The sequence below is a fragment of the Colossoma macropomum genome, unplaced genomic scaffold, assembly GCF_904425465.1.
Source record: "Colossoma macropomum unplaced genomic scaffold, Colossoma_macropomum, whole genome shotgun sequence".
NCBI lineage: Eukaryota > Metazoa > Chordata > Actinopteri > Characiformes > Serrasalmidae > Colossoma > Colossoma macropomum.
Genome location: NW_023494791.1, coordinates 18,818,922 through 18,961,831, shown reverse-complemented (window position 1 = coordinate 18,961,831; position 142,910 = coordinate 18,818,922). Strand labels below are relative to the sequence as shown.

At 38.9% G+C, this 142,910-nt stretch overlaps 9 protein-coding genes and 1 long non-coding RNA gene across 18 annotated transcripts; 7 read left to right on the top strand and 3 right to left on the bottom strand.

Annotated features, from left to right (window-relative positions):
- The first annotated feature begins 15,353 nt into the window (after positions 1-15,353).
- On the top strand, positions 15,354-21,439 carry fgf8a (fibroblast growth factor 8a). The gene is made up of 5 exons (XM_036574273.1): positions 15,354-16,006; positions 16,109-16,145; positions 16,888-17,068; positions 18,772-18,878; positions 20,336-21,439. Exons 1-5 carry the CDS (start codon positions 15,975-15,977, stop codon positions 20,609-20,611), a joined length of 633 nt encoding a protein of 210 aa, XP_036430166.1. The 5' UTR covers positions 15,354-15,974; the 3' UTR covers positions 20,612-21,439.
- A 6,177-nt stretch (positions 21,440-27,616) lies between these two features.
- On the top strand, positions 27,617-57,263 carry fbxw4 (F-box and WD repeat domain containing 4). Its single transcript, XM_036574272.1, has 9 exons — positions 27,617-27,978; positions 31,391-31,486; positions 32,031-32,219; positions 32,743-32,875; positions 33,955-34,049; positions 47,326-47,391; positions 54,378-54,518; positions 56,450-56,591; positions 56,690-57,263. The coding sequence occupies exons 1-9, from the start codon at positions 27,794-27,796 to the stop codon at positions 56,822-56,824; spliced, it is 1,182 nt and encodes a 393-aa protein (XP_036430165.1). The 5' UTR covers positions 27,617-27,793; the 3' UTR covers positions 56,825-57,263.
- Positions 57,264-62,267: 5,004 nt separating this feature from the next.
- On the bottom strand, positions 62,268-66,230 carry LOC118810476. Its single transcript, XR_005007424.1, has 3 exons — positions 66,001-66,230; positions 64,217-64,284; positions 62,268-64,105 (listed from the first exon to the last, which is right to left on the bottom strand). It is a non-coding gene; the product is annotated as an uncharacterized LOC118810476 (long non-coding RNA).
- wbp1la (WW domain binding protein 1-like a) lies at positions 65,736-77,336 on the top strand. Of its 2 annotated transcripts, none has more exons than XM_036574270.1 (4): positions 65,736-66,141; positions 70,753-70,855; positions 73,134-73,295; positions 73,712-77,336. In XM_036574270.1, the coding sequence occupies exons 1-4, from the start codon at positions 65,992-65,994 to the stop codon at positions 74,449-74,451; spliced, it is 1,155 nt and encodes a 384-aa protein (XP_036430163.1). In that variant the 5' UTR covers positions 65,736-65,991; the 3' UTR covers positions 74,452-77,336. The 2 variants fall into 2 exon arrangements, with proteins under 2 accessions (XP_036430163.1, XP_036430164.1); XM_036574271.1 differs by lacking the exon at positions 65,736-66,141 and adding an exon at positions 70,076-70,180.
- An 803-nt stretch (positions 77,337-78,139) lies between these two features.
- LOC118810050 (steroid 17-alpha-hydroxylase/17,20 lyase) lies at positions 78,140-82,190 on the bottom strand. The gene is made up of 8 exons (XM_036573566.1): positions 81,861-82,190; positions 81,342-81,480; positions 80,860-81,089; positions 80,090-80,176; positions 79,772-79,978; positions 79,359-79,528; positions 78,575-78,678; positions 78,140-78,417 (listed from the first exon to the last, which is right to left on the bottom strand). Exons 1-8 carry the CDS (start codon positions 82,173-82,175, stop codon positions 78,140-78,142), a joined length of 1,530 nt encoding a protein of 509 aa, XP_036429459.1. The 5' UTR covers positions 82,176-82,190.
- A 1,706-nt stretch (positions 82,191-83,896) lies between these two features.
- On the top strand, positions 83,897-86,436 carry borcs7 (BLOC-1 related complex subunit 7). The gene is made up of 5 exons (XM_036574269.1): positions 83,897-84,069; positions 84,377-84,439; positions 84,556-84,599; positions 84,979-84,999; positions 85,103-86,436. The coding sequence occupies exons 1-5, from the start codon at positions 83,938-83,940 to the stop codon at positions 85,152-85,154; spliced, it is 312 nt and encodes a 103-aa protein (XP_036430162.1). The 5' UTR covers positions 83,897-83,937; the 3' UTR covers positions 85,155-86,436.
- Positions 86,437-87,449: 1,013 nt separating this feature from the next.
- cnnm2a (cyclin and CBS domain divalent metal cation transport mediator 2a) lies at positions 87,450-100,882 on the top strand. 3 transcript variants are annotated; one of them, XM_036574265.1, is made up of 8 exons: positions 87,450-88,958; positions 94,522-94,665; positions 94,796-94,933; positions 95,026-95,195; positions 97,098-97,191; positions 98,408-98,470; positions 99,469-99,647; positions 100,064-100,882. In XM_036574265.1, exons 1-8 carry the CDS (start codon positions 87,524-87,526, stop codon positions 100,274-100,276), a joined length of 2,436 nt encoding a protein of 811 aa, XP_036430158.1. In that variant the 5' UTR covers positions 87,450-87,523; the 3' UTR covers positions 100,277-100,882. The 3 variants fall into 3 exon arrangements, with proteins under 3 accessions (XP_036430158.1, XP_036430159.1, XP_036430160.1); XM_036574266.1 differs by lacking the exon at positions 98,408-98,470; XM_036574267.1 differs by lacking the exon at positions 98,408-98,470 and having other exon boundaries at positions 97,098-97,229; positions 99,438-99,647.
- Positions 100,883-103,159: 2,277 nt separating this feature from the next.
- Positions 103,160-131,709, bottom strand: LOC118810470 (cytosolic purine 5'-nucleotidase). Of its 6 annotated transcripts, XM_036574264.1 has the most exons (27): positions 131,387-131,709; positions 130,827-130,926; positions 130,563-130,659; positions 130,127-130,182; positions 129,581-129,640; positions 129,273-129,393; positions 129,083-129,110; positions 128,863-128,961; positions 125,241-125,327; positions 114,573-114,691; positions 113,293-113,331; positions 111,690-111,763; positions 110,151-110,268; positions 109,919-110,014; positions 109,649-109,740; positions 109,435-109,492; positions 109,239-109,332; positions 109,061-109,114; positions 108,785-108,868; positions 108,511-108,552; positions 107,927-108,034; positions 107,686-107,752; positions 107,365-107,535; positions 106,970-107,021; positions 106,629-106,689; positions 106,320-106,496; positions 103,160-106,138 (listed from the first exon to the last, which is right to left on the bottom strand). In XM_036574264.1, exons 1-27 carry the CDS (start codon positions 131,474-131,476, stop codon positions 105,899-105,901), a joined length of 2,484 nt encoding a protein of 827 aa, XP_036430157.1. In that variant the 5' UTR covers positions 131,477-131,709; the 3' UTR covers positions 103,160-105,898. The 6 variants fall into 6 exon arrangements, with proteins under 6 accessions (XP_036430157.1, XP_036430152.1, XP_036430153.1 ...); XM_036574259.1 differs by lacking the exon at positions 113,293-113,331 and having other exon boundaries at positions 131,387-131,707; XM_036574260.1 differs by lacking the exon at positions 113,293-113,331 and having other exon boundaries at positions 105,846-106,138; positions 129,273-129,390; positions 131,387-131,708.
- On the top strand, positions 119,066-121,933 carry inaa (internexin neuronal intermediate filament protein, alpha a). Its single transcript, XM_036574268.1, has 3 exons — positions 119,066-120,106; positions 120,833-120,957; positions 121,133-121,933. The coding sequence occupies exons 1-3, from the start codon at positions 119,066-119,068 to the stop codon at positions 121,386-121,388; spliced, it is 1,422 nt and encodes a 473-aa protein (XP_036430161.1). The 3' UTR covers positions 121,389-121,933.
- Positions 131,710-131,916: 207 nt separating the features above from the next.
- Positions 131,917-135,949, top strand: polr1c (RNA polymerase I and III subunit C). The gene is made up of 9 exons (XM_036574258.1): positions 131,917-132,021; positions 132,287-132,358; positions 132,453-132,560; positions 132,685-132,817; positions 132,958-133,077; positions 134,068-134,220; positions 134,495-134,644; positions 134,733-134,849; positions 134,930-135,949. The coding sequence occupies exons 1-9, from the start codon at positions 131,950-131,952 to the stop codon at positions 135,046-135,048; spliced, it is 1,044 nt and encodes a 347-aa protein (XP_036430151.1). The 5' UTR covers positions 131,917-131,949; the 3' UTR covers positions 135,049-135,949.
- Positions 135,950-142,910: the final 6,961 nt, after the last annotated feature.

The following is a 142,910-nucleotide window of genomic DNA, read 5'->3' as shown; positions in this document are numbered from 1 at the left end:
CACTGCGCTATGGAGTTATAGTGTGGTTATTTCAAATACACCACTACAAAGTTAGAACAGCTTGAAATAACTGAACAATATTGACAATATCTAATCGGCTACTGTCATTCTAGTCTGTCGTAGGACTCTATTATGATTACTTTTTCCGATTCCACAACTATTCCATCTTTAGTTTCTTTCTAAGGATAAAACACCACTAAATATTACCAATAGTGAAAGGTATGGCAGTAACAAGTCTGCTGTCAAGAAAAAATGCAACGTTAATATTCCTTCAAGGTGGCCACAAAGTAGGTGGCAACAAAGATTCTCATTGACCCTGGGGGTCTATTTCTGGGGGCTGTGATAAGGAGGTTGGGTGGTTGGGTGGTGGAGAGGGCAGAGGGCTGAGACCCAGAGACAGGGCAGTGTGAGAGGGAAAGGGAGAGAAGGACGACAGGGTCCAGTGCAGGGTTATCAGGACGTTAAAATATCTGGCTCCCTCTGTCAGCAGAGCAGGGTGATTAACACATCGACAGCTTCGAACTGGAAGACAGGCGGGCACAGGGGTGAGAGTGGAGAGATAACAAGACTGATTGACGTATGAAGGGTGAGAGAGAAAGAGCAAGGGAGAGACAGAGGGAGAGAGAGAGAATGCCTGTGGAATGCTCTGTTGTTCCCCCACCCCTCTTGCTTTTACCCTGTCCAACTGAACATTCTTAAAAGCATTCCTGACAGTTAAGCCACTGCCGTCCTAAATAGCACAGGTTTACCTAATTAGGTATTTACGAAGATCATGATAATATACTGATATTTTGTAACTCTGTCGTTGTAAGAAGAACATAAGTGATCTCACACTTGTTTACTCTGTAATCAATAAATTGGTGAGACTTACTTTTATAGACAAAATCATGCCACAGTATATATTACATTTATATTAAAATGTTACATTTATACTCTTTTAATACACTAAATCTGATCTAACAAATCCACCTCCATTCTTCAATACTGTAAAGCAGCAAAAGCTCTTCTTCATGATGGGCCATGTTGACACGTTTAACAAGCCCCTGTTGTTTTTAACAAGCTCTCTGTTCAGTAGACAACCTAGTCCCACTTGAGCTTTGGCCTCTGTGAGGTAGCTAGTTAAGCATGTCACTTAATCTGGCTTAATAGAACTTGCTTCATATCCCACTTAATCACAGACTAAGTCTTTGCTAGAGATAAGCACTCTTCTGTACACGATGGCCATTCACTGCCTGTTGTCTGTCCAAGCAGCGTCATTTATGCATCCTATCCTCTTATTATAACTAGTTCTCTAAGGTTCTGACCACTGGTTCCTCCAGGATTTGTCCTTCAGCTTCCCACATCATCTTGTACTAATATCGCTGAGTTTTTTGTATCATGAAAAGTTAAGTGTTAACCCAAAATTATGATCCATAGAGTAAACCAGTGGCTTTGTAATTCAGCGGTATGAAAGTGTGTAGTGGCCTGAAATCCTCTGGTGAAGTGTAGCTGAAGTGTGTTGAGTGAACCCTGAGCATTCCCACACCTTGGCTCCCTCCTTAGCCTTTTTGCTGCAAGGTCATCCAATACTTCAGAGGTTAAGGCAGAGCACATGGGGCTCATTCTGGGCCAGGCCTGTGTCACGTCTAATTGGTTCCCCAGGTTGTCTGCGTAGGTAACATCTTGTTTCCATGCTAATGATGCTTCAGCATGGTTTTACAGCTGCAAAGAGACAGGAGGGGTTGGGGGTCAGGCGAGGCGTGAGGGTGGCAGGGCCTCACCCTGCTTGGGTTGCCTCTGTGACTGACCTCAGAGCAATGTGGATACACTGGAGCTTTTACTGCCTGAACATTTGTGTTAGCTGGCGTTAGTGGCATGGGGTGTTATGTTAGCCTGACTTATGACTTAAATTGCTATGAGTGGGAATGTGGTGGCTGTTTAGGTGTATTTTTGCAGATATTTTCAAAGCTTATTATTTTGTTTAAGTAGTTTTATTTCATAATGTAAAACATTTTAAATAGCAATACATTCTTTTATCATATAGTCCAGAAAAGGAACATGAATGATCAATTGTTTAACATAGCCTTAAAGTCCCAGTCTGGAATGGTTGCTGTAGGTCATCATACATTAGCTTAGTGGTTACTAATAGAAATCATGGACAGCATACATTTTGCTGCAATTTGATTGGTGCAATGGCCTTGTTGCTGTGCTGTGTTATTTGAGTTAAAATGCCAAATTGAGACTGTAAAATGAGCACTCTATAATTAAAAAAAGAAACACTAGTGATATGCTCAGTGTACTGTAGGGTGGCATCATATATTTTTTCTCCTTGTGTCACAGTGAATCATAGCAAATGATTTGAACCTACATGCAATGCTGTTGTACTTAGCATGGAAAAATAATTAAGCTATCCTTTGAAGAGGACTACATAAACACAACAGCTCTCTACATGCTGTTTTTCCTTTTTCAACTCTCCTTTCCCTCAAATTCCTGCAAGACCTGCCGCTTCTCTGCTTTTTCAATCTATTCATTCTCTCACTCTGTGTCACTCTGTGTTCTTATGCATGGCTTGCAACCTTCTCTCGTCCCTCTCTCTCTCTCCATACCCACCTTTTCTGCTCTGTGCCTGTCTATGGTCCATTTCTTCTCCTCTGTTCTCTCCCTTCTGTATTGCTAATTGGGGTGAAACTTTGTTAGTCTGTAACCAGTTGTGTAGGGGACATCGCTGAAGTGACATCGCTTTCATCTGATTGTTGAAGAACTACAGTCTATGAAGACTACAACAATTTCTGTGTGCTTGTATGTGCATATTCATATTTAGCTCTCTGTGAGGACCAAATGTCCTCACATTGATAGGAAATCATTTTTAATGTTGTTCATTCATTCATTCATTCATTCAAAAGCTAAAACAGCCTAAAAAAGTGTTTTTTTTTGTCTGCTGAGGTTGCATTTATGGTTAGGTGTAGGAATTAGCAATGTTCAGATATGTTATTACATGAGTCATTGGAAATCCTTACAAAAATAGTAATACCAAAGTGTGGGTTGGGGTGGTGGAGGGGGGGCGTCTCGTGCTTGTGACGAGAGTGTGGAGAGGCCTCCAGCTGAAACATGATCTACAGAGCGGGGATGCACTGAGACATCTCTCTCTTTCTCTTTCTCTCTCTCCCTCTCTCTCTTTCTTCTTCTCTCTTTCTCTCCGCTCTCTCTGCAGCTCAGCCAGGGATGATTGAGAGACGAGTCAGACTCCCAGTGGGCCACTGAAATCTCTTTCTTCTTCTTTGCTGCCTTTTTCCTCCCGGTTTTGTGGGAGTCACCCTTACCCTAACCCTGTCTTCACAGCTGCTCTGGCCAACTGAGTGTCTGTGAGGCCCGAGATTAAAAAGGCGACTTTTAATAGGGCAAGAGAAAAGGGCTGTGAAACACATTGGACAGAGAGCGAGAGGGAGAGAGCATGATAGGTAGACAAAAAAAGAAAAAAATGGTTTTACTAGAAGAAACAAAAAGTGAAATTGTGAGTCAAGGTGACGAAGGAGTGATAGAAGCATGTTGGAGGAGCTGCCGGTGAAGGCCTTTGGGAATACACATAATCCGGTACCAGAAACACTACCGTTATTGCCTTTGGAAAAACATTTTCAGTGCCACTTCTCTTGTGTTTACAAGACTGTAAATCATGCTTCGTTCAGGAGACTTAGACCATGTAACAGTTCAAAGAAATATCTGGCCATCTGAGCCAGGAGAACAATAAATACTCACTTTGCTAACATGGCCATGTGTTATTGAAATGTTGCCAAGGGTATATCATTTTTCTTTGCATAGTTTGGCAGCTTGTTTCAGGTTGACACAAAGACATAAAACTGCATTAGTACTGTCAAAAAAAGGAATTTGGGGTTGCAGGGTTTGTACAGCCGTCCCACTCATTAAAAATCTACAATGGCAGCTTGAAGACAGGTTTATTAATTAAATGTTAAGCAAAGCTGTGTTTGAAAGTGCAGTAAATGTATAATGAATTGTGCAAATGTTCATGATCTCAAAATAAAAAAAAAAATACATTTTAGAAATTACACACCGATGTTTGTCCGGAGGGGCTGACAGTATTGTTGGTCAGACCATCGCAGGTCAGCTCATATCTTGATTAAATCTATGCATTTTCAGATCAATAACTTGACCTGGCCACTTGACTTGTACAGCTAAAGGAGAAGCTGATTAAACTAAAGAAAATAGTTCTATAACGAACCATGAACAATTAAAGAACTCTAAAGTACACTCTGAAAAAAGGATGGTTCTTCAGGGGTTCTTTAGTAAAGACAACAGTTCTATAACAAACCATGAATACTCAAAGAACCTGTTGCATGATTAAAGAGTTCTTTGCATCATGAAAAGGTTCTTAAGAATGTGCTGTATAAGAACCTTTTGGGTGCTATACAGAACCCTTTTTGAAAAGGGTTCCATATAGCATCTAAAAGAGTTCTTCTATTGTTATGATGTTAAGCTGGTAACAATAGAAGAACCCTTTTTGGGGCTATATAGAACCCTTTTCAAAAAGGTTCTATATAGAACCATCTACAACACATTCTTCATCAATCTGAAGAACGCTTTCCTGATGCAAACAGCCCAATAATCATGCAAAGGGATCTTTGAGTGTTCATGGTTCTTTATAGAAACATTTTCTGTACTAAAGAACCCTTGAAGACCCATCTTTCTTAAGAGTGTATAATTAAATAGTTCTTTGCATCATGAACAGGTTTTTCAGATTGATGGAGAGTATGCTGTAGATGGTTTTATATAGAACCTTTTTGAAAGGAGTTCAATATAGCACTCGAAAGGGTTCTGCTATTGTGACGATGTCAAGTTTGTAACAATAGAAGAACCCTATATAGAACCCTATATATATTATTTTAAAAAGCAAGGAAATGTTTCATGTTTTCTATTATATGGGTCCTTTAAGTATGAAAAGTGTAAGTAATTTGTGTTACTGTAGACACAGTGTAATATTATGTTGATGAACAAGTTAAATTATGGAGACGTGCGTGACTTCAGACATGAACAGCCAACTCGTTTTTTACATCTGCGGTCACTCTTGTCTCCGTAAAGGGCCCATGCCAAGAAAAAATGAATTTCCCTTGCTTTTTGTAAAATACGTTTGCTGTAATATGTAAACACTGTTAAAGTTTAACAACTTACCATCCTCTTCCCTCATTCTTACAGTTCATATATGGAAACTAAACTGCAAAAAACAGCCTGTTTAGAATTCATTGTTTTTTGTGAGGTCACAAAAATCAAAAGCATATTTAGCCTACAGCAGTTTAACCCCATCCTTCGTACTGAAGTTAGAAGGAGTGTTTCAGCCTGGACTGCTTTTCTGAAGCATGCACAATACAGGGCAGCCAATCAGAACGAACATAATGTACATATATCTGTCTTACGGTAACAAAAACAGCCTGTTTAATGTTACACTCTTAAAACAAATAGTTCTTTAGTAATAACAATGGTTCGATGTAGAACCTTGAACACTCAAAGAACTATTTGCATGCTTGAAGAGTTCTTTGCATCATGAAAAAAGGTTCTTCAGGGTGAATAATGTGTTGTATATGGTTCTATATAAAACCTTTATGACAAGGGTTCTATATAGCACCGAAAAGGGTTCTTCTATTGTTTCAAGCTTGACATCATAACAATAGCAGAACCCTTTTTGGGGCTATATAGAACCCTTTTCAAAAAGGTTCTATGCAGAACCGTATACAACACATTGTCCATCTGAGAAACGTTTTCATTATGCAAAGAACCCTTTAACCGTGCAAATGGTCTTTGAGTGTACTTTTTGAGTACCTTTGTATTCTTACTCAAGTAGATAAAATATTTGTACTTTTATTCAAATAATATTTTACCAAGAGTACTCCTACTTTTACCCAAGTCCAGAAGTATTGTATTTTGTCCGCTCTGGTCTTTCCCTCTGCAGTGTCTTCAGGAGTCTCCTGTTTCATGATGAGTTTCAAGTAAGTGCGAAGTGTTGAATGAGGACATTGAGTTCATACACTGCCAGTTCCAGTTCATTTTAATTCCCTTTATTCTGTTTTAATTCAATTTCACACATTTATTGCCACTTTATTGTACTGGAACAGATTGAATTACAAGTCATTCAGAATTCACAATAATAACTGAGGTGTCAATGAAATTAGATTGAGACAGCGTCACTGACCTGCATTTTTTTTTTCAATTTAATTGGAAGATTTTGCACAGAGACCCATTCAGAGATGAGTGTCCTATCCTTTTTTTGGAAACTTTTGCAGCTCAAGTCAAAAACCAAAAAGTGAGACTGCTGAATTACATTCCCTAACACCCAAGCTTCCGATCCAACTTCCGTGATTGCCGTGGACAGTCCCCTCTCCGGACATTACAGATAAACTCCCCAAACCACGAGGCCTCACCGCAGGGCCACTCTCTGCTCAGAGCACGCAGTAGCTGTGTTTGATTGCACTGTAGTTGTGCTTTGGCTCTGCAGGAACTCAAAGGAATGCAGCCAGAAGATCTTCATAATATACTTGCATTTTAGAACACTGAAGGCGCACACATTCACAAATAGGTTTTTGTTTGACCTAAGCAGGCAGCAGGGACAGTCATGGGGCGAGTGTTCAATAGGATCTTTGGACACATTTGGGATTTTAATCAATGAAATACCTCTAGCACTAGCTCATGCTGGAGCTCTGCACTTCGCCACACTATAGCACGTTGGGGGAAAGCGAAAAAGCTTCCGTCACTTTGTGGCTTTAAACCCACGCAGGTCTGTGCAACGCCATTTGCCAGCTAGTGGGAACAATTTCCCACGCTTTTTCCCCCAGCCTTGCTCCGTCTACACAAAGGGTGGCGTTCACCTTTGCCCGCACAGTTTCGTTTACCCTCAGCGCTTGCTCCTCGCACTCCTGTGGCAACGTGCCTTTTTATGTCACAGCTAAGCCCAGGGAGTTACACCGCCGTAAACTGAGTCTGCCCATAGCCGTCTCAGACATTCAGTCACTCCTCACTGCTAATATCAAGAAGTGGTGACCTGCCAGTGTTTTTACAGCCTCTGCCTCTGCGCATGTGTGTGTGTTGCTGATCATGTAGGCCTATTGTATTAGCAGAGTAAAGATGTAAAAAGCAGCCCAGCAAAAGGGCAGGGGGAGTGGAAAGCCAATGGGGAATGTGAATGGTCAATGTACTGAGAACGGGGCAACACTTGGAGGGAGTCCAACACAACATTCTCACAAATGGACCCCAGACCTGAGAATGTGAAAAATAGTGAAAGAGTAATATGTAGAGCCTGGTGTTGCCTTAGGCTGAGGGGACAGAGTGAGGTGTTGGACAGGGAGGTTAAACGTGACAGGATGATTATATGAGCTATTCAAAGCCCCTTTCCTCATCATTTTAGCCAAAGATGTCCAGTAGAACTTTATCAAACACTAATCCTCAAAAAATGCCTCTGGCCTTTATTTTGAAGTCACATCAGACATCAGTCATATTTATGTATTTATGCCAGAGCCACAGGAGCCACAGAGTCAAGAATGCCTGCCTTGTCTAAGATCTGCTTTTCTTCTGTTAAAGCTCTGGAGAACTGCTGACAGAATGAAACAAAGTTTTGTTTCAAAGTTTTCTTTTTGTTGTTGTTGTTTTGCAGGATGCAACTCACTCAAACATGCGAAAATATGTAATATAATGAAATCAGGCTGACAGATTTTGATTATTGTCTTGCTAACATTAAGTTCTCCAACAAAACAAGCATAATTAAAAGATTTGGTGACTTCAACACTCACCAACACTCAAACAGTGAGTGTGACAGCTGAGAAGAGTTAAGTTTGTGATTATTCACTCTACACTCTTGAAAATAGCTGTCAAAAAAGATTTTTTTGGAGTAGTGTCATGGAGGAACTACTTTTGGTTTCTGCACTTCCGTCCTTTAAAGGGAATTTCACTGATTTTTCAAAATATCTGCATAATTCAGTCATTGAGATGTCATCAAATTCATTCAGATTTTTTGATGTGAAATGCTTAATTGTAAAAACATATTACCAATTTTATTTATAGTCGTGCTGATAGAAGCCAGGGGTCAAAATGTCTGTGACACAATTTATTTACTATTTAAAACAAAAAGTGAATCTACACGTCTTCTAAGGTTTTATATTTAATGTTGATCATGGAAAAATAGTAGTAAATGTATAATATACATTCTATATATGTATACAGAGTATCTGTAACAGTTGCATGCAATAACATTCTGAGAAGGAACTTTAAACTCTTCAGGTGTCTGGTTCCTATGACCACCACTGTGCACGATTCTGATTCCTTAAGTTGTTCTAGAATGGAGCGTTCCACATCAAACCACTATCAATAACCTTGTTGACTTCTTAACAAATTAATTATGTGGATATTTTGAAAAATCTGTGAAATTCTCCCTTAATGAGATGTGCAAAAAGAACCTTTTAAAAGTTTTAAGAATCTCTGCATATTATAAAGATTCTGTATCAACTGGATTTTTTCTTTGAGCTAATCTAGAGTGGAAAATGACTGCTCATCAAAAGGGTCAGGAAGGCGTCTGAACAAAGTGCAAAAAAATGTAAAGTGACTTCAGCTACATGTTTGCAGTAATACCTGAAATTTTGCCAGACAACAGTACAGATCAGGCCTCTGGTTCTGCAGTGTAAAGAGAGAGAAGGAGAGAGAGGTTATGCATGTGTCAGGTGGTAGGTCTGACCTGATCTCTGGCTAACCGTTGGCCTTCACCCCCCTGCCGACCAAGGCTTTTAAACAGAGCATGATGCTGCTCTTTAAGTTACCACCCAGAAGTGAGCCATGCAGCCTGTCTGATGGAGTAAAGCCGCCAAGCTCGCATCAGCCCAGGCCACAGCCCCTAGACCAAATACAGTGCTGCCCCCACAGAATTAATAATAACAGAAAGTAGGAATTTGGAGTAGGAACCACACCAAAGTGCACATATTTGGACTTTTGATTTCAACCCATACTGAACATTCTGCGCTACGGACCACATAAGAATGTTCTGTAGAGAAAACATTACTTGTGTTAGAAAAAAGCCTCAAAAGAATGAAATGCTGAAAGAATTGTTTACATGATAAACTGATATTACGGTACAAAGCAAATGATCTCGTAACAGTTGGCATAAACTGATCTGTAGATTGTACTGGGTTGAGCTGGAGCACAAGCAGTGTGAGGGGGTAAGACAAATTTTCAACAATGGCAGAATGCTAGATGCTAAAACCATATTGTTCAACATGTTCATATGGTATACATATTACCAACATATGTTCAGTGAAAAAAAAGGTATATTTGGGTGAACCCAGTGGGGCTATGAAAAAAACACTGACTTAAGTATGGGAATATGTTACTGTATCTGCAGCCAGAGATTTTCATAAGTAGATGCCAGGGAAAGACCTTCCTCCATATGGCTAAATATTTTAGAAGGTACTTATTTAACGAGCTCTGTACTTGCGAAAGAGTGTTCCTCTAGTGCTGTTGCTACAGAGGGATAAGAACAAGGAAAATGACTGCTCGTTAATGGGGTGGTCAAACGATTTCACAGCTTTTATTACATGATTGAGTTTTAAAAAGTGTGTGAAGTTTTTTTTTCTTTTCCCTCTCCTGAGAAGGTGAGGGCTGATAGATGGAAATCTGTTTCTTGTGCTTACTGAAGTTTTCTCTCACCAAGAAGTCGTCATTGTAGATCCATTGTAGAAACTGAAATGTTGTTTTTAACCATGTACAGACAAGTTCTACATAACGTTCCTTAAATATCTGTAACTTTTTTATGAGATTTATTCAAAGAGCTTCCGTGGTAGTATCATGATAACCTGATGAGCCACTGATATTTGTTGAGGGGTTATTGTTGCCATGTTTGTGTATTTGGGCTTTAACTCCCACAGGCTCCCCCCACACATACATACATAAGCAGATGTGAATGGCTCCATGAAATCAAATCACTATACCTCACTTTGAAGATCATTTGCTTGCGTTGGGCCAATCGCATTCTTTGCATTCTGTACTAATCTGTGGCTCTGCTGTCGAGGTTCCTCACCATTAGTGTGTTTGTTTATCCATTTCCTTCCCTCCCTCCAATTAACATGTCCCTCACTCTGGGTTTGTTCTGCCGGTGTGTGTTGCTGTGACGCCTGTCCATCACCCTGAGGCCCTCTGAAAGGACACTTTAAAAGTGAGAACAATGGCGCTGCCCCTCAGTCGGCACAGTGCAGCATTGGTACTCAAATGAGTCCTCTTCCCTGGGGTGTGTTTTGTCTTGCTGGCTCCCTTGCTCCGCTCTCTGATGTATCTGACTGTAAGCGGGTGCTGTCGAGCGTTACCGTGGCGAGGCGATGGGCGACGGAAGACGTCCGGCGTCATAGGCGACGTGCTGGATTGACGGGCGCTGGGCTCCAGGACAGGGAGCCTCTCCTCCACCCCTCGGCCCCTCCTGTCCCACTCTGGGCCGCTCTGGAAGAGCCATCAGGCCCCAGAGGCGAACAGCAGGTAGCCCACTCCCTGCAGCCAGGCACAGGGCCTGCCTGCCCTCCTCTTAACCCCAGGAGCATCGACATCCATCTCGAGCACCGTGGGGGTCCTCCTCCAGCCCTGCCCCCTCCTTTTCTCTCTCTTTTCCTTTTTCTCTATCCTACCACTCTGTCTTTCTCAAAAATAATCACTCTATCTTCCTCTGTCCTCTTAATTCTCTGCTTCAGCACCAAAACTAATTCTCTCTACTTGTTTCCAGCTTTTCTGTCCCTTTTTCTGCCTTTCATTCTAGCCTACTGAGGACAGTGTGTGGTGCTACGCCCTTAAGACCAGAAGTGACTGTTAGAGATAAGGTTTGATTTGGTTTGTCTTGAAAAACATCACAAGCACCCAAGAGAAAATACTGATTTACTGACCAGTAATATAAAAAACTGTCTCCTTCATATGCTAAGTAATTAAACACTGTTTTGTAACACATTTCAGTAATACACAATTCAAGCTGTGCTGTGAATCACCTGATACATATTTTTACATGAATAAAAGCAATTCCTTTGGAATCAAAACTGGTATCAAAGTGTAAAAACCTAACCCTACAACAAATATTTCAGCTATTCAGAAATCACATACCGGGTAACACCTTGCCTTCATCAGACATGGTTGTCAACACTGTCAGGGTAAAAATGTGCTTGACTGGAGTCTCACTCTGGCCTGATCTGGTCTCCCTCCTGCATGTACACACATGTACACTTATACAGTCACCTGCAAAAGTCTGAATACTCCCTGGTCAAATTACATGTTTTGTTGATTTTAAAAGACAAAAAAAGATATTTAAAGATTTAAAAGATAATGCATAAGGATATACACATAGAACATATGCTCTTTCTGCAATGTAATGCATGGGATGCACACTCATTCCACAAGATAATGCAAGAGAGATGCACATGCATATCACAATATGATATAGTTACAGTTACATGAAAATAGGTTCTTTTACAGGGAACTTAAATATGGCATTTTCTTCAAATTGTATTGCATAAATTCTATTTATTTGAGTTAACGTTTTGGAAGAAATAGAAAACATAGAGTATAAATGTGCCATATCTTTTGCACAGCCCGCGTTTTATTTTTTCCCCAATATGTTTATTTTTTCAGCAAATAAACAGTACTTGTTATTGCATTAACTGTGTTCTCTGTCCAGGATGTGTACTTATATTTACTTTTACTGTTTATTTGACTGGGGAAGCCCAAACTTTTGCATACTTACACTTATGTCCACAAAGTAGACTAAATCAATAACAATTTACTTGCTCCACTATATAATGCATAAGAACCGCAATCATTCTGGAGTATAAAGCATAGGATATGTACTTGTTTCACAAGATAATGCATAAAGATATACACATAGAACATATGCTCTTTCCTCAATGTAATGCATGGGATGTGCACTCATTCCACAAGATAATGCAAGAGAGATGCACCTACATATCACAATATGATATTGCTATAGTTAACTAAATAATTCAGCTTATATTTCATTTGAATGAAGGAAACAGAAGAACATCAGTTCTAAAACATAAGTTCTAAACACAACTGCATTAAAATGACTAATTGGTAATTGATATGTTCCAAAATTTTGCAAAACATATATTGTATCACCTTGGATTACAAGACATTTCATTTTCAGGGCTACCAACTGTCATATATTGACTATAAGACTTATTCATTGAGGTCTAATCCCACACTCTCACTTGACATTTCTCACACATTTTCACATTTCTCCTCAAAACGACCTGATGAATCTGAACACTCTTAAAGTTTTCCACTTTACTGTTCACCGCCAGCTTTACTGATTAAAAACACTGGACTACTTGAACACAAGTAAAGCAGAGCACACCAGCTAGTCAGTCACTGCCGCATTCACATCAGATCGGTGAGGGTGGGACCGGTATCCATAGCAACAGGAAACCAATGAGAGATGTCTGTGGAAGACTAATCAACTGTGTGATTCTGCTGGTTACCAATAACAGGAGCTTTTTAACTGATCTGTGTTCGGTATTCTCTGTAATTGGACTCTATTCTGACTTCATTAGAGTAGGCTGACCAGTGCAGTGGAGAGCTAACAACAAATGATCAGGGCTGAACTAGAACAGGACTTACAGCTTTCAGTCTTTGCTCCTCTGAAGGCTTAAATGTTGTCACTCTTTATCAAGTCACTTAATGTGACAGACTAATATTTTATGAGTGGGTTAACCAAAAATTCTACCTGTATGTATTTATACAGCCAGGCCTGGCATGCTGAAATCTTGCTCTAACAAAAATGTAAAAGTTGGCAGCCCTGCATTTTGTCATTACCAAAACAGTCATAACAATGTTATGGTAGTGACTGTTTCGGTAGTGATAATTTTAGCTAAGTTTGAGCATAACTTAAAAACACTAGCCAGTACATGACTAGCAAACACTGCTTTGAACAGCTCTACCCACATAATATTTTTCCATTAAAATACTAAAAAGTTAAGTTCATTGCAGAAAATGTGTTTCGGTAGTGACATTTATTACGGTTACACACTGATTTTCAGGGTGTGGCTAAAATACGGCTCCACCTATGGACTCAAACTCTGTTTGTCATTAGTGACATGAATACATAGGACAGATTTTTTTTCCTTTTATTAAAGTTAAACTCATGATAAATATAAATATTTCAACTCCACTTTAAAGGAAATCTTTTTCACAAGTTGAAATTTAGGGATTAGGGCTTGGGACAGTCTCCCAATAGAAAATATCCCATAAGTGATGATTTTGTATATATTTAACATATTATTTTTTCAATTAATGGCTTGGGTATAAATAGATTATAACCTTTGTAAATATCTAAGGTCTGAATACAAAAAAAATAAGTTTTTTTTTTTAGGGACTGCAGTTTGAACTAATTCGGTAGAATGGTCCAAACACAAAACAACCATTCTATAATACAGATTCCTGTATTGTGGTGATTCGATACAACAGTGTACGGACGTAGTCTCAAAGGCCAGCGTGTTTGTGCCAATGTTGTGGTACAATGACTGCTCTCTCTCATATCTCCTAGTGCCCCCCTCTCTTTGCCGGGGCTGTCCCGCTGCCCAGTGGGTTATGCAGCAGCAGTGCATTCCCATGTTAGTCATCCTGCTGCTTGGTTAGGCAGTGAGCGACGGAGAGCTGGATGTGGGGTTAATGGGGAGCCCAGTGCTGCCTTAGGCCATGCAGAAGTGCTCAGCCATGGAGTCAGACTGTTGACTTTAATGGGCCATTAATACTGGGCCACTTCAACACAAAACACGATGCACACACATCAAAGGTTAAAAGAGGAAAAACAACAACTCTGCAAAGCATGAAACAGAGGAAGTAGAGAAGTGTGCATGTGTGGGCCCTTCACTCTGTTTGCTTTTGGGAGGGAATGCCATCCAAGAGTTCCCACTGGAAAACTGCAGACAGGCTTTTGGGCTTTCTGTCTTTAACCCTGCTGGCATACTCATTTCTCCTGCCACCCATCCCCAAAACGACCAAGATACTTTTTTTTACATTTTTTGCTGAATTGCTAATACATGTGAACCAGAGTATAAATCGAAGTAATTGAAACGCCATCTTGAGGTGGCGCCCCCTTGTGGTAATAACACAGAATGCCTCAATATCCTACTAATCCTGCTTTTCCAAGCTGATCTCTCTCTCGAAGGGGTCAGGCTCTGTTACACACCTGATCATCCCACTAGTTTTCTCTTCATATTCCGTCCTAGATCTGCAGTAATTATGTAAATTAACTCAATCTTGACATTAGGGCCTTACATGACCATTTACTCGCCCAATCTCACGAACATGTCTTGATCAAAAAAGTTTCGCTTGTAAATAGTTAACCCTTTAAGTTAGCCAGCCTCTGGGCGTCGGCCATACTTCATTTGGGCTATTTAACAAACTGAATAGCTGCAAAAAGCTTATGCGCGCTGGAAGTGGCCTAATTAATGACGGGCCATCAGCAAAGGTGGAGGGTGGAGTGCAGTGATTTTATGGCGATTACATATGAAGTCAAACTGGATGATTAATTTGCGAACGATGACCTGAGTTGACCTTTTGTTAGCATAAAACGATCAAAATGATTTGACGAGTGGGGAAAAGTTACTTCACGCGTCTCTAATTTTAACACGGTGTAATTTGGTCATTTTCCCCCAACATTCACTGAGAATATGGACTGATGTTTAGAGAAACAGAAAAGAAGGTAATAAAAGTGTGTCGTTCTTCAGGGAGCAGCTAAAGAAGGGTGACGTTTTAAAAACGCTAATCGTCTGTAATCCTTTTAATGTCTCACACTTCTCTTTGACAATACACAAGTCTCAAGGGAGCGAGTGCTGCGGTGTGGTGGTGTGTGAGGGAGGGGTGGTGGGTGTGTGCGCCACTGCACAAAATCCTGAGGTTCGGATCCAAATTAACTAAGTTAACCTGCTGCCCTGGTTAGTGAGAGAGTGCTGGGATGAGTTCGCTCGGTTTGGGCCGTTCTGCTGCCATCTCATTGACACGCGGTCTGCTCTGCCCAGCGCCAGCAGCGCGCTGACTCGGATATCTCTATATAGGAGCTCAATCTGCTCCGTACAGTCAATGAGAGGGAGTTTCATCAATATAGTCCAATTAAGCGTGAATCCCTCGCGCCCTTGCTCAGAGTTAGACTCCCCGATAGAGCTGCTCCTCAACTCAGGTGAAGTATACTTTAAATTCAGGGGGAGGGAGGAGGTGTTTGGTGGTGGTGGGGCTGTCGCTTTTGTTCTGTTGAAAAAGGAGGGGGCTTGCTCCTCCAGGACCAACCTACCATTTGAACCAAGGCCGTGCGCGCGAGCGGGGTTGACATTGGAGCCTGGCAGTGGGAGAAGAGGAGGGGAGAATAAGAGAGGAGGCCACTGAGTCCCAGCACCACTGCTTTCCTGAAGAGAGCCACCATCAGCACGGGATGCACCGTCCTGCTCCTGCTGCCTGACATCCAGCACGGGAACACACACACACACACACACACACATACAAATAAACACACACACACACACGTCCAAGGACTCCCTTCTGGAGCTTACCGACGACTCAGCGCGGAGAGGCAGCATTTTTACTGTCATTTCTGATGGACGACATGACTTGGCTTTTGCTTGGTTGACTTTTTTTCCTTCTTCGTGCAGACAGTGTACTACATGTAGTAGTAACATCACGACTTGTGTACTGTAACTTGGAAAGCTTGGACATTTTCGCATTAAGTGCACTTAAGTCAGACTTCGTAAAGGAGCGTCGTCTCTCTGCTTATAGCGGACGTTTCTCCTGTCCTCCCGCTGATCGGATCGTCGCCTTGTGCCTCCGCGCTTTTGGATGTCCGCGCGCAGGCTTTGGCTGAGAGGAGCTCCCCTGCGTCCAGTGGAAGAGCCGAGCTGTTATCTGTCCTTCACATCACGCGCTAATCTGGTGCGCTGAGTTTTATCTCTGCGGCCCGTTCCCCTCAATCCACAATGAGATTCATTCCGTCACGATTAAGTTATCTGTGAGTATCCTGCGCGTCCTGCGCACTTTTACGCATTTAAACCCTGCGGTTTGCTCGGTGGCAGTTTATTAATCTGAGACTCTCTGTTTTATTTTTCTCCAGATTTCTTCACCTCTTTGCGTTCTGCTACTATGCTCAGGTATGTAGATTTACACCCATTACATTACAGTTTTTGCTGTTATGGTATGTCATATGGCCAGACTTTAATTGCATGAAATTACATAGTATGAGGCACAGTACTAAAAAAACTTAAAAATCTTTCTTTAGTAAAGATAACTGTGAGTTCTATATAGAACCATATACAACACCTTCTCCATCAATCTGAAGAACGATTTCACCATGCAAAGAACCGTGCCTTTACTAAAGAACCTTCTTTTGCAAGTATGCTTATTGTACTGTAGGCCTGTTATAGTGCACGTGTAGACCAAAGCATAGTCAGCATGTTAAAAAAAGGAAAAGTCTAAATTGTGAGTTCCAAAAGTCCACCACTGGTCATTGGTTACAAATGCAAAAGTGAAGAGAAAAGTGTGCGCGTGCGTGCGTAGATTTCGTTAGCGATCAGCTGGCTCTCGCAGTGCAGGGCTCGCGCCGCACGCGCCGCAGCCCGCAGGTACCGCGCCAAGGTGAAGCGCACAGGGCGCGCGGAGGAAAACTTTACGCAGCACTGCGCTGGAGGACCTCAGCTAGAGCGGTTCCTCACAGGCTCTAGCCTGATTTTAGAGTGAAATGAATAAGCCGTCACATTTATTAATTTCATGCAATTCTCGCTGCTGGCTCACTGTATGCAGTCCTTTTAATGTTCGCACAATTTATAGGCCTCTGCCAAAGCCTAATGAGGCAATTCTGCACGTATTGATTATGTCGTACTTAATTTCTGACAGGTAACCATTCAGTCCCCGCCTAATTTTACACAGCATGTGAATGAGCAAAGTAGGGTGACGGACCGTGTGAGCCGGAGACTAATTCGGACCTACCAGCTTTACAGCAGAACCAGCGGCAAGCACGTCCAAGTCCTGGCCAACAAAAAGATCAACGCCATGGCCGAGGATGGAGACGCTCATGGTGAGAACAGCCTCATGTTAGCGTTTTTGATCGATGCTGTGTTTTGTGGTTTGTGAGTTCTGGACTTTTTTTTTGTTGTTGCTTAATTAAGTCGTAATGTATAATAGACGCTGCCTACCTGGTTGGCTGTGAGGTGACGCAGGAACGCGGGCATTGAAAAAGAAGCTGAAAAAGAAATTGTGGCGTGTAAAAAATGTTAAATGGATTCTAGATTGTTCTGAAGGTGACTCTCTAGAGAGGGAGTCTGGAAGAGCCATTAAGACTCATCTTACTCCAACCTCCTGAACATTTCCTGAATAACGTTCCTTCCTCTTTCTGAACTAACTCTGGGTTGAAAATATGTGGGGAGCAATTCTGGCTTTTACATGTGCATTTGTGTTGCTCACGTTTAGGGCTTTTAGTATTTCAGGAGCCCAAGAGGCAGTAACTAAATAGTCCGGCTTGAAAAGGAGACCATTTTTGGACAAAATTTGTTCAAACAATCAGGGTTTTTTCCAGTATTTCTCAAAATATGTACACTATTTGTTTATGCATTTACACATCTCCTATTGACAGATAAATGCATTTTAAGAGCCAGTTTTCCAGACAGAAATTAATCCTACTCTTGACCATATAGGATTTGGTGATTTTACTATTTAAAATAAATTAATCCTCGTCCAGGAAAGCAGCCCTAAATTTTTTACTTTAAAAACTTTTACTAATTTTCTTGATGTTCAGTGTGTTGCATAGAGTTGTAATTATGTAGGCTAGAAACACAAGTTTCCATTGCTCCTTTAATGTGCGGTATGTTTGGTCTTGGATAAGCTCCAGTTGCAGCTTTCTCATATGTGGCTTCCACACATCAGAAAGCCTTGTAATTACTAGTCCTGTTGAGGTATTTCAGGAAATGCTGGCTCTGGCTCTGCGTGGCATTGGTGACATCCATGTCACCTGAGCATGTTGCAGAGACAGCAGGGTTGTTAGCTCAGGCCAAAGCCTGACTGCAGCTCATGGGCTTGTGGTTAGGCTCTGCACCAGCAGGTTATCTGACCCCCTCCATTTGAACCGTAACTCTTTACGATCACTGAGAGCATGGGAGCTGAATCAAAGAGGGGCCGCAAGTGCTAATTCTTGGCATGAAGAACATGTATCGTGGGAGGGTGACTTTCATAGAAACCATCTTTCCAGGACACTTGCATAGAGGACTTTTTGGATTGTGATGGTTATTTGGATCAAGATGGATTTATTTATTTAAAAAAATGTTAGTTCATTTGCACTAATTCAGCATCTCTTCACTTATAGAATTTATCAGATAAAAATGTTGCCTATTATACAACTAAGTGCTGTGCATTTGGCATGAATACTTAATTTTAGCTTTATAAATCTGAATGTTCTGAATTTTTTAAATTGATTATCTAGTCAAACATAGCATCTGATGAAGATGATTTCAATGTGTATGCTAAAAAGATGTGCATATATATTTTAATAACCTCAACAGCATTGCCAGGGTGGCTTTTTTCTTTGCTGAAGAATTGAGGTCCACCTGTTTTTATCATTTTGAAAGAATTTAGACTTGCATAAATCCTGAGAAATAGCCCCTGTGGGTTTGCGAGTGTATGTGTGCATGTGCGACTTCTTATAGAAAGTATGCTAAAAAAATGTTTGCATGATAAGATGACAAATACAAAAGTTTACAAATTAAATTTATATTTGTATGCCTACAGCGAAGCTCATTGTGGAGACAGACACATTTGGCAGCCGAGTCCGAATTAAAGGAGCTGAGACAGGACTCTACATCTGCATGAATAGAAGAGGAAAGCTGATTGGCAAGGTAAGCAGAAAACACATACTAAAGAAAAACCTGTCACAGCTCCAGTTGTGACACAGATTGATATTCGGCAATGTTGGGATTGAGCGGATGCATTGTTCGGATTGGTTGTAATGGTGGGCTGAAAAGAAGCATCAAATAAATTTTGTATTTAGAGAACGAACATTACTCTGTCGCATGGAGTGCACGTCTCCCACCGTTCATGCTATGAAGTATTATGATAGTAAAAACACAACATCCGGTGGAGAGAAAGTTGTAAGCAAATAAAAAGCTTCCTCGGACACATTCTCCTTTTGTCTGGTAAATGCTTACAGTTTGCTCCAAGGCCTTTCCTGGGTTGCAGTATGGGATATGGAGTGTAAGGAATAGGATCTTTCCTCCTTTTTTTAGCCGGGCACTCTTGTTCCAGGGTGGATTTGTGCCTCTTTCTTGCTGTGAATGGTAATAAAGTGGGATGGAGACTCGGCCCCCACCTCCCAGCACCCTGCCAGGTGGACCATCTGCTTGGCACCCCTGATCTTATGCTATCTGACATATTGGCCGCCCAACGACAGCCTGCATGAGAGAGTTTTTTTGTTTGTTGTTGTTTTTTTATTGGTGGATATAAGAGGAAATGTTTTTGGTGATGGATGTGAGGTTTATTTTTAATGGCCCTTTTTGTTTAGAGGTTGGAGATAGGTTTGCACGCCCGGTTTAAGGTATTGACGTGTTGCAGATTTGGCAGGCTGAACTCAGGAGGCTCTGTTGGTATGGCACAGAGCTGATGCACTTCCTGAGAGGAGTGGATCTGTAGAACATAATGACTGACTATGTCCGTTAATGTTATGTCAGTTAATATTCAGAGCATACAGTGAGAACCCCTATAGAAGTTACTGATAATCAGTATTGGATTGATTGAGAACTAAATACTGTATTTTTCCTTGGTAAGTTCTTTAAGAAGAAAATAACTGATCAGGACCAATAATGTTATGTCAGTGATTTTCTATTCAGACCATACAGTGAGAAGACGATGACTGGCCTAGTATTTTTCTTAGACATGTCTTGATAAATGCAATGTTATGATCATAGTCAGGTTTCTATAGCCAACAAGAATGTAAAATTAAAGCATCTATGAAAATATTTTCCTCTCTAATACAAAGCTTTAAACTATTGACCTGTGAGCAGCCCAAGGTGGAAGAAACCATTTATCTCAGAGGATGAATCTGCATTGGTGTTTACCGAAGGGGGAAAGTCATTGGTTACCGCTGTCATTTCTCTCTCTCTTGATCTTGAACTATAATGACTTAAGCATATGCCGTGTGCGTGTGGGGAAGCCTCACTTCTACACTGGGGCAGACTTTCTGCAAATACCTTTCGATAGATTTTCAGATCTCCCATTAATAATTTATCGTGTTACCTTTTTTTTGGACTTAAAAAACAACTCGGTTTCTGAATCTTCTGTTTTTCTTTCTTCTTCGCAGAGCAACGGTCAGGGGAAAGACTGCATTTTTACGGAGATCGTGCTAGAGAACAACTACACGGCTCTCCAGAATGTAAAGTACGAGGGCTGGTACATGGCGTTCACACGCAAAGGAAGACCCCGCAAGGGCTCCAAAACCAGGCAACACCAGCGGGAAGTCCACTTCATGAAGCGGCTGCCCAAAGGACACCACATTGCAGAGCACAGACCCTTTGATTTCATCAATTACCCTTTCAACAGACGGACTAAACGCACCCGTTACTCAGGAGAGCGCTGAAGAGTGAAGCAGGAGAGAAGAGGGAGACAGCGAGGGAGAGAAAAATACCATCTCAGATAATGAACAGAATCTCCTCTTATGGACTCCTAAAACAGTTTTTGTACTGAGCATTAATATACCTAACAATTAGTTTGTTTTTTAATGATTTTTTAGAAAGAAAAAAAAACACTCTGCAAAAGAAAAAAAAAACAAGGAAAAAGAGATCTATTTTTGTACTCCAGACTTTTAGTACTGACCTGTGTAAAATTTTAGGAAAGCGAAGCACATGACTTGAGATACATGTCAGATGGCAGAGCTGACATATTAGTAGTGTGTGGACTTCACCATCTCTCTTTTTGGTTTTGTTTTGTTGTATTTTGACAGTTTTAGAGTAATTTATACTCTTCATATTGCTGCTCATGGGGACTTGAAGGGCCTGAGAGAATGCACTGACAAAAGAAGGCTGTATTCGGTTACACATACAGCCAAGGCACCTCTCGACCACCCAGTGATAAGACACCCAGCTCATCTGAGTAACCTCTCTTGGTTCTTGGTTCTGAAACGTTCTTGAGATAAACACAGTTAAAGCAAACACAGCTTTAAATCCGTACAGAATTTGTGGCAGCTACATTTTGATAATCACATGTTTCCTACCGTGGTTTCAGCTGTAAATTCAAGGTGTATAAATGCATTGTAAGAAACGTAGGAAAGCCTTTTTTGTTCTTTGTTGCATTTTGTCTGTCTGTTTTTTATACATATATAAATATATTTTTTATTTGAGGATGTGTAAAATAATTTTAATGATGGAAATATTTATTTAAAAATGTGTAATAAATTTACCTTAGAATACTGGTACATAGTTCTTCGTTCTTCTCATCTTATGCTCTTCGTTTGACTTTCATGCCATCCTGTCACGGCAGCTTTATTTGGGGGGGGAGTCTAAATAGCTTCCCTTAACTGCACATGCCTGTATCAAATTAACATGCAAGTTAAAAATGAGGTGCTAACATTATTCTGCACAATATGTCCCAATACACTGTTTTAAACAGCCAAACAGAATGCTTTAGATTGCTTCTACCAAATATAAAAATCAAATTGCAAAGAGGTGCTCAGCTTCAGGAAACTGCACTCTTAAAGGGCCCATGTCCTGCACTTTTTTGTATATTGTCCTTTTTTCATTTATGAGGTTTGTGTAGGTTCTTGTATCAAAAACAAACATAATTGTTTTTTTTACAAGAACATCCAACCTCTCTTGCTTAGAATTAAATAGCTTATTTTTGTTACTGTGCCTTTAAGACTGTGCCTCATTCAAAAAAACAGTCCATGCTAAAACACCCCTTATAACTTTAGTGTGAATGGGCGGGGCTAAACTGCTGTAAACAGAGTAGGTGAATACAGGTTAATGTGGGATTAATGACATCACAAAAACAGTTCATTCTAAATGGGCTGTTTTTGTGACTTAGTTTCCAGGAATTGACTGTACGGAAGTGAGCATGTCCACATACAACATCTTTTAAAGGGGGGGGGGTCAGTTTACCATGATATAGGTGTTCAAAAATAAATGTTTCTAAATGATTCTTGGCTTAGACTGTGTGGTTCTAGGAAAAACTTTAAATGTGGAGGTTCTTTACATTTGTCTATAGCGTTTACAAAAGACCTTCTTTAACTTCTTAATAAAAAGGCTTACTATTCTATAACTACATGGCCTACAATGCAAACAGGCTTTTTAAGTTATAGAAGTATGTAATAAGTTTACACCTAATAAAAGTTTAATAAAAGTTTGGAAATGGCACGTCTTAGCCATATAGGGGGTAAAAAGCATAAAGTGAATGTTTTTTTAGAGAACCAAACATGGTTTATCTATGTCATTGTTCCAGACAACACTTTTGCCTACAAAGAGTGTAGTCTCGTATTGAACAGCTTACCATTATGTAATGACGTCATAATAAATACCACGATTGTTTGTGTAACCCTTCTGGTTAGTGGCCGGTGGAGCCAGAGATGAAGGTAGCATGTAAAGGCATCTCCCCCGGTCTGTTTGGAGTGGCTCAGCACAGGTCAACAGCTCAGTGGGGCAGTCTCTACAGGGGTCCAGCGCTGTTTGGCCTCTCTTTTGGTTGAACTGGACACGCTGCAGCTCCTCAGCCCTGGCTCCTCGCCATCAGACAGGTGTTTTTCTTTAATCTTAGACCTTTAACACCCTGTAGCTTAATCTGATTGAAAGAGTCTGTTTTGTTCGTGGATGGCGGTGTGTGTTTGCGGACAGGGTCCTAAGAAGCCAAAAGCCAAGATCAGGGAACAGAAGACACTAAGCAAATAAGAATTAGGATGGAGGTCGAGTGCCGCACAGAAGAGCTGAAGATCCTTAATGGATCCTCTGTGCCTGGCACAAAAATTAATGCAAAGGAATCGCTCTGTTTAATAAAATGATCCATGAAATATAGACATAATGAGATGATGTAACACATATAAATTATGGTTAGCACTAAATGCATTAACAGTTTGGCCCTCTAGTGACAGTGAACCATTATCACATTAAGTTTGTAATATATAACTGCAATAGATAGATATTATGATTTCACTCAAATTACTCATTTCTTATGTTGAAAAAATGCATTTCGGTGTCTAGTATGTGTATTTTTGCAGGTATGTTAGTAAAACCTGACAGTTTTTATGGTGCAGTCCACCATGTGGTCAGCCTCATGTTATGCTAGTAGCTGACCTGGGGTGCAGGGGTCAAACCTGTGGAAAGGCCAGTAGCTCAGCAGGGCTCTCTGCAGCACAGCATTTCTAAGCCTTTGTACAGGAACTTACGTATTCTAGCCACACTCAACTCTACTTGAGCCCATTGGTAGAAACTTACACTGACCTCTAGAATAACCAAATCCTCAGGATAGTACTTTATAAGGAGTGCATTCACTGATCATTTAGGAAATGAAGCAGAGAATACATTAAATATCATTATATAATGCATACATTATTATTGTACACATAAAGGTATACCTGGTATGGGTGTATGTATATATACTTGACTGTAGTCCCAGAGTACTGCTGAGGATGTTTTGATGAATTATGATACTGAAAGGTCAAAATAATGCAGTCTTTAACATTTTTTGAATCAGCAGTGTTTTTTTAAAAGTATTCCATATTAAAATAATGTTTATAAATTTTAGGGGAAATGGAATCGTGAAAAAAGTAGCAGTATAATCACAGTAGAAGTATTTTGTTCACACTGTGCATCCAAATACAGAGCAGACAGTCGATATGGGGAAAGAGAGTTATTTTTTTAGTTAAATGTCTTCAAATATACATTATTTGTAACATTCCACCTCAACATTTTGAAATAAGCATTATATAGGTTTATTTTTATCTTCTTTCTTGTTTAACAATACACAGGATTTCCTCCATAAGAACTAAGACTCCCTGTAGCTTTCACATTTAAGGTGACCACTACTGATTAACAGGGCTTGATGATTTGCCACGGTCATCCTGTATTATCTGGCTGTGGTTTCCCGTTAAATTTGTCTCAGTAACCATAAAATTGTAGAAACCAGAGGGATCCAGCAGGTTGTGGGAAAAATCACACCTTCTGTGTAGCTTGTGATGCCATGCAAATGAGGCGCAATTCCACTGAAAAAGAGGGGACGCAAAACTGCTTTCATCCATTTTATTGAGCTGCAACCGTCATCCTTAACCCCAGATAAACAAACAGAGCTACCTTCTTAATTTGCTTAGGGAGCAATTTAGACCAGTACAAGGCCCCCTGCTGAACCTGTAGAATGCCAGAGTGAGAGAATGGGATGACCCAGACCTCTAAGCAGTCTCTTCACATTCTGCTTTACTCTATCCATAAAATCATTCCTGCAAACAGGAGCTCAATTGAGGAAATGTGCTTGGGAAATTATATAAATAAACCCTTTTAAGAGTCTGCATAAAGTCAGGCCTGTTCACTGAGCAAGTAAATGTTTTTAAGATAAAACAAACTTTTAGTAAGCATACATTATAAGCTTTAAAAATCCAGAAAAGATCGTTAAACTGGCAAAAATGAGAAATCTAGAACTCAAAACATGTTTGTCCAAGATTAAGAATACAAGGCATTTAAAAACAGTTATCAATTTATTTTGTATTTCAAACAAACCAACACATTGTCCACATAAATAAGCAAGATTGTATGTTCGCATTCAGAACTAGCAAGCAGCCAAACTGAAAGACATAATTGAAATACAAACACTGATTAAAGAGGAGATGAGTCCCGACAGTTTAATTGTTTATAAATGGAACTTATGGAAGACCTGTTGACTTTTCCAATTGGATCGGTAATCTTTGTTTGCTCATGCATTTCTAAGACTGATTGTCAGAATGTTCTGAACAATTACAGGCTAAATGTGTTTGCCAGCCACACAGAGCACCCTGCACCCCTCTAAAGAGATCAAAAGGGGAGTCCCCCCTCCTTCTTCATTTCCTTTCAGTCATGTCAATTCAGCTGGAAAGTCAACCATAAATGATTTTTTTAGAAGCCTGAGTATTGGGGACATGGCCATTCACAGTGTCTGAATTTCAACAGCTGACTTATTGGGTGGATGCATATTTCATTTAAATGTTGTGTATCTGATCAAAGCTTCAAATGTTCTGTCTGCAATGACAGTGTATTGACTGGGGACCATTAACACATCTTTGATATGTAAAAGGTTCATGATATGTAATAATAAAGGCTGCATCTTCATCACTATTTTCAAAAATGACCCACATCATAGAAGACTTTAATGAATTAAAAGAAAAACTGCTTATTAAAACAAGCTCTGATATTTACAGTACAAATTCAATTTAACCAAGAACTTATAGCACAATACACATCTCTGAGACTTAGAATGGTCATTTAGCATATTGGCACTGCTGGAAAAAAACTTGTATCTCCAAAATGGTAACTTTTATAAAATTTTTAACTTTGAGTGCATGTTAACGTAACAAAATCTTTTCCTAGCAATTTTGTGCCATTTCTACCAATTCATTCAGCAAGAAAATGTCACACAATATAAATGGCGAGCGTTTTCAAATGAACTTAGAAAAATGTAGTTGTTAAGTTTGCATTGACACTGATGATATGTTACCAGATGTGTTCGTGAGAAAGGTCCTTGGAAAAAGTCTACGTCAGATTCATGACACTTTCTTAAAACACAGAACTGTTCTCACCTTTGTGCTCTTGGGTGTGTATAGATTCTGTTCTTACCTAAGAACAAATCCCAAATAATAAAACATTATCTTTCTATCATTTTCATCTTCATGAAAACTGCAAAAGTGGGTTTTAAGAAGAAATTTCTTCTTAAGAATGATTGGTGAATGAGGCCCAATATCTTTTAAACAAATTTCTTGAAAGCAAAACAACAAATAATAAAAAAAAAATAATAATACATTTTGTCTTCTAAACTAAAACAGCACAAACTAAATTTAATCTAACTTTAACCTTAAAGACAGGAAAGAAATTGTTTTCATTAACTAGTTAGGAGAGAGAATGTCAGAGTCTGTAGCATGCTGAACTACTTGGTCTTCGCATTGAATAGGTTGAGGTCAAGCTACCACTTCTTTCCTAACAAAAGCAGCTATCAAGTAGATGCATTTCTGACAATCACACACCATAACCTAAGATCAAATAGGCCCACTGTGGGACTAATTTAAAAACGTGTCATACAATGACAAGCGCTGAATGCTTACATAAGATGGAATCCCCAGTCAAAAAAGCTTGCCATACAAAAAGAAGAAGCTGAAGAAGAAACACATCAATGCCACTGGTGGAGCCAAAGTGAGGGGTGGACACGGAGAGGATTTGGAAAAAAGCTAAAATGAAGAAAAGAACAAAATTGCATTCCACAAGCAACTGAGCATGTCTTCAGAGAAATCAAGTCTATAGAAAGAGAGACAAGAGCAGAGAAGGAGTAAAAAGACAAGAAGAAGCCTTGGCTACAGCCACTTTTACTGCAGAAATACTAGCTTGTATACTTTTCAATGATCAGATAATGACACTGGAAAAGCACTGAAACAGGCACTGGTTTCAGTAATTATAATGATGAACTCAGGTGGTGTTGTGCAAGGCTGGAACCAGTGCACACATGGCAGCACAGTTTGAAGACCAGAGGCCTATTCGCTGCTTTCTGAATAGACTTCCATGCAAATTCATCACTACCATCTATCAAATTTGTATGCACACCATGCATCATTGTTTGGGGCAGAAAATTAAGAGATGTGAAATGAGATGTAAACCAGTTCCTGGAGAAACAGTGGCCAGTTTAAAATCAGCTTAGAATAAACCAATTACATTGGTGTTGTCACATGCACACAAACTCTGTGCTTAAAACAAACTCTGTGCTAACTTGTTGGAACTATCTTTTGTGAGTTGGTTTAAGTGTATTTCACCAAGTCAATCAATTATGTTGCTTGTGTACAGTGTCCACTGTAGAGGACTGCACAACTTCTTGTGGGTCTTATAGGTCTGACTCGCATGTTGTTGTCTTGTCTTATTAATTGTGACTCTGGATGGTTTTTGTCTGCGATTTAGGTACTAGAAAAAAATTACAAATAACAATTATTATTATTATTATTATATTATTATTGAGTGTTCTAGAATGCTTATGTTATATACTATTAATTTTGAGACTGAGTACAGATGGTGTGGATTGCTTTTGTGTATATATACAGTTCGTATGAGCCAGGTAATTCAACAGCCTACGTTTTATGTGTTTGCAATCCAGTCATTTTTACTTCTTGCACATTTTCAGTTGTGTGAACATCTTCCGGACATCAGCATAATCTGCTTCGCATTATCAAGCTAACCTTCACTCGACCTCCTGGCTGTAATAGGAATTAACAAGATTGATATTTGTCTGTAGCCATGAAAACTGTCACCATATTATTTTCCCTTACAGTAATGCAGATAAGCCGAGAAAAGTCAAAATCCCACAGCCTACAATCCCCCAGTAAGGTCGATGTGATTTTCTGTTTACTTTTCCTACAACACAACTCACGTGACTTGCTTTCACGAGGAATGGCTCCCACCACTGACTGTGTTTACACGCTCTGAAAAAATGGGATTCTGTATACATTTGCCTATAACCGATCAATTATTCAGCTTTAAAGACGTTAATTTACGTCGACGCAAATACACTGTAATAGTTAACGGTGAGCAGGCACCGAGTCTGAGAAGGAGCCGCAATGTTTCTGTTTCAGTTACCCGACGATGTTCTGTACCTCATCTTGTCGTACTTGGACTACAAATCGCTGTGTCGCCTCTCTCAAGTTTGCAAGAGAAGCCACCACTTTACCGTCCGCGATGCTGTTTGGAGGAGGATAGCAAAAGACTTTATCAACACCGGCATGACAAGACAAGGACCAGACCTGTAAGAATCTATATTAAAGAGACGAATAGCTAGCCAGCTAGTTGGCTAACGTGGGCCTCCAGCATGAATCGCGTAGCTAGGCTACGTAAGTGCCGTAGAGAGTGCTGGTCAACATACGAGATTCCGCAAGAAACAGCGTAGCTTGTAATTCAGTAAGATGTGGTCGTACAGTCTTGTTTATGCTTTAGCCCGTATCGACCTGTTTAATAAAACGGCTGAAATCCTTAATAACTGACATAAATAAATTAAATTAGTAGTGTCTTATAGTAACTTGTCAATAGCATATAGCTCGGTTCTAAAGCTTGTCGGGTAGTAAAGTAACATAGCTTTGCTCACTCTAACGTTACCTAGCAAAGCTAGCTTAGCTAAGCTAACGTTACCTGGGCACTTTAGTTAGAGAGCAGCTAACGTGACATATTTTACGTTTAGCTTAGGTAGTTATAACTGTGCTTCAAAATAATTTGAGGGAAACATTCCGGCAGGCATTAGAAGAAAGTGTTTCTTTTTAGTTTAGGCTTCCAGGAAGTCTTTCTTCATGGTTGTTTGATTGCTTAAGTTAATTGTGAAGTGGTGTCACTTTGATAAGCTCATGCTCTTCTTATAGTTTATATGTCAACAAGCAGCAAAGCACAGTACCATACACACTCGAATAGTTTAGCATGAATCCCAAATAAGTGACAGGTGTGTAGTATGACTTTTGAAAGCGACTCTCTTTGTTCTGGGATCCTGAAATAATGTCCCTCATGTTTATGCTCATAGGAAATCCTTTTAGACACGCTTAGACAAGTAACTGTACTGGCAGTACCCTTCTATATTACAAAGAGAAAACTATATCTAAAGTATTATCCTTGTTAATATAACCAACTTTCTTTGCTCATCTGTCACAACCCGAAATGTTTCCTACAATTGCCTACTGACTTTCAGTTCTGTTAGGCCTTCTGAATGATTGATGGAACGTTTTCATGACTTTTCTGGGAGTAGCTCTAAATTTACTGAGGTGGTTGACGGGATGCTCCATTTTTTATATGAATATAGTTCTGTCATATGTTATTAGTAATATTTACATTATAAAATGGTAAACTTTTAAACACAACTGGATTTTAAGTAGGTGGCAAATACAGTTCATTTTGTTCCAGATTCTGTTTGAAACATGATCTTTGTGCGCTGGTGTGAATGTAATAGTCTTCAGATTACTGTAATTTTGAGAGAGATTGTCATAAATCATTTAAAGAAACTATAGGTCCTAATGTCCCCATTTTAAATAATTATGATGGATTATATTTTGATGGATTTAGTCAAAATGTTTGCGACATTGCTCTTTAACATATTTAAGTTAATCAGTTTTTGTTTTAAGTTTTCTTTGAAACATTTAGTAGCTTTTAAGTGATTGCTTGTGTCTTTTTCCCATGTGCAACAAACTGGTGCACCAGTTAGTTGCACATGGGTTTATATTGAGTGTAGCCCCAGTTGAGAATCGCCTGCCCCTACACATCACGCTAAAATAACTGTCTGTTATTTATTATTTTGCATGTCAGTCAGATAGCCCTTTCCTGGCAAAGTAGGCTGACTCTCTGACGATAGGCAGAAATCTTGCTTGCAAGACTGTGTCACCACATATTGTGATTGCAATTCACCTTGCACTATATTGGTCATTAGAGATGGACCGATTGCCTTTCAGTACGATCAGGCGATAGCTGATACCGATCGAAGACGGGGCTGAATGCCACATTCAAAGGTTCAGTGACTTGGGCGAACGACTGTTGATATTTGAACTCAAGAGCAAAACAAGTACTCCCTTCAGTGCTCCTTCAGAAGCTCCAAGTCCCATTTTTCATGGAAGTGCATTGCTAAGGCAAACGACACTTTTTTTAGATCTTCATGTCCATAAAACCCTTCGCAAACATTGTACAGACAAAAAAGTAGTTAGCAAACCATTGCTACTGCAAAGCTAAGCAGTCGGGGTTAGCTATCACAAACATTAGCAAACATTAGACAAAACAGTACTGACCTATTGGTTCTGTGAAACATAAAAAAATAAGTTAAAGTTACCTTCCTGTCATGCAGAAACAGAGCAACCTCCTCATCCCTTATGCCTTTCAACTCTCGATGAAGCTTAAGTCAGCTTCTGTGTTGCTTTCTTTCGCCAGCTTCTTGTTTGAATTTTTCCTTTCCACTTTGAATGGTGCAGCAGTTACATTCTGCTAGGCTAACATAGCCTTTAAAACAACCAGCACAGCTAACAGGACAAAACAGTCCTCCTGCTTTACGAATGGATTTTTAAATATTCTATAAAAAGGGCTGACATACAATCGCTTTTTCCATCTTATTTCTATTTTCAGCCCCTGCCAAAGCTGTAGGTCATGAAGCTAGTTAGTAAACTAAGATTAGCGCTCAGATGCAAATCCTTAGCAGAAATGAATCCTCAAAGCTTTGACAAAAGCCGTGTTAATTACAGCTCTGCACGTTCGCACAGCGAGTTTACAGCGAAGTAGGAGCCAAATATGTAACATACTTCAAAAAGATGTTTTTCATTAGTGAAATAGATATGATGAGGCTGAAGTTGGCTTTCTATTCGCCAGCTTCTTGTTCGACCGTTCCACCTTAAATGGTGCTGCAGTTACATTCTGATGCCTCAGATGAAATATGGCTTTGTACGTCACTTGAGCTCTCAGGATCGGCTAAGTTGAGGATATATCGGCTGATTGCGTTTACTTTATTTATTTATTTATTTGACATTTTTAAAAAATGTCCTGTAGATTAACCAAAAAAAATGAGACAAAAATAAATATATTTTGGTATGCAAATTGTGGGGAAAAACTATGCATGGAAGTGAACTAACATTCATTAAACACAAGACAAGGAAGTTTAATTATGTCAAGGTTTGAAATAATTAGATAAAATCTAACCAAATTATGTATGAAAAGTTCACATATATTTATATTTTGCTGTACATTTCATAATACATTCAGAATGAGTGAGCATATTTTTCTTCTGTCTCTGATAATCTCTGAACCAAATCCTATCATTAAAAAATATGTCACAACACAGGACAACTATTTGATTTACTTGATTTGAACTGTTTGTTAAATCTACAAAAAATAAGAAAATGAGTGGGAGCAATTTCAAGTTTAGATTTAAAGAAAAATTCTTTTGTTTTGCTTTGTTTTGTTTTTTTTTCTCTTTGGATTTGGGCTTACATCAACTACCCTCTAACAAAGAGTCTGGTTAAAAGTATTTTTTTTTCTGTAGTCAAAAAGGTCTTCTAGTATTGTTCTTGTCTTATTTCTGTTGACATCATGACACTTTTGTGCATCTGTTTTCCCCTTCTTAAAATGGAAAGACATTCCTAAAATGCAGCTTTTATTAGTGTTACTGCCCTGCAAATAAACATTAAAAATCTTTCACCTTTCAGGTATCCTACTATTCTCTTGAAGGACAGAGTGAAGATATCCCAGAATTGGAGTCGTGGTGTCTGCCGTAAAGATGTCCTTCTGAAATGGAAGATCAAGTGAGTTCATTAGGTATAAGCCTAATGGAGCTAACAAGTGATTACTGCACATTTGCCTCAAACCATGTTGAGATGATGAATAATAAACAGATATTATTACGTGGTTTCTGGTGCAGTGTGTGATCATTTAAGCATACAGTTTGCACAGTGCTAACTGATGCAGGATTAGCTTCTATTGTTTGTTAGCTACATTAGCCTCATAGCTTCAGTGAAAATCTAAGGAAGCATGTTTTTCACTGCTTTTGGGAAAATAGTGTAAATTTGACTTTTCACTGAAGTATTCCTTTAAGTCATTTCCCACAGTTAAAGGGGAAACCGAAAGGCATGGGTATGGAATGTGTTGTGTTTTTATTGTCCATCCCCATGATGAAATATTTTCTCAAACACTGAAAAAAGGATTCTGATTCGGGTGTGTTATTGACCTTACCAGCATGGATAAGAAATCCTTCTGTTTTTTATTAGCCACTACATCACCTAAGTCCTTAGAAACCAGATTGAGCTACATGTGTAGGAGTAATTTCCATTCCTTGATTTTTCCCCACAGCTTGTTGCCGTGGATACAGCTGGACGATGATGTGCTGTATCTGTCTCAGGCAGCAGACATTGGAGCGTACCATCTCAGGGGGCCTGAGGGGGGGAGGTTCCAGCATAATAGATTGACTGTGTTTTCAGGACACCAAGAGGATGTGTGTAGATTCACTTTGACAGACACACATCTTGTCAGTGCTGGAGGGTAATTCGCTGGTTTTTGTATTTTTTTTGTTTCTTTTGTTTTGGTCATTAATTTTAGGGTCACTAGGTACAATGTTGCAACTGCTTCTTTGATTAAAAAGTTTTACTAGTTTTCAGTTACAAATTAGGTAGACTATTTTTCTCTATTTTTGAATTATATAGTATCATGCTGAGTTGCCACAATTGTACCTCTTTAACTCATAGTAATCTTCCCATACATTAACAACAACATTTCAGTGGATTATCAAAAATTTTTTTACTTGGCTGCAACACCTTGATCTCCATGTTCTTAATATTTAAGCTTATTAATCACTAACTACTATGAATTATTCTGTGTCTACTGTGAAATTAGTATGCAAGTTATGTACATATGAGAGTAAGGAATGGAGGTCTGGAACCTTACTTGGCTCCTTGGAGTAATAAAAGTCAATTATACATTTCATTTGTCTAGTCAGCTTGATTATTGTTCATTTTTTTGATAGGCCACTGCTGTGTACACTTCATACATTTTTGTCTTTTCACAGTGATGGGAAGATCATTATCCATGACAGAAAAAGTGATTATTCTGTGGAGTATTATGGCCATAATCAGGAGGTGAACTGTATTGACTGCAAAGGTGAATTGATCATCAGTGGGTCAAGAGACAGGACTGCTAAGGTAGGGTTTAATTCCCCCCATCTACAAATTTCAAGTATACTTTGCAGTGCAACCCAGGACAACATGACACAGGATAAGATATTATAATGGGAAATATCTTGGCACGTCTTCACAAAATTTGGAGCTATACCTTTTGATAATAATGACAGGGAGTGTAGTGTGTATTACTGAGTTCACTAAACTTTGCCCTCTGTACTCATACACATACCTGCACACACAATACCTTAGAGGACATTGCTTTCATCATGTAGTTTATGAAATGGGACTAGACCTCACCACTTCTTCCTGTAAAGCTCAGTTCAAAGGAAGTAATATTTTACATTAACTTCAACCACTTAGTAAATTCAGTTTTTATCCAGCTCTTCGAATTGCAGAGAATAATCCTGAATCTGGAGACTTTAAGAAAACAAGTTTTACGACTAGCGTTGACTTGTAGCATTATAAGATTCTCTATAAAGTTCTTATACTGGAATTCCACTGATATTTCAAAATTGGCGTAGGTCAGTTGATTAGATGTGAACAAAGTCATGTGGAGTGGTTTGATATGAAATGTTCCATTCTAGAGAACAACTCAGATTTCTTTACAGTGGTGGTGATAGGAATCAAAACCACCAGGGAGCCTACATGCGTCTTGAGAGGTTTTACATGTAATGATGATGATGGTAAAATAACATTAAATCTAACGGTACTATTTAGCCTTGCTGTGTCCTGCTTGTACCCCTCTGCCACAAATGTATCTAAAAAATATATTTTAGGCCTTGTCTCAACACTTTTGTAAAACAATGTCTCATTCATCAGGCAGCATAGTCATCACCATTTCACGTTTTTGAAGACAGATGTTTGATTCCTATTTCTGATTTCCTAATTCTGTAAGTTTGTCTAGAACTGAGCATTTCACATCAAACTACTTTGAATAAGAGAGGAGCATACATGGTAAAAGTTGTCTTAACCTTGGAACATGCAGTATGATGGATTACCATACTGCCTGTCTGCCAGAATAAACTGATATTGTTTCAGCATTTAAATGTTTTGGTTTTAAGCAATGTGTGACTGTAACTTTTTCATCAATTTATCTTTAGATATGGGCATTAACTCCAAACCAGCTTGGCAAGTGTCTTCATACAGTCCCAACCTATGATCGAGTATGGTCTGTGGCCATCAGCCCCTCTCTATGGTGAGCAAATGTTCCATTTGAACTTTTCTGCTGGAATGTATTATTGTCTGCACTCTTTCAGTAAGTGTTATTTGTCATTAAGAGTCTGAGCAGTGCTTAGAAATCTACCACAAACCGTTAAGAGGTGTAAAACATAAAACTACATTGTGTGTTTAAGATGCGAAGACCACAACTTTTGGCACATTTAACACCTTAGAAGTGTTTGAAAGTTTTAATATACCTGTATAATCATATCAGCATTTATTATAAAGTTACAAAGAGTTTACTTTGGAGGTAATTTACTTGCGACCGTGACACTTATCCCTTCTTATTTGTGACCCATGGTGTTTAGTGCTTCATCCTTGTTGGTTTTCTTAATGCTTCTGTCAATATGAATCATCATGAGACCCCCAACATCCACCTACGGCTTTCATCATGGTGAATTTGAGATTGTCCAAATAAAGAATGTATCGGATGGTTTGGAAAGGGGGGTGGAGGGCATCATTATGGATAGAGGGGTGAAATGGTCAGAGACAGGGTGCATCAAAGCAGGTGGCCAGACCCTTTTTTTATATGTACTCCTCAATTTATTGCCATGCCATTGCTTTGAAGTCAGTTAGCTAACACCTCTGAAATGCAGATGGAGAGGGATGGGATCCTGGCTCTAAATGGTTAGAAAGCAGAATTGTGCCCCCTCATGGTCTAGCATGTAGATTTTTTTTTTTTTGCCAAATTTGTTTTTGTTCACATTGATTGAGTGTTTACTTTGCAATATATTTATTAAGATTAATCATAGACAATAATGGTCCAGTGAGTCCAGATGGTCCAGATCATTTTACTATGGCTTTGACTGTATCTGATATTAAGAAGGAACACTAAAGGAAATGCAGATATATTAGAAGAATATTTAGGCTTAGAGAAGTCAAACTGTCTTAGTTCATCACCCTGCTCGAACAAAGCTTGAGCAAAGCCGTTTTCTCCTAATGTGACTAGCTGGTTAAAAAAGTAGCGTATAAAGTGAGACAAAAGGCAGTGAAGGAGACGAAAGGGGAAAAACTGTGGCAGGATATAATGTCGGTGCAGGGTCGCCTTCACCGCTGCTGCCTTTGATTGCTCAGCCATGTATACACCCACACACTTAATGACACACAGCCGCATGAAGCTGTAACACTAGCACTGAGCCTCCACCTGCCTCTGCGTGTCAGGCAGCTGATCTGTCAAGCGCACCTTCGTAGCGCTGCTGAACGAATGGAAACATCGTGCACGGGAAACAACGAAAGGGCGCTGCTAGGCTTTTCCTCTTCTTAACCCATCTTTTGTTATAACACAGGCTGTGTGTAGCTGAAGAAAGCCACCTGAACAAATGCAATGGTTCAGTGCTGTTTTAGCCGCTCAGCTGAATTATTAAACCCCGGTGCCCTGCCTCCTCAACCACGAATTTAGATTTCTGAATAAGAGACGATTATCCACGTCATTAATTCTCCAATTTGATGGCTGAAATAGCAGGCCCCTGAAACAGACTGCTGCACCCAAATAATGGACCACACTCTTGCTAATATATTGACAATGGGCGAAGTTAATTAAAATAGCCAGAAATCAAGGTGTCAGTTAACTGGCAAGCTTCTTTGGTTTGAAATGTGTCTATTTGTGGTATGGTGGCAATGATGATGCAGGTAAAGACATGAAGTAGCATTTTGGAGTATTTCTGATTATTAGGTTGTGATTGTAATCACAATCAACTTTGTACTGTCGTTCTTGAGTGCGGTAGGTCAAATGAAACCTGGTAAAATCTGGTATTTGTTCTCTTAAATAATCTTGTAACTTCTGTATTTATACTGTAATATAAAAACAGTGCTGTCACAATTAATCAGTTACATGTGTTTATTTAAGTGATAGGGATGCAGCAATGTGGCAGTTGTATGTGGCCGATGATGTATGCAGTATTTTTTTATGTTACATTTCTACTGATACTAATATATAAACATATTTATAAAATGTAGAAATTGTACAAAATCTGCTTGAATTAACATTACAGGGAAATATGCCACTTATTTATTATTTCTAACTGTTTGGACTTACGAAAATAATCAGTAGATTATCTGGTTACTAATATAATCAATACTGACAGCCCTACGTTACAGTAAGGATCATCATAACCCCAGTAATCCATGCTTGATTCATTCCCATTGACAATAATTGTGTTCTACGAGTTAGAATTGAGAAGCTGAAATATCTTAAAGGTGGAGAATGGTAATGGGGGGTTACTAAATGGTGATTGCACAATGTGTGTTTTAATTTGGGAAACTGAGTGAGGAAGAGAAGGGAGCCCCTTGTGTTGCAAATGTAATTGTTCCAGCTTCACGCCTGAGGTATCTAAAGGACAGGGAGTGAGACAGGAGGCGCAGCAGTGAACGACAGGATCCAGAAGAAAAGGAGGGGGGGGGAAGAGGAGCAAGAGAAAGAGAAGAAGAGTGGGTGTGCTTCTGACACTGATGTGTTGGAGATTTTATTGCTTCTACCAAGAGCATGTAACAATAGTATAACAAAACTGTGGCTGGTTTTATAGTCATAACTCTGTTACACTGCTGTTATTCTGCTTTTCTCCATATCAGTGTATCTTATATCTTTCCCTTTTGCCTTTCTCTTATGTCTCTGTATTTACCCTTATCTGTTACCCTGTCTTTCTGTCCTTTTTGCACTCTCTCCCCTCCCACCCACTTGTTCTTGTCAATTTTTCCACTGAACATCATCTCAAGGTTCATTAGGGGGATATTGTGGCTGGAGGAAAATGCCAAGGTTGGTTCTTGGTTTGTCTTGTATCTCGTTGCGGTGAACGTGATGGATTCCACCAGCATTTCTGGTACTCCTTTTTCTGGAATTGCTTTTCACAGTTGATTTTTTTTTTCTTGCTAGGCAGGGTATGTCCCACTGTTATGCTTTTTCGTTTTCAATTATGTGCTCAGAATTTCACTCTGGTGTTTCAAAAGGTTTAGTCTTCTAAATCATAAGTGATGTAAGTAGCAGACAGGACTAGTCCCGTGCAGGCTGGAGGATATCTTCAGTGAATATAGCGTTCACAGCTGACTTTGCATTGTAAACACTACCTCTGGAACTCTCTAAATGGCATCATATGGCTAGCAGTCCCAGTTTTAACTGTGAGGCCAATCTAAAAGAGCTCTCTCTCCCATCGTGAAGGTAATGTCTGCTCTGGCTTCCTGCATTGTTCTCATTCCTCTTCAGGGTCCATTTGCTATCTCATATGAAAGAGACGGTGACCATGCAGAAGATAAAAGAACCAAAGTAAAAGCAGCTGGAATAATTTTTAATTTGTGATCTTGATCCTTTGGGCTTGACACCCCCCACCCAACCCGGTGTCCCTCCCGTCTGAGTCCAGTCTTTGTCTGTCATGTCAGGCCTCAGTCACTTTGCTCTCAATGTGGATTCATCTGCTGCTGTCTCAAAGGAAACTCTGATGGCTACTAATGGTCTCTGATTAGCATATGTTTTATTTTGGAGGCACTGTTTTAGAACCTGGAATGACTTGTCCAGTTAGTTGATGTGCTCCTCTTTGGAGAATGCAACTCTTTCAAGTCTTTCAGTGCTCTAATGGGAGCTTAAGCGTGTTGACATTTTAGATTTGAATCTGTTGTCTGCGTTTGGGTTTGTTTATTTATTTATTTGTGTATCTATTTATTTAGTTATGTGTTTATTAACTTGGATTATAAAGAATTATTCTTTTTTTCATTGAGATTATTCCTTTTTATTATTAGTTTTTAATTTTGTATTTGTTCAGCTGTCTTTGGTCGCTAGAAGTTTGTGTTCTGGACTTTGGGTTAAATATAACCATTGTGGTTACTATTTTGAAATTTCCTTTAAATTGAATTCTAAATTAAAGGTCCAATATCTTACATTATTTCTGTATTATATTTTTTCCCTAAGATTCACTTGTAATGTTTGTGTGATTTTATTTACCCAAAACAGTCATAATTTATTTTTACATAACCATTTTCCATTTTATCTCTTAGTATTAAACAGATTTTTTTCTTATTCTTATTTTTTCTTTACTGTACCATTAAGACTGGTGTACGCAAATAAGCTATGTTCTGATTGGCTGTCCTGTGTTCAGCCTCATTCAAAAAGGAGTCTGGATTAAAACACTCTTTGTATTTTGTGTGAATTGGCAGGGGTACACTGCTCTTGGCTGAATAGGCAGATATATGTAAATATGATGCTTTGAGTGACATCGCAAAAAACAATACACAATAAACAAAAAAGGTACGAATACACAATACACAAAAAAGGTACGAAACTGCCACTGGGGCAGTACCCCTCTTGTCACTGGGGAGGTACCCTCAAGGGTACATCTCAGTACCTTTAGTCAGTAATTGTACCATAATCCGTTTAAATATATGTTCTAAGTTGTATTGACACCACACACCCTGTCTCGTCTCCCGGCTTTTTATTTTATTGTTCTGTTTTAAAACATTATGTTATGAAAAGATACAAATATGTACTTTTCTACTGGAGAAAACTTATTTAGGGTACACAATTGGATTGGTTTTTGAAGTAGTGTTCCATGATATGGACCCTTTAAGTAAGTATGTTATTAAGTAATATGATCATATCCCATCAAGAACAAAAATTAAATACAGAAATAATTAATAAATAAATTCAGAGCCTGATCTTCTAATAATATTTTTTTAGGAAACTCATTAGAAGTCCAGAAAATGAGTGTTCTGTTTTCTGTTTTAGCTTACTGTTTCCTTCTTCTTCTTATCCTCTTTTGTACTGGTGAGTGTAGAATTATAAGGAAACATTTGTGAGTTTGTGATTAATAGTTGGCTAAATTGTTTCCTGTAATGTCAAACATGTTAGACCTTTGCTAACAAGACAGGACTTGTTGAGTCTGGAACACGCAATCAAAGAGAATGTAACTCTAGCTCATGTGTGTACACTCACCACAGTAAATCATTTGTTCTCAGATACTTCTCTTAAACTCTCCTTTGGGCTCTTTGGTCAAGCTAGAAACAGGTGGCCATTCATCTGATTTGAAGATGTTACTAATTTATCTCTGTTGATCTCTTTGTTTTTGTTTTTTTGTGTTTGTTTTGTTGCACAATTAGGAAACATATATGTTCTTTGAGATCATTTGAACATTGTGTTAGAAATAGAAATAGAATGCCTGGTTAAACTAACATATGTTTAAGTTAAGAACATTTTCCTGTTAATATTTCAGAGATTTGTTCCACACATAGATTTGAGAATTTATTTTTATTTTCAGTCATAAAAAATACTCTTGCAAATAGATAATGCCAGATGGAGTGAAATACATTTCAGTTCTTGGACTTTTTTGTATAGTTAGTGACATTTTGTCTAGCACCTCTAGGCTAACTGTACATTTAAACAGTGAAAGAGTAGGGCGTTTCATTGCAAAACACATTATAGACTATTTTTATATATAAACTCCTGAATTGCTCAATTAAACTCAATTTTAAAAAAATATATAGTATAAAATTTACAGTCTCGATGGATTGGCAGTGATACATGATGATAATACACATTTTAAATGCTTATATTCTTTTACAGTAAGAAATACCAGTTAATGGGCATGCCCATGTAAATGCATTATTTCTTTAATTGTTGTTTGATCTTTTTAACTTTATTAATTGTCAAAATAATGGCTTTACACAGATTACACAATTACTAATCAGTATTGATGAACCTACAGCAATGCACTGATTTCTCAGACCTGTGAACCTGCAGATACACTGTACCTATTACTACTATTTTGCTAAGACTATGATGTGATGCTTTTAAAGCTATTGTGATTCTGAGAAATTCATTGGATGGATGGTTTCTAAAAACCGCTGCTGTCCAAAACAAAAAAAAACTTTTTCAATTTTCATTTTTCTACATCACTTTAGCACAGCTTTCTCTTTACATTGTGTGTAAATCTTATGAAGAATTCACTTACAGAAATTCTCCACAATTGCTTGGAATAAAATTTCTGACATTAACTTACATTAAAAATAGAGAACATTTTTGTTTTCTTCTGTAAAGTGACCATTTTGGAAATGATTGTCTTTTTTGGGCAGTAATATTCATGTGGTGCATAAATGCTGCACAGTATATTTGTGATGTACAATGATAAATTCCCATGAACTCGTTCATAAATTATGACACCAGATTTGCTGCAGAGATGGTAGCAGCTGTTGTTTTGCTTCATCATAAGTTCGGTTACATTGTCTGTGTTGGTGCTCAAATGCAGTGGTCGTATTGGTCTAATTGCTGCCCTTCTGATTACCACTGGTTCGTGAAGTGTACAGGAAACTCCGTGCTTTATCATTTCTTTAAGTGTGCAAATGTTAATCATATCGCATAGACTGCGGTACACCAGTTCATAAGCATCTCTCATTGTCACAGGCTGCTGTGCTGTAGGCGAGACTGGTAGAGCCTGCGACAGCCGATCTCTGCGCGTCAAAGGACAGCGTATACAATACCTCAGCAGTTGTAGTGAGTCCGCACTGATCAGGCCCAGGGAGATAGAGGGGGAGGGGGTGCAAGCCATCGGAGAGAGAAGCAACCCCAAGGAGAGGTGAGAAAGGGTCCTTTTTTGGGGAGCCTGTTTTGTCTAGGGTTGGTCAAGCACAACTACAAAGATGTTGCAGGGGTACTGCCTTTGAAACTTTCCAAAGAAAATGATTGTTGGATAAACCGCCCCCAAATCGCCTCTCTCTGGCAAACAGAGGGAGCATGACCTCTGACCCTCGGTATCAAAGTACAGGGAGACTCAACCCTCTATGCCGCCCAAACCCAACCCCGCCCCAATTTCACCCCCATTGCTCCACCCCACTCAAGCGCAAAAAAGAGAAAGAGGAAAAAAAAAACTGAAATTCACATCTTTCATTCTGCCTCTCGTCCCTCTCTCTCTCTCAAGTCTAGTAGAGCGAGCTGTGTCTTAGGAGTCAAGAATTCAATTAGTTTTGGTAAAAAAAGCAAGTGAAAGAAAGAAAAGAAAGAGGCTGCAACAATAAAGCGATAACGGACAGAATGTGCGTTCCCACACGTTAAATACAGGGCGCTTACTACTGAAAGCACTGCATGGGAGCTATAGCCTCTGACTGCAGGTGGTGTCCTGAATAATTGCAGTCAATATGCCCCTTCTATGCAGGCTTTGCAGAAGCAGATCATTAGGCACATGCCACATACAGGTGTTCCCTAGGTGCATTTGAGATGGAAACTTCTGGTACTCGCTAAAAAAGCATTTTTCCCTTAGAAGTTGAGTGCTGAGTATGTATACTCCTGTAGTGTTAAAGCTGTGTCAGACATGTGAATTGTACTCATGATTAAGTCAGCCTTTACATATGCACAGCTGTTACGCAATTAAAATTATTCTCTGCAGACCTTTTGTAATTTGTAATATGAAGATGTAGTTAATATATATATATATATATATATGTGTGTGTGTGTATGTACATACACACGTTTTAGGCACTTGAGACGATTGTTTAGCAATTTATCTGAGTGTTTATTAGCTCAGTAAACAGTAACATTAGAATAAATACAAATAACTCTAATCCAGTAAGAAATTATTTTATGTTTGTCAGTGTAGAGGTCTGTAACCAAACCGGTGTTCTAACCAGCACAAAAGATATCACCTAATTTTTTAAAACAAGACATTTTGCTACTACACTGCATTTGTTTTATTGCATTTATTTTTAATATTACATGGTGTTTTATTTACAAGCAAAACACATTTACTGTTAAAATACAATTTGTGATTTGTAAAGTAATACACATAGTTTACACAGTTGTATGTGAATGTTTGAGCGCTCCTGGTCAAATTAAATATTTTCTTGATTGTCAAAGTGAAAATATGTACACAGCTTTACAGAGAGCACACTTCTGCACAATTTGTTGCACAATTACAGTTTATTTGCTGAATTTAACATATTGGAAAAAAAAAAAACATAAAATATGGCTTGTGCAAACGTTATGGCACATTTTATGTATTCATTCCTGTAGAGGACGTGTACATTTATTTTCATTTAGAAAAATGACAAAACATATTATTTGAGATATATATATATATATATATCTTTAATTCTCATTTGGGAGACCAAAATTCATCACAAATCCCATATGCAAACCATGTGATCAATAGCCCTTCCAGAGCTGCCTGCAGCTCCAAGTGGAAAGAAACATTCAAAAAATGTGATTGTAAATTCCAGATGGAAGTAACAGTGCTGGCCAAAGTGGCATAGTGATTATCCAGAGCATTGTAGGCTTGCGTTGCACCTTGCATGTGTCATAATGAGATATAATGAGACAGGTGACTGATGTCCTGGAGCAGTGTGTGTGTAACTGGCTGTAAGGATTCTCATGAATCTTCAGTTGTATTTTTGTCCAAACTGATCTGGGGCTGTTCCACCCAGCTAAGCAAAAGGCGGTGTGTGGAATGTTCCTCTGACCTCAGACACAGGGGACACGGACAGAAAGCCAAAAGGTCTGTGAACTCGGGTGTGAGTTGAAGTAGGGGGGAGAGGGTTGGAGCGCAGACACAGAGAGGGCGAGAGAGAGAAAGAGCAAGGGACCCTGCCTATTGTCCCTTTCAGAGCAATATAAATACATCATAACCCTTTTCAATTCGAACATATTTAGAGGCCGAGATGAAAGCACTTTTACAAACTAGATACATCCCCTTTTACAAAGCCAGGGGTCAACCATAACAAATGAACAACCTCCTCCTGGCCCAGAGCTAGCCCTGTGCTAGGCTGATGTGCTGGGTTTATACTCGCTTTGAACTCCTATTTGTACCCCTGTGTTTCTATTCATCTACATGGACCAAGACATGGTTTGATTCTGTGATGAGTTAACGCCATAAACTACAGGCATGTTATTCAGTAACTACAATAAATTATTTGGCAACTACTGTTAAATTTATGATATGTAGTTATAAGAGTAAAAAATTGATATGTGGGCCACATACAATTATCTTACATTTTAAGGAGTTAAATTAATATTTCCTGCTAATATTAACCTTTTAGATGCCCAGGTCTTGCTGACAGGTCCAAGTTTCCATTCCTCACTCCCATAACATGAAGTTAACATAGGTTGGTTTGCACTGTTTTCCACATAATACCTGAATCATAAGGCTTAGGATATAATAAACTTAGGATTTCAGTAGTTAAACTGTAGATTTGTTTTAATACCAAAAAATTAAATATCTGGCAGTTCAGTTTTTATTCTGATTTTGTCTGGCTGTGAATTAAACTGTTAATAAACTGTTGTGTTATTAACATTACTTATTTGTAGATTACATTGTTTTTTCAAGTAATGTTTTACTCAGTGCATATATGTTATGTTAAGAACCTGCAGTACTATGAAAAGTCTTCGGTGTCTAAGCTTATTATTTAAAGACATTTATCTTCGCAGTACATTAGTTGTTGCTTATAAAATTATCATATGTAATAGAATAAATTGAAATAAACAAATACAGTAAAATGTAACAAGAATTTTAAAAATGTAGTTGATGTCTTGCAAGCTAGTTGAAGAACAGTGTTTGGTTCCAGATTTCTCTTTGATGCCTCAAGCAATCACATGAATTTGTTAAATTCCAACACTAACACACTTGATTTAACTTAATGGAGTATTAATTAGCCAGACCAGGTATTGAATGATACCTACAAATAATACTGAGTTGCCATGAGAGTAGGTTCAGAAATGGTTTAATTAAACCATTGACATACATTAAAATCACTGCTTATTGTATTAATGCTGTTCATGTTTATTATATTTAATTATATTTATTTAATATTAGTGTTTTTCTTGGAAAATAAATGCTTACTGAACAGATCTAATTGTTCCACAGCACCGCATGTATGTCATGGGGATGTTTTCATTTTGTTTCATTATTTGTTTTTTTATTATTATTTAATTATCCATTTTTATTGCACGCTCTTATCATTGCAGCTTGCATTTATTTCACTATTAAAGTCTCAAAAATTACTTGTCTGTAAAATCACTTAATGAAAATTATATAATTGTTAATCTACTCAGATTGTACTCTGAGTGCCTTACATCTATTTTCAGTTGTGTCAGAAGTCTTTGATATGATTGTCACAGTAATACATGCTCCCTAAAACAGGGTGTGAAGTTTCTGTTATGAACACTGCACATTTCTTGTGGTCTCTGCAAAATGTATCCTAAACTTTTGCAATGGTCTTGATCTGATACGTGTGGTTGGTTGTGTTGATTTGGCCCTAACAATGTTGTTACTGTTGGAGTTCTTCTCCCAGCAGGGGCTGAATTAAAGTTTGTGTGACCCCAGCACTAATTTCATGCTACACAGTACCTCGAATAATGATGTCAGCTGATTAGGTTACCAAAATGGTTGTGTTGGCAGTGAACCCCCGACATGTTCTAATGATCTTGAGGCACTCTGTGTTTTTTGGGTTAGAGGAGTAGTTAGGTTGGGGGGGGGGTCGCTTGCAGGGTGTAGCGACGGGCAAAGGGGTGTCAGGGGGCTCGGAGACTGTGCTTACTCTTCGGTTTGGGGTGGGATGAGTGTAAGGTCAGGAAAAGGGTGGGGGCACATTAGGCGAGAGAGAGGCTTTGACCTTTTACAGCTATAATATCACTGGGACTCCCTTTTAGATCAGTCAGAACTTGTCTGGAGGACAAAAATGTATTTAATCGTGGTGTTCTGTTTTTCTCCAGTTCTCTCTCTCCCTTGTGATTTTTTTTCACAATCAGACTCAGTGAGGGATGAGTAATTGAAGTAATAGAGAGTAATAAGGGCTGGGAAGAGAGAGCTTGGCTTTGCCCCTATTGTATCTTGTGTCACACAGGTTCAGAGGTCAGGCAGCCTGCATATTCTATTAGGACACACGGCCTTCACTGGGGCAAATGAGTTTACCCAACAGTAATTAAAATGCCAGCACTGGCCCAGCAAGCTGAATATGGTTGATGGGCCGCCGCTAACCGGGTTGACAGCTGCCATGGCTGTCTTTGCCAATACGCTTGGGCCTTCAATGAAGAAACTAACCGAAGCCATCAGAGGGAGGAACGCTGGTTCCCTCTCTTCTACGCACCATCTCTTTCCTCTTTTGTGAATGGCTCTCATATTATGCATCTTAGATTAGCACAGGTTTCAGAATGGATGTGATGTCTGTAATTCTGTCCCACCAAGTCCATATCTTCGCATTTAGGTGAACGAATTTTCTCAGAATGTAGTTTTTTGTTCTTGCCTTTCTGAACTTTCCTTATCTTTCTCAGAAGTAGAAATGTCCTACTTTGGATGCCCTCATTTCGGATGGTTCGCTGTAGCCCTTGTCTTATTGGGACCGAAGTGTAAAAGGCATCATTCAAATCCTGCTCGCCTCCTCCTTCAGTTCTCACTGACTGTGGTGTAGGGTCACTGTCTCTCTCTCTGTTTTTGTGCTTGGGGTTTGGAGTTGGACCCCAGGCGCTACAGAGCTTATTCACACAGGCTGGCTGTTAATTTGAGGCCACACTGGTATTCCATTGTGGAGCCTGTTTCTTTGGCGTGGGGGCGGAGAGCCCACTGCTCGGGTGTTCTCTTGAGGTATGAAAGTATGTTAGAAAGAAAGAGAGCTTCTAAGAGGCTTTGTGATTTATTATAGGCAGTGTGTTTTTGTGTGTCCTCTCCAGTCTGATACATGTTAGGTTTTAGGCAAATTTATATTAGGCCCACATTAACTTCAGGCTTTCAGAGACCAAATAAGACACACACACACACACAGACTGCCCTTTGTCTTCATTTAGTTGGCAATAAGACTAAGAAGCAAATTGGGATATGGGGGGGAAGAACCCATCCCAGCAGGACATTGTAGGAATACCTGTGCGCTAAAGCCACCACATTCCAGCATGCTCAGTATTGTGGGAGTCCCATTGTGCAGCTCACCTCTGCACACAATGCAGGGAGCGGCGGAGGCCTGGAGCCTCGCCTGCCAATCCCAGCTGTCCAGGAGGGCCCTAATCCCTAACTATCAGGCAGGTCAAAACCATGGTGCACACACACATGCACACACACACACACACCCTCCTAACATACTCCTCCCTACCTGTTCCAACTAATTTTCACCTGTCATCCAAATCAAAGGGGGCACCAAAGTGTTTTTGTTTCTCTTACTTAGCCACCCCCCAGCATCGCGGTGAGTGAATGCACATCTTGGAACAAAGTTGACAGTCTTAACTTACCACTCAAGCACTCTTACACCTTCCTATACTCTGCTCACTCCTTTTAAAGTTACTTTTAAGTTGTTATGTGTGATGATTGCCGGTTTTAGTGATATACCACAGCTTAGGAAACAGTGATAATCATAATCTTTTCATTTTTTAATAATTCAGGACCATGCATATGTACATACAGTGGGGACCAAAAGTCTTAGACCATATTGAAAATCTGGGATTTTTGTTTCATTTAAACCTGGAAATAAACAATAGAAAAGTTACAACAACAAGCAAAATGAAGAAGAAATGCTCTGTTTCTAGGTCACTATTCAGATGATAGTAAATTTGTGACACTGACCATGTGAAGGTCTGTACAATATGGTCAGTTTGAGTCTCATTCCTTTCTTTGACGCATGTGTTCAGACAACAGTCAGGTGGATTTGATCTACTCATCAGAGGCTTTAGCTTAAATTTGTCATTGAAGCAAAAGAGAGACATACAAAATAAAATTTCAAAGATTCTGCTTTTCACTCAGATTGTTGTGCTGATATCATTTGTAATGAAAATTGTTGTTTTAAATTAGAAAACAATGCCAAATAGAAGCTTTTCACTATCAATCTCAGACTTCTGAACCCCACTGCAGTAATAATCTGAACAATGAACAGTAGTAGTGCCAGTGATAGTTTAATAATTATATTGTGTTTTGTTAGAAAGAAATACAAAACCTGCAGTTAAATCCATTTATCATGTATTGGTGCATTTTGAAGACTTTTAGTACATTTTTAACAATACTTTGATAAAAAATATCATTATGCTAGGAAATGTTCATACCATCCCATCCCTTACTTTTTGTACTACACTGTAGGCTTCAAGAGCATTTAATGGTTAAAATGGCCTCCTCTGTTTCTTTAAAGAAGGGAAGCAATGCTCAAGACACTTAACCACAAAAATGTAGTGAATTTCCAGTATATTCCTAAAGGTTCTGATGAATGTGAGAACCTGTCTTTTTTGTCTGTTCACTTGATGTTTTAAAGTGTGCAGATATGTGGCTGGTTGATAGTATTAACTCATTAAGTAACTCTTTGTCTATCTCTCTCAACAGCACCTTTGTGACTGGAACTGCATGCTGTGAAAACTTTGCCCCTCTTCGGATATGGGACACAGAGAGGTACCTGACTACTAAACTGTGTAATATCTCTGTCATCTAACCTGTCACTGTAATTAAAAACACAGTATGTGTAAGACAGGACAGTATGACAATATATATGGTTATTTGATAAAATATGTCACAATACAATACATATCATCATTACATGTAGAACACTCAGAAACTGTGTATTTCATTATAAAGAGAGCAAAATCCATTTAACTGAAACACGGTACATCAAATATTGAATAAAAATCATCGCGCTCACAGTTTTTGATAGTAATTTTTTTACATGTAGCACTACTAGTTCTTTTTTTTCTCTGTTCCAACTGATTAGACGTCTGAAAAAATAAATATCCTGAAAATGTTTGCCACCTCTAAGTTTGTGTTCATATATTACTGTTAAAGCTTATGCTAGAATTAATTTAAATGCACAAAGTTTAAAAGTTTTCTAGTTTACAATGTCTATGTGTTGTCAGCTTCAAAGACCTTAAAACATTCAGACCCATGACGAGTGTTAAGTCCCCAGATCCTTCTCCATTTGTAACGTTAATTGATCACACACAGGTAAAAGCTGAAAGTTATCGTAATGATAGTTGTTGTTCATTATCCTCTCAGCTCCCTTACTGGGCTTTTTGGGAAGTTCAAAGCTGACTTCTGAATTCCCATCATGAAAGGCCTGGCTTAAACCTGATACAACCTGACTGGCTTCTGTAATTCCCCTGCTTTACCTGCAGAATTCAGCCTACTTACACATTGTCAGTCTAGGGAAAGGAAAATTAAGAAGGAAAAAGAAAAAAAGGTGGGTTCCGGCACCAAATGACAAGGAAATTTGAGAAGGGAGAGATTGCTGGGAAGGAGGAGGAGCAATTCAGCATGCATAACCCTGGGAATCACATATTACAAAGAAGGAGGAGAAATAGAAAATTTGGCCAGGAATTAGGTGAGCAAAGGACAGGACCTGAGTTTTGATCTGTGAAGCATAGCTAGTTGGTGTCCGGCTGATGGACGTTAGCTGGGTCGCTGTCTGCAGGCTGATTTTATCCATATAAGTTAAGAGAGCTGTAAGCCACTGAGCCAGCTTTGCTGCACTGCACATAACTACTGAGGCCCTGTCAGGCTGAGTTGTAGACAGAGGGATGTGACAGACACAGAAGTGACTCCACTTACATACTGACATGTTTTGGATGTTCTGACAATATGGCTATTTTTTGGTTTTCGTTTGTGTGTTTGGGTGCATGTTTTGCAAATATGGTCTCCATGACCTGTCTGACACTGCGTCTTATTATTTTTCTTCTCATCTTTGTGCTGCTGCATTGGGGTTAGAAGTGTCTTACCATGATGTGTCCCGTCTGGTAATCAAGTGCACCTTGTAAAGAGTACAATGCCACCAGTCACAAGGGGGTCGAGAAAACAGACATGAGTGGAGGGGTGGTGGAATGGGGGCACTGTGTGTGTCTGTGTGCATGCATGTGTATGTGTATGTGTTTCTGCGAATCCCTTTTTAAACATTTCCCAGACAGACCACCTGCATAATCCTCAGACAGCCACTACCGACATGAAACAACACATTAGGATGGCTACAGTTGCAATGATAAAGGCAGACATCAGAGCAGGCATCGCAAACACTATTACAGCCTGTTGGTCACAACACAGACAGGTGATAGCTGTTGTCAAAACATCACATAGTTTTTAACAGTTTTAAGTTTTATCAAGGCTTGCTTTATTATAATCTTTCTGACATGTTTCAACACCCTGTCCACAGCAAGACAGTTGCAAACTGGGCAGAGCAAAAAACAATGTTGTTCCAGCGAAAAAGCTTCTGGTTCTTCTAAAGCAGTTGTGGCATGGCAAAAATAAGTGTGATCACTCTCCACAGAAAACCTGCTCAAAGACATCCCTCAAATTAAATGTCACCACACTCTTAAACATCCATGCATAATTGTGACAGGGCTGTTCTAAATTTAGAAACTTTGGTGACAACAAACCTGGGTCATTCAGAGGTTTTTCTAAATATGATACTGCATGCATTTCTGGCTTTCAAATAAGTAACAAGTAGTCTATGCCTTATCAAAACAGTAACCAGCTAAAGGCATTGTGTGTTGTTATTCAGCTCTTTGCGGAATCTCATGCAACGTTGCAAGTGGTGACTATTAGGGATGTGCACAGTTACTTGGGTACTCGGTTAACTGTTGTGCCCATATTCCAAAACTGAAATCACTATTTTAGTATTTGTTACATTTTATCACAGGAATACAGATAAAATATACAAACCAACAGTTCAGTGTAACATGATGGTTTGATGACACTTTATTTTGAGTGGTCCTTTTAGATGAAGCACGCACTCAAGTAAAATGTCAAAAACATATGAGTTTTAGGATTAGGTTTTGGGTTGAGGTTAAGGTTAGTGTTAGGATTAGGTTTTGGGTAAGGTTGGGTAAGGTTAGGTTTTGTGTAATGGAAGTAACATATTAACGATAAATCTACTTAATGTAAATAATTTATCAACCGTACATCAACAAGATATTTACTTCAATGTATTCAGATGCTTCACTGCTGCTACCTCACTGATAAGTTGTCGATGTGTAACTGATAATCTGTTAAGAGTTTATTGATCATCTACAAAGGACCACTCCAAAAAAAGTGTTACTGATGGTTGTTCTCGTATTTGCAAGTATGTTTTACTTTGCTACTTCAAATGCAAGTGCCTGAACGTGAATGCTTTGCGAAAGACATGATTTTCAGAATATGTTTCCAGAATTGAGAAATTAAATATTCAGTCCAAGTTACACATTGTAAAGGCTGTATTCAATGTACAATTTACTTTGGACATTTTTGAGAGAATACTTACCTACTAAATTTTAAAAATTCACACCATTTTAACAAGAAACACCACCAATACTTGTTAATTCTATTCTATTCTTTGTTCTGTATCTATTATAGAATAGTTGTTTTTCCTTCTATCCGTGAATAATCTGATATGTTAATGAACTTTTCAAAATTAGTGAAAATGCACATCGGCGACTATCCATATTTCATTAGCGTGTATTTAACATTTAGGTTCAATTTAACATTGAGGTCAACTTCCTTTTTCTTAAGAGTTTAAACAATCAGGAGCGTTCAACAGCAGTTGTGTGCAGGGCAATTACAACGATGAGAGATCTTGTTTTCCTGTCTTTTGTTTATCTGCTTACCTCAAGAACCACTTTACGAGTAAGACAAGTGCCCCTGACGTTTTTCTAATGTGTTCACAAAAGATGGGGGCACCTTTTTTGAACAGTGCCTGTTGACTAGAGAGGGGAATGATGCAGGAGGCATGTACAGGCCAAGATCACTCGCACCCTCATGTCTGAACAGCGCAGCTGACCAGCTGGTGGGGAAACAGGCTGAAGAGGTATGACAGAAAGAGTGAGCAACAGAGAGACTGTCTGGGAGAGAGACACAGATGATCCTGCTGTCATTCATGGCGCATTCTTTTTTCCATCCTGTGACTAAAAACAAAAGAAATGTTCACTTTGAAAACAAACACGATATAACATATACATAATGACTTCGATATCAGAAAACAACATTTTAATCAGGGTTCACAATTTCTAAGGATATACAATTCAGTTTTTACTCAGCATTGTGCTGGTTGCCATGCAGTTTTAGATAAGGAAAAAAATCAAAATCTTTTCTTTGACTGGAAATGTTTCTTTTTGTCCCTGCCCTTTCTTGCTCATCTGTATGGTCCAGAGGCCTGTGATCACCCCGACTCCCACACAAGTGGTGCTTTAAAGGCACCCCTAACTTTTCATGAGGCCCTCGGTCATGGATAAACACAGAGAAAAGCCATCAAAGAAACACACAATTGCACAGAAATTCCTCACATTCTTCCCTGAAAGAGAGGGTTAAACGTCTGGATCTGGCAGGAGCTGTGTTTTACAAATTGCAATCTCATTGTTTTTTAAGAGAACGCGTGTGACATTTAAAAGTCTCCATTGTCCTGCCCCCTGACATTCCATGCTGGGTTTTTTTTTTTTCTCTTTTTCTTTCGTTCTCTCTTGGCTGGCGGTTATTTCAACTCTTGGCTAAATTGGCTGACGAGCAGACGGCGCAATGCAATTTCTGTTTGTTTTAGGCACTGAAAAACCCAGCAGGACTCTTTATGTACCTGTCTCACATCCTTTCAGGGCACTGACTGTTTCCCATAGCTTCCCTATGCCAGTTTACCCTCTATACTTAACCTTACAAGAGCGTCAGTGCAAAATGACCTTTTCTGTGGCTCCAATACCCAAAGAAATGTCCTCAGCCTCTCCCCTTTTCAGAATCCATCAATTCATTAAAGGTCCCTTTCATAAGGTGTGTGTGTGTGGCCCAAATGGCCAAAGAGAAAGTAAGGACTGTTGAAGAGGCCAGCCCCTCCATTTTGCTTCATGGCCCTGAGACTATAACTCACAACTAATCACTAACACATGTCATTCTTTATAGTCCAGAATTTGTATTTAACAGCTCTTGTACAATATCAGGACATAAAAGCAGATGGACCGCCTGTCACCTGCTTTTATTAGCGTATTCAGCAAATGTAAAGAAAGGCATATAGAAACAAAAGTAATATGTTAGTATATTAGTCTGTTCCTTACATAACAAACATAAAGATGAGTTTCACTGCTTTGCGGCTTGGGCTTAAACGTATCTAGGGGTCAAAGAGGATTAGGCTGAGGTCAGCAGCCTCTGAGGAGTGGTTTAAAAGAGCCTAGAATATAAAGCATTTTCCCTTTAGTTTGTCTCAGTGCATTTGGTGGTAATTTTGGCTGTGTGATCTCTTTAGCAGGTTGCACATCTCAAATGCCCCTAACTTGTCTGCGTGTGACCTCTTAACTCCCCCACAAGTCTGGACATTAGACGTCTCCCCCAGCAAGCAGCACAAAGCAGTCAAATAAGACATGATAAAGCCCTAATCCTCTATGCTCTTTGGTTATGCTTGTTCAGAGGAGTTGCCTGTCTTGGCTGCTCTAAAAGTGAATGTACAAAAGGCAGAGAGAAAGAGCCTTCCCTGACATACGTCTTCTACATATATTACTACATCAGAGGTGTTAAAAAATGAAATATAAAGAGTCTCATTCTGCCACTGTTGAACCCATGGATTTCTAATCTGTTGATTGTTGCTGTTTATGAGAGATGATCTGCTGTGCTAGTTGTAAAACCACTAGAGCGTGGTCTGGTATATTTTTTGATTTCATGTGCTTTCTCTGCTACCCTGTATAATCAAACCAGTAAAAAATCGTCCCAATACTAGTTTATACCATCTACCTACTGACCTTTTTAAAACATAGGCTGTGTCACAGCTCTGTAGGAGTGTGTTTGACCTAAAAATGACATCCTTTTCAGCAAACTAAAGCCCTTCTTTCGTAATCAAAAGCTCTTATTTAGTCATATTCTCATTCTTCCCTGTCATCATACAGCTAGGAGAACCAGGTATGGTTTCACCTGACATTTCCAGAGCTCTCAGAGCTTTCCCGACATACTTTGTGACGCTGTCAGATCAGATGTTGGGCTGGCTGTGGAAGAACAAGGCTGGCCGCCATGCAGATGCAGCAATTTGAAAGATTATATGGTTATCCTCCATCCTGTAATCTTCATAGGTCCTCCCAAGAAAAAAAATGGCACACATAAAACCTGTGACCTAACAATTTAAGAATCCTGGTGTTTGCTCCTCTGCATGGAACAGTGCTATTACTGGCTTTAAAATCAGAGCACAGATGTGAGGGCTTCTTTTACGACGCTTGTTTTTCTCGCTTCACGCTTTGACATTTGCAGAGGGCCAGGCAGACACCGGATGCGCTGTATTGACCAGAGTTTACACATTTTCTTTAAACAGTTCATAAAACCATGCAATGTGAATTACTGTAATGAGAAGTGTAAGTTGTTTTCTTGGCATCTGCTGACTATTTCCATTGTCCCTGGCTCTAGCTACAGTTCTAGGTAGTTGATAAGCTGCTGTTTTAGCAGTAAGAGGTAAATGATGGGCTCTTGCTTAACATAGACACCCATGGGCCACGGGGGCAGTTTGTCTTTAGGCCCACTGGGGTTTTGCCTTTAGTTTCTGGAGGCCTATCTTTTAAAGAGCCTGGGTCTAATAAGACCCCCCTGTCCACCCAGAGCGAAGGTTGGGGATTACCAGTCTGCCCTTGGCGAACAAGCTCACAGGAGTCCACAAACGTGGGGGGCGGTCGCTATGGCCATTGGGCTCCTCTAAATAGTTGCTAGGGACCAGGTATCAAAGGTCCACAAGTCGCACACAGTCACGGTCATGGAGGGAATTAAACGGCAACAATGAAATTGTTATTCTACAATAATCTGGTTTCTGCAGTGTGGGCTGGGGGCTAGGAGGGCGCAGCAGGCCTGTTCAGCCTGTGATCATAGGAGCGTGGTGCTAACACAGGCACCCCCCCACCCAACACCACCACCAGCAGCCCCCCTCTCTATCTCTCTTTCTCCTACTCGGTCCCTCTCTTCTTTCTCCTCCTTTTTCTCTCCCATACACATTTAAGAAAAGAGGTTAGTGCCACTCCTAATCTTCTTTCTCAGGCCATTCAGCTTGGTGTTTACTTTTTTCCCTCCATCACCTAGGACTTAATTTATCCTTTGTGTGGTGTATGCATGTTGGGAATATGGGAATATAGTGGGATTTAGAGGTAATGAGAGATTAACTGGGCAAATGAAGGCATTTGATCCGAAATGACAACTGATGAATTGGTCCACACTAATGTGTTAACTGAGACATAAGAACTTGAGACAACCTTACAAATGAATCAAGTACACTGAACAAATGCTAAGGTATAAAGTAACATCTCTAGTTTGAAATCATTTTTTTTCTAACAACATGTTTTGGGGATTGACTCCAGTGTGCCCACTTTGAAGCTTCCCCCCTGTAATTTTTTTGATGTTGTCGCTTTCTTTCATGATGTTTGACAAGCAATAGTCTATAACTTTTCATGCTTTTTCTTCTCCTCCCTCTCTCCCAGGTGTCACCTGGTGTCGTGTCTTGGCTCAGAGTTCCGCAGAGGTGCAGGTGTGTTGGATATTGTCTATGAGTCTCCTTTCCAGCTCCTCACCTGTGGATATGACACCTTTATCCGCTACTGGGATCTGCGTGTCTGCTCTAGGTACGTGGGGAGGGAGGGGAAGGGAATCTCCCTTGTCTTAAAGGAATACTCCAGTGTTTTTCAATCTAATCTCTCTCGATACCATTGATTACCAGGGACAATCAAGAATATCCCTATATCCCTAAAAAGAACAGAAGAAGTTTGACAGTTTGAATTGAAACACCCTTATAACTGAAGCCAGTGGACAGATGTGTCATTAGTGTGATGTGAATTACAAGTACAAAGAAATTGTAATCTGTGGTAAACAAAACTGCTAGAGACAGAGATTAGGGTGCAAAATGCAGGAGTATTCCTTTAAAAGTAGATTGATCTGCTTTTGAGGTCTGAATGTGACACTGCAGCTGACTGCTGGCCTTGTCCCGTTATTAGCAGGCCTTAAACAGTAATAATACTGCATGGCTGCTGCACAGGTTAAATTGGACTTGCTGCGCACTGTGCCGTCAGAAGAACTAGGCTTGTCCGCAGAGAGTAATAAAGTTAGTGGGTCTCTCTCTGAGAGCCTGTGAGGAAGATTAGTGTTCTCAGTTAATCTAATAAGCCCTCCTGTGCATAGAGCACCATTTAGACAAAAAAGGAGCCAGGCCTGAGTCTCCTCTTGGCTCTGTGGACACAATTGTTCCTGTGGGCGACTGAAAGGGACCCCCTCTTTGAGAGGGACTCTCGCTGTAGGACTCCAACCCACCCAAGCCTGCACCAGTCGGTGGCCATATTGATGCGGCGCTGTGCATCTCCAGGGCAACGGGGTGAGCTGTGAGGATCAGTGAGCTGCTTGTGAGGCAGACTGGGCCCCTGTGTCAGACTTTGGGAGGGTGGGGAGGGGGCCCACACAATCGCATATGGGCAGTCAAGTAACACAAATCAGAGGTGATTGAAAGAGGGCCCTGGAGAGTTTGGGGAGGGGCAAATGTCCCCTCTTAAGATATCAATAATTCACAGTGTGACCAGTCAGGGGCCAATATGTGGTCAGTCCTGACTCAGAGTGGGTCGTCATCTCTTCAGTCTAAAGAGGATAGTTAAAAACGTACTCCGTGTTAATTGCTAATGACAGGCGCAAGTGTGAAACAATCAATGACAATGTATTGTATTGTCACTGTTATTACACTAATTATGGCCTTTTTCTGGACACATTGTACTCCAAGTTTGGAAACCTCCTAGTTTCTGCTCACACGTTCTCATTCTCCATACTCTGTTATTTTCTGCTGTGCCGCTTTGGTAGAGTGTCTGGTAACAGTTATTTGCCTATTAAGAAGAGGGAATCAGTCATCATTTGTCAAAATGCCAAAGCCTTTATCTTGCTTCCTTTTTTACCCATTCTTGAAACTGTGCCCAGTTCATATTTGTTTACATCCTGCCAGTAAGGGGTTGAGAGGTGTCAGAATTGATTGTTAAGAGTGTGTATGTGAGTCTGTGCGCATGGTGCGCACACGCCCTGCAGAGACTGTGTCCAGACATCTCCTGTGTGCTCCTGCTGCCCTGATGTCTGCCGCACACCCCAGCCACACTCCCTCCCCATGATTTATTCATTGCCACCATTAATGGAGAATTGATCTCTATTGGCCTAGCACACATGCAGATATTTTCCCTAACCTTCCCACCTCTATTCTCAGCCTGCATTAAAACAAGAAAGCCCCTTTCCGTAAACAAGTGATGTGAGGTTTCATCCTTGCCAATTTAAATAAGACACTTGTCTTTAGGCTGCACAGAGAGGCAGCCACAGTGGCTTTGGCCCTGAGCTAAGGAACTGGCGAAGAAGTGTGATATGAACTGTACTGACAAGATGAATGCCGTTCCAGCGTTTAGTTTGCTTGGTCATTGGAGATTAAGTGTGAGCCATGCTTTTATGTTTATTTAAGTTTTGGATTGCAGAGAATTCAGGTAAACTCAAACTCAATGTAAGTGTGCTTATTAAACATCATTTTCCTCCTTAACAGAAAATGTGTGATGGAGTGGGAGGAGCCCCATGACAATGCACTTTACTGTATCAAGACCGATAAGAATCACATGATCGCCAGTGGCTCCTCCTACTATGGAGTGGTGCGTCTGTGGGACAAAAGGCAAACTCGATGTTTGCAGGTGAGAGCATTTGTGTGCTGAAAATATTTCTACACTGTTTCGTTTTGTCCATTCAAATCGATTTTGTACTTATCCATGTGTTCCATATAATATTTCAGATGTTCCAGCTCACCTCCACCACCAGCAGTCCAGTTTACAGCCTGTGCTTCAATGCCACACACCTGTATGCTGCCCTGGCCTCAGCCCTCTACTCACTGGACTTCAGAACTTCAGGGCCCAGGCACAGGAGATAGAACAGCTCACAAGCACTCTCAACAAGCACCTTTGGTTTAATCCCACATTGCACACCTCCAACAGCTCTAAGAGCAGGTCTTTGGTCTTTGACCTTCAGAGATTTTAACTAGACATATCCGGAACTCCATTAAAAATATCTGTACCTCTTGTTGCCTTGTATTGGCATGCAGATAGTTGTCATTTCTCCAGCTATCTGTGTCGCTAGTCGCTGAGAAGGACTGGAGGGAGCAGGGTTCACGACCTTCCGTGTTAACGGACTTAACACATTGCCAGCGACCTGTGGGACTTCTAAAAACAAACACTGCTCAGAGCTGCCAGAACATCCTGTGGAGATTTATGCTGAAACATATACACTATGATAACATTTTTTTTTCTTCCTATTGTGTTTGAAATGTATATTTTTTCAACAGTGAGTCAATTAGATGGCTTTGGCTTGGCTTTGTGTTTCCTGAGTCTTCTTCTAGTCAGTCATAAGGCATTGTGAACCTGCAGGGTTTTTTACTCAGTAAGACATATTTACATTATTTGACATATAAAGATTTTAGGTTATGTGGATCAGTCTACCAAATTAGTTCAAAGTCAGAGTTCACATCCCATTTTAGACTTTTAACTGACTTGGACTTTAGACTAACATTATACCTTAATAATATTTATCAAAATAAATGATTGAGAATACCATTTTGTCAACACCTAAACAATCATAACAATACTAAAACTTCAGTAGTGACTGTTTCAGTAGTAACATTTTAGCATAACTCAAAAACAGTAGCCAATACATGGCTGGGATAATATTTTTCACAAAAAAAGTTTACTTAATTGCAGAAAATGTGTTTTGGAAGTGACAATTCTTAATGTTACACACTTCAGTCTTTAGGACACATTTACTTCAAAACAATTCAGACTGCTCACCATGTGGCCATGAGGGACAGGGATGCAGTCTCACTTCCTGTGCTAAAATACAAGGGTGTAGCTAAAATAAGGCCTAAAAGTCTGTGTTTTAGTAGTGACATGAAATTGTAGGACAGCATTTTTTAAATAAAGTTTTTTTATTCAAGTATTAAACTGGTGGTAAATCTAAATCTTTCACCTTACTTTGAAGTATTATTATCATAAGTTTGAATGTAGGGGTTAGAGTGTGGGACAGCCACCTCCCCATAGAAAGTACCTTATAAATTATGACTTTGTATATATTTTGCTTATTGCTAAATCTTTTAATGCCTTGGGTTTAAATAGATCATGACATAATCCTTGTAAATATCTAAAGTCTGAATACTAACTGTGAGATCTCAGTTTGAACTAATTTGTTAGAATGATCCATATACTGAGTTAAGTCAGGGGTTTCCAGCCTGTAGCTCACATCAAGCGACCAGTAGCAAACAGGGATTTTTTTTTTAAAATAATGTAATAGATTTTCCTATGATCCTAAATTTGTGCATTTTTGCACATAAACCAAAACCCTCCACTTCAGACAATTCAGAAAAGACTACACCATAATGCAATTTGGTTTTACTAGAAAAATATCATGATATCAGCCTCACTATGTGAATGCAACAGAATAATCAGAAATCTGTTTAATAAGGTTATTATAGAATGCTTGCTTACCTCATTTGCTGCTGCTAATGAAAGGTTCTTCAGGTTTGTAATGTATATATTTTGAAACCTGACTTTATATTGAATGCTTCAAGAGTCTCGAGGGAAATGACTCCTGCTGTGTGTGTATCCTTCTAGTGGATTCAGTATTCAATTATTCAATAGTTTGCTGAAGGTTTCCCCACTTAAAAACTAGTTCACACATCAGAAAGGTTGAAAGGGAAGCAGGCATTCTTGGATGGAAGGTGAGGGCTTAATGGCTGTGGGTGGCCATAAGATCCATGGTGGTCATGATGTTGGAGCATAGACATCTGCCGGAGGGAATGAGAGAGAGGTAAGTGCAAAAGGGTCGTCTGTTCTTGCTGTGCACTAAACGTGCCGTTTTACAGCACACAAGTATCTGACCAGTGAGCAAGGGCCTGTGCTGACATGGCTAATCCATGGGCCATCCCAAAACAAATGTCTCATCGCTCTGATGTTAAAGCCCCCTGGATTTGGTTATGACAGAGGATCACATTGGAAAGGTGTTGTACGTTAACGCTATAGTCACATTTCTTTTCTCTCTTAGGGTTCAGCAGACCTCAATTATAGAGTCACATGCCGACTAAAAATAACAACAGGGATTCAAAGAAATGCAGTACTTAAAATCTCATGTTATGGAAAAATCAGCTGGAAAGGCAATATGGTTCGTGACATGGTGACAAAACAAAATCCACATGCTGATACAGTGTTTATCCATATCTAATGTGCATTTGTTTGGCTGCTCTCTTGGGGATCAGGTCCCATGATTTGGAGAGCCAATGTAGGAAAAGGAAAATACAACAATACTGGATTATTTATAACTGTCACAAAGCATGGTTTTTATGCTACTAATTGATGTGTTCAGCAGCATTTTAATAACTTCAACATGCTGTTGTACACATATTCAGATTGCACTCAGCTGGTACACAGAATAGTAAAAGCACATAGGGATGCTGAGTGCTGAGAATATTGGGGAGAGGTGTGTGATTTACGGACAATGATGGAATAAATTAGATCACATTCAATGTGGGACAATCCATTAGCTGATTTGGCATTGAGGATAAAAGGAATGCCTACACGTCCGTGCAGAGATTGTACAGTCATGCAAGAAATATGGCCACTTGGGACCGAAAACAGTGGTCAGTTAAATAAATAATAATCTTCTACTTTTGGGCTGAGATGGAAATGGGCACTTAAGCGCATGCAAAATTACATTCTTTTGTGCATATTATAGTAAATATTAGCCATCCATTGTAATATATCGTATCAGTGACAATTTCACAGGTGCAAATGGCAATTTGCATTCACCCACACTCTTTTTAAGGACAGTGGTTCTATAAAGAATCATTTGCATGCTTAAAGCGTTCTTTGTATGGTGAAATGGTTCTTCAAATTAATTGAGAATGTGTTGTATATGGTGCTGTATAGCACCAAAAAGGGTTCTTCTATTGTTACGAGTTTGACATCATAATGATAGAAGAACCCTTTTCAAAAAGGTTCTGTATAGAACCATTACAACACATTCTCCATCAATCTGAAGAACGATTGCACCATGAACATTGAACATACACATGGTTCTTTGAGTGGTCATGGGTCTACGAAGAACCCTTGAAGAACTATTTTTTTTAACAGTGTGGAGTGTTGACTTCAGACATCACAAGTCATTCTTTTTCACCACTTCATTGCTTTTTGCTTCTTTTCTGCTAATCTAGTGTCCCTCCTGCTCTCACCTTTTCCCTCCTTTCCACAGTACTGCTCAACCACAACTGCCCTTCTGACCTCTCCACTTTCCTTTCCTGTTTTGTCCCACCTGTCCATATTTATATCTTCTCCGACCTTTGTGGTAAACCCCCCTATGTAAGTGAAGCTGAATCAGCCTTTTGTACAAGATAAAATGAAGCTTATGGGAATGGGCCAAAGGTTTACCTACAGTACATGTGACCCAAATGGCACTTAAAAGCATTCGTTTTAAAATGAGGGTCTGTTCTTTTGGATCAGATGACACATGAATGTATGTTACTCATGTTACTGAAAGGGTTTTAACATTGATCAGTCCTGAAATTCACTATTTTTAGTGAATGTTCATCCAGCAATGACGTAAACTGAAATGTGCAGCATCCAGATGTTGGTGCAAGGACAGATCTGAAGTAGACCGATTACGTGTACACTCTGACAAGGTTAAATTTAAGTGCCACAGGGAATTGTGGGGAACTACTTCTGGTTTTCAGGGGAAGTGATGGAAATGGAGAACACTGTCATAGAGTCCTCTGGGTTCAGAGGGTATGGGGAGTGTCTGGGGGCACCTTGTAGAACAAAGGTTTGAGGGATTACATGACACACCTTTGGACCCTCCCGCACACAGACAGAACCTTCACACCCTTTGCAAAATGCACATAAGTAAACAGTCACAGCTGGAGACAGTTTAAAAGAGTTTTGTACTTTCCTGAGTATTTTCAAATGATAAGACTTTTACTGAAGTGTATTTGTGTGGAAAGTCTTTTACTTTGTACTCATTTTAATCATAAACATTTAGTTGCCAGTTCCTTTTTTGTGTTTAATTGCATGACATTAGTGAGTATCTGTACTGCTTCATGACTGGTCAAATCTCTCACTTTTGAGGTTTATCACTTTCAATTAAGAGTTTAGCAAAAAGAGCCTAACAAATTTCAATTTCTATGATGATAGATGCTTGATACATTAAAAAGTCCTGAACTTGTACGTGTCATTATTTCATCAGCTTTTTGTTGTTTTTTCAACATACGTTTACTTGAGTATGGGTTTAGGCTTCTCTACTAATCTCTCGTTACAGATACCTTGTATCTACACTCATTGGCCAATTTTATCACTTACATCTGGTGTTGCCAACCCTCATGCATTGACCTTGAGGCTTAAGGCATTGGCCAAGGCCTCTTGGAATTGTGAAAAATCAGTCCTTGATTTAACATAAAGACAACCCAGAAAATCCCACATATAATTGGCTTTGTATAGCAAATAACTGGTTGTTGCAAATCAGCTAAACTAGCTAAATAATTTCATGAGGCCAAAATGGAGGAGCTAGGGAGCATCCCTCCAGAAAGAGACATTTCTGTGCATTTGCTGAAAAAACTGAAGCATTTCTGTCAGATGAAGTTGGCAACCCCAAGTACACTCACCATATAAGAGCACCTTAAAGATATACAATTACTGACTATAGAACATCAGCTGCTGTGCACAGTTTGTCATCCACTCGCTACCCCATCATCAGTGGAAAAACTGCTGACCAGATATTGTTTCAATGACCATTCACCATTCTCAGCTCAGAATGGTAGTAACATGATAGTGGGTATTGCTTCAAAATGCACACATATCATAGATACATGTATATCAGTTAAAATACTCAGTGTGTGTGGATGCAAGGTAGATGTACTTAATGTACTGGCAATTTATTGCATATTATTCACTCATCTTTTATTTTTCTCATATTTGAGAACATAAATCAGAACTTTTCTTGGACAGCAATGGCCTGTGCATGCAAAACAGCTTCACTAACAGTAAAAAAGACATAGAAATGAGCGTTCACTGACCAGAGATAAAGGCCACCTAACAAGTATCTCAAAAACTACAGACATCACACATAATCCTGACAATGTAAGCTAAGTTCAGAAATTACAACTATCAGCATAACTCTAATTGCACCAAGACTACCAGTATTGTGAAACAAATATACCGGTTTTCCCTATTCTACTTTAATGTAAGGGAAACAACAGGATGGAGAGGAATACACTGCCAGTTGTAAACTGAATCTTGAGAACATTTTGATCTAATTTGTTTTAATTCATAGCTCCGGTTGTTTTGTTTGTTTGTAAAGCATCTGTTCCCGGGCTGGACACATGCTCTAGCATCACAACAATGTTAAGAGTAAAGACGGCAAACCACAGAGAGTGACCTGAGCAGAGACCGCTCCATAAATTTAGAAAACAAAATACAGCATGACGAAGGTAATGATGCATCTGGTCAGAGTGCTGGCCTGCGTCTTCAAAGCTTTAATTACACTGTGACTCTCCTGGCAGATGTTGGAAGAATAGTGGGAAGACAGAGCAAAGTATTTAGCAGGTGAAACACTATCCTCCATGTTATGTTATACCTCACAAGGGTGGGAACACAGGCAACTGCAGTTCTGCTCAGGTTTTATTTTAATATGATAATGGAATAAAGGGATGACTCTATGTGAAGGGTATGTAAGGGTCCAGTTTTAAGTATTTTTCAGAACGCTTCACGAATTGTGATGTCGTTTCATAAATGCAGGCACTACTGAACCTGTAAACCACAGTTAAATAAGCCTACCCCATTTCACACATTATTCACCTGTATTCACCTGTACTTCTCCTTAACCACAAAGACGACTGAGAGTGTAACGTGAGTATAAGTTAAAAGTAAGACCATGTTTTGCTTGGCCAAGTTCACTGGACTTAAATAGAATCAAGGACTTCCTTTTGAGAGCAGGTGACCCCTGTTTCCTACAGGATGATGCCCTTCCCGAGCTGCATTAGCTTGTGGTCAAGTATCAGGTATCACTGAGGCTAATCACACAACTAGGAATAGGCCTCAGCTCACTCAAGCATCTCAGAGGACTTAGTGGTAATTTTATAGCAATAGTGCCATCTAAAGGTCAGAGGAAAAACTTGCAGAACTTACAAGAACTTTTATAAAGACAAGAAAATCTTTATCTAAGTACATAAGTCATCAGACAACCTAGAGCTATTTATACTGCAGATGGCTTTAAATGCCTCATAACTGCACTGCAAATACTATTCATACATTTTTAAAACTATATTTATTTATAGTTAACCATTTTTCCCAATTTATAAGTAAGAAGGTATATTTTAGTCCATATTAAGTCTTTACTGTATATTGAAATTCAGTTAAGCTTTCTTACAGGTTTTCATTCATGTGTCATTTTACATTTTAATTTATATGCTAATATATATAAACTTATGCTCCTACAGTTTTGTAAATAAACAAAAAACAATGTTTGTCATTATAAGGGGAAATAAAAGGAATAAGAGCAAACAGAAAAAAGGGCACAACACATTTGTGCATTTTTAATCTCTCTTAATTTTCTGGCCCATTCAACCAACTTCATTTGCTATGCAAAAAAAAGCAAAGCAGTTTGATCTGTCTGTCAAAGTCCTCTCTTTAAAGGCAATGCGGTTCGAATTATAATAGGGTTGAATCAGAGGGTAAAGAGGTGGGGCCAGCCTGAGCCCACCATGCTCCCCAACCTCTCCACCTTCTCTGCTGTGGGAGAAGGCAAGGACCTGTCAGTCATCTGCTGGCACTGGACCTGAAGAATACATGCCTTTCATACAGACCTCCAGCATTTCTCCTCATGGAATCCCACCAGCACTTAGTGAAAGGCACCCTTTACCCAGAGGAGGGAAAAAAAAAAGCAAATTTGAAGAAACTCGAGCCTACTTTGCAAATCAGTCAGTAGATACCTGATTGTCACTCCAAGAGTCAGGGACTAATCCTATTGTTTTTTCTATAGGATTACTTGCGCCAGGTCCCACTCCCCCTTTGGCACTGCGCGGGAGAATAGACAGATTAAGGGGATTAGCTTGTATCCTCCTAACTTGTCAAGCCGGGATGTAAGAATCCATTGACTTCTCTGTTCTGAATGAGAGCAGTGCCTAAAAAAGGAAGAAATGAAAGGCACTGAACAAGAAAAATTCCTGAAAGAACAATGTGATTTGTTTGCTTTTGTTTCTTTTAACTCGGATGAAAGGTTCAAAGGGCCTCACCTAAGGAGCAGGAGTCCAGAGATGGAAGGAAAGATACATCTTGGGAATCAAAGTGGGTGTGAGCCCATCTGTCAAAATAACATATTCTATAAAGCAAACATGTACACTTACACGGAGATTACCCTCATCTACCTCAATAAGAGACATTCTCAGTCCAATACTTATAACACATCATAAGAAACTGTGATTGAACACACTAAACCTTCATATTAATGTTAATTGATCATGCTACTGAATTATTTGTTTTTGTTCAATTTTTTGCCACATGTGCTACATATTTCATCAGAATGCCATGCTTTCATCAAAAATGCTTTTAAAGGGGAATTCTGGACTAAAACTAGCAATTAACATGCTAACTAGCATTTAACTTATTTGTCATGTAATGTAATATTCTTTAGTGCAGCACTGCATCCTTTAGCCTTATCAGTTTCACAGAATCCACAATTTTGTATCTTTTGTGTTTCTCTCCATCTGTGTTCTCTTAATATCCAGCATATATTACACAAAAATTACTCTAACAGAATCCTCCCATCAATGATAAAGAAATCCTGACTGGGGGCACAGACACTCATGCAGAGGCTAATAAATATAGACATATTATTCAGCCTCCTAGCAGTAGCAGTTAGCTATCTGGCTTTCTTCTGTATTAGCCAGCTAGCGGGAAAAAAAAATCAAACAGCCTGCCCTCATGTATCCACCCCAAACTGCTAGTAGTTTTTCAAAAGTTCCTCCCACCTTCAAGATACATCATCAGAAGTGGGTTTTCCTGATCTTTAAAACTGAAAATCTCACTCTAGAAATTTATGTGGCAGTAGTGTAGAACAGGAATACAACAGATGTAGCAATGGTAATTTATTTTTAATTTGAAGTGTCCCTTTAAATGATAATTCAAACGAATGCAGTCATAGGTATAGTTTAAAGTAAATATTTACATTTGAAGTGTAATGATTTTTATACATTGTTATGATTTTTCCATAAGTTTATCCATGTATCCCCAAAAACTTGCTTAAAAAAATAAATAAAATAAAAAATAACAAACATTGCCCACCATATGGCACTCACGTGATATTACATGTTATTATGACAAACTGTTTTCAAACACATCACATTAACATGAATGAATGCGCATTTATTAAAAGAACATTTGCTGACTTTCAGGATTCCTTGTAGTGGAAATGTATTTGTTCTCTGTGAGTAAGTAATGTCAAAATGTATTCCCTGAAAATAACAAGGAGAGAAACATACATTTTTCCTGCATTTAACCTACATTAATGCATCGGCAAGTAGTAGCTTCACTCAGTGACGAGAGGAAAATGCTGACATTGCAGACCTCGAGTTAAGAATAAACGTTATTCAATTATTACTCGTTCTTGAAAAGAGCGCAAACAGGACCCAAATATCCGCTCCATTATAGGGCCATTTAAATATAATAAATGGCGTCTCGTTTAAAACGTATTTCCTGTCCCTTTAACTCATCATCACCTGACTTCTTTGCAATCAAATGTAAAGAGCTTGCTTATAAAGTCACACCCTGTACAGTCCTACCAGCGCTGACAGCACTGCAGCTGTTTGCAGAGTGACAGCCCGAGCAGCCTGTGCTGAAACGCTCCTACAGCGACATCAGGGAAGTTTCTCCTTGAATCGTCCAATAGCAAAGTATGAAGAAGGCGGGGCTTGGAAGTGTAGCTACTTTCCCTAGAGTTGTGTAGCTAGCTGGCTAATTAGTTGAAAAATAGACAGAAATAAAAAACAAAGCTGGCTTGCTTGTTAGCTAAATGTCATACCGCGCCGCAGATGTGTCGACAGCTACGACAAAGAGTGGGATGCGGGAGACCGACTATACAGCGCTGAAAATGGGCTTGTTCTTCATGAACGCCGTTGTCGGTCCCGTCAGCTCGGCGTCAGCGGAGACACTGATCACGGAGGTAAAAGCAGAGCGAAGCAGCTCGCTGTTATACCTTCACTTGGTTCGAGCTGGCTAAGCTAGCTAGTCTTCCTACTCTTTTTACAGTGTTGTCATTGGTCAACAAGCTACTCCATCGTCCGAAAATGTCAACAGTAACACAGGCGACTTAAACACAGACTAGAAATGGATCATAGCGGTAACGTTAACTTTGCCAGTTTGTGAATTGATAGACTTGGCTATCACTAAGCTAAGTTAGCTGTGTGGGTAAAAACTTTGTTTGGAGCTGCAGAGAGACAGATAGCTGTCTAGCTAGCTAGCTAGCTTAGCTAGCAACAAAACAGCTTTCTGCGGAAGTCTCTGAATACCAGTATCACTAGTAAATTAGATAAACAAGGTTAATATGTTCGACAGTTCATTGGCGACGGATTTTAAACACTGTAATATTTCTTTGTAGTTCAGTGACATTTCATTGGCAGCTGGTAACTTTATTTTTAACGGTGTTTTTGGTTGGTGAGTGAGTTTCTTTGTGTGAGCTGAGTTGACGCATGATCAGTCCAAATCTGTTTAAATACTACCGGTACGTTGCCTTCTATACGAACGTTTTCATTGACACTTAGAGGAAAGATTTCTTTATGTTCATGGAAAATAAGTTTTTTCTAAAGAAAATTAAAAAGATGTCACTATCAAAATGAAGGCCTAGCCATTATTAAACTGCCTGTATGGGTCAGTGATGAACAGTGTGAAAGACATTATTTGTCCATTTATTGTATTTTTGTTCAGGAAAATGTGTGGGGAGACAGTGTTATCAGGGTTTCACTTATTGGTGGGCTTGCTATGGCCTAACCAACATTCACACACAAAACTGAAGAACTTCAGGAGAATCTCCATTAAACAATTCTAGATATAATCATCTAAAGTATTAATGTGTTTGATTGTTATTTAACATGGCAAAAAATCTAGACAAATGCTAGGTTAGGTTACTCCAGTCTGAGCTTTTATCATATTATTCTGTAAATTTACAGTAAGCCACAGAATTTAAAATGCAATTTTCTAGTGTTTCACCTGCACTCCAACCTGTATTTCACAACTAAAATCCAAATTTGTAACTGCACTTACACTATATAGACAAAAGTATTGGGACACACCTCCTAATTATTGAGTTCATCCTCACCCATTGTTAACAGGTGGATAAAATTAAGCACGTAGCCTTGCAATCTCAGTAGACAAACACTGGCAGTAGAATAGGTCGCACTGATGAGCTCAGTGACATTAAACGTGGGACTTTCAAAGGATGCTACCTCTGCCATAAGTCAGTTTGTGATATTTCTGTCCCGCTAGATCTGCCCCTGTCAACTGTAAGTGCTATTACTGTGAAATGGAAGCACCTAGGAGCAACAACAGCCACAAAGTGGTAGACCACGCAAACTCACAGAGTGGGCCGGCAAGTGCTGAAGTGCACAGTGCCTAGGCTCTGTTGAATCACTCACTAACGAGTTCCAAATTGTCTCTAGAAGCAACATCAGCAAAAGCACAGTCTGATGGACAGGTTTGGTTTTGGCGAATGCCAGGAGAACATTACCTGCCTGACTGCATTTTGCAAAGTGTAAAGTTTGGTGGAGGAGGATAATGCTATGGGGTTGCTTTTCAGGGGCTGCCCTAGGCCCCTTCGTTCCAGTGAAGGTAATCTTAATGCTTCAGCAGACCAAGACATTGGACAATTATACTATTATACTTCCAACTTTGTGGGAACAGTTTGGGGAAGGCCCTTTTCCAGTCTACCATGACTGTGCCCCAGTGCAGAAAGCAAGGTCCATTAAGGGATGGCTGAGTGAGTTTGGTGTGGAAGAACTTGACTGGTCCGCACAGAGCCCTGACCTCAACCCCACTGAACACCTTTGGGATTAACTAGAACAGAGTTTGCGAGCCAGACTCTCTCGTCTAACATCAGTGTCTGACCTCGCAAATGCCCTTCTGGATGAACGGGCAAAAATTCCTACAGACACACTTCAAAATCTTATAGAAAGCTTTCCAGAAGAGGGGAAGTTGTTATAGCTGCAAAGGGGGGCACGAACAATATTAATGCCTATGGGTTTAGAATGGGATGTCATAAAAGCTCAAGTGGGTGTATTGTGTAGGTGTCCTAATACGTTTGTCCATATAGTATATCTAGGTAAGCAGGGTTCACATGAAAAATGTGATCCAGTCAATAGCAGTGATTTTTAAGAGTTTATGAACCAGTGAAAGGGGATCCTTCCCAAAGTAATTTAATATTTGTTTAGTTTCTCCAGTCCAGATTTGAAAGTGATTTGTCCAACACTGACAATTGTGATATGTACATATGGCCTTGCATGTGTACCTGTGGGAATGAAAATAAAGTTGCACACATCCAGATTAGTACACGTTCAGTCAGGAACTTGGCAGAAACGGTCTTTTATATGTAATGTTTGTCAACTCCTGCCCCAAAGATTAAAGTGAATCTTTGACTTTACTGCAGTCTTTTGCCTTTGTGCAGTAAATTGCATTGTAGCTGGAACAGTGTAAACCCCAGATTGATTTACTAATCTTCAGTTAATTTCTTCAGAATTTCCAGACCTTCCATGTAGTTTTTACAGTAGTTTACCACACCTTGCTGCTGAGCTTATACTTTTAAATAATCTAACGGGGGCTGATATTTAGTATTTCCTGTTCTAATTTTTTTTCTAATTGCCACATTTCAGGTTTACATTTTAATTAACCATTACTTTACCTCCCTGCTCGTGATGCTTCTGTTTTAAAGCCCTGGCTCTAATGTTTATAAGGTCTGAAGACCTTAATCGTTTGGGTCAGGTATATTAGTGTAGTGTTTCACTTTCTAGTTAAAGGAGGACCGATCTTAAACATCATGGCTGTGTTTAAATTTCTCTCCAAGTTAGAGCTGTTTTCGTATGAACTTTCTTCAGTTTTCCACACATTTCTGCTTTTAAGGCAAATGAAGAAGAGCATTTCAGTAACTATAGTAGTGATTCTGGGTAATGAAATGGTCAGTGACTCAGATAATTAAGTTTGTAATCATAAGTAATGAATAACTAATGGACCCATGTTTCTCAATCACTAGAGCTTTAGTTCTGCTAAAGGAATGTCTTACAAACATGACCTGTTTTGGTTGAAATGTTTTATTCAGTTTTCGTCTCATAAAACAAATTTTGTCATGTTCTGTTATTACAACCCTATTTTATATCCTGTCATTCTTTCAATATCACTAAAATATCATTAAAACTGAAAAGTGAGATCATAAAATAAATGTCCATTTTATGGTATACCAGTATAAAGACAATATCACCCAGCACTACCGTGAGAGATTATGACTTAGATTTTAAGTTGAAGTACCAGTGTTAGCGTTATAATTTAGCCTGTTGCTTCGTCTGTGCATTCGTTTCTGGGTTTTCTCAGACCATTGTACACAAACATTATGTTTACTGCCTTAAAAAGGTAACTTTACAGGAACAGGAAGAACGTTCTTAACTTCTAATGGAAGTGAATGGATGGATAATTGTGGACCATTTCTGTTGGTTCGTTCGTCATGAAATTTTGACACATCATAAAGGGCAACTAGCCTTTTTTAAGTTATGTCAAAAATGAAAAATGACAAAAATGGACATACAAGGTTTGGTGTGTTTTGATTAGGCCTAAATTCGAAAAAGCCTTTACTGCTGTTAGTGTAAGGTTCTGTGTGTGTGAGTGTGAGTGTGTGTGTGTGTTTAAGTGTCTGAGTGAGTGACAGGGAGAGACAGCTTGCCTGTGTCATCCTGTTTACTTGCATTCCCTGGCATGGCTAGCTGTGTCCTAAATGTTGTGAGCGGGGGCTGTGCTGGTGTTTAAAATGAGACTAGCCTTCAGACTGGGCAGTTCATGTCGCACTGTATCATGTCCGAGTGCAGAATTGTTTGGACTTGATCTTCCTCTTGTCTCTTCCTTCGCTCTCCAGTCCTGCGTGTGTAACATTACTCTCTCTGAGCTGAGATAGCAGTGAATTCTTCTTTCCAGTATACACTATGTCTCTCCTTTTGGGCGTTCGGCAGGTAATCCAGAACAAAAAACAGCAGCACGTGTCAACATTATTTTAATTGACAAATGATGATTATACTTGTTGCTCTGTTGGCTGTGTTTGATGAGAAGTTTCACTGAGCTTCACATTAACTGCATCCCCTACTCTATGGACAGATGTGGTTGTTGTTGTTGATGTTGATGTTGTTGTTGTTGTTGTTTTGTTTTTTGTTTGTTATTTTAGCAGCATGTTTTTGTTTGTTTTTTTTTTTAACAGCATAACCATGTTTTTAATGAAGGGTTAGGGTTAGGTTAGGTGGTTGTTGTTCCATGAGTTGCCTATGTTGCTTATCCTTTCACTTTGTATAAACTGTCCCAGTTTCAAAGCCACTTAGTAATTGTACCTTTTACGTAATTACGTCATTACATTTTAATGTGCAGTTTCTAACGTGTTAGCAGTGTTTCAAGGACAGTACAATATGTACCTGTTTAGGGTAGTGCTGTTATAACAATACACAATTATTTGCAAACATACAGTCCAACATAGTGCATTTGATAGTTGAGTCATGAGCAAAGTAGGCATCACACCTTGTATTTTGTTTTGCAGAGTAAGCTGCTGTGCATCGGGGTGAACAACCAGAGCTACATCTGTGAATCAGGCCACTGCTGTGGAGAATCTCAGTGCTGTAGCTACTACTATGAGCTGTGGTGTAAGTAACCTCACCTTTCCTTTTCATGTTTGAGAGCCAGGTCAGGACATGGTACGGATATTGTTTATTTTGATGTAAGTAATGTTTGAACAAGGAGTGACCCAGCCAAGTATGTTTGCCTCTGGATTCCTCAGTACTGTAGGAATGTTCAACAGCAGGTCTAATAAAAGCAGATATTTGCATGTATCTTGTGTATCATTTACTTAGAAATGGCACTGATTATAGCTGTATACACTTTGACTACCTTAAGTAAATAATTAGTTTCTGCACCGCTAATTATTGACAATCCAAGTCTTTGTGTTTGATATGAATCTGTTTTTGTGGCTTATTTCTTGACCAAAGGGTTAGCACTATTATTCGCAAATTATTTCATATATATATATATATATATTTGGCTTTTTGGATATTTGTTCATTGGGTAGGTATTTGGATTTTAATCTTGGGATTTGGACCCTTTTGTTTATTTATTTATTTATTTATTTTTTGTTGTTGTTTTTTTGGCTAAATGTAGGCTATCAATAAGGGCAGACAACAAAATACTGTAATGTTCAGGGTTCTTGAAAGAGACTTGGATGACTCAAGATTACGGTCCATAATGCAGCTTTATTTTTCATTTGCACCACAAATGTTGAGATGAAACACAGCCTCTCCAGTTCTAACAGCTAAAAAAACAGCCCTCTTCTTTACTCCGGAAACCCATCACTTCACCATTTTCAGGCTCTTCAGCATAAAAGTCCATGTACAAATGAACCTAATACAGCTCAACATGAACATTTCTTCTCTTTCTGAACTACTTATAATGCAGCATGGTAACACCACAGTATATTTTGTCAGTACATTCTTTTATACTTTTTGACACTGGTAAAATGTGGAAGTGTATATCATCTCAGCTTGGCCTCCTGACGTTCCGCTCATTTACAGCAGTGAATTTCTTTCTGCCGTGGTATTAGACACCATGTATTTCCCAGGTTGGCTACAAACAGTGCCCTGCCGTTCTGGACCCTTAATAGACCCACGACGTATGCCCTTCATACCTCGAGTTACATCACCTCTGTGAACTGTGCAATTACCCCCTAGCCTGCCGCTGAGAGAGGCTAGGGCCTGGTAGACGCGGTATGAGCACTGCAGCGCTCTGCGAGGAAAGCGACTAGCCCGGAGATTCAGATATTACAGCAGATGAAGCTGTGGACTTTCTCATGATTGCGTATTTGCTATAAAAAAACTTGTTTAAGTTCAAAGTGCATGGAAATCTGTTATGTAATGCACATTGTTTCTGTAATGTTAAAAGCATTGATCCTTGTTCGTGCCCACTCAGGATTTATTCATGGTGCTGCTATGTGTATTTTGCATATTAATTAATTATCATATTTACTGTGCTGTTATGGTGAAACTGCCTTTGCTTAATCCTAGACCATATTAGTGACTTTAGAATGTTTCTACTGATTTTGGGAGTAACTTATAGTACTGGAGAAACCCTGTATACTGGGTGTGTAGTGATGAGGCTGATCTGTAAAAGGATGGTACTTGCTTTTGTGTGGATGGCTCACTCAGTCATATTTGTAGTCCGGCACTGTTCACACCCACTGTCAATGGTATTGTCTTATCAGGTTACTTTCGTTCTGTGGTGTGCCATCTATTTTAATAGCTGATGACTAGTCTCATTTCTGCAGTAATTATGGCATATCATCTGCTGAGTCAAGGACTGCACAATGTTTTTTTCCTCATTGCAGCTAATACAGCCGGTCCAGACAGACTTGCCTCACATGTAACCCGATCAGGGCAGCTCCTGTAAACAGATGCCTTCAGCCTCTCTATTTGGAAAAGTCGAGCCCATTTGCCAGAAATGGCTTGTGCTTTATTTGGGACAATATTTCACACACTTGGATCTCATGATGACATGGCAGCCTGCAGCGTTTTCTTCTCCCCCCTTCCGGCTAGCAAGTGTTCCGTCCGAAAGTTCAGGACATTCTTCACTTGTGATTCGATGCCGGAAGTGTATCACCATATGAAAATATTTAACTGACTTTTAAACCTTCTAAGAATAGTATTGACATTTTGCAGAAGTAAAGACGGCTGGTTCTTATTAGTCAGTCTTTGAGGAATTGACCTCAATTGTTGGAAGAAATGTCACAAGATAGAGTACTGTTCATTCATGCACATGACCAATGTAAATTTGTAAATCTGTTCTAATTTTTTTTTCCATTATGCTATCCAGTGCTGTTATTTGATGTTATTGATACAGAACACGTTATGAGGTGTACGTATTTATGCTTTGTAGGGTTCTGGCTGGTCTGGACTGTCATCATCATCCTAAGCTGCTGTTGTGTTTGTCACCATCGTCGCACCAAGCATCGACTGCAACAACAGCAACGTCAGCATGAAATCAACCTCATTGCCTACAGAGAGGTCCACAATTACACCTCACTTCCCTTCTACTTCAGTGAGTGGCCTGCTTTGACTTTATACAATGGCATCTACCTGCTTTTTTCTCAGACATCTCCTTTCTTACTATGTAGACTTGTATTTAGGATTCTCTGTGCTTATATGCTTTAAACATCTAAGCTTTGACATCTAAGCTTTATGTTTGAAGAGAGAGCAGAATCATAAGATCAGTCTCATGACTACTCAAGCTTAGCATCACCACCTACACTTAGGGGGGACTAGCATAGTGCTAACTTGTCTCTGCCACCTGGCCTTCATTTATTACTACCATGTTAAGTTCATTTTTAGTTGAAATATGCATTTAAGCAGGATTGTGTTTGTTACATTTACATGATTCATTCATGGCCTTTGAGAACATACACATTTTAAAACTTCTCTCTCCCTCTCTCCTTGCTTCATTGTCTTACTTTCAAGGGTTCCTGCCTAGCTACCTCTTACCTGCATATGAGGAGGTGGAGAACAGACCCTCAACACCCCCTCCTCCATATAGTGCCTCTCAGCCTGGTCAGGGCAGTGATGCTTTGAGCCCTGAACAGCCGGATGAGCTTTGCCCATCGCTGCAGTCCACCTCTACAAACCCTGCATCAGAGAGCCACTCCAGCGGGGACTGTATAGAAGAAACTCATTGCCCTGATGCGCATTGTCCAGCAGGAGATGCCCACAAACCCTACCTAAGCTTTGAAGAAGATAGTCAACAGCAGCAGGTAGCATCAGCCACTTCTCCTGAGATGTCCAAGCAAGGCAGCTGTGGCAAAGATCCCTCAAAGCCTGCGGAGCAGGGACTGGACAGTTGTCCTGACAACAAGGACAGGACTCCTGGGCGGCATAGACGCTTTACAGGTGACTCAGGAATTGAGGTGTGTGTGTGCAACCGTGGACCAGGCGAAGATGAGGAGGAAGAGGAGGAGATGAAGGAGCTTGAGGGACTTCTGGACAGAGAGGGGTTAAGGGAGCAGGACTTCTGTGATAGCTGCAACCCCCGTAGCAATGGCCCTCAACAGCCAGGGGATGAGGAGCAGGGCTTTGCTGCCCCCGAGAGGGGCCCTGAGCACAGAGAGCCTCCCTTACAGCGACCCCCCATCTGCCTCCATTTGCACACCATCAATGAACAGGAGGGTCCTCACCATGGCAACAATACAGATCCCCAAAGCTAAGCACCACCACCTATAGCAGTGACTATTTTAAGGACTGCTGTCTCCCTTTACTTTCTCACCATACTGTTGCTTTGGCCGTTTGTGTTGGAAGTGTGAATGTTATGTAGTGTTTGGAGATAAACGTCAAAATCCAACAGAGACATTTTTAGGCATATAGGCCGTGGTCAAAGCTGCGGAGAGAAAATGATTCACTTGCTAGGCCTAAAAACAATTGCTTACAATTTTGAATGAGGTGCCTGTAGTAGTGAAATATTGATTAATTATTTAAATATTATTTCTTCATGAACCCAGTGAGGGTTATAGTTAGTTAAGGACAAAATATCCAGTGGCAGCCAGTTAATCTTCCAATTAGAGCACTCATAAAATATTTAACATTGGCAGCAATGTATTACATGCTTGTTAAGTAGCTGAACTGACTCCTAGATGTCATCTAGCAAGAGGTTGCACTAACACCTTACAATTTTATATTTATTTCTTTTTTGGCCTCAGTATAGTGCCCCAGTACATGAGTCCACCACTCTTGCTAGTATACTGCTTTGTGGAGATTTTGATGTTCTTTTATTTTGTTAAATAAATAGACAGGTAGATCTACTTTTTTCTCCACATATTTAAAGACATATAAATTTCTTGAAAGCTAAATAGTAAGAAGTCTAACTGGAATATTTTTCAGTTATTTCAGCAAATGTCGACCTGTTTCAAACATGGTCTGCATGTTTAAAACATTAAACATAAATGTAATCAGATACACACAAATTTTCTTTGAGCTTTTCACCCTGTGATGTAAATGTAGCCTTCAGTTTCTTTCTTGGCTACTCCTCTCAAAGGGACTAGATTATGCACTTCATAAATGCAAGAAAATAGGGTGAGGGCCACCTTGTCACATCACATATGTCCCCAATATCAGAGCAGTCTACCAAACAATAGAAATCGGGCTACTGTGTAGCCTTTCTGAACAGCGCCCTTTTGCATTTCACCTCCCTTTTTAATTGGGAATGAAATCTATCAGATATTATACATACTGTATTGGTGCAAAGGTAGACTGTTGTGCTATGCTTAGCTCAAAGATGAGGTAAATCTCCTTTCGTTCAGGATTTATTTAATTGTGCTCTTTATTTGGCAGGCTTTTCAGTTTTCTTTTTTGTGTGTATGCATTTGTATGTGTTTTGCATCACATGGACTCCGCTTTCTAAAAAAAGGATTATATTTGATATGTCTGTAAACTCATATTGCGTACAGTAAAGTAAAAGTGGAGTTTGGAGTTAATTAAGCAGGTGCTTCAAGTGAGGACTGCAAATGTTGTATATTGGTGTTTTCTGGTAATGACACAGCTTGCCTAATTAGGTGCCTTTGTTGATTTTCATATCTCCCTCTTTCATATGCCTTAATGGAATAATTTCATAATGGGATTCCATTGTAAATAAGAATTTAAGGCCAGTATGGGTGATGGATGCTCCTTCTACAGAATTCTGATTCAGATTGTGTGAGGTGCTAATGGCTGTAATCTTTTTGTCACAAAGAACTTCTCAGCTTCATGTAATTTCTTATGTTTTTTTTCCATATCCCATTTTCTAACACTGTATGGAAACAAAATAAGCTTGTAAAGTTTTATGGTACCTGTTTGCTAATGTTATTACAGATTTTGTCTGGTTAATAAGTCAGGTATGTATTCAGTTTGATAATGATAAACATGCTTTTTACAGAGACAGAGTGCTATAAAGAGCATTTTGTGCACAAAAAAGGTTGCAAACAATAATTCTGTTGCAATTAGAACTTTTTCATGACGAGAGAGAATTCTTTATGGTTCCAAATGGTTTGATTCATGTTCTCTTCCACAGTGTTCTCAGTGCATATGCTTTTGTGTGCTGTTTTCTTTTTAAATATGGTAATGTGGATCAGCCAGTTTCCGTTCTACTGTGGCAATACAGACTGCTCAGAGCTGCTCCACTGCATTCCTACACTGTGGTGCGTATGTGTGTCTGTTAGTGAGAGGGATAGATAGAAAGAGAGATAGATAAAGTGATTTGGAGTTGCTTGTTCGTTGGGGTCATGTGTTTATTTGACCTTTGGTGTGAATTATCAGTAAGGCTTCCAGCAATACAGGACGTTTAGATAGTCCTCAGTTCAAAGGGCACAGATAGACCATCAGCCCCAGAGATAATGCCAGGCTAGGGTATCTGTGTAAATGGAGGATTCTCTTAAACAAACAGCAGCCACCAGATACTGTAGAATCCTGCTTGGGCAGTGTTTGCTGGAAACACTGGTCCTGCAAACAAATTAAAACTTAGATCTGCCGCTCATTAGGACGTTTAAAATATTTTGTATGTACAGCAACTTCATGCTTGCAGAAGCATTTGGTGTTGAGTTATAAGTGCATTTGTCTGCTTTAGATAGTTCCTGAAGCTGTACAATCTGCTTCAAGTATCTTGAAGTTTGAAGGAATTGTGCTCTCAAGTTTCTTCTGTATTTCTAGTGCCAGGTGCTTTCCCTCCTATTTTGATGTCTTGAGACCAAAAAATATATATTGGTTTAAAAGAGAAATCAGAATCATCTTAAAATATGAATGAGATTAATTTGTTTTGTTTTGTTTTGTTTTTGTTATTTTTGCCTGAATAAGGTGTCATTGCACTGTTTTAAATTTGATGCAGTGAGTTTATGTGCTTGAAGGTGACGAAAGGCTTTAGGAGCCAGTTGCTTATCATGTTTAGCTCTAATGTGAGGCTTGGTACTATATCTTAGTTTTGTATCTGTAGTTGCATTTGTTTTTTTTTTTAAAGAAAACTGCGGTTTCTGCTATGGGTAACATTTTGTATAAAGCCTCAGCCAAATGAACGAGTATCAAAGAATGTACATCATGAATAAAATAACTTTTAAGTAACAGCCAAGTATTCTGCATTGCGTGAAGTGTATTTACTGATGGGTGCGTTCTGTGATTTTAGAAAAATGCCGGACAGTGACGGTGGTGAGAATCCAACAGAAAACTGAATGAAAGTGTTGAAGGTGTTTTGCTCCCCTTTAAATTCATACACAGTGCTCTAGATGTAAGAAGCATCAGTCACTATGGCCCCATTTCTTGTAGCTGGCTCGCAGAGTTGGCTAACTCTGGAAAACGCTGTTTGATAACTATATCCTTTGTGTTTTATAGTCCATCAACCATACAGTTTAATCTTTTATACTCCACTACTACAAGTGCATTTATAAGTTCAAAAGTTTAAGTACAGTCAATAAAATTGGCTAAATATGAGGGACAGGGCCCAGAGCCCTGGAGGAAAAGATGAACTTAAACCTTAATTTTTAAAAAGTTTTTATTAAGCTTTTGTTTATGGATATGGAATCAACAGCTCATATACCATCATGACGTAAGAAAGTTCTGAGCTATTGAGGCACCTTAAAATCAACGGTTATTTTATTATTCACCATGAAGGCAATGTAAACAACAAGGCTTTAAAAATGTCTGTGTGCTTTTATGACTTCTTAGTTATACTTTAACCAGCAAGACCAGATTTATCTTTTTATTACAGAAACAAAGAAGCATATTTCTTTGCCTCATAGTTCATACACACTTCACCAAAACTATGCCCAGCTTATTAGAGAAGATTAATTATAAAACGTGGCATATTTTTGTAGCAAAACGGTCAGAAAAAGACACAAAAAGCTGACTTTAAAGCTAGACTGAATTAACCTCATTGTTTTAATGAAGTTGTGGGGTCTTTTCCCAACCAGGCCTGAGTTTGGCATCGACCTTATATTTCTGGGGCTGAAGGACAACCCCAAACTTGCCCTGCAGATCTGGTAGAGGCTGACCAGCAGGCACCCCCAGAGTGAACCTCTGCAGAATCCATGACAGGAAGAGGAAGAGCTCCATCTTGGCCAAGGCCTCGCCGAGACAAACGCGCACACCAGCTCCAAAGGGCAGGTAACTGGCCGATGGGTATAACAGACTGTTCCCTTCCTTGTCCAGGAAACGCTCTGCTCAAGAAAAATTACAAAAGACTGTATTACACATTATGTTACCATTACTAAGCAACAACAGGAGCATCGCCATTAATATTGATGTTTTACACAACACAGTGGCTTTGTATTTATTAGCAAAAATGTAGGATTTATGTAGTTATTTAATTAGTACCTGGAACAAACAGTTCAGGGTTTTTCCATTCTTTTTCATCATGATGCAAGGACCACAGGTTAACAATGACTCGTGTCCCTTTCTGCACAGTGTACTCTCCTATACTGCAATACAGCAGATAAAACAGAGGCATGTTTTGGTTTACAAAGGTTCACTGCAGAACATTGGGCCTCATTCACCAACCATTCTTAAGAAGAAATGTCTTCTTAAAACCCACTTTTGTAATTTTCACAAAGATTCTGACATTCACCAATGTTTTCCTATTAGGGGTTTGTTCTAGAACAGAATCTACATACACTCTAGAGCACAAAAGTGTGAACAATTCTGCAGTTTAAGAGCATGTCATGAATCTGACATGGACTTTTTCTTATAGGACCTTTCTCAATGACAAATATAAGAAAAAAATTGTTGGTGAATGAGGCTGTTTTGAAGGCCCCATATGCTACATGTTTTCTTGCATTTCAGGTTTCTGAGAGGTTTTTCCACTTACAAGATTAGCATGATTTTATGTACCAAAAACAGTCATCATTCATTTTACATGACCATTTTCAAACATCTCTTTATCCCCTAGAATTATACAGGCTGTTTTTGTTACTGTGCCTTTAAGAATAATATATACAAACAAGCTCTGTTCTGATTGGCTGCTCTGTATTTCACTTCATTCAAAAAGTTTTAGAACTTAAATATAAATGGGTGGGGTTAAACTGCTATAGGCTGAATAGGTGGATCTATGTAAATAAGTTGGTTCTGCCTTTAATGTAAGTACATAGTGGTGTGGAATTACCTGCAGTCTGAGAGAGCAACATGAGGGATGAGGAGTGGAGAGACAGGCCGAATTCGGAGCACCTCTCTGACTGTGGCCTCAAGGTAGGGCAGATTTCCTCTGTCACTAAGCAGTGGGTGCCTGTCTCTTCCAATCTTACTGTCCAACTCTTCTTGAATCTTTTTCTGAACCTAGAATTCAGACAAAGAGAAAGCATGACTGGCTGTTCTTGACCTACATTTTCCCCTCTCTTCTGCACTGACTTGGTGGTGGCCCTAGTGGTACATACTGGTTGTGATAGGGTCATCCACGTTCTTTTTTGTTGTCTAGAACAGTACTGTGCATTTAATCTTTATTAACCTAAATTCGTGAAAGTACAAGCAAAAAATGATGGTGGGATCACTGTTATGGTCAAAAAGTGTAATTTACTGGACCTGTGGATGATGTATAAGGTAAACTATGGACCACTTCAGAACGGTGGTTGTGGTCTCCACTCCAGCTCCGAAAATATCCCCCACAGTCATCAGCAGATGGTCATCAGTGAGACCAACATCCTGAGTGCTGGTGTTATTCTCTGACCTGCGTTTGGTGTGCAGCAGAGCATCCAACAGGTCCCGCTGGACGTTATCACTGTAATCTGCCTGCAGAGGGAGACACATTTCAAACAAGCTAAAGTGAATAATCAAATAAGGCAATAAGTGTATTAAAGACATATAAATGAAATGAAGAGTAATCTTCTTATTGTCTCTCACCTTGTGCTCCTCATATTTCTTTTGAAGCAGCTTGTCTCTAATGGAAACACATTGTTTTAGAATTCTGAGGTCTTCATTTGGAAACATCTGCAGAGAAAGCAGGTGGTAGATTCTATAATTGTATTATATTATCTTAATTGTATATGTAATATGGATGTGAACTGCACCAGTGCTTGGTGATATTGATATAATCTATTATTATTATTATTATTATTATTATTAATGATAATAATAATAATAATAATAATATAAAAATATAACAAGAAGTGGTGAAGCTACATTTAGCATGAAAGCTCCTAAACTATGAACCTCCCTCCCACAAGACACACAACAAGCATCTTCAGTTTGCAGCTTAAAAAATAGCCTAAAACATGAGTTTTTACTTTAGCTTTTTATGGTATCATTTGCCTTTTTGTAATAAATATTTATTTTTAATTAGGTTATTTTAGATGTGATGTACAATAAACAGGTTTTTATTTCTCTAATAAAGGTGGTATTAATCATATATAATATATATAATCATATACCACTGATTATATCATATTATTATTATTATTATTCAATAAAATATGTACCAGATATTTTCAAACACAAAAAGGTTGGTTTATTGTATTTGTTGTAGATACTTTACTACTGTGTAAATAGTTTCTGCATCTTAAGTGTTTTTTGTCTGAATTGAACAAAAATAATCAAATATTATTGTGGTGAAATTTGTGCACTTAATTGAGGTCTGTGATTTACACCCCTAATATTTAATCTATGGTCTTCACCTGCAGCCATGGGAAAATGTCCACCAAACTGTCCTTGGCAACCGTATCCACAATGCCCTGGCTGTACTGGAGCATAGCTTCGAACTCAGGATCTCCACGCTTGTATGAGGAGCTGAAGCACAGGGCACACACCACGTTTGTGACTGCGCGGGTCAACTCAGGGGCCATGTCCACTGCAGTGTTCTGCAATTCAGTCAGAACCTCACACATAGAGCTCGCCTCTCTGCAAACTGCAAGGAAGAAATGAGTGGAGAACACAAAGAGTAGAGTGGAGAGAGATGATGATTGTGTGATTTCATAATTTTACTAACTTCTCAAGAACATAAATATGTTTTTTTGCGAATACAATGTGGCGGCACAAGAACTGTTAAGGGCCCAGTTTCCCAAATGCTTCATCTTATCACATAGAGAGAGTGTTCAGTCTGAATTATAAAAATAATATTTGCATTAAGATGCTTTCATGTGAGATGCTTCATACTCACTTATTTTCTCGATAGACACAGCTCCCTCTCCAAACATGCACAGGGCTCCATGCACAATTTTCCGATGGAACCTCCATGTGGCACTGTAGTCAGCAAATGCTATGTCTTTCCCATCTCGTGTTAAGATGTCTGTAGTAACCTTAAAGGAGTGAAACTTCTTTTAAGAATTATTTTAAACATTAGATAATGTACTGGAGCTCTGCAGTAGCTTTGTATGGTAATGGCCACTGACCCTCTGCTGTGGTCAGCAGTAGAACTGAGCATTTTTGTTACACTCTTAAATATAAAGGTTCCTAAATGGTTCTTAGCTTAAGGAAATACTTGTAACTTGTATAGAAGCTTTAAATTTAAAAGGTTCTTCACACTAAAACATCTCATTTCCAAAACTTTAATACTGATTTACTGAAAGGTTCTTTAAGGAGCCAAAAACTGTTCTTCTATTCCTTTGCCACAAATAACCTTTTTAGGCACTTTCATTTTTATAAGTGTATAAAACCCAGACTAATAAAGTCTACTTACAGTCCGTGGTCTCCCTGCAAATATTTTCCCTTTCCTAAGCAGGACCTCTTTTGCATGGTGATAATTGTTGACGATGATAACTTTATGGGAGCCCATCATAAGCGAATATATATCCCCGTATTTCTTCTGCAGCTGCTGAAAGAAAATGTGTGGAGGGCTGTCACTCTTTAGGCTCAGAAGGCTCCCGATAACAGGGAGAGAAGGGAGGCTTGGAGGGCTTCTATCGTCTGCCAGAAACACCTGCATTTTCCTCTTCAGGTAAAGAACCACAATGATTACTGCAGCAAATACACAGGAACAAAAAAGCCATGCCATCCTGAAATGTCTGGAAGCTATTCAGTATCTCAGCCAGGTCTGTATCTAGCAGTATAGTGCCTGGTACTGCACATGCTCTGAGACATCTGAAGAGGGATTTTTATATGACTTCTTCAATGCCACCTCCTTGACCTTAAAATAGTTTCAGCTCAGCAATCTTTAACAGTCAATGTCAATTTGAAACCAAAAGAATGCATGTGCCAGCAGTTGCACAGCCACTTACAAACACTGCAATGGACTGAATGTTTCATAACGTAATTTTTCAATGACAAAACATTCAGTCTGTTCCAGATGCTTGTGAATTTTCTGTTTCATATGTTTTTAGAGACAGAAGACTAATAATGTTATTGAAGTTTAGGGAGCAACTTATGTTGCTTTATAACAAAATAAATAGTAGTTTTTGAATAGTTACAGGCCAGTATCGAAGCTTGATCCAGAATTTATGGAATCTAATCAATGATTTCATTGCAGATAAACTTATTTTAAATATACGTAATTGTGGTTATATCATCCCTTGTAGTTAATAATGTTGCTTACAATTCTGTGTCACTTAAAACTGTGAACACAGTCGTTTATTATTCTTGTTTCTGGATCCTGTTCATATATGATTTATTCTTTTCTTTATTTAACCTACATTTGTGGATGCAGCAACAAACTGTTCTCACAGACTGTGGTTTTCAGAAGTGTTCCTGAGCCCATAAAGTGATTTCCTCTATAGAATCATGCCTGTTTTTAATGCAGTGCCACCTGAAGGCCCAAAGATCGCAGCAAGCAAATACTGGTTTTTGGCCTTGTCCCTTGCATACAGAGATTTCACCAGATTCTCTGAATCTTTTAATGTTATTATGTACTGTAGATGATGAATGGTGAACATCTTGGAGGACGTCTTTACTTCTGAAAGACTCAGCCTCTCTGGGATGATTTTTGTTCATGTTACTGACCTGTTGCCAATTAACCACCAGGTGTTTCTTAGCATTACAGAATTACACAACTTTACCAGCCTTTGGTTGCCCCTGTCCAAACTTTTTTAGAATGGGTTGCTGACATAAAATTCAAAATGGGCATATATTTTTCAAAAAACAATAAACTTTCTCAGTTTCAACATTTTAAATGTGGTCTTTGTACTATTTTCAATAAAATATAGGGTTTAAATGATTTGCACATCATTGTATTTTGTTTTTATTTACATTTTGCACAGCGTCCCAACTTTTTTGGAAATGGGGTTGAACTAACATACTTTTGGTCACAACTTTCTGAGGAGTTACATTTCAACGTTGTGACAATGTTGTGGGCACCAAAACAGTAGCTGTTGGTAGATTTGGGCCATATCCTTTACTTCTACTCACTTTACATTGTGTGGGCCAGGCCTGGGCTGAAGGCCCAGCCGTATACCAGGCCAGAACAAACCAAGAATGTGGTCCACAAGTGGACAAACAAATTTTGCTAACTGGGCTGTTAATCTAAACTGATCCTCGTCCTAACGAATCGTCAGAACAAACTTTCATATTAGGTATTATTTGTATCAGGGAGCAAAGATTTACTTTAATGTCTGTTTCTCGTCTCATTTTTTTCCAAAATAAATTTAAGAACAAACACACACACACACGTATATACACATACATACACACACACACACACACACACACACACACACACACACGCACACACACACATATACACACACACACACACACACATTGAGAAACGGCCCCTGTTTGGCCGCTCGTGTTATTTGTCCCTCGGGTCGCTCCGTAGCGTAGCCATGGCTTCCTCAGAAGCGCAGCCCCGCTTTGGTCAGTCTGTTAAAGGTCTGCTGTCTGATAAAGTGGGCTGTTGCAGCGGAGATGTAATCGCCCTTACTCGACAGGTTTTAAAAGGTTCTCGTAGCCAAGAGGTAAATGTTAAAATTCCAACAGCAGCAAAACGCGACGTTTTCTTTATTACTCATGCTAGCTAGCTAGCTTAGCTGACTAGCTTCCTCTATTTGTTTGTTGAAGTCTTTGCATTACGAAGAGAAAGCTTTTTGACAAGCTACTAAAGCACTGTAATACTTATGAACTGGTATATAGATTACATTTGACGTTACGTTAAACTACAAATTAAGAACATTAGCTAGTTAAGTTAGCTAACCTAGTTAGCTAACCAGGGGGCAGTTTTCTTGATCTGCAGTTTGACACTGTAATGTCGGTTGTGATTTTCAGCTGCTCGGCCAGGCGGCCAGAAATATGGTCATTCAGGAGGACGCTATTCTGCACTCTGAAGATGTAAGGACTTTTTTTATACTTACTTTTTATTCCTTTGGTAAACCCAGTATGTCATTTGCACAGAAATACCAAATGTGAACACTTTGTCAGATGTGGAATATTAATTTGCATTATAGAGTCTGAGGAAGATGTCCATAATAACTACTCATTTGCAGTATCAGTGAGTATATCTACAGTACTTCTCATTTATATTTCGCTGTTGTTGGAAGAAAACCTTGTATCTCTATTTTTGTAGTTTTTTAGGTTTTGACATATTTTGAAATTGCCTGTTGCCCTTTATGTTGTGTGTGCATTTCATGATGAATGGACCAACAGAAATGACCCAAAATGACTTGGAAAAAAGTCTGGTTCCATTGACTTACATTAAAAGTAAAGTAGTTTTTTTCCTTCTCCTGTAAAGTTACAATTTTGGAGATACAAGGTTTTGTTCCAACAACAGCGATTTAATTTTGTTGATAAAATAACTGCTGACATTCTATGTACAGTGCAGTGGAAGTCTCTACGTGCATTAATATTGTCTTATATGTTCTTTCATTAAGGCAAGAAGCCATCCAAAAGAAGTAAGTCAAAACAGGCACACTGCTCAGTTATTCTGACTGCTTTATGTAATTTAAAGCCACAGCAACCAATGACCATATCTGTCCTTCCTTATTCTTTTCACAGTGTGGAACACTCCAAAAACCTTCAGGACCAGCTAAGACATTTGCTTAAATAACCAGGCTATGATGTTGATCTCCTCTAGGAGATTTGGTTTGTTTCTTTTATCACTTTTCATTAAGTGGCCAGATATTGTGCAGAGCATTCACAGTTGCTCTCTTAAGGGAGGGATCAGGTGAGCCCCTAGATAGGCCTCATGTTATTGAGACATAGTCTCATCCAATGTTATTTGATTGTGTTCAGTTATTATGTTTATGATTTTAAATATAATTTTACACTGTTGCCAGTTAAATTGGAGCATGCCACTTTTATCAAGGACTGGATGAAGGACTAGTGTCAGTGTTCAATTACCCTGCCTTAAAGAAAAAAGTGTGCATGAACAATCTACTGCATATTTACTTCAATTTATTTGCCTTTTTTACTTTGAGGAATAAATAAATTGGTCTTTTGTATACAAATTGTAGGATTCAGCCACATACTCTTTACAGAGGGGAAATTGGGATGTGTGATATATCAGAATCTCAGCAAGGTCAAGCAGATGTCTGTCCTAGACTGTAGCCTCGATCATCACTCCCAGGAAGCTTTGGATTCCACAATGTTCTCACTTATCTTGCAAGCTATTTGTGCTCAGGGTTTTAGACACAAACAACCAGTAAGACCTGCAAACAGAGGAATTCATTGTGTCCTCATGTTTATCCCACATTTTTATGTAGGAAAAAAATTATGAAGGAGTATGACGGTCCCAGGTGGTACAAAGGTGTTACTACAGCTGTATGTCTAGAAGTATATTTATTCTGTTTTTGTACAATGTCCACAAATTTGACAAATTATGTTAGGGAGAAAAAGTTGCAGAAATTCAAGAAGTACTATAGCAAAAATAGTTGGTCAGTGACTGCTGTTACGATGTGACTTTGAACAGTTTGTGAACATGGAAGAGGTCTAGTCTTGGACAAAATTATAATGTCATTGGTGATTCACAATTGAAAAACCTTTTTTAACTAACTTGAGTAATCTTGGTTCAGTACGGCCAACACTTAATGTTTGTGTTATATAAGAGTAAGAAAGATTATGATGTTATAAAATGTTTAGTTTCACAATTGTTAAATCCATGGTTTGGAATTTGCTGCTCGAGAGAATGTTTGCCCTGCCTCTGAACATCTTTATCAGTACTCAAGGACAGTGTGCGCTGTTCCAGGAAAGCAGAGGAAAGATATTTGAAACTTTGTCAGCCATTGCGATTACTTGTTTTTTGTTTTTTTTTTGTAAGCAAGTGTCTGATATTTGTGGCATGCATTTCTGTAGAAATGTATTTGTTTGAATTAAATTTGTACATAAATGATTCCTTTGTGCATAACATTTGTATTGCATTATATTACATATACTGATCGAATATCTGCTTAACCCTTGCCTGGAGGCCAAAAAGTCAAGGTAGCAGGTACTGCAGAGAGTTTACGGTTATTTCTAAACCACTGTATGCTGTCTTTGCTTTGTTAATTCAAAATGGATGGGAACAGCTAAAGCTCCATTCTTTATCATTGTCATTTCAGTTCCAAACAAAGTCCTGTTGTAGGAAAATAACATAAAAATTCACCCACCTTAAATTATGCGTGAAGCCCTTTCCTTTTATTTCTCATCTGTGTAGAGTCTCCGTTACTCAAACACAGCTGTAGTTCTGTAGTTTTCAAGTGTGTTTATCCATTTCAACAAGATTACCGTATAACACACACAAATACAAATATATATATATATATATATATATATATATATATATATATTTGTGTGTGTGTGTATTTATAAGAAAATCTGGTTGGAATGGGGAAAAATCATGCTTGAAAACTACAGAACTACAGGGCTTCAGGCAGCTTTTATTCAAATTATTAAGGATTTAGTTTTATTATTTATTATTACTGAGTCTGATTAAATCTGTCAGTGCCCAGACATTCTGTATTTCAGCAGGACACACCCACCGTGTTTAATTCAATTAAATTGTCAGACATATCGTGACGAGTATAATAATACTACACCGTTGGCTGCAGAAAACCGCTCCCCGATTTTTGGGCCTCCCATCCTGACCACTGATTGGCCATTAAAAATTTCTCAATGCAATTTCCCAGCTTAGACCCGCCTCGCTTTAAGCCCTTCTGAGCCGCGCCATTTGTTGTGGCCGTGCGTTATTCCCACCCGAGCGGGTCTTTCTCCTCTGGATTGGTCCTCTGGAGTGTCCGTCAGCAGGCATCTGAAGCTGACCACCAGCTGCAGGGCTCACATTAGAGCGCGCTGGTGTGTCATCGCGTCGCAAGAGCCAGTGAGGCACGGTGAGGAATGTCAGCCTTATCACTTGTGCTAAGCCAGGCCAGAGCGAGGATGAGGAAGGCTGTCTGCGCTCCTCTCTGATGCAGATTCAGCCTGAACGTGCCCACTGTCAACATGGCAAAGCGGTGGTCCGCGTTGCCCACTTCTAACATGGCGGCGCTCAGCCCGGTCCGCTCATTGACTCTCGTGTTCCTGGTGGTCAGCGCCTGTCCCGCGCGCTGCTTTCACGCCAGAGAGGTGGCGATGGAGGAGGAGACCGTCATCATCGGCCTCAGGCTGGAGGACACGGACGACGTGTCGTTTATGGACAGGGGCTACCTGCGCGTAAGCGAGCGCTCGCGCGTCAAGCTGCGCGTTTACGGGCAAAACATCAACAACGAGACTTGGTCCAAGATCGCGTTCACGGAGCACGAGCGCGCCGCCGACAGCTACGGTTACGCGCCCGGTTTGCACCCCTGCGGCATCCGCTCGAGCGACATCATCATCCTTCCGAACGTGGAAGTGAACCGCAGGACGTCCGGCGTGATCGAGATCGACGTGAAGCCGCTGCGCAAGACCGAGAAGAGCAAGGTGTACTACCTGTGCATCGCCACGCAGGACGACGACGCGCGTCCAGAGAGCAGCTGGGTGTACCACGACGGCCACGACACCAAGGTGCTGGTGGTGGAGGAGAAGAAGTTCCTGCTGCCCTTCTGGCTGCAGGTGATCTTCATTGCCATGCTACTGTGCCTGTCCGGCATGTTCAGCGGCCTCAACCTGGGACTCATGGCACTGGACCCCATGGAGCTCAGGATCGTCCAGAACTGCGGGACGGAGAGGGAGAAGAACTACGCCAAGAAGATCGAGCCTGTGCGAAGTCAGGGAAACTACCTTCTGTGTTCCCTTCTTTTGGGAAACGTTCTCGTGAACACCACTCTGACCATTCTGCTGGACGACATTGCAGGGTCTGGCTTGATTGCGGTGGTGGTGTCCACCATTGGGATTGTCATATTCGGAGAGATCGTGCCACAGGCCATCTGTTCGAGACATGGGCTTGCTGTTGGGGCAAACACCATATTCTTGACTAAGTTCTTTATGATCCTTACTTTTCCTGCTTCTTATCCAGTCAGTAAGCTTTTGGACCACGTGCTGGGGCAGGAGATCGGGACCGTGTATAACCGAGAGAAGCTTCTTGAGATGCTCAGGGTTACAGACCCATATAATGACTTGGTGAAAGAGGAGCTCAATATCATCCAGGGAGCTCTGGAGCTGAGGACTAAAACCGTGGAGGATGTGATGACCCCTCTTCGTGACTGCTTCATGATCACCGCTGATGCCATCCTGGACTTCAACACCATGTCTGAGATCATGGAGAGTGGCTACACTCGCATCCCGGTTTTTGAAGGAGAGAGGTGTAACATAGTCGATCTGCTGTTTGTGAAGGACTTGGCGTTTGTGGATCCAGATGACTGCACCCCACTGAAAACCATCACCAAGTTCTACAGCCACCCTTTGCATTTTGTCTTCAATGATACTAAGCTGGATGCCATGCTGGAGGAGTTCAAGAAAGGTAAAAGTAATTTAGCTTGAGAGAGATGAGAGATCAATTAATATCCATTTCTGATGGACGACTAAAGAGAAGCTTTTGATCCACCTGTGGTGCATGAATTTTATGTGTTCAGGACTACAACTTCTTTAGAAGAACATTACTGTAGTGTTGTTTGACATACTGGTACAATGACATAGATGATCTTTGATGTTATATGCATTCAGATGTGAACATCACACACCCCAAAAATAGAAGTAAAATTGAAATAAGTCACATTAGTCTCAAATTTGAAGAATGGTTAGAATGCTGTGTTGGTATTGAATGTGAATGATGGTCCAGTTCCTTAAAACTCTTTTTGTTTTCTGTTGTCTGTGGTATGGGTTCTTCTCTACTTTGCTGCCACATCCTGTTGGGAAGAATGATGTAGCTGCATGGACTGGCACAACTGCAACATGTGCACGATACAATGCTGTACCTCATTCAGTCTCAGAGAGAAACATCCATGTCTTATTCAGCCATACAGTGAACTCAGAAGGCAAGATAGTAGCTTCACATTTTCATTTCAGATGACTACAGCTATTGACACTGAACCTAAAGGTAGTGAAAGTAGTTTCAGCCATGTTGGATAGATTTAGAAAGTACAATACATACAAACCCTGAACTTTCTGCTTATTATTATTACTATTGTTATTATTATTATTATTATTTAGCCAGAAATTTACAACATGTTTATTACCAGTGAGCATATGCACAAGTTAGTCTTAACTGCAGGTTACTATGTCATGAAGCACTGTCCAATTAATTTTGACTAATTTGGTTGCATCAGAGCAGAATGCATTTTTCCAGGGACTTAAGAATTTATCCTGCTGCTCCTGTCAGCACACATATCAGCAGTCATATCATTAATGAGGATAAACGAGCCAGTTAGAGTAGAGGCCATACATGATGAGGATGTATCACTGTGTACAGTGTGTTTCATAGATTAAGTGGTTGTGGTGAAAGGCAGTTCCTTTTTTCTCACATTTTCCATTTTTCTTCACTCTGGTACTGGACAAAGTTTTAGGCTTCTTTATTTAAGACTTGTTCTGTGTTCTTAAGACTTGTTTACCAGTGTTTTGAGTCTTTTTGTGTGCTCTGAGGTTTTGGCACATGGTGGCCTTTGATATTCTGCAACTGATAGTACTCTTTAGTCATTCAGTCTAGTAGTCTTCTATCATCTACTACGCTGTTTGTTGTTACTGATCTTGCTTCGCTTTTTTAATAATTGTTTTGTAGCTTTATGTTCATAATGACCCATTTTTTCTTGCAGGGACACTTTTTTGGTTTTCTTGTTGTCCGACATCTGACAGCAATGGATTCCATAGTAACAGCAAGTCTAACTTACCCTCCTAGTAAGACATAGCTATAAAGCAAGCGAAGCAAGTGCTTTTGGTGCCTTAAATATTGAGTCAGTATTTAAATTGTGAAAAGTTTACAGTCTGCGCGCTTGCTGCCATAACCATGTGATTTCTAATATTTCTAGGATTGATTCTCTCCATCAAGAATGCAATAAATCTGCATTCATCAGCAGGCTTACTAGAAATTACACTATATTTTTACATTATTTAACATTACATTTCTCCCTCTTGAATTCAAAGTACAGTACACTAGAGTATTAATTACTTACAGTAAATGCCATCAGCTTCTCCCACAGACCTCCTTTAGATGTCACAGTGCATATGAAAATAATGGAAGTTTCTTTTTGGAAATTTTTGGAACTAGAAATTCTTAGCACAACAGCTAAGCATTTTGAGTTCCAGTGCTTTAGATTTTATGATTAATGAAATAATGATAGCCTTCACAGAGCAGAGGAAGAATGGTCTGCATCGTAGCAGGAAGTTGGTAACTGGTAACTGGTGGTGCTCATTGCCTATTCTAAAGCTAAGAAAAAGTGCTCCTTATGAAGCCTCAGCAATGGTTTTATTTACATTTCATACAGCTGCCATTTCAGGTTCAGGAGATGGGTAAGAATGAGCGATGTTCCAGAGGTCTGTCAGTCTCTTTTAGATCCTTTTTGTTGGTGTTTTGTTTGCTTCATTATTTTATCATGATGTGTAACGTGTTTTATTAGTTGCTTTATAGTTACCTATATTTCTGTTACTTATACATATATTTGTCCGGTAGTGGACTCGGACTGGTAGGCTGGCTTTTAAATCAGTCCAGCATTCCACAAGTGGTGGCCCGACAGGAAATGGACTTAAACAGATTTGGGTAACAATCGGCATGTGCATGTTCTACAATGTCAAACTCGAGTCCATCAACAAAGCCTGTCTTAGAAGGCCCCACATCTCCTGTGTAAAGGACTTACCGTCACCCACATAAGCATTTCCCTCTGTGTTTGTCGTGACTCTGCATACCTTTCAACTTGTGTTTACTGAAAACAATAGACGGGAGATGCTCTGTGGGCCAAAGCAGCCCTACATGTGCCAGAGTGCAGGGGCAACTACTTTTCTCTGGTGGGCCAGCATACGCTCCTTTAGGTTCTCCACAACTGTATCGTATATTAATATAAGATTTTTTTCCACATTTTTCTTCTTCTCCTTTTCTTTTTTAATTCTGGGGTTAGTCATGTTTGGTTGTATACACAGCTTTGATATTGGACATATTTGTCTGCTGTGGTATTAATTTAAAAAATTCTTTCCAGGAATGAAGGGTATTTGCTTACAGAATGTTGCCATGTTGGAATGTGTAATCCTGTAAGCGGGGCTGGGAATTTACAGGGTTAATGGCTATTTATGTTCACAAACTGAGACACAATTGGCAGATTTTACATGAATCATGATGTAAACAAGTTCAACACACCAATTTCCAGTCAAGTATATTTGAAGTCGTTAATGAGCAGCACTTTTATACTTGGGGATTAATAAAGTATCAGTCACACGTTATGCTGCTCAGTAATACTCTGTCGAGAATTGTTCTTTACTGTGTGTGCTAAAATTCTTTTTAACAATCCATTTAATTCTACATCATATAGCTTGCCAGTAAAGCTGAAATCTGCTAAGTCTAAGTGGGGCTTGTAAGCTGCCGCTAGTTTTTTTTTTTTATTCTACATGCAGAAGAGTTGGGATCCAGACTTGAGGTTGACGATTTGATGAATTGTTTTCAGTTTAATGAAAATGCTCTGTTGGATCTTTTATAAATGTTACTTTTATTAGATTTCCAAAGTACAAAATCTGTCAGAACAAGACTTTGTGTTTCCATTTTTGATGTTTTTCTTTTTTAACGTCATTTGAACACTATTTTCATTGATGAATGGACCAGTAGAAATGGCTCAAAATAGTTTTACAGATTATTTTATTACATTATCTAACATTAAAAGTTTTTTTTTTTCATTTTTCTAAAAGCTTTTTTAGATCCAAGGTTTTGTTCCAAAAGAGACATTATATATCGCTGTCTGTTTGTTACATCTCTCAAGACTATGGTGATGTTTATACAAAAGTCATAGATCAAGCTTCTCTTAACGCAGTTTACCATAGTACTCCACTTTGTGGGTCTCATTATGGCTGGACATTTACTTGTCCTTACACCAGGAGTGTCCAGGCTTATCTGCAAACAGCTGGTGTGGCTGTAGATTTACATTCAAAACAAGCACATCTGATTTCACTTGTTTAATCAATTTGTCTCAAGCAGTTTATTATGTGTACTCTAACTGTGAAGTGTGTGTGTGTGTGTGTGTGAGAAGACTGACCATTACTGTACGGAGATTACAACAGTAATTGTTTTAATTTATAAGGTCTTATTGCTGTATTGACATTTCACAGTTGACATTGACATTTTCTCAATTTAAGAAAGATTTAATGCATATTAATGTATGTATTAATCACTAACAATAATATTGCAGTGAAATTAGTTAGAAATTACATTACTTTCCCTATAAAAGAATCCAGATAAAGATAAAAATGTTAACATTTGAAAAAGGAATCGATGCAACCTTTCACAAGTTTTCTAAAAGTCTTCAAATTTGAACACAGCGCCTGTTTCTTTGCCCTTTTCTCTGATGAATTTTTTCTGTCCTCTTAAGGACCTTTCTAGTCTTTATAAAAGGGACAGACACATTTCCCATTGCCTTAATTTATGTTTGCGACATGAAAAATATTCCAGTGAGGCATCACAGACTCGCCACCCACAGTCCCCCTGGCTATTTATAAAGAAATTCCATTATGGAAAAAATCTGAGTAAAATCCCATTCCATAAATAAGGTGGGAATGGGCAGATCGTGTAAGAGTGTGTAGTCTGAAGGGCAGGGTCTTAAAACAGAGGCTGATTCTCTGTCACATTCTCCTGTGTAGTAGCCTAGTTTTGATTGATGATAGTTGTGCTGTGTGAAACTGTTTCATACTAAAGGTCTGTGTCACAGTTCTTATGAGACAGCCAAGACGTTGTAAATAGCCAGCAGGTGTATTATATTTTATCTTTATGTTTGACATCTTAAAAAGCTTGGACACCCGATCCCTTTTAATTTTTTGTGGTTCAGGCGTGTTATGATTCTTAGAAGGTGTGTCTTCCTATGTTGGTTATATTTTCTCATTATGCACCACACCAGCTTTGTATAATCTCAACATGCCATATTGTTGGTCAGCCTATAGAAGAACAGTTACATGCAACTGCAAGTGCTCAAACTTCAATTGTGACTTTGATGCATAAATAGCCCCAAAAACCTATGCGACACTGTGTGGGCATTTTATGGAGCTGAGGAACAATGTTCCCTCTTTGCTGGAGTCTTGAATGTCTCTTTTCTCTTTCTCTCTCTTTGTAGTCCTAGGAGGTCTGAGCTTGTCCTGTACATGAGATCCTACGTATATCGTGGTCAAGAGCTCCACCATTCCTGAAAGTTTCTCAGAAGAACTTAATTTACATATGCTCTTTAAACCTTCAGATACGTAAAAAACACAGGGTTTAAAGGTAAACTGACAGTTGTTACAGGCTAAAGCCTGTTTGGTTGCTTAGATTTCTCAATATAAGTGAACTTAAAACAAGCATGAATGTTTGCCTTAATTGGTAGTGTCATTTGCAGAAACTTCACGTGGGCACTCTGGTTGTCCCATTGTCACGTCGGTGAGAGCATCGCCCAACTGCAGTGGAAACTTCATTTCAGGTCTAATATTAGCTCTGGCTCTGGAAAATTCCTTTTAAATGATCACTAGCTGAGAAACAGGAAAAGAATTTTCTTTAACGTTTTGGTTGACAGTACTGGGCAGGAATTTTTTAAGCAGCTTATTGAGGGGGTCCTGAGAAAACAGATGTGGAAGCATGGGAGATTTGTTAAGAAAATGTAATGGATTGTTGTCTGACTAAATCCAAGAGCATTTTGTTTGACCAATTTCTTGGTTATCATCAGTTTCATCCTTTCTCACAAGTCAGGGGCAAAGAATGCTTTCAGCAAGCATTTTTACCCCAATATTAGTTTGTGTAAAGAGGTCCAGAGCGTACGTGAATCGCAGTGTTTGGTTTGGACTCAACATTGCCAAATTTCATGCCACAGAGCGGATTCCCATGTGTATACCGTATGCATCTAACATTTGTGTGTGTTTGTTTGATTTGGCAGGTAAATCCCATCTGGCTATTGTCCAGCGAGTGAACAATGAAGGGGAGGGAGACCCTTTCTATGAGGTTCTGGGCATTGTCACATTAGAGGATGTCATTGAGGAGATCATTAAGTCTGAGATTCTGGATGAGACTGATTTGTACAGTACGTCTTTACAGCTTTGACTTGCGTAGTGTTATTGCAGTTTATGAACCTAAAACATAATGCATACCGTATTGCATTACGAATGTATATAGATTTTGTAACACAGTCTTTCCATTTGTTTTGGTAAAAGCTGACAACAAGACGAAAAAGAAGATAGCTCATCGGGAGAGGAAGCAAGATTTCTCTGTTTTCAAGCCAACAGACAACGATCTTGGGATCAAAATATCACCACAGCTTCTCCTGGCGACCCTGCGGTTCCTAGCAACTGGTACTGACGTCTGATTGGTGTGTGCTCTTGATTAGGAAAGCAATCACAGATTGATTCATGTTCTTCACCTCTCCTTTTCCTTTCTGTTCTAGAGGTAGAGCCGTTTGGACCTGCTCAAATGTCAGAGAAAATCCTCCTGCGCTTGCTCAAACATCCCAACGTCATCCAAGAGCTCAAATATGATGACAAGAACAAGAAAATGTTAGAGCATTATCTCTTTCATCGCAACAAGCCTGTGGATTACTTCATCCTCATCCTACAGGTCAGCACCGTGCACTGTGTCATAGCATTCAATGCATAATCTACAATTTAATGGGGGGAATACGTGGAGACATTGTGACAGGTGATTTAGTCAAAGTCGAATGAATTGGTGGAAACAGTTTTTGGGGTGAGATATTGACACCAAATGTTTTATATATATATATATATATATATATATAATATATATATGATATAGGTTGTAACAAAACCTCGTATCTCCATTTTTGTTGTTTTTCAGTTTTTGATATAGTTTGAAAATGCCTGTTGTCCTTTACATTGTGGGTGAAGTTCATGATGAATGGACCAAACGAAATGGCCCAAAACTACTCTGAAAAAAGTCTGGTTCCACTTACATTAAAAGTAAAGTATGTTTTTCCTTATCCTGTAAAGTTATCGTTTTGGAGATACGAGGTTTTGTTCTGACAGCAGCGACTTTTTGGCTGAATTGCTGACTATAAACTAACCTAGGCTGACACATTCTCCTGTAGTAATAATCATTACTTTTTGTGTTGGATTTAGCAGTTGCTCTATGATTTGGCCCTTCATTTCTTTTTCTTGTGTTTTTGCCCCATCACACTTTTAATGTGTTGGAATAATCAGAAATAATCATAAAAACAGTTGTTGTCGTTCTTGAAATTGTTTAGTGTCAGTATGACTTGTGTTATCCACTAATCGAAAAATAACAGGTTTTGTGTTTGATTCTCTTTTATTTTACTAAAAATAATAGTCTAAATTATTAATGATAATAATAATAACCTTCCAGTCAGGATTGAAAGTAACCACCATATAAGTGCTAGAATGTAGGGTGTGATTACCACATATTAGTGCCGCTAGAGACATTTAGTCCTTATCACAATGTGGCCTTTCATGCATACAAGCACTGTGATTTTTGCTGTTGCAAGAAAACCTCCTATCTCTGAAACAGTGACTTCACAGGAAAAGGAAAAATCGATCTTCATGCTAATATCTGCTTTTCAAAATTTCTGTTTGTCCATACATCATGAAATGTTCACAAAAAGGCAGCTGGCATTTTCAAATAGTGTCAAAAAAAAACAAAAAATGTGCTATGATGGCAAAACATTGTACCTGTTGCAAGACTAATCTTATATATTTACATATAGAGAAAACAAATACTTTCATAGGCTCATACCCAAGTTGGCAAACTGTACACTGAGTAGGCCAAGTATTCTGGATGAACTCAGTCTAGTTGTAAGTGCTTTGTCTGATTCATTCCCTGTATAGGATAATGTAGTATGCAGCCCTAAAGGCAGATTAACTATTGAACTCCCTGAACTGTACATTCAACTAAGCCATATGACTTTACAAACTGACCAGACTGAGCTCTGTTCTCAGATGTAGCTTACAAAGCACCAAGCTCAGCATTTTTAACACATTCTTTTCTTTCTCCAGAAAAGCTAGTTGATTATAGCAGGTGAGAGAAATGTTTTTAGGACCAACCTTAATTACCTTAAACATGAGACACATGCTGTTTAGACCAGCGATAACAAAAACATGTTGTAATTTAGTATTAATTATTTCTCACTCATAGCTGAAACGGGTGGTGTAATATGCAGGTTATAAGCTTTTAATCAATACCAGGTTTGTGAGGTGATGATGATTTACATGATGTAAATTTGAGCAAAAGATACTGTGCCTACTGCAGTGTTTTGCAGAAGGATACTGCGTGCCGTTTGTTGACATCAAAGCAAATGTAAAAATGTGAAAGTGTAAAAATGTAAAAGTCTTGAACGAGTTACAGAATGTAAATGAAATAACTATGTAATCAACCATGTTATTGTGTAATTGCATTTATATAAGCCAGGGAAGTGACAGTGATAACTCTCGACTTCTAAGAGTTGAATTTGTACTTTATTACTCTAAAACTCCTCCTTTTCATCCTCAGGGGAAGGTGGAGGTTGAGGCTGGCAAGGAGGGGATGAAGTTTAAAGCAGGGCCATTTTCCTATTATGGAATGATGGCCTTAACATCATCACCAGGTCTGTGTAATGGAGCAACACAAACACACACAACACAAGCACTGCTCGTGAGCTGAGGTGGTGCTGACTCCTCGCTTCTCCTCTAATGCCTTCTGGACTAGAACTCTGCCTGGCAGTTTTAGACACAATCTCCTACACCTGCCATTCAGTCCTGCTGACAGCTGAGTCAGCTGATTGTGTATACATTTCTACTGTCAAGCACTGAGCTTTTAGCCACAGCCCTGCAAGAAGCTGGCTTTGGTCAAATTAAACTTGGTAAAATGAATGCTTTGACCAGCCCTTGTGGGGGTGTGTGTGTGGGGGATGGGAGCGGGGTCTGTTGTGTTATGTGATTTCTGTGTATAAAAATTGTGCATGTTTGTCTCCAATCACTTATTTTCAGTCCTGTTGGTATTTTTTGGTAGAGCTTTCATTGCTCTTACATTGCTAATGATGTAGGAGAGAGTGGGGCACAAGCTAACACATTTTGCTTTTTGCTAAATATTTAAAATATATGTATTTGAACAAAAAAAATGTATATTCGAACAAGATAAGTACTTACTTATTTACAGTTTACCCCATAGTTAGTATCAGGTGTAACAGACTGAGGGTCTAGTTGTAACACTTTTTAGAAAAGTCTGGTAAATTTATCCAAACAGAATTAATTCAATATAATTTTTGTTGTTAGAACCAAACAAGCATTTCAAACCTAAACATATAAAAATACATACATCAAAATAAATATGTTTAGTATAAAGAGGATTTGTGAAACACTTGACAGATTTATTTTTGACCACAAAGCAGAGCAGCAAATATCAAATATCCGACTTTTTAATGAATATGGGAATAAAAAAATCCCAAAAATCAATTGTTTTGAATTCAAATAAGTGGTATATGCTGCTCTCATTGTTTTTTTCTTTTGAGGAACTTATTTCTAGAACTATGTTAATATAACCTTGCCATGTGGTGAAACTCAAATAATGTCTCTCAGATAGCTGTCAAAAATTTGCAGATGTTGATATAGGAAGTACGAGAAGGTGACCAAATGATTGGCTTGACCCTTCTCAAAAACATTAAAAATCTTTGCTACATTTTATCTTTCATTACTACTACTAAATCACTACTACTCTGCAAATGATTGATTCCTTTAAAATCCCTTCTGTGTTTTTTTTCTTTATTTATTCATGTTTCCTTTATTTCTTTCTCCTTTTGCTTTTCTTCCATCTTTATTCTCCAGTTCCACTCTCCTTGTCTCGAACGTTCGTTGTGAGCAGGGCAGAGTCACTTGCGGGATCTCCAGGTACACACTTGTCCTTTGCCTCCTTTCATTCTGTCACTCACTAACTCAGTTTCTCCTCCTCAGTCAGGATGTATTGTACATTTCCCTAACCCTCTCTCAGTCTCTGAATACAGAATGTAAGAAGTACCTTCTTTGTATCACTTGATTGACTCACTTGGGTTGAGAGATTATTTTCTAAAACCAGTTTGCTAAATCTTTAGGATATATTTGTGCTTAAATTATGATTAGAATTTATTAGATTTAAAACATCAGTAAAATGTATTAGGATATCAGTTATGCCTTTTCTCCATTCCAGTTTTAACCCTTTATCCCACATATTGTCATTTTTGTCTGGCAAATTCTTATAGTTTCCACTGAATGATCATACATTCTACTCAGTAGTAGTAGTTGTTTATCTAAAACATTTTATGGACATCTGACCCTGGGATAGTGGGATTATATACATTCCAGTGGAATGACTGCTGCTCTAACGGTTCCCTGTGGACTCTCTTTGAACTATTTTTTTAAGTCATGGAAAGCATAATCTTATTTTGATTAAAAAATCTTCCCTTTGGAAAACTCTTCTCTTTCCCTTTCCATTTTTTTTCACTTGCACTCATTTTACTTGGATTTCACTTAACTTGGTAATTTCTCAGGTGCTCTTAATTCAATAATTTAACATACTTTACAAGAACTGTCGCTCTGATTATCTTTTGAATGTTAAGATTAAACCTCATTTTATACAGATTAAGCTACTCCTGCACTATATTTGTGCCTAATTTGGTTCAAGCCTATGTTTATTCACGTCTTGAAAATGGTCCCTAATGTTAAGCTATGAGACAATCCTAGATTCAGTGTTATGCAAAGCAGTATAATCCACAAGACCAATGTGGGGACGTATGAGGATACCTCCATCTTCCAGTGGTCCTCTGAAGGACAGAATGATAGCCATCTGTATTGGTTGTTTACAACACAGCAGCACCAGCAGATGACCTTAGAACTTTTTGTTTGCTACACAGAGAATAAGTCACCTCCACGACCTTTTGGACTCAACCACTCGGACTCTGTGAACCGCAATGACCGCATGGAAGCTCTCACACCAACCCTCGGCAGCAGCAACAACCAGCTCAATGCCTTCCTGCAGATCTATGTGCCGGACTACTCTGTCAGAGCAGCCTCTGATTTGCTCTACATTAAGGTTTGAGTCTTGAGATTCCCAGTTTTCAATCATAATGATTAATCTAACATTAAGTGTCTTACAGATATTTGGGTGCTTCTTGATACTTGAGTCACCATATCATCGATCAGCCATAACATTAAAACCACCTCCCTGTATCTGCACTCATTGCCCATTTTATCAGCTATACTTACCATATAAGTGCACTTTGTAGTTTGACAATTACAGACTGTAGTCCATCTGTTTCTCTGCATAGTTTGTTAGCCCCCTGTCACCCTGTTCTTCAATGGTCAGGACCCCAAGAGGACACCATAGAGCAGGAATTATTTGGGTGGTGGATCATGAGTGTAGAAACAAGGAGGTGGTTTTAATGTTATGGCTGATCGGTTTAGCAGGCAGACCTTTGTAAGGACTGTTGATTTTGTTTTGTGTGGCAGGTGACCCGGCAGCAGTATCAGAACGCTCTCATGGCATCCCGCATGGACAAGACGCCACAGTCTACTGACAGCGAGTTCACTAAGATAGAACTCACACTGACTGAACACCAGGACGGACCAGGAGGCGAGTCAGCTTCACTGCTGATCCAGCAGCAGAACTCCACCAGTGCGCATAAACCCAACCACACTGCACACAGTGATGGAGCTATCTAAAGGATATGAGAGAGCTCTGTTCTCTGAGTTGTTGAGCAGTTGGGAAGCTTTCACAGGGCAGCTTCTCCAGGATAAAATGAACCCTCTGATTTTCTACTTTTTATCACAAACTTTCCAAGGGACAGAGGGCACAGTAAAATATTACATACCACACTGTGGGACGTGCTACTATTGCGGGCATTAGCAGAACTAGGACCGACCACCCTCCTCTTACTCACTCAGCCACATTCTAATCAGAACTCACTCACATCCAGCAATAGAGAAACAATAAGAGTCTCAAAATGGCCATAGCACTGTCCACTGTCACTTCTATTGAAGGCCGGTGAGGAATGAAAAATGAAAATGTAGTGCGTTATAATGCAGTATTAATGTGAGGTCTCATCATCCAATGACATACTGAGTTAACAGGAGTGGGGCTCATTTGTCATTTGGGTGTGCGAAGATCACATTTTAAAAGGAACAGCAAATCTAGTTTGGCATTAATCAAAGTTTTCTTACCTCAGTTCTTTGGTTAGAACAAAAGCTACGAGTGTAAGCAATGTAGGCATGACGGGCATGTTTTAATTAACGTGATATTTGATAGGGTTAATTTATGAGCTTAGAAAAAAGAGCATAGTTATACATTTCTTACAAGCAAGGATGATAACACCCTTTTGGGAATTAATTTAATTATTTAAATGTGTTTTTAGCCTGTTATGACCTGATTATTGAAATATTCACTGAAATCAGGGAGATTCATCACAGTGTATAAAGACCAACGCTCCTGCCTCAGTCCAGATTGCTTCGGTAAACACATTTGCTTCCTGATCCTTTTGGAAGATTCCGAGCAACCGAGTCTGGAAAGAGGTAGCGTGGCTTTTGTGACTTTTATATATACATACAAGGAGCTAAAACAGAACTTTTTCAGACTGCTCAGTTTGTGCTAGAACATATCAATGCACGTGAAGATTTAAGAACAAATGTCAGTCATCATTAGATGCAGGTGTATACCCACAGAATCAGGTGTCTTCATATCTATTGCAAAGCCCTATGCATTTTCCACAGAAATGGAAGTGGCCAAACCACTAAGCCTTTTCATAGTCGTCAGCCATGGAGATAAAGAGGCCACTCAGAGTAGAATTGAGGAGTTTCTTGACCAAAGAAGGAGTATTAAAGTATGATCAACCCTTAAGTGTTATAGATGTTTAGCTCCCCAGCAGCATCAGATGTCATGTTTATGAAAACAGCAGAGGCTGCATGTCTTACACATGTACAGATGTGCTATGTAAAGTATTTTCAGTACAAAGACATTCAGTATGTTTACATGAGGGCCTTTTTCGTGTACTTTTTTACTTCACTTTTGAAATCCGAGGTACGGTGTCGCATTTTACACTGAATAGACAGACTATATGTATATCTCACAACGTAACTCCAGTTTTTGTATGAAAAACGGTGGACCATTGTTGTTAACAGTAAGCTTTTAATTTGAGGTGCATTTGTCTGATCATGTGTTAAATGTATGTTTAAAACCATTTCAAGAATTTGTTTTCAGTTTAAATAATTCTACTGTTTTATGCTGCGTTTTAGAAAGGCGAACACTGTCAGAATCCTTCAGTATGACGTACGTGTAACTTGCTTCATGTCACATCGTAACAGTCTAAAATCTAATTACAGAGTTCAGCAGTCCTTGCTGAATTCATCATCATGGGAATAAGGTACTTGTAGTGTTTCCTCTGTTTTGAAAGAGTCATACAGTTATTTATTATTTGTCTGCACCTCAATTGGGAAAATACTTTGGAGGGATGTTTTTTCCTTTAAGTTTAGTTCAGTATTTCAGTTCATTACACTGCTCCTCAAGGGCTTCTGTTTGGTGAGTGTTCTATTAGGCACTCTTGGGATACAGCTGGGGTCTCAGTCTTAAGTATTATGTAGCAACCTGTCAGTGCAATAGTGTTTCAGTTATGCAGGGACAATCAGGAAAATAAACCCACAAAACTCAAACTCTCAAGTGCTGTTGCAAACAGGACACAGAAAATGAACCGATTGATGGCCAAGGACAGGATGAAAAGTGTTACAGATGAATAGTGGAGCTGTTGAACTACAAGTACGTATTGTATAAGCATCAAGAAGGGGTCACTGAGCATTCCTGTCACAGAGCTTATTTCAAATAACATGCTGTAGTCCATTTTATACTGTATAAGAAATGTTCTCATTTTCTCAGAGGGTAATGTTGTGTCCTAAAGATTGTAAAATTATTTGTCATGGCCCGCCTTAGACAAAACAGAGGAAACTTCTTCAGAAATGTGGTGCTCAAACGTACGGTTCGAGTCCATCATATAATGCTGCTATTCAGAATCTTGAATGTCTACAGAAATGCTGTAAAAGCATTGAGAATAGAGAGTTGTATTGTATACTTACCATCAACAAGAAAATATCATCTATATATATAAAAAAGTTGAATGTTACTATTATAAAAGAATTGTTTTGACAACTGCTTGATTGGTGCATTTTTTTTGTTTCTTAAATGCCTTGTAAATATGTGAGAACTGTAAGGAATTTAATATTTTGAGGGCTAAAGAGACTCTTTGGTTAAGTGGCCACTAGGTGGCTCTCTTGCTAAGAGAATAATGAACTCAACACTGAAAAGGACATTTTAAACGCTCATCACATGGCACACAGTCTGCGCAATACATACATTTAAAGGTTCTCAGGTAGGAAGAAGTTCTTTAAACTTTAAAAAGGTTTTTCACACCCACACATCCAAAAATCGTTCTTTGAAGAACCATCCACTGAAAGGTTTTTCAGGCCCCCGTCTATGTTTTTTCTATGGCATCGCTCCAAAAAAAACTCTTTTGGCACCTTTATTTTTAAAAGTGTCCAAGATACAATTAAACTAAGGGCTGATCATGTAAGAGAAATAGCCTTTATTTCTACAGTAAGATTACAGATTATAAATTCATGACACATCCTCTTTTCTTGTCATTGTGGAAAAAATAAAAGTAGACCAAATATAACAACTGCAAGACCTTGCAAACTTGAAAAAAAAATAAAAAACAGCAGGAAAGAAACTTGTCATCAGTCATTTAAGGCAACCAATTAACCGTTATTTGAAATAAAATGTGGCTCGTCATGTATTTTGTTCTAAGCCTTGTCCCTTATAATTCAGTCCTTTTGTGCATCATCTTAAAAAAATAATCAAAGACTACATCTGCTTCCTTAGAGACACCTGGGCAACAACGAACTAACATGATCACAGTCTCCATCGTTTTGTACTCAGTACTTTAATATGAATCGATATATAAAGTCAATGATCAAGCTTGTAGTTGTATAGTTGTGATTTGATCTGGATCAGGTATGATTTCACAGTGGAATTAGGTGAAGCAAGTTGAAACTGTTGCACGCACTAGGTGGCCATATGACTGTACAGTAGAAAATAACCGTCGTCCAGGTGATGGTGCTGTTTGGAAATGGAGACTAATGCCTCTGCTGAGAACAGGCTGTGCTCAGTGGATTATGCCTGACAGACTCCACTGTTCTTCAATACAGAACAGCTCAAAAACACAAAACCAGTCCCAAAATCAGTCTTAATGTTTGTACTGTAAACAACGCAAAAACAAGTTCTAAAGGTAGAAAAAATAAAATGCTGAGAAACGCGCACACGTTAAAAAATGTAAGGGCAACTGGGTTAAAGTGCCTCAAGTCACTCAAACAAAGGTAAGCCAACTTTTTCCATGTGTACAAAAACAAAATGGTATAGAGAACCACAATCAAAGAATGTCATCACATAGTGCTGATCACCACTATGACTGACACAGGCCTGCTAAACCCACACAGGCATAAAAATGAAGCAGCCTTTGGTTATGGGTATATTGCTGCTCTCATCTACTGGAGCAAACCGTCTAAACCACCAAAGTCCAACAAAACTAAACATTCCATTTTCAGGAATACTGATGGCATTGTTCAACAGTGTATAGAAAACATGCATGTGTATGTCTGAATATGTACATGTATACAGCAAGTCAACATGTCAATGCAACAGCAGAAGCACAGAACAATCCTACAATACGCATTTCATTCCAAACAGATCTGTATTGCTAACTTAATACTTGGCCCTGTTATCATCCCAGCATGTCTGATGACAGGGTCAAATTTATGTCTGCATATATTTAATGCATATGAAATAAGCAGTATCCTGTGAGAATAGGGCCAAAGAGGCATATAAGATGAAGCATGGTAGCCAAAAAAAATAATTATTAAATGATTATAGTCAAATTCTGTCCCTTTTGGTCCACATTAGTGTCCATGACCAGCTAGCACACAGAACAATGAAAATAGTTCAAAATAGATCCTTTCCATTCCGATCAGCACTACAGCACCGGATATAGTATTTAAGCAATACATTTCAGCTCAAAACTGAACACTTAAGTGAAAGAACATTAATAAAAATCCAGCAATCTGACAGATACAAAAGAAACGGATTGTAAATCTGTAATGTACTGTGCATGGCTAAGGCATGATGCATAAGCAGAATTCCCCGTGGTCCAGATTCTCATTGTTCTAAGAACACAAACTGCTTTACAGTAGTTGAGGCAGTGATGCAATCTTACATCTGCATGCAGGCAACAAATCCCATGCACTTCTCAGTTATGGCTGCTGACATTAAGGTTGATGCAGTTGCCTTTCTAGTGCAGTTGCTGAGTAATCCAAACATAATTCAAAAAGTCATTATGGCTGCATTCAGCTCAAAGCAGGCATATAATATTGCAGTCATCAATTGTGCTGTTTTCAGCTATTCAAAAAAAAAAACATAACCTTTTTTTTCCCAAGATAACCAAGAAAACAATGAAAGAATGAATCGTTGTACGCATACTTCACTTTCCCATAATGGAAACAACGAGCAAAAAAAAACCTGTACTAACAGCTCAATTATACAAGGTACATTTTCAACGCAATGAAAGGATACAGCTGTAGTAGGAGAGCTTTAGCCTCCTTCTGAATGGCCTGGTCACAGGCACAACACTGGTTACAGTAGGCTTTGGTTGTGTGTATGAGGAACCTTGGCATAGTACACAGTTGTCATCATGCAGTAAGGTTTCAATCTGAAAGGCTCAAAATAATATCACCCACTACATGAAATACCATTGCATGCTATTTTCTAAGGCTGTGCTGAGAAAAGTCAGCCTTATAAGGCAAATAATGTATTTGTTCCCTTAGTATCATGCAAATGGCAGGGTAACAGGTGACAAAAACTGATTTGCGCAAACTGGAACGTCTGCAATTTTATCATGGATCAGAGAAGGCAGGGTGTGTCTGCTAATGAACTTTGCCTTCTCATGAGGCGATTAAAGGAGTTTGGTCTGTGACGATTCCACTGTTGGTTCCCAAGTGAATCTCACTTACAACACAAAGCCTGAACAACGGAAGGCACCCTCAAAAGTTCTTTAGCCTTACAGAACAATTCAAGTTCTAAAAATATAATCGCATTTGGAATAGGCAATGGAAAAAAATAATTATTTTCACCTTATCCAAGAATAAAACTGATCTATGGATAAATGCTATGACTAACGTGCTGATTTCTAACCTGGTAATGTAACCGTATTTTTAGAAGATCTACTCTCACTTGATGCCAATACTACAAGTTATCTATTCCTCCTCCTCCTCTTCTTCCTCCTCATCATCGTCCTCATCATGGCAGTGTGTGATCTCCTGTGGTGTCTGAGGGAACAGGTGCGGAGGCTGAATCTCACTGATGGAGCGGGTAAGCTGGTGCCTCTTACGCTCATAGTCTCTGAAGTCCACAGAGCAACGGTTGCGTGTTGCCATGGGTGACTCTGTGTCACTGACAGACACATGAGTGTGTTCTACAGTGGACTCATGAGGCATCTGGGGGGGAAAAAAATACAAATTCATTTTTTGGATAAAATTACATAGAAATCTAAACAAATTTTTGGTTGTATTTTCTGCTTCCCAAACACACTCTGGGAAGTGCTTAAGCTATTGTGAAGCATACAATACTACTGCACGAGCATTTTGATGACAACAATCTACAATAATCCAAACTCACCAGTACATGTGCTGCTCTGAACAGGTAGCTGAAGGGGTAGTAGAGTAGGTTGATGAAGGAGGCAGCATACAGGTCAGCATAGCGCATCACCTGCGATGCGAAGAGTGTCTGTCTAGATCCACTACGGAACAGACTACCCATCATCCCATAACACATGTCCATGTCATGGGTTACTTTCTGAGAAAATCAGATACAAGTTTTGTCAATTTTAAGTAGACAAAACAGAACTCAAATAACTCGATGATCCTGGCCTTAATAAAACGCTCCTTATTAAGTTTTGATAAGAAGTTTGGATGGAGCGTTTCTTACCTTAATCCTCCTCTGAAGGGAACTGATGTCAGGTCTCTCATTACTGCTGCTGTCCAAATGCCTGTGAAGAGAAAAAGGGAGGACAGAGGAAAGATTACAGGGTAGATGAACGGGTGGGTGAGAGAGGGCAGGAGTGAAGGAATAGGAAAGAGAAGAGGGAGTGAGCACAGTGACAGACGAGCAAAACGTGAAAGAGGCTCCTCTAAAAATAGACAGGAATGTCCACTCTCTTATCTACATGTCAAATGGCTTCAGATGGTCTTCTCTTAATTCTTAAAACGTGCACACACACACACACACACACACACCACACACACACACACACACACACACACACTTACTTGTAGAGCTCTGCCAGGAAAATATCCAGACTCTGCAATTCCTCAAATAGAGCTGCAAAAGAGAACAGAATCAACTGCCTGGTTTACATAGACTGGTGGCTTCTTTCTCCACAGTCCTTCAAGCAACCTCTCAAAGGAGTCTTTTTATGAATAAAATTGTAGGCCTGACCATGTTTACACAAATTATGTTGGCATGTACAATTATTTTAAACAGTTTATAGGTTGCATATTGTAAGTCACTGCTACAATTGCCACCTCCAAGCAAAATGTATACAAAGTGATCTGATTTTGAGAATTAATAAATATATAATTAATAAATAATAGGAACCAAGAATAACAACCCAACATTTCACACTAATACAAAAAGAGACACCAGAAAATGGACTGAGACTCACAGCTTTTGTCAGTCCACACATGCAGCTCTTGAGCCAACTCAGGAATCACCAAGAATGTTCTCCAACCCTGACGTTTCTTAGACTTGAGGATGTCTCCAAAAATGTGGTCACCAATGTACAAAATGTCCTTTCCTTTTGCTCCCAATAGATCACAAACAATGTCTGAAGAACCTGTAGAAACAAACAAGTGCATGTTATAAGAATAAACTGTTTGTGTGTGTAGCATATTTACAAATTGTCAATCAACAGCAAATACTAACTTAATCTAGTTGCTGAATGCTTTATCTAGACCCTATAAAGCTAGAAAGTAATTACACTTACCGCCAGAGTAAACAATGCCATGCTGCAGTGGACCTGTGTACGTTCCAATCTTCAGCCTTCCTGTGGTCTGTAAAAACAGGTAAATAAATAGATATTTGATCAATTCAAGTATTATCCCAGGTATCAACAGGACACAAGTGTCATGAATATAGAGTGCAACTTTGGATGACAAAAGTTTGATCACTAGGAGCATGAAAGGTTGTTGCATGTTTACAAGTGCAAAAGCACACTGCCAGCTTACCGTGTCCACTTGTCTTAGGACTGTGCCCTCGCCAAAAAACACAGGCTTCCTAGCATCCACCAAAATAAGGTCAAAATAGGACTGCCAGGGCTGATGAGGCGTTCCCATCTGGAAATTAAGCAAACACCAGGTCAGGTCTCAATTTTTTCATGATATGTACTTTTTTAATGTTTTAATTATAATGTATGTTTTAATTATAATGTATTTTTTTATATTTGTTGTTTTATTATTATGTTCTTCAAATGGAACTTTAAGGTCTGTTTTTGTGCCTCTGTAAAGCACTTTGCCCTGTGTTTGAAAGGTGCTTTATAAATGAAAGGTGCTTGCTTGCTAGTATGTTACCTTTCCTGCCCCTAACTTCTGTTCCAATTTATTACACCTTGGAAGAACTGTTCAAATCCAAACACCTGAAGCTGAATCACTATGCTACTTTACTTATAAAACTGAGGTGACTACTGGGCAAGTCAAAGCTGACACGCAATCTGGATCCTTCCTGCCACCATTTAAAACTGTGTATCATTTTTGTACAAACATGTACACCTTAACTACAGGGCTGCTACAGGAAAATACAAGTTTCCACTTACTTTAGGACCATGAGGGAAGTCAAACAAGTATGTCATGATTTTCTGAAAGAACACAAAAAAGATTTTTGAGATACCAAGGTAGCAAGAAAACCTGTAACACTTGGTTAGATTCTGCACTATATCATCAATTTTTACAAAAATGCACATTCACAACAAATAACCTCATATAATAAACACATTTTATAACTAATTTATGTTCAAAATCTAGCCTTACAAAGAGACACAGTAAGAGCTGAGGACATCTGATGAGTATAATACCATGTAGATTCCTTACATCTGTGTATTTGTAGTCACTGTTAGTGGCCAGGAATACTTTGGCAACTTCATTCATTCGACTGAGGAGTAGAGGCAGCTTGGCCTTGTTTGAGATGGAGTTTGAGAAACACATAAAGTGATGAATATCAAACATACAGCATTAGAAAGAAGCAAAACACAAACATGATGAATATCAAACACACAGCATTACAAAAGCAAACATGAACCAAGGCAGAGCCTTACACAATGCATGACCATTTCCAGCAACTCAGCAAGTTGGTAACTGTTTACTCACATCTTTCACAACATACTTCTCTAGGTTTTCAACCGTCTTTTCTTTCAGTGATCCCTAAGAAACAAGACAAAAACAATGCATCAAATGTCTACCAGCACACCATGAGATAAATGAAAGGTACAGTGATCATTAATAATTGTCACTGTTGTTTAAATAACAGACTTTTTTTTTTTCTTGCCTTGAAATGAACCCAGTCAACAGCATCCCTGACATCCTGGAACATGCTTTTGAAGGACATGAAGAGATCTCCATCTTTAAATCCAGTTTCACAGCTATGGGGATCCATACAAAAAAATACGAAAAAGGTCAATCACACTAGCCTGACCTGAAAAAAGGATTAAGCATCCAGCTGGACAACGAGACCATAAACAAACCTAGTGTATCTGGAACAGTTGGTGAAGAAATCAACCAAGCAAGCAAAAAGGTAGGTCTCTGAGGAAAAAAAATATATATTGAGTGAAGAAGGTTTATAGTAGACATTACCATATAGCTCTGTAATTTTAACATTAGCTTTAGAATTGAATAATTACTTGTCAATAACTGTCACTCGCACATGCCAGTGCAAAGATCTAAGATGAAATTGCTTACCAGGCAGATTAAAGAGAGTATTTAGGATGTAGAATCGCTCTGTATCCCCACGCTGGATAAACTTGTTTGGATACATTTCCCTAATCTCTGGCCTAATTCATATAAATAGAGAAGAAAAGTAAAGCAAGAACAGTGGCTGCTAAGATATTTAAATATGACACTGACAGTCAGGTAATATGGACGGACAAACTTCAGTACTAAGACACATGCTTGGTAAGGCATAAATATGAACAGTATATGCATACAAGCTTTAAAATGTCTGCCACTCACCCACGCATGAAGTTAAAACCATGGGCACACACCAAAATGTTGCCATAGGCATCTACTTTCAGCAGATTGCCATGCATTGTATCAAATACCAGGCCTCTGTAATGAGTAACAGAATATGTTCAAATGAAAATGTAGCACAGCTTTTTTTTTCTATTTCATCACATTTGTCTGCTGTTTTATATGGACAAGAAATCTGCTAAACTAATTAACAGAAAAGTGGTTTATCATTCACCTGGTTGGGAAGGAAGGGTCATAGACGAAGTTTAGAAGCTCTTGTGGGTAACCAATGGAAACCAGCCTCTCCACGGTCAGGTCAAAGCCTAGGGATTCATACTCTGGAGACTTATAAACTGTAAATAAAATGGACAAAACAAAGAAAGACATGGTAAAAGTATGTTATTTTAAACAGGCATAACTACACAAATTTGGTGTTCAGGACCAAAAAAAATTATGAAGGGCTATAAAGGACATTTGTTGGGTATTTATTCTGTTGTTCTCATGATTTTACTGGTTCATAGATGGAATGGAAAAAAAACTTAAGCTACATGTGCACTCAAGCTCTAAAACATGAAAATCATTAAGAACTTCTTAAAGATCACTGTGTAATTTCTCAAATGGAATGTATACTTTTTCATACTCTTCTAAACTGTTTTCAGCAACTTGCCCTTGACTGTAAATTTAACTCATGCTAGGAGTCAGGTTTCTCTGCAACACAAGCCTATAGCTGGCTTCTGAAGCACATGTTGCATGCCTCACAAAATCTCAAAGCATCTTGATGTTAAAGTATAAAGTTTATGCACTATTTATGAACTCGGACTATATACGCTGTGAAGAAAGAAAGAAATGAGAGAGGAATGGAGAAGTCTGACCCCTTATCACATTCCTCGGAAATCCCATTCCTTGCAGCTGGTCATCATGGCAACATAGCATTATGCAACCAAGCAACACATAGGGCTGGCTACAGATTTATGGCTGGTCCCTGGTTTACTGTAACTGAGGCCTAGCTCTACAGCCCATCTGCTTTATAAATATCTTCATATATGTCATGTACATCCATGTGCATGTATGTGTTGCTGTAACCCAGTTAAAAAATTCATTTAAAATAGCTAGTATTCATTTGTTTTGTAAAGCATTAACTAAACTACTATGAGGAACTTACTTCAGCATAGGTAAGCATACCTGGCACAATGCCAAATAGGCCTGAATCTGTTTCACCTGTTCATGCCTTTAGTCAGTATGCAGGGCTTCAGGCAGGCGTGTTAGAGGCCTCATCTGATCACAGTGTGAAATTACAACCTCTTCCTGTAAACATTAGCACTTGTTTATGGGTCACGGCTCATAAACAGGGGGCAGGCTACTCAAAGCTAACAGGGATAATATTAGGAGGTAATAGAAATCCCTCCTTTCTGACCTCCCATCTTTGTCATTTATCCATATTCCCATTCCAGAGCAAAATGTCAAGGTCCTTTGACTTGGCCTATTTTGAGAAAGGAGCTATTTACAGACTCATTACATCCTATGCTTGTGATGTCACCAGACTCTTTTAGAAGTCCTAGATAACAATCCTATGGGACCATGGATTAAGTGCCAATTTTAGTTCACTATTCACTATTTTTAGAGAGTTATTGCACACTAGGCAACACTAAACACATAGGTAAAGAAAATATACTACATAAAAACTACATATAAACTTAAGTGTGATAATGAGGCATGGTATGTCTTTCACACACTAAATGTATAGTGAAACTGATGACTGATGCATAGAATGTACCTGCTAGAGTGTAATCCATATCAAAGCCAAAGCATTTTATCTTCTCCATTGCCAAACTTCTGTTGACAAAAACTCTGAGAATGCAAAGAATACAATCAGTGTAATGGCTGGGACAACCAGGACTTGTTCACATGATGAACAGCAGGTAAATGTATTTTTCAAAAGCCCTGTCCTGCTAGGTTTTATGATCTCTTCTGTGCAGTGCATTTAATACACATTCACAAATTTATTTACAAATTTACTTTGGTATATTTTAGGAAGAGGATTAAATGTGCAGAATTGCACACAAGCAGTAATTAGATAGGGCACATAGCAAAAATGACTTCTCTTGATTTAAAACATATCAAGTTAGAGGAGAAATTAGTGTTAGCTTAAATAATTAACAAAATCTGTCTTACACACCAGCTACAACAACATGAGGAGTTTACTAGATGCAAATTGTGAATTAAATGCCACAATTAATGAGGATTCATCACCGAACAGCCTTCATAGGTTGTAAGTAACATCACATATCACACAAGGAAAAAACTGGTATTTAATAGTATTATCATCATCACTGTATCAGTACCAACAAATGACATATTTGCCAGTTAGTACTAAGGATGTGCTGAAAGCATACTGATAAGATCCTAAATTATCTTGGGCTATCACATATTACTATGGGCTGGGTTTTAGGAATAGCACATAAATAAAAACTTTCTTTTGCAGTACTTTTCATTCTTATCAAAAGTCAGCTCATACACAGAAATTGAGCACTATGACTATGAAATGCCACATTTAAGTTTATTCCCTGTAGAGGATGTGTACTTATTTTCACTTCGAAAATAAACAAAACATGTAATTGGACTGAGGTTGTTTAAACTTTTGCATACAACTGTATACTCCTTAATATATTACTCACTGCTGATTGCTAATTCCATTACCTGTTCAAGGTATTTCCAGTATAGAGGCCATCATTCAAGCTCACTTTTCATTTTATTTTATAAAAATTAACTGCATACAAACGTACAAAAATAATTTAACATTTTTTTATTAACTGACATCACAAATGTTCTCCTTATTCAGATGCATGCAAACTATGAAAAAAACTAATACAAACATAAGAACACGATAAAAACAAATATTCTACCATGACATAAGCCTAAATGGATTGTGCAACATCTTTAACTTTTTTTAGTAAATTGCACAAACGCATTTAGCTAAATGATTTGTTTTGGCAACATTATTCATTGTTTGTTCCAATTCACCCAAATCACTTCACTTGAAACTGAAATTTCACTTCAAATTATAAGTTCACAAATGACCAAATTACTTGATAGGGACACTAATTTTCTATTCAGAAATGCCCCAGTTAACAAAATAAATGCCCAATTTATTAAAGCATGGAGGTGATGTGTTAGAGAACGAAAAGAACATGAAGAGATTTCACACATAGGAAATCTGGTCTTCCTATGGGCTCCTAAAAGAGGCCACAGCACAGGCTCTAGTGAGTAAAAATGAATTCTGTTTAGGCTACTTTTTAGAAAAAGTGCTGATGATTTGGTGGGTAATACATAAATTACAAAAGTCAGTACTTCAGGTCAACGACAAAACTTTAGCGTACCTCATAGCAGGATGACATTGGGCCAGTTCCCGTGGCAAGCTTTGTAATAGAGGAATACATGTACTGCACATTACTACAGTAAATACACTGGTTATTGCCACTGCATAATAATAACAGTTCTGGGGTGCTGATGACTGAACATAAAGGCTAACAAAGGGTTCAGATTGTTTCCTTGTCATTTGATACTACTCTTTTTGCTTAGAAAACAAAAGTGTATTCTGTTTAGTTCTCTGTTGTTGCTGTTTATGGCTGAAGTGTTTTTATCATATAGGGCCATGGCACAGTGTACGAACTCACTGAAGAGTTTCTGGTATATTCTACATGAAATCAGGACACTCTACCAAGGCAATACTGGAAAGTGCAAATTCTTTATTGAATAACTGATTAACTTCCCCAAGTGGTCTCAGTCCAAAGGAGTAAAACAACTTTAGTGTTTTTTAACTAGGGAAAAAATGCAGACAGTGACACAGTCAGGTATACTCAGTTAGATGTAAATTTAATTTCTTTTAATTTTTTTTTTCAAAAGCATACTCACCTTTAAATCACAAATCTGCACAATATATTAATCAAATAAATATATAAAAATAGAATAAATCTACAAAAAAGCACATTATTACAAGCAAAAAACAAGCAAGCAAACTGATTTTGGGAATACTTAAAAAAAAACATCTGTGTAATGAGACAAGCACTTACAGTACATAAATATTTCAACAAGAATCTCTTTCTAAGCTAGCTGTGATTAAACTAACATCCTAGTTACAGATCTCTTTGTTTTAAAGTACCTTATTTCAGAGAATTATCATTTTGAGTGAAATTATGTTTCCTTAGTTTCAGAGGAGGAACACATTCTACGAAACCTGCTAATATCATATTTAAATACAAACAAAATGCACATGGAAAGCATTGGTAAACAAGTCCAACTTTAAGTAACATAGCTGAAACAACAGATAACACTAAGAGTTGTTTAGTCAGTATAAAAATGCAAGATTCTTTAATTCCAACCTTTGACCTTTGAGTTTCTCTAAGGCGTGAAATAGTTAATGGTCACACACACAAGAGTTTTCCTCCAAAGACTGCCCCTGCTGTACCTAAGACAAGCTACAATCAGTGTGAATTAATGTCTGACCCAGCAAGACATATGATCATGGAACAGCCACACACATATGATTTTTGAGCAAATACACACTGGCATGAAATAGATCAACAGATCATGGTTATACTTTGTGCAGCGTAAGACACCTGCAGCTGTCTAACTGTAATAGCCCAAGCTAATTTTGTACCTGTGATAGGCCTCTCGTCTGTACTTCTTCATAGACAAGCCATCCATATTGGCAGGAAGGTCTGGGTAGTTCTGAAGTCGATCACTCCAAGAAGTAGTCATCTTGAACCGTTCTAAAGTCTGAAAGGAAAAATAAAAAACATCCCAAGGTGAATTTCTAATTAAGACAGTACAAATCAAAAAAAAATAAATAAAACAAATATTTGAGGCTCATATATCTCAACATCAAATTTAAATACACGTAGACTAAAGATATGAATTCAATAGGCTTTCATTTGAGATGTGATCAGGTATCATAAATGATTAGAGAGCAGATAAAACTGTTTAAAAATAAAAACAGAACTGAGTGACAAAGTTAGGTAAAGCATGTCCTTTCATGGAAAATAAAGAAGAATTGTCCCCTAAAGTCTTAACAGACTGTATTAGGGATACCTCTGTAATATGATACAACTAGCTTTCAGGAGTTATTTGGCAATTTTGCAATTCTATTATATCTAGAGCTGTAGTAGTAACAAAATAAAAAAAACACTTTCAAAATATATTTAAAACCAGTTAGTTAAAGAAGTATCTCACCTAAGTTGTTACAAGTCCATAAGGGCTAAGTTCAACTTAAAACAGGGAAAAGCCAGTCAAGTTTACTACAAAGGTTTAAACTTTTATATATGTGATTATTCGGAGTCATTTAACGTACAGTGAATGTCAGGCAGGCGACAAGCGTTGGACAAGCTGACAAACTGTCCATGAGCCACAAGAATTCGCACGTAAACACGACTGTAAGTTACCTACTGTACTGTGCTCTCTAACTCTTATCAAGGTTGTTTAGTTATACGTTGGCTACCTTGGCTAGCTAGCTTGTTAAGCTAAACTTCCTGGAAATAAAAAACCACCTCGACTAACCGACTTCCCGTCTAAACGGCTCGCAAACGAGCGTGTTATTTCACTTCCATACCGTCTCAACTTCGTACAGATTCCTACGTGAGCTGAGCTCCACTTCTCCACCCAGCTCCAGTCAGCATGTGTTCAGACAGACGGACGGCAGCGGACCTGCTAAGCAGCGTTAGCGACGGGCTTAGTGCTTCAGGTCTTTGTGGTCTTCAGCTAGCCAGCGAGCTAACGATGTCTGCTGCAGTCCAGTGACGAACGTTTCTAATTCGAGCTAAAGAGACACGCTCCAGATGTGACACTGACTGATGCAAACGCATATTACTGACCCTCTCTACTAATCATGCGCCGAAGTCGGGCAAGTTTATTTACGCTTTCCCGCCCTGTTACTCACCTCCCTCGCCTTTGAAACAGGAGCAACAGCTGCAGTAATCCGTGCACTGCGCATGCGCACGCACACATCATTCCGCAGCCGAGGCTCCGTGCGGCTGTCAGGTACACGCAGTGCCACATTTCGCGCGTACTGCTGCGTTATGATTCGCTCAGCAGCTCTACTGGCGCCCAGCGAACTTCTAATAAAACACGTTGTGCGTGTATTAATGTTGCTAAGCAAAGAAACACCGATACGGGAATTCTGGGCCAATGTGGACAGCTGTTGTTTTTTTATATCTGTCAATGCCGATGTTGATACCCACACACACACATTATAAAATGGAGAAACTGGTACTAGATCAACTTAGATAAATGCAACAAATGAAGCAAAACTAATAAAATGGAATTTAGCATCTAACCCAGTGTCGCCGAAACATTCTGCTCTTCTGCGGTACAGTAGCTCTGAGTTTGAAATATCGGCCAAAAGCATGATCTCTTTTTCATACAATGGTCTACCGATACCGATATGATTCCGATATCATTGTGCATCCCTACTACTTACGCTTTCTTTTTCTCACCCACATGCAAGAAAAGGTTATTTCTGTAGAGAGCGGGTTCAGGCTCTATACTGGCAGCTGGCACATGTAGGCCTGTAGGCTATGTACCGATGCACCAATTAATGGACTGATTTTAAAATATAACCTGGGCAACAAACAAAATGTAATGATGAAAACTACAGACTGGACAATTTATTTTATTGTTTATCACATTTGACCCATCACTGTTATTGTATATTATATAATATTTAGGCCAGATAATATTAAAAAGATACACAATTTATTTTTATCACGTTTGAATAAAGTCTTTGTCACTTAAATTCATTCATAGGCTACATACTTAAAAAAGATGCTTCCTGAGGCGTTCTTTAATAAAGAATAAAGAATAAAGAAAATGGAAATTGTTTTCAAATTATGTTTTTAATTTCTATTCTCCTTTTAAATTACTGTATTTTCTCATTTGTATAGCACTTTGAATGGCAGTGTATGAAAGGTGCTATATAAATTGCCTTGCCTACATAGAACCTTTCAAAAAATATATAGAATCATATACAGCACATTCTCCATCAATCTGAAAAACCTTTTACAATGCAAAGAACTCTTTAATCATGCAAAGGGTTCCTTGAGTGCTCGTGGTTCTATATAGAACAATTTTCTTTAATGAAGAACCCTTGCAGAACCATCTTTTTTTTAAGCGTGTGCAATTAGGCTAGCTTATATAACATGAACATACTAAGAGTTTACTGTTAGTTATAATATGGGCAATTATAAGCAATTACTTGATTAAATGTAGAAATATGTAATTACACTGATTTTGTGAATAGATAATATAATTCATATAAATTTGGATCAATTTTGTACTGTTATTAAACCAATCCCTAAAGCAGCTTTGTGTCTTTTAAAAAACTGTTGCAGCATTTGATCAGTTTTTAAAAAACATTTGCAACATTTTCTTTCATTGAATTCATTGAATTTACCCAGTAAAGACTGCTGTTATTCAAAGATCGATACAAATGATAATTGCATTTTTTTGAATGTGGCTTTGAAACTATATAGCATTTTTTGGTTATATCCCTTCAGTGAAAACATTGTGGATTGATGTAAAAATTACATAAAACACAATGAAATAATGAAATAGATATTATGATAATGTTTAACCCCACGGAAAATATTCCAAAAACACCTTTTCTGATTCATTTATTAATTATACTTGGACGTTACTTTATACATAAAGTGAAATGTTGTGAAAAGATACCTACACTGGAACACTTCAGCTCAGATGTAAAAGCATATTTGCAGACTTTCTCAAAGTGTAAAAACACGAAAGCGGTGCAAACTATTTTATGGATGTAATCCTTTTAGTAACACGTATTTGATGTGTATCCTTTATCCCTGTTGTATGTTTGGTGAACTCTTGATTGTAATGCATTCTTCATGTATTGTAAATTCTTTTAGGTGGTGACAGTGTCCTGTTTTTTTATGTCAGAGAAACATCACCATCTCCTGGCCTCTGTAGAGGAGAGCAGCACCAGAGCCAGGACACACAATTATTACGCTTTGCTTTAGTGATGTGTAGCTAAACTGTCTACATATCATGGACTCTAGAATAACAAAAACAAATCAATGAAATTACAGCAAAAGTTCATTTTTAGCAGATTTAATGCATAGAGATAGCCATACATAGACATTAAAATGGACAAAATTTATCTGAAATGTAGGATATAGGGCTTAATGGCCTAACGATTTAAGATCAAAACAATTTAAAGGGCCCATATCCTATATTTTCCTTTGAAGTCCACTTATATAGTTTGTGTACCAAAAACATTTATTACTCATTTTCACATGACCATTTTCTGAATTCTCTTTATCCTTCAGAATTAAACAGTTCAGACTAATACATGTAAATGATCTCTGTATTGATTAGCTGCCCTGCATTGCATCACATTCACAAAAGAGTCTGGGCTGAAACACGCCTTAAAACTTCAGCATGAGTGGGCGGGGCCAAACGTCTTTATAATGTCAGCGTAAATGGGCGGGGCTAAACTGCTGCAGGCTGAATAGGCTGATATATCCGTATTCGTGACATCACCAATACAATGACTTCAAAATAGGCTGTTTTTGCTATTTAGTTTCCATATATACTGTATGGACTGAAGAGTGGACGGCAAGTTTTGATACATTAACAGGGTTTACAGACTACAGTGATTTTTATTATTATTATTTAAAAAAAGCGAGGTGAATTAGGTGAAGGTTTCTATGATAAGGGCTCTTGTAGTCATTCCTGGGGCGAAACAATGATAGCTGTTGTCAAATGGATCCCTGACGGCCAACAATGGAGAACAGCCTATGTTATTTTACAAACCTTAAGACCTGGAGAGATTTTTTGTAACCTCCACCCAGAGTTGGAAGCAGTTCAGTCCCTCCACAATGGACAGTTCCATCTGAGCGCTTTACACACACCAAAGATCTTCTTTAAACATTTTAATTAGCAGGATGTTCAGGTGTTAAACATGTCGCACTGCGTCTGGTTAAATATTCGCTCATGTCAGTAATCACTATTCGTTCCTGAGACTTTTGCGTCACTAGATGACCGCAGATTAGTGATTGGGTCAGTCCATACATCCTGCAGCCTATATAAGAGCGCGCACACCCACCTCAGCCACTCTCAACCGCAGCAGCAGAGATGAGTTACAGCTCAGACCCCCGCCTGTCCTCATCCTACCGAAAACTGTTCGGGGAAAGCCCCCGCTATACGGCGGGTTCCTCCTCTCGGATGAGGACTTCCATCTCGCCCAGCGGCTTCAGGTCGCAGCCCCTGTCCCGCAGCCTTTCGCTGGGCTCGTACAGGAGGACAGGCCGGTCTGCCTTGGCTGCGGCACCCGGCGACAGCCTGGACATCTCTCACACCTCGGCACTCAACAACGAAGTCAAGATCATCCGGACGAACGAGAAGGAGCAGCTGCAGGGCCTGAATGACCGCTTCGCCACCTTCATCGAGAAGGTGCGCTGCTTGGAGCAGCAGAACAAAGTGCTGGAGGCCGAGCTGGTGACGCTGCGCCAGAAGCAGAGCGAGCCGTCCAGGCTGGCCGAGCTGTACCAGCGTGAGATCAGGGAGCTGCGCGCCCAGCTGGACGAGGCGAGCGGCGAGAGGGATCGGACCCTCCTCGAGCGTGGCAACGTGGAGGAAGAGCTGCAGAAGCTCCGCTCCAAGTACGAGGGCGAGGCGAGAGCGCGCGACGAGGCCGAACAGGCGCTCAGGTCCTACAGGAAGGACGTGGACGACGCCACGGTGGTGCGCCTCGAGCTGGAAAGGAGGGTCGAGTCGCTCCTGGACGAGATGGACTTCATGAGGAAGGTGCACGATGAGGAGGTGGCCGAGCTCACCTGCATGATGCAGGCGGCGCAGGTCTCTGTGGAAGTGGACACGGCCAAGCCTGACCTCACATCGGCGCTCAAGGAGATCCGCGGACAGTACGAGACACTGGCGTCCAAAAACCTGCAGTCCGCCGAGGAGTGGTACAAGGCCAAGTTCGACAACCTGAACGAGCAAGCCACGAAGACCAACGAGGTTATAAAGGCCACCAGGGAGGAGCTGAACGACTACAGGAGGCAGCTTCAGAGTAAAACGCTGGAAATCGAAACTCTCAGAGGCACCAACGAGTCGCTGGAACGGCAAATGCGAGAGATGGAGGATGGACACAATGCTGAAGTCTCAAGTTATCAGGTAGCATGAAATGATTCCATATAAAACTTATTCTCGTTCTAAATACAACCACTGCCTTTACTAAAGAACTCTTGAAGAACTATCTTTAAGTGTGTATAATTTAAACATAACAATTAAGACACTCAGTCACATATTCCCCATTTAGAATAGTCCATAAAGCTGACCCTCTAATGAGTAAACCCTGTCCATGGTGCTGAACTTGGCTCACATTAGATGGATGAGACTAGAAGATCAGGCTTCTAGATAAAGAGGATTTCACAAAAGACGTTTCCAAGGTCATGATGTAAGTCCTTAGTCATGGAAACCACCACGTATTTTCTCATAGTTAGTTTACTACAGAGCTGGGATGTACATATTTTGTCACTGCAGGACTCCTGTACAGTAAATTAAATCACTCAAAGTTGTCTGAAGATAGCACACATATCTATTCACAGAAAAAGTAAAAGTTCCTGACTGCTAATCAGATTAATATATCACCACCACAGCCCATGTGCCCAAATGGCCACAGAATGTCAGGGATTCAAGAGTTTTTACACTCAATGAACTGGACTGATTTAAACTGAACTGTATTGTAACTGAACTCTCATTTCCAGCATGCAGTCCAAATTAAACATACTTTCCTTCTTTCTTCCACTAATACTCTCTCAAATTATCACGTTAGATTAAATAACATGAACATGTCTGCCTAATGACTTCTCTTAATTTCATGATTATCTCATCAACCAGGAAACAATTAGTCATCTGGAACTTGACCTAAGAAACACCAAGAGTGAGATGGCCCATCACCTAAGAGATTATCAGGATTTACTGAATGTCAAGATGGCCCTGGATATTGAAATTGCAGCATACAGGTAAACTACTTATTTTAGTTCCCTTCTTTTCTTATGCCATTGTGTTTCTCATGCTACACAGATGTGTAGGAGAAATCTTATAGCTTACATGCTAACATTTTATCTCTAGCATCCACCACTGCTTTTAAAAATCTGCATAATGTAACCATGCAAGTTCTTTGTCTGTGTTCCAAAGAAAACTGCTCGAGGGAGAGGAGACCCATTTTGGTGCCGGGATAGCCTACTCTAGTCTCAACCATGACATCCCGAGCGCGCTCTATAGCTACCAGAGTCGCTCTTATGCAAGCTCTTCCCGAAATCCTAAGAAAGAGAAAGACGATGACCAGGGCAAATCAAAGGCAGGAGCCCAGCAGGAGACCGGTGAAGAAATCACTGAGGAGACCTCAAAGAACAAGGAGAAGAGTGAAACGGTGGATGTCAATTCCAATTAGCAAATTTAAAGTCCAATATTCATTAAGACAATATAGCCTTTCGTTGTTATTGACTTTTCTCTAGAAACTTGAGATCTGTAGGCCACTGTGTGGATTCAGTTAGCTCTCTGAATGTTTCAAGTTACAGAAAATGCTGCGACTAGGTGTGAAGGTTTTGAAGGTTTTAGGTTTAAAATAATTTTCAGATGCAGTTTCTGTGAGCAAATATACTGTGAAAACATTCGACAACGTAAGAGTGTATTGTAACAGTATTGTATGTTGTAGTTTTAGCAATGATAACAAGACCAAAAGAAAATAAAGGAGCTCCACCTGACAGCACAATGAAGGTACAGCTCTTACGTGCACACCTTACATATAATCCTTTCCGTCTAATAATAAACCTTTAAAAATACATGAAAGACAACAAGGCAGGCTCCTAAAAATGGACCAAAGCTAGTGCACACTGCATCATTGTTTCATGTGAATGCCTTAAAAAGAGCACAAACTGTCATGATTGTCTGATGCTTTCCTCTATCATCTATAAAACCACATTTATTGGACTCTGTATTACATATCAATAAAGTCATTCTGTTGAACTGATTGTTTTTTTTGTTTTTTCAAGTACGCAAGATTATATTCATCCTACATACATGCATATTATATATAAATTTATTATTTATAAAAAAATATATATATTTTTATACATATATATATATATATATATATTTTTATACATATATATATATATATATATATATATATATATAATTATATATATAAATAATTTATACACATAATTACACACACACAATCACACTCACACACACAAAAGAAGACTGTATTCATCCTATATTTATCATTGCTGCTGTTCAGCAAAAGCAATGTAAATATAGGCACAAATAGTCTCCATCATATTAGTGATGAACTGGCTTTCACAGATCTTGGTTTTATGGTGTTAGTTATCCTGCAGAATCATGTAATCGCACTGTTGCCTAGGATACCACTTTCTACCTTTTGTAGTATCCTCAGGGGAATTTTACTTTGTCCCTACATGTCTACACCTCTCCTCCAACGCACTTTTTCAAACAGTGAACCTATTCAGCTTAACAGCCTAGAATGACAACACTACTGCAATATCGGTACAGACGCAGCCTAAAGGGAGGGCCCAGATAATATACTGATTGACCAATAACATAACAGAGAACGCGCCAATAACCTGTCCATGGGATTAAAATTTACAATCTCCTGACGATAGGGTACTGATGATGTGTCACTGGGCAGCTCAGTATGAGGCTCTCTCTGTTCAACTACAGGCTGACCTGGGGAATCTGAACCCAAAATACTAGAGATGTAGAGACTGTTCAGTGTTTTTGGTCACCTTTCAACACAATCAGCTGATAGCTGATACCGATCAAGGGCGAGGCTGGACTGTTAAGGCCTATTCACAACAAGTACAAGATTTTTCAGGAAAAAAAAACAAAAAAAAAAACGGATGCAATTTTGACATAGTGGGATCAAAACGTTTTTCTCTCTAAACACTAAAACCTTTTTTTTTCTTTTAAGCACTGCAAGTAGATGGTGCATACACCAGGTACAACCCATTCTACAAAGAAAGACAACATGAGGATTTCCACTGCCTCTTACAGGAGTGAGCTGAAGTAGCACGATGAGCGATTCTGCAGGTATTTCCTCAGTGGGGGGAATTCGAGGCTCTGCTTCTGCTTCTTACTCCTCTCATTGAAAAGCAGCAAATAAACTATAAATAAATACAGTCACTGTAACATACTCACCATCATTCATAGCTTATCAATACATTGTCTGTAACCTCCACATTATTTTGGTCAGCGTTTGCTTGTCGTATAAGCTTTTGTGCTCTGCTACAAGAGTACTGTTTAACTAAAACTCAAAATTTCAAAACTAAAAAATATATTGGATACATAGATATTACCGGGTTATCAGAATATTAAGCCCCCTAAAATCAGTCAAAAAACTGTCATTAGTCAGGTTCTACTAAAAAGCACTACTGCAAATCGAAGATCATATGAACTGGGATTCAGTTTAAAAGTAATAACCAAACATGTATTTATTGAAAAGAAGACAAGTGCAGTAAATGCATTTCAATACAAAAACAGTACATTAGTTCTCACGTTCTTAAAAACTGTGTAAACGCTCCAGTTTTCCATAAAGAATAGTGTTTCTATAATATGTACAACTTTACGAAACGCAGATGAAAAGTACTAGGAAAGTAGAGAATTGCAGCAAGTGTTTCAAGTTTCCTTAGAATGTGCAGTTTTGGAGCAACAATGGTTTCAAGGAAGGAATATTTTTCAACAGGAAACAGTCAGAAAAAACAAATTCTGACAAAGTTCAGAATAGCCCTTACTCCATTCACTGCAGACAAGAGACTGGATGAATCTGTATCTTTTCCTCACTGAGCAGGCAGCACAAGTCCAAACTGTAAAACCAGCATTCCATCCTAAGATTGCGGAAAAAGGAAAACAAACGCAATTATCTTACTGAAATCCTCTGGCACAGAGGAGAGGTGCTGTATTCAGGCCTTGAACACCCCCATCCACCCTACATTTCTGCTCTTCCAACTCCCAATACACCTGAGCCAGGTAATCAGATTTCTAATGCTCTTTATTATTTAGTTCAGACGTGCTGAGTGTGAGGACTGCTGGAATAGAACAAAACTGTGGATTAGCAGAGGGTATTTGAGGGCTAGACTGAAAACCTCTGCATAAGAAAGAAGTATCTCCAGTCTGCAGCAATTATGTTGAGTTATAAGTATAAGTAATGGTTTTAGGTACAGCATGCATGTTGTAACTTTTAAGTCATTACAGTGGCTGAAAAAAAGAGACTGGCCCACATCATCAAAGTAGGCTATTGCCTCTGCTTACAAAGCCATGTTATTTTCAACTAAGATTGCAAGAACTAAACTTGCACTTTCAAATTGTATTCCTGCATATACATGAAGATACTCCTCTCTGAGTCTCACCCATCTCTTCCTCTCTAGGAAAATACTCATGCCAACACAAGAAAGGCAAATGGAAAAGAAAACCACACTTATATAATTTAAACTTTTTTTCATCATTTAAACACAGCAGCTGTGCTTTACAAAGTGTAAACATTTTAAAAAGAATGGGCCAATAAAAATGTTAAAGTTCATAAATTTTATTTATATTAACTTACACGTTAATGTTTTGCTGACTTTGAAAATAAGGGAAATAAGTTCACCTCTACAGCGAAAACACTTCTGCACATTTTCATGCACTATTACTGTTTATTTGCTGGATATAACATAATAGGGAAAAAATTAAACAAAAAAAGTGGCCTGTGCAAAAGTTATGCCACAATTTACATTTTATTTATTGATGATTTATTGAACTTAATTTAATTTATTAAACAAGTAGAAATCACACACTAAAATTTGCAGGAAAATATAGTATTTTTTGTCCCCTGTAAGAGAATGTTATCTTTACTTAGAAAATCAACAAACCATACTAATGTTCATCAACAAGCTTTGTCAGGCTGATGCAAACTCTCTGTAACATCTTACTCACTGCCAACATTGAAAAAAATCCTATTTCTTCAGAGAGAGATTAAACATTACTATAATGCATATCCCCAGTAATTCTGCTTTTAGTTAAGTAACAATAATAATAATAATAATAATAATAATAAAAAAGATGTGGAACAAAAAATTGTTTAATAACAATGCTTCATTTTTGCTTAACTGACTGAAATGAAAATAAGACGGAAAATATTTTAGAACATAAAATTCCAAATTTAGTGATTCTAAAAAAATAAAATAAAATAAATAATAATAATAATAATAAACTCAGCTTTTAATGATGTATCACTGATACTTACTTGGAGGGCATTTTTTCCCATTGTGTTTCGCACGTCTCTCAAAGACTGATACTGCTCTAAAAGATGCTCGCCACAAACAACATCCACCTGCAAGAGAGGAATTGTCAGACAGAAGCTGTTTTCACTACATGATATGAAAGAGCGTGACTGAAGGGTAAATCTTTCTTTAGGATTCTTAAACTATGTGGTCAAGAAGGCTGAATTTGGACCCTAGAGTTGCTCATTAGACTACAGCTTCATGCTGATTCCCAGCTGTGCCATATGTCAACTATGGCTGTTCTAGTGTTATTTGAATTCTAGTGTTACTCTTTCCTCATCTTTACTGCTTCTGTATTTCCCCCAACAGCTAGTAGGCTAACTTCTGTTCCTCCTGCTCTCTTGTCCTTTAGCCTGTGTCCTATAACATTTTGCTGGCCAGTCTCCAAATGCTCTATCTAGTGCCAGATTGGTCTTTAGCCACAGAAGACAGTGAGAGACAGCCAAGAAATTACCTTAAGCCACTAATCCAGGTACGACCGTTTAGTCACATGCAATCTGCTTCCACCAGCAGCTAATTTACAATGCTTCAAATTCACAACATGCAGGGCTGAATGTGATGTACCTCATAAACCTACCAGCCTAATGTTGATTAAAATGATGTGCATCTTGTTTTAAATAATGTGCTAAGAAACATGCCAAGTAAGACACTGAAAACATAATCCAGCATTATCCCATGGCTTTTATTTTTTCCTGATATGCTAAACTTTTCTATATCTTTTAAATTCTATAAATATTCTCCACCACACTGCTGGCTTTGGGGCCAAACACTCCATGAATATGTATAATAATGACTTAAATTTTCATTTAAATTTAAAAAACCTGCGTTAATCACAATTGCTGACAGCCAATACTATGCTTGAGTGAGCCAGGCATACTCCTTCAAAAGACCCGAGTCTTATCAAGAGCTTGGATAAGAGGAACTTAATTAAATGACAATGTGGTGCTTTGGGCAGTGGTGTGAGATGAGGATGAAGTGAAATTGCAAATGCTCCTTTTTTTTTACGCCACTAAAAATAACATTCATATGTCCTTACATCTAAAGTAACTACAGCTTTCTCCAAGTTGACAAGGTATCCAAAAATAAAGGTCTATAGAGCAAAAAGGTTGGTGTTGTAGGTAATCAGTGCATGCTTCCTTGCCAGAGCATCTCTTTCCCTGCAAGATGGATTAGTCCTATTCTGCCACTGCCTAGTGAATCACTGAATACATAACAATGAAAACTGGAACATGCACCTCACACATTCTCAGACAAGACAAAAGCTGTAAAAATGTTTTTCACATTCTGATTAGGACTTATAATCAGGTCATCAGATTCACACAGAAACGGCAGAGCCACTTATTATACGTATATATATATATAACAGGATTTGCCCCATTATTTAATCATCCTACCTTCTCCTCCTAGGTTCTAATACCAACTCAGATTGTAAAAATTAAAAAGTAATAAAAAGTAAAAGTATTAAAACATACTTTCTGTTTAGATCATTAGGTAGTCATAAAGAGTCATTATACTAGATAAAAGCATCTGCAGAACTACTACTACTACTACAAAACTAATGCTGGTACTAATTTTATTACACTAATAGAAAACCAAAAGCAGAAAAAAAGATGTGAGCCTCTAAAACAAACTCATGGGATGGAGACATCTTTCATTTCTTACAGTTTTGAATGCAAGAACTAACTGCCAGTGACAACAGGAACCATATGAAAATGTTCAAAAATCACTGCTAGCATTTGCTTTTTTGTACGGAAGTGAAATAAAAAGCTAGAAGCATGGCTTGCAATGGGACCGTTTTTATTTTGAAAATAAATTCAATGCACTGATGTTAGCACTGCATTTTCACCACTCAGTGTCAGAGATAATTTGTGACGAAAGGGTTTTTTATGAAAGATGGAAGGATTTGCTAGTTGGTGAACTTTGAATTAGGGACAAAAATGAAGTGAAAGTGAATGAGATGTTGCAAAATATGGGCTATTTTAAGTTCATCATGTGCAGCTGTATGCAGAAGTTTGGGCACCCTGGCCAAACGATATATACTGTTGATCTTTGGACTGAAAAGAAGTAAACATACTATGTCTGAACAACCTATAAAATAGAAAAAATAAAACATTACTTATGGAATGTGCAAAGGAAACCGTCCCAGATGAAAAGTCTCATAACTTCATCAACTCATTATTACCGGTACAGTAGGTCACGAATTATCATTCCAATTGACAATCCCAGAGCGTAATAAATTCTCTGTCTCTTCAAACCTTTTGGTAACATTTAATAACCATAGACTCCTCTAAGCAGCTAAGGATCTGAAAATGAGGGTAATCGATGCCTACAAAGCAGAGGAAGGCTATACAACACATCAAAGGGCTTCCAGCACGTAATTTCCACCGTTCAACATGTTATTAAGAAGTGGTTGTTAAGGGCAACTGTGGACGTCAAGGCACAGCCTAGAAGATAGAACTGCTTTTACGCTGGCCAGAAAGGCAAAGCAAAAGCCCCAAATAACAACAAAGGACCTGTAGAAAGGTTTAGCTGACACAGGAGTGGTAGCACACCATTCTACTGTGTAGTGTTGCATTAAAGAGTCGGAAGAAAACCTTACCTGCGACCTCATTACAGAAATCAATGTCTGAAGTATGAAAAACAAGACATTCTGGAAACAAGCACTGTTGACTGAAGAAGTAAAAATTAAACTCTTTGGCCAATCTTCAAAGTATGTTTGGTTAAACAGCATTTGATGACAAGAACACCTTGCCAACTGTTAAGCATGGGGGTGGGTTTATTATGCTTTGGGGCTGTACACAAGTTACTATTTCATTTCGATCTTTTTTTTTAATTATACATGCAACTGTGCATTTTTTTAACACGGTAAAAGGCTGTGTTAATTTCTTTTCACTTCTTCACTTTTACAGATTAATCTGTGTATTTTGTATTTGAAGTTAATCCAGTAATTCATCTGAGTGAACTGAACAGTACAGGCTAATATATTTTGTTCTACAGTTTCACGTCAGGTTGACTGATGCAATATTTTTCTTGCTCAACTTGATGTTCCTTCAAATAAATTAGCTGCAAAGATTAATTAGCCATAGTCGTTAACTTTACTGTCAAGTAAAATACAACCGTGGCATGGACAGCTGAATGCACAGAGAATTAAATGCAAATGTAACTTGACAGGAATCCTGCTTTTAGTAGTTTTCTATGTTTTTTTTTTAGTTTGAGATGATAATTTCAAATTGTTTACAGACCAAGCTGAATGCTGAATTATCCGTACTGCCCCCATGTTTTAACGTACAAACATTATTGCAGATATTACACAGAATCTTCACTCTTAACTCTCAATCTAACTGCATTGGTGCTTTGCTCATGTATAAGATCCTGTATCGTCTAAGATATGTTAATAACTTAAGATTGTTAATCCATTAATGTTTTTATTAAATAAATGCAAGTGTTTTCATTTTAGCTTTTTCTGATAAATGTATACAAATATTGACTCAATGTTATTCAGACACTAAAACATACAACTGTGCTTATTCCTAGCAGCACAATTACTCTTTTTTTTCCCAAGTATTACAAACTATGCTGGCGTACCTGCAAGTCTGGACTCAACTCCATCTTTCTTCGGATAAAGAGTTCCACGTGACGAATAGTAGCTTCACCTGATACACGCACATACTTTCTCTCCAGAGGCTGCAGGAAGAAAACACCATCAGATCAACATAATCTGAGACAAAAGAGCCTTTGCACACTATATATGTATAAAAACATAAACAAATATATGTATATATAAAATATATAAAAACACAAATACCTTGTAATTATCAATGCCCTCCTCGGCTCTGTGAATCAAAAATATAACAAACACACATGAAAAATTGTACAAGAGAACATGCAATGCAAAACTCAACAGGTCTCAGTTGCTTCTGATGTTTCATCTCCACCTAGTGGTGAGATACTTCATAGCAGACTCATGGAATAAAACGCACAGAAAGAACACTTACCCAACAAATTCCAGCATCAGTGATACATCTAGTTCTGGAGGAATGCTGAAAACAGACTGCGGCGTCAGGTCTTTCTGTTTCTGTTTCGGAAGCTTTGTTGGAAGCATGGCTGAGACTGCTACTGAAAGGGGAAAGAACATACGGTCCCTCCTTAAAACAGTACAGCAGTTCAAAATAAATGAGAGGCTTAAAAGGTGAACAGGAAGATTCTATGCCTCAGACTACAAGATATAAAAGGGAGTAAGCTTTACAGTAAATTAAATGCACTGCTAGGGTGTAAATTATTGAGTTCAGTAAATTTAGCTCACCTGGTTTTGGCACCACAAGTCCTCTCTCCTTGTAAAATGCACACATTCGTTGTCTCTCCGCTTGGAGAAAATTATTGTACAGTATTATTATATTTTATTTAAGCAAAATGTAACAAAACCAAATATTTATGTATATAAAACTTCAAAGTCCAAAGAGAAATGTTGGAATTATAAATTTCATGGTCTAAATTAACAGTACAATTACAAAACAGTAGGAAAAAATGAGACCCAATACACAAGGCAAATGCTAGCCTAAATAAATGTCCTTTAGTCTAGATTTACAACACGTAAAACATCTTCCACTAACCAAGCTGTGAGTAATCTTAGGAGTTTTCAATAAGCCTGCCTCAGCTAAGCAAAGTGGTTTGGATGGGCTATAGCGCTTCAACAGATTGACAAGCTGTGCTGGAAGCAAGCCTTTAAGGACTTGTCATAGGCAAACCTTGTAGTCAATGCAGAATATAAACATAGAACAACAAGAGCTATTACATTTAAGATATACAACGACAACATACAAAGTCTTGATAGGTGCACAAAACATCTTACCTTCTTCTAAAGTTGGAACCATCTTATAAACAATATCCTGTAACTGTCTGTCAGGTCTATAGCAAAGAGGGACTTGGTCAGACAGTAGGCAAAATATATAAGTTAACAAGCTAAGCTAAACACTGCAGAAGGATCCATGGGGAACAAGCGGCAAAACATAGTTGGCAATTATTGTTCCAAAATAGCTGTAGACCGTCAAAGAGACAGTCAAATGCAATAGCAACCCCCCTTGATTGTTCTAAAGCTACATACATAGTAAAAAAACAATAAAAACAATATTCTGATAAGACAAAATTCTACTTGCACTTTTTCAAATATAAGTGGTTTTAAAGGGCTTACACTAACAGAAAATCTACCATCATGTCAGCTCATTACGCATATCAGATCATTATGTGCAAATACAAGGACAGAAAACAGTAATACAATATGGTGATACCTTATATTGTACAGTGGCTGAGTCTGATGAACGACTATGTCACAGTTGGGACACCTGTTGCTGTAGAAAAAGTGCTTAACAATGCAGCTTTTACAGACTGAAAAAAAAGAAGAGAGAGAGAGAAAAGACAGTATGTAAACAGACATCCTGTTTACATGCAAACACAACATTCTCACAGGACTTTCAGCAACAACTAAATATATCGCCGTTTAAGTGAGCGCCGTCTCCTCAATGAGGGTGCAGTCAGTATGAATTGGGACTCACACGTATGAAGACATTCGGTGATGGTAGTGGCATCGATGAAGAACCCAGTGCAGAGAGCACAGCGAATATAAGGATAGAACTCCTTAAGAGGTAGTAAAGTCTGCATGACAACACGAAGGTTCAGACAATGAAGGACACAACAATTATGAAGTGAGCGCATTCTGATCCGGAGTTGAAAGTTTGTCGTTATCATTATGTTAACTTAAAGGCTATCCAGTTTTGGGACTTATGCTGCGTCCAAAACCGCATACCACCATACTAAAAGCCAAAACAGTACACCACCATTAGACATGCATTCATTGTTATAGTGTTTATAGTATGGCAGTATGTGTTTTTGAACGCAGTGTTAGTGACCAGTCAGCTTGGATACTGGCAAACTAGCTTAGCTAACCTAGCTAACTAGTTAGGTACCGAGCCTAAAGCTAGCTAACTACTAAGTTAAGCAAACTAGTCGGCTAAGCTAGCTAACCTAACTAGCAAACCTTAGTTATGTACATTTTATACCTTAAACTTATATCCCAAATATAATCATAAAATGGTGTTAATTAGCAAACATCTACCTCATCTTCGATGTCATGCTTATTATAAGCACCGGTAAATGAGTCGCGGGAGTCACCACAACTTTTGATTCTCCCACAGCTCTGCTCCATCCCCCCTCTCTGTCCTTCACTTTATCTGCTCGCTTGAGTTCAAACAGACAAATGCAGCCCTCTCTGAGTTTGGATTAACAGTCCAAAGGCGACTTAGACGTAAAATAAAATGTATTGCAACACATAAGCGAACTTCGGCGAGTGATTCCTCACACCCCCGTTACCAACCAACGGTTAAATCACACGAGCTGGAGCCCACCGACTCAAAGGGCGCGCAATAACAAAAACACCCAGCTACAGTTTGCACACAATAAAAGTCGACTCAGCTATGTTTTAAAATCAGCAAATGAAACAGCACTTAATTATTATGATATTTTAAATCAAATTAAAATCACTTTAACTTTTGTTTTAGATTTACTTTTTCCCTGTAAGCCAAAACAAATGAGACAAAGCGAAGGCTTGGGTGCATTTTATTTTGAAATGGAGATAAGACTTGGACCAGAAAAGTACAGAAGGCAGGCAAAGCAGGGAAGATGGCGGCGCCTATGAGAAACGTGGATGAGATCCGCGACAGAGTGATTTTGGGTGAATTTGGAGTTAGAAATGTATGTAATGTTACTAGGTTTCAGTTTGCGCTTAATATTTATTCTGTGTTATGTCTAATAGTCAAACGATGCTTTGACGGGAATGGTGGATTCGCTGCTCTTTGAGTGACTGAAGCGAGTCTGATCAGCTGCTTACATTCACACTGACAGGGGCTGCCGTTTGTTTGTCACTGCTTATTCTGTGTGTGCGATGTTAATCTTAGTTTGTTTCACCAGTGTATCTGTTTACTTGATGTTCAACTTTCTTTTCAATGTTGTATTGTAGGTTCATTCTACAGATTTCCCCGGAAATTATCCTGGTTATGATGACACATGGGATCTAAGGAAATTTAAAAAGGTATCATTAAGCACTGTGACTATAAGTAGCCTATATTTTTAATTACAACTTTTTTTAGCTATCTCATTTTTAATACTTTTCCATTCCATCACAGAATTTTAGGCTCGACGTTGTTCACATGGATGAAAACACGCTGGAGTTTGATATGGTGGGTATAGATGCTGCCGTTGCTAATGCTTTTCGTCGGATATTACTCGCCGAGGTAACGTTATTTCATTGCTTGATTTGCAGTGCATCAGCATTTATACTAAACATTTGCTGAGCTTGTTCGACTGAAAGACAGACCGCAAACCAACTTCTTCTCTTCTGATTGTTTACACGTTTAGGTTCCAACTATGGCGATTGAGAAGGTTTTCATTTACAATAATACATCTATCATTCAGGATGAGATCCTAGCCCATAGACTTGGTTTGATACCCATCAAAGCTGATCCTCGTCTCTTTGAGTACAGAAATGCTGGTGAGGGTTTTTTTCTACGTGTATTTTTTTTTTAACCATGAAGTGGATTTCTTGGTTTTCATTGATTGATCTTTGCCCCAGTCCACTGATCCCAGAGTTTCTCTTTAAAGTACATACTTTGTGTTTGTTTAATTTGTTAGGGGATGAAGAAGGCACAGAAATTGATACAATTCAGCTTCAACTGAAAATCAAATGCACAAGGAATCCCAGGGCCTCAAAAGACTCGTCAGATCCCAAGGAGCTGTACCTGAATCACATGGGTAAGACGATAAGACTTGCGTGTAATTCAGTGCAAAGCGATTTGCAATTATGTAGAAGGAATAGATGAAAGTATAGTATAGAATGATAACTATTGCAGTTAATTCAACAAAACCATGCAAAGCAGTCAAGAAATTTATATTGGTGAATATTTAGAGACAAGAACGTCAGGCAGTAGTAACAAACAAAGGCTGTCATGCACAAGTAGAAAAATAAACAAATAGCAGCACAGTGGGGTAAAGCAGTACAGATATGTCCAAGCTCAAACGTTTCTGCTGCAAGTTAGCATTATGTTAAGATTTTGGTGCACTAACCAGCTGTTTGTTACATTAAACTTTAAACTTTATCACATTATGGAAACACAGAACCTTAAAAAGGTGTGATTTGCTTAAATAATAAGTGGAGCATTTGCTGGCTTGATACATGCGAAAGATTTTCACATGTTTGAGGTATGTTTTGGATGCTGCCTGAACAAATTTTCTCTGCTTAAAAGTTCTGCTGTTGGACCTAGCCAGCTAATGTTATGTTGTAGCCCTTATATAGTTTTGCTTGTATTTTTTACTATTTTATATTTGCATTCTAATATTTATGTCCTAAAATTCCAAACCCTTAATATAATACGAAAATGCACTTTATCTCGTTTGGTGGCCATTTATTAAGCAAAAGAAAAACCTAATGAAATTTATTTTCTGCATATATTTTGGAAAATCTAGTCAGTCATGTAAAACATCTAAAATTAAAGTTAATTTCCTAAAGATCTCTTACATTTAAATACATTAATTCAAAGATGAATACTGTTCAGTCAGTTCTGAAAAATACAAAATGTCCCCTGACATTATAAAAGAGATATTAGCACATTGCCTAGTTTATACACAAATTTACTGTTACAGCAAATGTAACAGTATTTGAATGTAGGTGAAAGTCATATTCAGTCATTGTGTTGAGCTGGTTCACAAAGCAACTAAATGTTTCCTTATGATCTACCTTTTCAGTATATTCAAAGGACATAACATGGGTGCCCATTGGAAACCAGGCTGATGTGTTTGCTGATGCTAAGATTGGCCCTGTGCATGGGGACATCCTCTTGGCGCAGCTACGGCCGGGACAAGAGCTTGACATAGTTATGCACTGCGTCAAAGGAATAGGTGAATAAAAATGAGCCCTATTAAGTGATATTATAAAGTGTAATTAAAGGGAGGTGTTATGTAGCTGTAGACTGTTTCAAAAGGAAATTATGCTATACACAGTGTTTACGTCTGTGAAGTCTGCATAATATTTACAGCTCTTTATTCTCCTGAATCTTTGAAATCTTTGAAAATGTTTTACATACTATGTCGTTCAGTCATTTTGGCTGTTTGCATGTCACATACAGAAGACAGTAAAAGTTCATTCATAGCTGTCTACTCATTTCCCTTTGAGGCAAGGACCATGCCAAGTTTTCCCCAGTGGCCACTGCTAGCTACAGACTACTCCCTGAGATCACGTTACTGCAGACTATTGAAGGAGAAAAGGCTGAGAGACTGAAGCGTTGCTTCTCAACTGGAGTCATAGAAGTAGAGAATATTGATGGTAGGACACACATTCCAATTAAGATTAATTTCAGCCTTAATAGTTCTACATGTTCTACATGACATTTTGTCCATCTTGTCCATCTTAGGAAGACAGGTGGCCATTGTAGTTAACAGTCGCCTAGACACGTGCAGCAGAGAAGTGCTCAGGCATGAAGACCTAAAGAGTTTGGTAAAACTAGGAAGAGTACGGGACCACTTCATATGTAAGTTTTCAGTTATGACCTCAAATGTAGTCATACCACTGTGATGGTTCTTACTTTAATTGCTTCTTTTTCTCTTTCAGTCTCAGTGGAGTCCACTGGAATCCTACCGCCTGATGTCCTGGTCAGTGAGGCAATTAATGTACTTATTGCCAAGTGCCAGAAGTTCCTCACTGAGCTTGATTCTACAGAAATGGAATAGAGGAAAGAAAATTGCAGCATGTTTACTGCAGCCACCATTAGCAGGATCTTAAGCGCTTGAAACTGTTATGTGGAACTGGGTAGCTGAAGTGGTGCATGGCTGGGAATTGTTTATTTTCCTATTTATAACCTGACTAGCACTGGTGTGGTGAATCTCAAGCTTCTAATTTCTCCTGAAATTTGCCATGTCATGACACATTGTACAATCCCCTTTTTTGTATTAAACTTCTGTTATTGATAAAATATCAGTATTGTACTTAGAATTCTCCCTTCGGAACATTTGTGTATTGATTGGTTGCCATATTTGGATTGTGGTGAAGTTCTCATTTCTTAGATTCTTATGTACTATTACGCTCTTTTTTGTTTTTTTTTTGTTGTGTGTGTGTGTGTGTGTGTGTGTGTGTGTGTGTGTGTGTGTGTGTGTGTGTGTTTATGGTCTTGGTCATATTTCTTGTGTTCTTAATTATGCTTAGGTTTTAGGAAGCTGTTCCAGAAATCCAGAAGTTCAAGCCTCAAGCTATTTTTCATTGAAAGTAGTTAAACTATAACTACTTTTTAAAAGCAACCAGCTCCTCCCAAGCGTATTATTTGGGAGCATTTCTGGAGAGTTGGCTATAGGAAAGCACTGTGGCATTTATGTTATCCTGATCAGTGAGCTGTTTCTCTGTACCGGCCACTGAATGACAACTGGTGCACTGGGAGCATACAAATGTGGGTTTAGAAAAACAAAAACGAAAAAAGCTTCTGAAAAAACATATGATGCACAGGTTTGCTGTATGCTTGCTTTGCTCTCTTCAAGAGAACATAATTTTACAGTCTGACAACAGTTGAATGCTTTAATGCACTCTTTTGTCTTTTATATTTTTATTGTCATCCATCACAATAGATTTCCATTCAGAAGATGTGTTTCAGGCTTTGCTTTGTCCATCCAACCTAAGCTTTATGTTCTGGTGTGTGATTTCATTGGGGACGCGCATAACCATGATGAAGACCTTACACTGAATTATTCTTTGATTAATTAGGCCTTGAAGTTATGTGACGTTATTTACTCATCTTACACCATTTGATTAATGTTTAATCTTGTAATTGCACCAGATGGACTAAATTATGTAGCGCTGGTGTGACTCCTGGTGTGGGCAGTGAACTGAGAACATGCCCACCTCAGGTAACAGTGCTTGGCAGGATGTTCACTACCCTCAGTGCAGAGCCACACAGACTTCCTGTTGTCAGTGAGTTTACCCTTGATATTTAGCATATTATCACAGTCTAAAATGAAATATCTTTCTTGTTTTTAAATATCTTTGGTCATTATTTTTAGACATAATCTGTAAAGGAGGGATGCCCAAATGTTTTGTCTTGGAGGGCCAAGGGCCAAATAGGCAAAACAGCTAGTTAGCAATGTGTTAGCTTTATGTTTTTCACATGCTGCCAGTATAATTGGATAAACCATTCTTTATTTACTGAAGTGCAGTATTTCTCAACTCTGGTCCTGAAGGCCCAGTGCCCTGTACTTTTTAGTGTTTTCCCTGATCCCAACGCACCTGATCCAGCTAATTAGCTCATTAACAGCCCATTATTGACCTAAAGTGGGTGTGTTGAAGCAGGAAAATGTGCAGGACAGTGGGCCTCCAAGACTAGGGTTAAGAAACACTGCTCTAGTGTTTCATTATTACATACAATGCATTTTGCTTTGCCTTTAAATTCTGTAAAATAAAAATTGTGGTCTCTAAATTTCCTGTAACTCCTGTAACGGTTATCTGTATATGTGCTGTTACACCTGCATTGCAGTCAGTGACACATATGTTGTGTCATAGATTGTAGATTTGATTTATAACATACATTTTTGTTACTAAAATTTGTAAAACAATTTAAAAGAAAAATAAGACAAAAAATAAGATAAAAAGTGTTCATAGGGCTGCTTTCTGGTGGGTCAGTGCAGATGTCTTGCTTTGGCTTGCTGTCCCCATGTAGGGCAGCCCACTGTAAACTATTCCTGTTCTTGGCTTTTGGGGTGGCATGGTGGTGCAGTGGGTAGCGTTGTCACATCACAGCAAGAAGGGCCTGGGTTTGTTTCCCGGCTGGGCAAGGCTGTCTGTTGCATGTTGTGTGGGTTTCCTCCCACAGTCCAAAGACATGCAGTCAGGCCAATTGGATATGTTAAATTGCCCCCAGGTGTAAGTGTTAGTGTGTGTGAATGTATATGTCTGTCTGCCCAGTGATGGACTGGCGACCTGTCCGGAGTGTATCCTGCCTCCCGCCCGATGACCACCGAGATAGGCTTCCGCAACCCAGAGGAATAAGCGGCCTAGAAAGTGTGTGTTTTTGGCTTTTTGGTGTTGGTAATGTCATTTAGTGTTCTCGCAGAGATTTGCATTGCAACATTGCATTATGTTGTCCGTATCACCCATTCCAAACCAACAGCATTTTTCAAAGTTATCATGTTTTGTATCACACCTTGCATTGTGACAGTAACAGTAACATGAGAGCAGAAGTTTTGAAAAGGCACAGCAAGAAGGCCTTGGGTTTGATGATTCCCGTCAAATATACATACATATATATATATATATATACACACACACACACATATATATATATATATAGAGAGAGAGAGAGAGAGAGAGGAGAGAGAGAGATAGATAGAGTGCCCCCCAAAAAGTATTTGGACACTTTAAGCACTATTTGTGTAAAATTAATGAAGTTCTCTAGGTTATTTAGGTTACTTCATGTTTAACAAAGTCATATTTGTTTTAGATTTAGCACCAGATTAAACTAATGGTAGACTGTTCGCGTGGAGAAAGGCTGGAGGAAAATTACAATTAGGCTGCACTAAGAGTGCTGTAAGCACAGAGGTGGAAATATCAAATGCGGGTGCTGTTTTTCGTGCAATGGGGTTAGTGAGCTTGTGAGTTTGTGTTCATTAATGAGATCTGATAATGAAGTCAGAAGGCACACAAAGACATTTAAGATGCAAACCTGCAGAAGTCTGCAAAGAATCTGCTCAAAAGATAACAATCTGAAACACACCAGACATATTTTGTAAGAATACTTTTCCAAAAAAGGAAATTACAGTCTTGGAAATGTCAGTTTAAAATAAATTCCACTTAGTTTGACATTTTGTTTTCTTACACAATGAACTTAATACATATAAAAGTTTAGGACAGATGTCCAAATACTTTTGGGGGCCACTGTATATCTATGGATAATGTACATAACAGAGGCTGATTATATAATAATCCAAATAATATAAAAGCTGCTGCAAATATTCTCTTTTGTAATTAACTTTGTATCTGATTCCTTTTATCCAGTAGAGGCCTGGAGCATGTTTGAATATGAATTTGTCTCTTCTAAATGGACTGCATTGCTCTGCCATTAAGGCTAATTATTGGAGGAGGCTGAAGTCACTACAGCTGCACTGCATCATTTTGGGCATGTTTCTGCCAACAAGCCACCCACCCACCCTTATACACACACCAGTGTGTGAGTGTGTGTGTGTGTGTGTGTGTGTGTGTGTGTGTGTGTGAATGTGCATGTGCTTGCACAGAAGACTATTTAAATCGGGCCAGAACATCTTCTGCGGCAGCTGGCCTGTTGAGAGAGGTGGCACAATAAAATGGGTCACCTTGCTTTATAGTCTCATCATTAAGGCAACACTAAGGTTGTTTTTACTGGTTTTGCTGGAACCAGGTAAGACTGAAAGGTATGGAGAAAATCACTGAGCACTTGCTTTTCCAACACTCCTCCCTGCCTCCATCTTTGCAGCTTTGGCTCATTACTTTTGGCAGGACACAGATCCTACTCTTCAAACTATAAAAACAGCAAAATATCTCATATCCTTTTGGCGAGAACAAATGTTTATAGAGCTTACGTTTGTTCTTTGGGGAAAGGGGAAACAGAACAGACACAGTGTCCCTTAGCCTACTGGGGTGAGTTTGTTGTAGTCCTTACATAAAGTGCATTGAGCTGCACTGATGTAGTTTGTACTTTTTAGTCTAATATTATTCTGTTCCTGTTAATCTCTGAATCCTCCCATTGTGTTGACAGTCAATGAATGGATGGAAATCAATGAATGGATGGAAGGAACAAACAGACTTCAAGGTTGACTTTGATGTATTTTATGGATCATTGTCTTGTTGTTATATCCAATCTCTTTTTTCTTCAGTTTCTTTGCCGACTGTGGGACATTAGCTCTGCAAATTTGTTGATATATAGTACAGCCCCAATTCCACAAAATTTGGGATGCTGTGTAAAATGTGATAAAATGTAAATAAAAACAGAATGTAATGATTTGCAAATCTCATAGATCCATATTTTGTTCACAATAGAACATTGAACACATCAGATGTTGAAAGTGAGACATTATTTAATGAAAATTTAATTCATTTAGAACTTGATGGCAGCAACGCATCTCCAAAAAAAAGGGGCAACCACAGGCTGGAAAAGTAAGCGGTACTAATAAAAAACAGCTAGAGGAGCAATTTGCCACTAACTTACATGACTTGGTATAAAAAGAGCATTTTAGAGAGGCAGAGTCTCTCAGAAGCAAAGATGGGCAGAGGTTTGCCAATCTGCAAAAACTGCGTCTAAAAATTGTGGATCAATTTCAGAAAAATGTTCCTCAGTGTAAAATTGTGAAGACTTTGGATATCCCACCATCTACAGTACATAATATCTTCAAAAGATTCTGGAGAAATCCCTGCACGCAAGGGACAAGGCCGACGGTCAATATTGGATGCTTGTGATCTTTGGGTCCTCAGGTGGCACTGCATTGAAAACAGGCATGACTCTGTACTGGAAATCACCTCATGGGCTCAGGAACACTTCCAGAAAACATTGTCTGTGAACACAGTTTGCACAAATGCAAGTTATCATGCAAGTGTATCATGCAAAGAAGAAGCCATATGTCAACACAATCCAGTAACACCACCGTCTTCTCTGGGCCAAAGCTCATTTAAAATGGACTAAGGCGAAACTGTTCTGTGGTCAGATGAATCAAAATTTTAAATTCTTTTTGGAAAATTCTTAGGAAACCACGGACGCCGTTTCCTGCAGACTCAAGAGAAGAGGGACCATCTTGTTATCAGCGCACAGTTCAAAAGCCTGCATCTCTGATGGTATGAGGGTTGTATTAGTGCCTACGGCATGAGCAGCTTACGCATCGGGAAAGGCATTATCAATGCTGAACAGTATACAGAGGTTTCAGAGCAACATATGCTCCCGTCCAGAAAACGTCTCTTTTGGGGAAGGCCTTGCATATTTCAGCAAGACAATGCTAAACCACATACTGAATCTATCACAACAGCATGGCTTTTCAGAAGAAGAGTCCAGGTGCTGAACTGGCCTGCCTGTTGTTCAGACTTTTCACCAATAGAAAACATTTGCTGCATCATAAAACAAAAAGAAGACTCAGGACTGTTGATCAGCTAGAATTCTACATCAGACAAGACTGGGACAACATTCCTCTCCCAAAACTCCAGCAATTGGTCTCCTCACTTCACAGATGTTTACACCCTGTTGTTAAAAGAAGAGGGGATGCTACACAATAGTAGACATGGCTCTGTCCCAACTTTTTTGAGATACGTTGCTGCCATCAAGTTCTACATGAGTTGATATTTTTCATGAAATGGTAAAATGTCTCTTTAAACATCTGATATGTTTTTTATTTAGATTTATTCACATTTTACACAGCATCCCAACTTTTTTTGGAATTGTGGTTGTAGAAGCCTTCCTTCCCTTTATCCCCACAATATTTCCTCTGCCACTGGCTGCCACACAACCCCAAAGTATAATAGATCCACCCCAATGTTAACAGTTGGCAAGGTGTTCTTTTCATCAAATGCTGCTACTTTTTTTCTTGAATCATACCTTTGGAGATTACAGCCAAAGAGACCAAAGAATGCCTATGATGTTGTTTTGCATGCAGACTGGCCATCGGAAAGTTCGGAAACTTTTACTGGTGAGCCCAGGTTGTAAGGGCCAGTCTTTTTTATTTACATACAGATGTTCCATGGGTTGTCTTAGCATCAAAGGCAAGGTTGGGGCAATCCATAGTAACATGTAATAGATGCGATCATAACTGAAAGTATTGTGGAGGCATTTGTGCCTGTTCTGTGTAATTTTGTTTAAAAATAATAGTTGAGTTGGTGTTCTTCATGTACTTTGATTTTGAAGGGTCAGCTGCAGATGAGAGAGTTGTAAACAAAGGAGAGCTAGGCTAACAGTTCAGCTACAGTTAGTGGAGTTTGCGTGTATTCCTTGTGCTTTTCTCACCGTTTCTCCGCATATCTTTCATGTAAAGTAAGCATGGGCCAGACTCATGACTCTTTTGAGGTCAAAGTAGGTAACAGATGGTCATTACATTAATTCAGCTTTGTATTTTTGCTTTGTGTACATGCAAACACAGTGCAGAAAACCATGGAAACTTAGTTTCATCATTTTACATACTAACCTAATACAATCAATGCAAGTTAACAAATTGTTCGTTCATTTTTTAATTAAGGATTCATCAATTTGTTAATTAATTATCATGAATTATTAAACTGGGGCTGCTTGACAGTAAATTCTTTTGTTTTCTTTTTGTTGCTAGTCCACCCCTGCTTCAGACATTGACTTTTGTGATCCCATCATAGTTAAGGTTACTTTCTGTTGACACTTCAAATTTTCCCATTCCACCTTAAATGGTGCAGCAGTTACAGTCAGGAGCCTCAGGTACCAGAATGGAACTGCTGTACAATTTAAGGTTCAACGAGAAAATGCAAATAAGAAGCTGACTTCAGCCTTGTTCTCAGCCTCATCAACTTTCGGATGCCTCTACTGCTGAAACGCCTCACCCATGTTAACACGGCTCTTCGCCCAAGCCTGATCTAAAAACTTCTTTCTCAGTGTTGGTTCTTCAGATTGTCTCCTCTTTGGCTGTTTTGACTGCATGGTGTTCAGCATGTAGCCCCTGCCCTTCGCCCTGTTCTGTGCACAAGCATGAATGCCCCCTGTTGCTGGTCAGCTGAAATAGGGTTGTTTTTCTCATCCCTAGCTGCTTTGTTTATTTCCATTTTACAGAACCAGGGCTGTGTACGTAAGCTAGTGGAGTGTGAGGAATTATAAATTGAATTATCCAAAAATTGGAAATAATTCATGTACTGCATCTTTCACTTCCATTTCTTAATTACATTTCATGGAGGTGGAAATTACAAGCAGAAAGTATTTTGATGTCTTTTATAGTCTCCTCTTGTTTTGTAAGAATCAATTATCTTTAGTTTCAGATCCTCAGTCAGCCACTTAGATGAACCTTTTGCTGTTAAGTGTAAGCACAACACCCTGAGAGGTTTAAAGGGTGATGAAATTATAACACTCCAGAATTGTCTAATGAGTCAAGCAAGAACTTACAAAAAAACAACTGTGGATTGACTGAAAGGCCTCCCAAACTTTTGTACATTTTATTTGGTTATTTTTATTTATTAAAATCAGAAAATAAATGATAATCATGCTGCAACATTTGTAGAAATGTGTCATATTTAAGTTTATTCCTTGCAGATGTTAACTTCTTTTCACCACAAACACATTGTAAAGGCATCACTGCACAAATACAAAGGACCCTCCATGTAACAAACTGAGGTTCATTTCCCTGCTTGGGCAAGAACACCACACTATAACAAAGACAGTCCTTGGGCTAGACTCTCAACACTGTGTTGACCTCTGTAACAAGATTAAGTTGTAAGTCACTCTGGATAAGAGCATCTGTCAAAAGCCTTAAATGTAAATATTAGTTACTAAATAGCTTAATAACTGAATAATGACCCTAGTTTCAAGGGGCTATGTTTCAGCTTGATCTATGAATGGCCTTTAATGATCAATCTGTCCTTGGTGTTG

Excerpts from the sequence above, each read along its gene's own strand:
- LOC118810050 (XM_036573566.1), bottom strand. The coding sequence starts at position 82,175 with ATGGCATGGCTTTTTTGTTCCTGTGTATTTGCTGCAGTAATCATTGTG. Across the intron at positions 81,481-81,860 it reads TTGCAGGGAGACCACGGACT|GTTACTACAGACATCTTAAC; the intron begins GTAAGTAGACTT and ends CACTCCTTTAAG. Across the intron at positions 78,679-79,358 it reads GTTGCTCTCTCAGACTGCAG|TATAGGAGAGTACACTGTGC; the intron begins GTAATTCCACAC and ends GCTGTATTGCAG.
- fbxw4 (XM_036574272.1), top strand. The coding sequence starts at position 27,794 with ATGTTTCTGTTTCAGTTACCCGACGATGTTCTGTACCTCATCTTGTCG. Across the intron at positions 32,220-32,742 it reads CATCTTGTCAGTGCTGGAGG|TGATGGGAAGATCATTATCC; the intron begins GTAATTCGCTGG and ends GTCTTTTCACAG. Across the intron at positions 47,392-54,377 it reads CGGATATGGGACACAGAGAG|GTGTCACCTGGTGTCGTGTC; the intron begins GTACCTGACTAC and ends CCTCTCTCCCAG.
- wbp1la (XM_036574270.1), top strand. The coding sequence starts at position 65,992 with ATGTCATACCGCGCCGCAGATGTGTCGACAGCTACGACAAAGAGTGGG. Across the intron at positions 70,856-73,133 it reads CTACTACTATGAGCTGTGGT|GGTTCTGGCTGGTCTGGACT; the intron begins GTAAGTAACCTC and ends TATGCTTTGTAG. Across the intron at positions 73,296-73,711 it reads CTCACTTCCCTTCTACTTCA|GGTTCCTGCCTAGCTACCTC; the intron begins GTGAGTGGCCTG and ends CTTACTTTCAAG.
- cnnm2a (XM_036574267.1), top strand. The coding sequence starts at position 87,524 with ATGGCAAAGCGGTGGTCCGCGTTGCCCACTTCTAACATGGCGGCGCTC. Across the intron at positions 88,959-94,521 it reads GCTGGAGGAGTTCAAGAAAG|GTAAATCCCATCTGGCTATT; the intron begins GTAAAAGTAATT and ends TTGATTTGGCAG. Across the intron at positions 99,648-100,063 it reads CTGATTTGCTCTACATTAAG|GTGACCCGGCAGCAGTATCA; the intron begins GTTTGAGTCTTG and ends TTTGTGTGGCAG.
- borcs7 (XM_036574269.1), top strand. The coding sequence starts at position 83,938 with ATGGCTTCCTCAGAAGCGCAGCCCCGCTTTGGTCAGTCTGTTAAAGGT. Across the intron at positions 84,440-84,555 it reads CTATTCTGCACTCTGAAGAT|AGTCTGAGGAAGATGTCCAT; the intron begins GTAAGGACTTTT and ends TTTGCATTATAG. Across the intron at positions 85,000-85,102 it reads CAAGAAGCCATCCAAAAGAA|TGTGGAACACTCCAAAAACC; the intron begins GTAAGTCAAAAC and ends TTCTTTTCACAG.
- inaa (XM_036574268.1), top strand. The coding sequence starts at position 119,066 with ATGAGTTACAGCTCAGACCCCCGCCTGTCCTCATCCTACCGAAAACTG. Across the intron at positions 120,107-120,832 it reads CTGAAGTCTCAAGTTATCAG|GAAACAATTAGTCATCTGGA; the intron begins GTAGCATGAAAT and ends CTCATCAACCAG. Across the intron at positions 120,958-121,132 it reads ATTGAAATTGCAGCATACAG|AAAACTGCTCGAGGGAGAGG; the intron begins GTAAACTACTTA and ends TGTGTTCCAAAG.
- polr1c (XM_036574258.1), top strand. The coding sequence starts at position 131,950 with ATGGCGGCGCCTATGAGAAACGTGGATGAGATCCGCGACAGAGTGATT. Across the intron at positions 132,022-132,286 it reads GTGAATTTGGAGTTAGAAAT|GTTCATTCTACAGATTTCCC; the intron begins GTATGTAATGTT and ends GTTGTATTGTAG. Across the intron at positions 132,561-132,684 it reads GTCGGATATTACTCGCCGAG|GTTCCAACTATGGCGATTGA; the intron begins GTAACGTTATTT and ends TTACACGTTTAG.
- LOC118810470 (XM_036574264.1), bottom strand. The coding sequence starts at position 131,476 with ATGGAGCAGAGCTGTGGGAGAATCAAAAGTTGTGGTGACTCCCGCGAC. Across the intron at positions 109,333-109,434 it reads AACTGTTCCAGATACACTAG|CTGTGAAACTGGATTTAAAG; the intron begins GTTTGTTTATGG and ends GGATCCCCATAG. Across the intron at positions 107,536-107,685 it reads TGGCATTGTTTACTCTGGCG|GTTCTTCAGACATTGTTTGT; the intron begins GTAAGTGTAATT and ends TTGTTTCTACAG.
- fgf8a (XM_036574273.1), top strand. The coding sequence starts at position 15,975 with ATGAGATTCATTCCGTCACGATTAAGTTATCT. Across the intron at positions 16,007-16,108 it reads CCGTCACGATTAAGTTATCT|ATTTCTTCACCTCTTTGCGT; the intron begins GTGAGTATCCTG and ends ATTTTTCTCCAG. Across the intron at positions 17,069-18,771 it reads CGAGGATGGAGACGCTCATG|CGAAGCTCATTGTGGAGACA; the intron begins GTGAGAACAGCC and ends GTATGCCTACAG.